The 144,179-nt window shown below is 41.3% G+C and overlaps 2 protein-coding genes, 1 long non-coding RNA gene and 1 pseudogene across 4 annotated transcripts; all 4 read right to left on the bottom strand.

Moving 5' to 3' along the window:
* Nucleotides 1-783: 783 nt before the first annotated feature.
* On the bottom strand, nt 784-923 carry LOC119813879 (annotated as a pseudogene).
* Nucleotides 924-44,599: 43,676 nt separating this feature from the next.
* LOC119812997 lies at nt 44,600-47,668 on the bottom strand. Of its 2 annotated transcripts, XR_005285142.1 has the most exons (4): nt 47,184-47,272; nt 46,969-47,108; nt 46,759-46,886; nt 44,600-44,750 (listed from the first exon to the last, which is right to left on the bottom strand). It is a non-coding gene; the product is annotated as an uncharacterized LOC119812997 (long non-coding RNA). The 2 variants fall into 2 exon arrangements; XR_005285141.1 differs by having other exon boundaries at nt 46,969-47,668.
* A 3,186-nt stretch (nt 47,669-50,854) lies between these two features.
* Nucleotides 50,855-139,742, bottom strand: Lrrc37a2 (leucine rich repeat containing 37 member A2). Its single transcript, XM_042054860.1, is given in 13 exon segments — nt 50,855-51,730; nt 52,527-52,957; nt 53,982-54,256; nt 54,699-55,686; nt 55,689-56,153; nt 58,289-58,407; nt 89,737-89,811; nt 93,600-93,671; nt 121,302-121,382; nt 122,631-122,702; nt 126,444-126,515; nt 127,421-127,492; nt 130,759-139,742. Coding segments are annotated over 13 exon segments (11,892 nt in total). The 3' UTR covers nt 50,855-51,544.
* On the bottom strand, nt 53,558-54,772 carry LOC119812996 (transformer-2 protein homolog alpha-like). Its single transcript, XM_038328056.1, has one exon. The coding sequence runs from the start codon at nt 54,628-54,630 to the stop codon at nt 53,785-53,787; it is 846 nt and encodes a 281-aa protein (XP_038183984.1). The 5' UTR covers nt 54,631-54,772; the 3' UTR covers nt 53,558-53,784.
* Nucleotides 139,743-144,179: the final 4,437 nt, after the last annotated feature.

Raw genomic sequence — 144,179 nt, 5'->3', positions numbered from 1 at the left:
GAGGCATTTTAAAAATTAATTGGAATATATATGCTAACATGAAACAATTGCTTACAAAATATTTCATAATATAAATAAAAAGGAATACTCCATTAGGAATTATTTCATTGTTTTTCTCCAAACATATTCATAATGCTTGACATTATGTATAAGATGTATTAAGATCTCAAAAAGGTGACTTCAAAAGTGGTCATTTTGGGGGGCATGATGGCACACACCTTTAATCCCAGTACTTGTAAGCCAGAAGCAGGTGGATTATTTTGAGTTCAGGCCAGTCTAATCTACAAAGCAAGTTGCAGGCCAGCCAGGGCTAATTGGTGAGACCTTGTCTCAAACAAAACAAAAGTGGTATCCTTCAGGGCCTAAAAGAAAGATTTTTAACACTATGAGAGGTGCACTTCCCAAAAGCTGTTACAACAGATTGTATAATCTATTTGCTTATACGTGTCACCTTTTGGCTCAGTAAGGATTAAAGGCATACACCCATGGGTAAAGGATAGAAACCAAGTTTTCAGTGTGGCTGGTTTTATGTTGAGGTCTTTGATCCAGTTGGACTTGAGGTTTGTGTAGGTGATAGATATGGGTCTATTTTCAATCTTTTACATGTTGATATCCAGTTATGCCAGGACCATTTGTTGAATATGCTTTCTTTGTTCCATTTTATATTTTTTGTTTCTTTGTCAAAACTCAAATGTTCATAAGTGTGTGGATTGGTATCTGGGTCTTCAATTTGATTCCATTGGTCAGAAATCAAGTTTTCATAATAAACAACATAGATTTTTAGGGGAGACTGTGAATGCAGTCGCCTGCTACCATAAATTATGCAGTCAAGTTTCCCCAACTGGGGGAAATTGCAAGGGTCAGCACATCCAGAGTGTGTGGGTAAGCCTTGACCCAGGAAAACTACCCTGCCAGTTAGGTATTACATTCTTATTTCTAAAGAAGCAGAATTGTTGTGAAGTATTTCTTCCTTGGCAACAAGATTGCTGAAATTTTTATTGTTTTGTTAGTGGGTTTCATTGTATAGTTCTGGTTGTCCCGGGACTAATTAGTAATACTTTTTAAGCATCATTTCTAATAATCTGTTTCTGACATGGGCATTAAAATGCTTACATTGAAAGTCTTAATAGTAATCTATTCTCCTAATAGGTTTATCATGTTGATGATATCATTTATGTAATTAGTGTGTTTAGCTAATTACTTAATATGGCAATGTTAAATTTAATTTGGATTAAATGAAAGAACATGTTGGGTATGGTAGGCACATGCCTATAATTCCAGCATTTGGGTTGTAAGATTAAAGTAGGCAGATTGGGGTAAGTTCAAGGTCAGCCTAGGCTATATAGGGAGACCCAGGTTTGGAAAAAAATAAGGGATCTAGTACAGTTGAGCCCCAAGACTGCATAAACTGTGTGGTGGTGGATGCCAGTAATCCTAGCACTTGTGAGGTAGAGTCAAAAAAGTCAGGTATTCAAGGTCAGCCTTGACATTTTAGAGAATTTGAAGGCAGTCTAGGCTTATATTAGGCCATGCTTCAAAAAGGATAAAAACAAACCCAAAAAACCCGCAAACTGTTAAAACATTCTGGATTGCCTGCAGGTGGTGGCCCATGCCTTTAGTCTCAGCACTCGGGAGGCAGAGACAAGTGTATCTCTGTGAATTCAAGGCCAGCCTGGTCTACAGATTGAGTTCTAGGACAACCAGAGTTACACAGAGAAACCCTGTCTTGAAAAACAAAAACCCAAACAAACAAACAAACAAAAATCAAAACAAAACCCCCAAAACACTCTGGGTCAATGGCCTTCAAGTTAATGTAATTGGCTCTTTCTTCTCTTTAATGAGACAGCTTGAAGTTAGTATTAATTCCATTTATCCTACCATGTAATCTTTTTTGGAAAGGTTATATTAGCAAATATTTTAGAGTTTGAAGGCCACCCATAGTCTCTATTGCAATTCTTTATCGGTTATCTTTTTTTTTTCTTTTTTAGCCCTGTTAATTGTTTGGATATGAAGTACCCTTTCCCCCACCGCCAACCTGAAAGATAAGAAAAGGATCATATACTGAAGGTTTGGTTCTCTTAGTCAGTAGGCTTAACTCACTGCTGAGTTCCTTCTGAATGTGCCACGAGGAGGTGGAGCCTAACGGGAGACAGGTAAATGGGGACATGTCTTGTTACCGGGAATTTCGAACAGGAGACAGGTGAATGGGCGCGTGTCTTGTTACCGGGAACAACAACTTTCACCTTTTCTGAAGCTTTGCCTACCTCAGCCTTCCATTATCATGCTCTCCCTCACCACAGGCCCAGAAACAATGGAACCAGCCACCATGAGCCAAAAACCTCTGAGCAGAAGGGCCCAAATGAATCTTGCCTCCTTTCAGCTGTTCTCATCAGGCCCCCTACCCCTCAACACAAAGGGCACTGGCACACGTCCTCTAAAGGTGTCAAACCACTCCTAACTCATGGGCTGCAGTGAACGAGAGCATGGATCAGACTTGATGGAGGTGTGACTGACTAGATCCAAATACAAGCATATGCCTTAGAAAACAAGGGTCGTAGGAGTTCCAGTAACTGCTCAGACCTTACTAACATTTCCCCCAGCAAATGAAGTGCTTCTATCTGAAGCTTGTCCATATAAATTAAGAAATTTAAAATGCAAGAAGGCATTTTCATGTTAGAGATGGGCTTACACCCCCCACCCAGACTGACTAATTGCAGATTTTGTTTTATTAAGTTTTTGCCTTTAGAGCCAGGGTCTCACCAAGCAGTCCTGGAATTGGCATGAAACCCACTATGTAGACCATTCAGATCTTCAACTTTCAGCAATCCTCCTGTTTTCTACCTAAGCAGTGCTGGGACTACAGGCAAGCACTGTCAAACCCATTAGACAGATGAAGCTCTATCTAATTCAGATCCCTTGTTCATCCATAGATAACACATAACTGACAAATAGATATGCTTAACTAACTTACAAAACCTGGAGGGATAGCAGGCCTTCAAATGAGTCCTTATGTAATTCAGTCAGGAGGTTTTCACTGAGAATTCTGAAAGAGTAAAGGTTATCTGGATCAAAAATTGTCAGACAGACGGAGAACACCCAGTGGTGAGATGGGAGGGAGAAATAAATGGTATCTTATGCTATTTGCCCGAGCATAAGTTGGCACCATTTGTTTTTAGGGCAACTAAAATTTCACCTAGACAATGGTCTCCACCCTGGAGATTCCATTTCTAGGTATCTAGTTTACAGAAACTTATGCATGTTCAGAAATAAGTATATAGGATGTTTATTTAAGCCATACATATAACAGAAAAACCAGATATTCTCTAAACATCAGTGGGCTAATATTAAAATCTCACTAATATGTACGTACTATGAAATATTATGTATGATTGGAGATATATAGAGTAACTATGTATTAATAGGAAACTTTACATATCATGAAGTCCCTTCCCTGACTTCCCTTCATGAAGAAGTACAGCTGTAAGGGGACAGAAACTCTTTCCTCCCAGTTGCTTTTGCTTATGGTCTCTGTCCCTCAAGCAAAATAAAACAAATCCGTTACCTCAGAGGTGAAAAATTAGAGCACAAGGAAGGTTTCTCTATACCTAATATTTAATTTATATCCATTAAGAATGCAGTTGTAGGCCAGGTGTGGTTACACATCTTTAACCCAGCACTTAAGAAGAAAAAGCAGACAGATTTCTTTGAGCTTAAGGCCAGCCTGATTGACTTAGTGAGTTTCAGGTCAGTCAAGGTTACAACCCGAAACTGTCTAAAAAACACAACCAAAAAATGTTTTCATAGATGACTTCTATGCGGGAGACAAACTTAAATTGTCACTCTTTTCAAAGAAAGTCCATAAAATTTACTTTTAAAATCTGGGAAGCAAAATAAGCCCAAGGGAAAGGGGACTTGTTGCCAAGACTGAAACCTGATCCAATCTCCGGGCGGAAGAAAATCAAGTTTTATAAGCTGTCCTCTGACCTCCATGTGCATGCCCTGGCTTTGTGTGCTCATGGAAATACATACAAAATAAAATGTAAAATAATTTTTGACTGAATTGATAGTGTTTCAACCTATGGTCTCATGCATACTAGGCAACTATTCTCCCCCTGAGCTACACCTTAGTCCCCACAAAATTTACCTGAGAAATTCAGTCGGTATAGGTTGATTTTGGTTGTGAAGAGGAAATACCTTTTCTCAGAGGTATTTACCTCAAAATCTGGACCAAGGAGGATCTTACAGTGCAGTGTTTTGTTGCTGCTGTTATTTATTTTTGTATTCATATTTGTAGAAAATATACTCACAGTTTCTCAGTCCAACGGTATGCTCTCCATACATTTTTGTCAATGTAAGAAATAGAATTTCCTTGGAAATTCCTGTGAAGAAACAGTTCATATACTTGAGTAAATAGGAAAAGACTAAGCAGAAACTGTAAAATCTTCACACTCTCATTGAGGTGTTCAATGCAGAATGAAGAAAACCACCAAAAAAAAAAAAATCTTCTAATTCCCAGATCTATCAGTTCCCGAGGGCTCCTGGTGCAAGCAGTGAGATATCTCCTCGGAACTCGAACTTCTAATCTGTGGGTGAACTTTCCACTTCCCTCTCTGTTGTATATCATACAGCCCAGCTCTAAATTTAAATCCTGTCTTCTCTTCCTCATAGGCCACCATGGTGAAGGGCTTGGAATATATACATACATACATACATACATACATACATACATACATATATATTCTAAAATGATCTAAGACATAAGAATGGTGGAAATGCCCATTAGCCTAGAAACCCCAGGTCAGATTATACTACTAGTTTGTCTTTATAAAAACATTATCTTGTCTTATTATTTTTTCTCTTTCCTGGAAACTTCTAATGGCTTTCTATGTCTCCCTGTGCCACTTTCTAAATCAGAGTTGATAGTATGTTTACCTGTTTTTAATCTGACTAAATCCCCATTATTCTCATAGCCTAGGCTGTACTCTCTGGTTTTACTCTATTCAATAATAGACATACTTTGAGCCACAGGTGAAGGTTTAATGCTCCCCTTTTCCTGATGTATCATTTTTATGTTCTAAAGATAACACCATACATGTGTGGCTCTCACAGTTCTTAACCTCAAGTTGTGCCCAAAAGGTTATATGTCCTAGAACAAAGATGAGCTCTGAACAGAACTGAGAGATTGCATAGTATTAATAGCTAACATTCATGTATGTTAAGACTAAGATAAGTATTCCAGGTAATCAACTAACCCTCACAACAATCCTATGAAATAGTAGCCCCATACTCCACATTTCAAGGTGAGGGGATTAAGTCACAGCTAAGCACTCTTCCTAGAGTTGCAGAACTACCACATGAAAGACCTGGGGTCAAGTCCCAGGAGTCTGAATCTCCTTTGACCTCTTCATTGCATGCTTACTAAAGAGATGAGTTATAGAGAGGCTGGTGTGAAAATGGAAGAGCCAAAGTCGAGCAATGATACAAAGGGGCTAACTGGAGAAGGGAGCACGTTAGAAAGACGGAGGATAAGGATGAAGAAGAATTCATAAGCAAAAGTAAAAGCAGAAAGTCAGCCAGTGTTGGTTGGGGTGACAAGGAAGGTCCAGCAAGGCTTTGAGGAAAAGACTGTCATGTCGAGTAGAATGTAAAACAGAAATAAGAAAAGGTTATTCTTACAAAATAGTTAAAGTGCCTTTGTAGGTGCTGGGCCTTGGCACAGGCACTCGGTGGAGTCTCCGCATTGGGCTGAGATGAATACACAATAGTGTGCCATTTTCACACAAGCAGAAGTCACATAGGTTGGTGCTTATGGAGGCATTTTGTTTCATTTTAATAATTAGATTTCTTTCTGTATTAAAATTTGCAGCATATGGAGTTATGGTATATTCCACATCCATAGGTTGGAGTGTGACTTCACTTGGGATTTGCTGAGTCTGAAACTGTTCTGGAGATGGAAGTATCATCTTAGGATATGATGAAGAAGCTGTAACTGTTGGGACTTCAGGCTCTATGGTTTCTGAACTTGGATGCTGAGATGTGATCTCAGTAACAGGTGGAGAATGGCTTACCACTGTAACAGGTTGTGGAGTTGTGGAAGATTCTGTTTGTGAAGACTGGGTTGTGACCTGAGTTGGATTTGGCTGCTGAGTCTGAACCTGGTTTGGAGGTGAAAGTGTGACCTCATGGTGTGTTGGAGGAGGAGATGTAGTTGTTGGGACTGTAGAACCTGTAGTCTTTTGAGTAGCCTCTGAGCTTGGATGCTGAGATTGATCATGAACTAGAGCTGTTACTTCAAAATGTACTGAAGATTGAGCTACCATCCCCTTAGCTGACCCTGTAGGCTGAACTGGTGCCGAACGTTTAACCATTGTAGCAGGTTGTGGAGTTACGGAAAACTCTGGGTGTGAAGGATGAATTGTGGCTTGAGTTGGGTTTACAAGCTGATCCTGAGCCTGGTCTTCAGGTACAAGGGTGATCTCTTGGTGTGTTGGAGGAAAAGTTGTAATATTATATGGGGCTACAAAAAGTCCAGTCTCTACAGTGGATATTGCAGACAGGGTATGGTCTACTTCTGTATGTTGAGTCGTGACATCAGAAAGAGTCGGCTGCTGAGTATGATCCTGAATTGCTGGGATTTCATAAAACACTGGTGCTTGAGCTGCAACCTCCTCATGTGGCTGCTCAGGCTCAGGAAGGATTTCCTGTGTGCTTGGAGAAGTTTCAACAGCTTTGGAAGTGTCTTGTTCTGGAAGTGTCATTTTATGGTACTGTGGAGGAGAAACTGTAGTTTCCTGTGTGGTTGTAAAATATTCAGTCACTTTGGTAGGTTCTGAATTCACAGTGGGTTCTAGGTCTAAAGGCTGAGATGAGACAACAGGTGTTGTTGGATGCTCAGTTTGTTCTGGACTTGGTGATGTTGTAGAGACAACCTTTGTAGTTGTATCTGGGGGCTGAGTTGTGGTCTCCTGTGTAGTTTGAGTAAGTTCTCCCTCAGTAGTAGATTGTGAAGTTATGGCAAGTTCCTGATCCAAAGGTTGAACTGTAACTTCAGTTGGGTGTGTATGCTGAGGGTGAACCTGAGAAGGTGTTGGAAATGTCACTTCTTGAAATACAGAGGCTTGAGCCCGTATCTCTTTAGGTGGATCGGAGGGCTGAGTTATGGTCTCTTGCATAATTTGAGGAAGGTCTGCTTGAACAGTAGGTTGATGAGTTATGGTGAGTTCTAGGTCCAAAGGCTGAAAGGAGACAACAGGTGCTGTTGGATACTGAATTTGATCCTGATGTGGTGTTGGAAGTGTCACCTCCTGATACATTGGGACTGGAACTATAATCACTCTAGGTGGTTGTGAAATGTGAATTTTGGTCTCTGGCAGAATTTGAGAAAGTTCTCCCTCAGGAGTAGGTTGTGGAGTTATGGTAAATTCCAGATCCAAAGGTTGAACTGTTGGGGGCTTAGGAGGAGGAACTGTACTCATCTTTGTGGTTGTAGGTGGCAGTCTCTCTCTTGTAGGCTCTGAACTTACAGTGAGTTCCAAGTCCAAAGGCTGAAAGGAGACAACAGGCATTGCTGGATATTCAGGTTGACCCTGATGTAGTGTTGGAAATGTCACCTCTTGATATATTGGGGCTGGAACTACAACCTCTCTAGGTGGTTCTGTAAGATGAGTTGTGGTCTCTGGCAAAGCTTGAGGAAGTTCTCCCTCAGGAGTAGGTTGTGGAGTTACGGTAAGTTCCAGATCCAAAGGCTGAAAGGAGATAACAGGCATTACTGGATACTCATCTTGATCCTGACTTGGGGTTGGAATTGCCATCTGTTGATATATTGGTACTGGAGCTACAACCTTTTTAGGTGGTTCTGCAATCTGGGTTGTAATCTCTGACACAATTTGAGAACGTTCTCCCTCAGTAGTAAACTGTGAAGTTATGGTAAGTTCCAGAACCAAAGGTTGAACTGTTGGGGGCTTAGGAGGAGGAACTGTATTCATCTTTGTGGTTGTAGATGGCAGACTCTCTCTAGTAGGCTCTGAACTTACAGTGAGTTCCAGTTCCAAAGGCTGAAAGGAGACAACAGGTGCTGTTGGATACTCAGTTTGATCCTGACGTGGTGTTGGAACTGTCACCTCCTGATATATTAGGGCTGACGTTACAACTTCTGTAGTTGGTTCTGTAAGATGAATTGTGCCCTCTGGTATGGTTTGAGGAAGCTCTACTTGAGCAGTAGATTGATGAGTTATGGTAAGATCCTGATCCAAAGGTTGAATGGGAGGGGGCTTCGGTGGAGGAACTGTAGTGGTTGTAGGAGGCTGAGTCTCTCTAGTAGGCTCTGAATTTATGGTGAATTCTAGGTCCAAAGGCTGAAAAGAGACAACAGGTGCTGTTGGATACTCAATGTGATCCTGACGTGGTGTTGAAACTGTCACCACTTGATATATTGGGACTGGAACTATAATAACTCTAGTTCTAGGTGGTTGTGAAATCTGATTTGTGGTCTCTGGCAGAGTTAGAGGAAGTTCCTCAGGAGTCGATTGTTGAGTTATGGTAAGTTCCATATCCAAAGGTTGCTGAGTCTGATGTGGAAATGTCACCTGAGGATCTGTTGGTGGAGGTATAGTCTTCTTTGGTACTGTAGCGTGGTCTGCTTCTGGAGTATATTGTGAAGTTATGGTGAGTTCCAGGTCCAAAGGCCGAAATGAGACAGCGGGTGATGCTGAATACTCAGCTTGAATCTGACCTGGTGCTGAGACTGCCATCTGATATGTTGGAGGGTACGTTACAATATTGTTCATTAACTCTGGAAGCTGTTGTGGGACTACTTGCTGGGTTGCAGAAAGCTCTATCTCCTTAGGGGGTTCTGAAACCTGTGTATGGGCGGGCTGTAGCACTGGAGGTGATGCCACATTCTCAGAGAGGTCTGCAGGTTGAGAGCGGGTCATATGCTGAGCTGGAGAAGGTTCTGCACCCATAGTAGAATCTGGAGGTAGATATGGGCCTTCCTGTTGAGTTGGGAAAGAATATACCCCTTTGTGGAGGTCTGCTTTCAGAGCTATGGCCCCTTGCTGAGAAAATTCAGTTCCAGAATATTCTGGTGTATGGGAAGGGGACTCAGTTTGGACTTGTGAAAATTCAACTTGTTCAGTGGGACCTATAGGCTGAAGTAGGTCCTCCTCCTGCTCCTGAAGGGAGTAAACTTTCAAAGAGGACTCTGGAGCTCTGGTTCGTGCTTGGTTTGGATGTTTAACTGTGGTTTTATGCAATATTGAATGCTCATATCTGAATATTGCTTCTAGATCTTCAGGTGAAAAGTACAGGGTATCTCCCAGTGGAGGAAGAAAAAAATCTTTAGGTGGTTCTTGAGGTTTATCTTGGAGTTCTTGCTGATATGGTGAAAGTTCTGTACCCAAAGGGTGCTTTGTGGGTGGAGATATGTTCCCCTGCTGCCCTGAAGAAACTTCCCCAGGAAGCTCTTCAGGTTGGGTGGGGACATTTGGATGAACTGAAGAGTGCTGTTGGTTTTCAAGGAGGGTTGGAGGCTGAGTTATAACTTCTTGCTGGTCTTTTGAAGGTTCAGACCCTTGTTGGCTTGAAGTTCCAACCCCATTAATCAGCTCTGGAGGCTTAGCTGTGACACTGTGTGGTGCTGGAAGATGAACTTGACTAGGAACCAGGTCAGAACCTGTTGCCTCCTGGTGTGCTGGAGGTTGAACTACTGTTTCATGAGGGAGCTCTTGAGTTTGCACTGGGGTCTCTTGCTGGGCTGAAAAAGGTTCAAGCTCTGGGAGCTCTGGATTCTCTTCTGTGTCCCCTTGCTGGTTTAGAGAAGGGTTTTCATACTGAACAGGTTCTAGAGATTGAACTGGAGACTCCTGTTGATTCGATAAGGGATCAATCCCTTCAGAAGGCTCTGGAGTTACAGCTGGATTGGTATACTGGGTTGTAGAAGTGCCTACATCTTTTTCTGGGACTGTAATTGGTTTAACTATAGCCTCAGGATGCATTGGAGGAGGTCCCACCTCTGTTGTGGGTTCTTGTGTTATGGTTAACTGCATATCCGGAGGTTGAACACTTATAGAGGATAAGCTTGAATGGTGAGTTTGATGGTGAGTTGAGGGTGAAACTGTCACTTCATGATATTCCGAAGACAGAGTTGGTTGTTCTTGTTGGGTTAGAGCATGTTCTGAGGATTGACTTGGAATTTCCAGTTCAGAAGGTTCAGCTGGCTGTTCCTGCTCACTGAGAAAAGGTTCCACCTCTCCAGTGTACTCTAGAGGATGCACTGGGGACTCCTGCTGCGTCAGAGAAGATTCCATCTCCTTGGTAGGTTCTGAAGTTATGGTAAGTGCCACATCCACGGGCCTAAATACAACATGTGGCAAGTGATAATGGTGCTCTTCACTCTGAGTTGGCTGGAATGTCACTTCATGAATTGATGGAGTTTCAACTACGTTCTCAACAGCGGACTCTGCAACTTGAAGGGGAGGCACTTGCTCAGTTGGAGGCATGGCTTCCTCAGGGAGTTCTGCAGGTATAACTAAGACTTCTGGCTGGCTTCCAGGACCTGATCCTACCTCCTCAAGAGGCTCAGAAGGTTGAGCTGGCTGCTCTAGTTCTACAGGAGAAGACTCATCCTCCAGAAGAGGGCCTGGATGCTGTGATGGGACATCCTGCTGAATTAGAGAAGCTTCCTCCTCCTCTTCCTCAACTTCCTCTGGAAGCTGAATTTGGGATTCCAGACCACTTTCAGATGATTCAATCTCTGCAGGAGATTCAGAAAGCTCATCTGGATGCTGCTCCAGGCTGGGATAATGTGCAACTTGCACAAGAGGACCTGGAGTCTGAGTTGGAGTCTCCTCCTGAGCTGGAGACAGTTCAACCTCCTTAAAAGGTTCAGAAGTTATTGTGAGTGCCACATCTGGGGGTTTGACTGTAAACTGGGGCAAAGTATCATGGTGAACTTGATTCGGAGTGGGATATGGAATGGTTGCTGCTGGAGTTTCAGTTGTACTCTGCACAGAGGATTGTGGAACTGGAACTGTACCCCCTTGCTCAACTAGAGGACTGATTTCTTCAGGGAGTTTTGTAGGCAGAGCTGGAACTTCTAGCTGGATACCAGAATTTTCAAGGTCTTCAGGAAGCTCTAAAATCTCAGCTGGGGCCTCTTGTTGGGTTGATGAAGGCTCTAACCCCTCAGCGAGCTCTGGAGTTGGAGCCAAGGACTCTTGCTGGGATAACGGAGGTTCTAACTCCTGAGAGAATTCTGAATTTGGAGCTGCAGCCTCTTGATGGATTAATGAAGGTGCTACCCCCCCCAGGACCCTCTAAAAGCTGGACTGGGGCATCTTGTTGGATTAATAAAGGTCCCATATCCTCAGCACTCTCTGAAAGATGGCCTGGGGCCTGCTGTTGGTTCAAAGAATGTTGAGTCTCTTCATCTGCCCCTGAGATTACGGTCACCTCCAGATCTAAAGGCTTCACTGTGACATTTGGCATGTTTGAGTGTTGAGCTTTAATTCTATCTGGAGGTGGACCATTTATTTCAGGCTGCTCTATTGCTGCAGCCTCCTCAGAAGTGAACTGATGAACTGGTTCTTCCTTCTGAACTGAAGAATCCTTTTCCTCACGACGGGGTGGGAGGTGACCCCGACCTTCTTGAGCTGCACCAAGGTTCTTTGAATCTTGAGATTGTGCCTCCTCCAGCTGGTATTCAGGAGGCTCAACCTGCCCAGATGGCTCTGGAGGCTCCTTTCTGTTGCCCTGGGATTGCAGAGATAAGCTGTCAGAATAAGCATCATTCATACTTGGATACCAATAATCATCCTCCATAGTTTCTTTTTGCGATGGAGGTTTTGCAAATTGGTTTGTAGTAGTTCCAAAAGCCACCTTAGCAAGTTTCTTGTGCTGAGCTAGATCTTTCTTCAAGTCCTGGGGTGAAGCTATGAACTTTGTTACTCTCAATTTCTCACTGTCTAGTGGTGGAACAAGTATTTCATATAACTGGTTATCTGTAGCCTGGTCCAGACCGGAAATACTTTTGAACTGTGGAGACTGCTTTTGATCCCCTTTTAGCTTTAAAATGTTCTCTGGCAGCTTCCCCAGTGGAGTCATTTTGTTGGTCAGATGCTGATGTGGAACAGTGAACTGATCTGACTCTGGGTGCTGCTGCGCAGAGGTATCCATATCTTGGAATGAAAGAAAACTCTCCCTCAACTCCCGGGGTGGGGAGAACATCTGAGAGGGAGCAGAGGACCCCAGGTAATCAAAGTCCCCTGCACCTGCCTGGGATGTGTGAGCTTGCGGGGATTTGGGCGGACGATCAGAGAGGTGCCACCAGAGCTTGGTCGGCACCCAGGGCTCTGAAGTCAACCGAACTGGGTTCTGGACCCACTCCGCAATATGATCGGCCTGGATCACCACCAGCAAAATTTGTCCGGTGAGGAGACGACTTGGGGCGCAGAAACAGAAGCTCAGTGGAGTCATAACATATGGTAAGGACATGGCATGCAGTATGGAGGCGATCCACAGTGCTGCAGTGCGCTGGCGGGAGATAAACGGGAGGAAAGGCCCCTGACCTCAGGGAGCCTTGGCAACTGTGGCTGCCCTGCCCCGCCCTTTATGACAGGATTCCTTTGTTACAAAAGCGTCACTAAGTGGATTCTGTACTATGAAGGGAACCTTCTACGTGACAGGGCCCACGTTTCCCTTACTCAGGGAAAAGAACACTGATTTCTTTGGGGTCCACTAACTCTAACCCGGATTTATGTCTCAGTCCTGGGTGGTCCTTACCCAGCAGCCCTTTGTTTCTGTGGGGCAGAACTTCTAAAGTATCCAGGCCGGGTGGAGAGTGGACTCAAAAATGCCTGTCCAGGTCCAGGCTCTTTAACTCCTCTTTTTCAAACGTTTTATAAACGTTTAAATAGACCAAAAGCTTGTTGCTGTTTTGGAATAAAAAATAAATTTGTAGGTATGTTCAAAATATGTCCTTCCCACCCAAAAGCGAGATATTTAAGACCTTCCCCACCCCCAAGTACACACTTATATGTTTTCATATTAGTTAAATGGTCTATTTCTCAGGAGGAACATATGCCCCGCCATTGTGTTACTGATTCAAATAATCTAAATTTTGCTTCAAAAACAGCAGCTGAGTTAACATGTAAAGGATTTTAGTGTGTAATTATAGTAATCATGGAAGCTGGGGATAAAGTCAGGGTCCTGACAAGTAAAACAGAGGTTTTCTCACCTTAGGCGATTGTTAGCTTGGGGGCAAGGCTCCCAGATAGTCAATGGCAACCAAAGTCACCACAGGCCAGTGGTTACTGGATCCTTTGTCTAGTAAAGTCAGGGAATGAATTTCATGGGCAACAGGAAGATGGATTTATAGAAACGACTTTATCATAGGTTCACCCTAATACAGGTGCACACACAGAGAGATGAATACACGTGCACACACACAGAGATGAATACACGTGCACACACAGAGAGATGAATACATGTGCACACACACAGAGATGAATATACAAATGAATAAATCTTGAAAACTGAGAAAAAATATAGGAAGAAAGCTGAGCTCCTGCAAGAGCAGGTGCCAAAGATGGTTGGTTACCCAGAGTCCCTATCTAGAGGTTAGCAAAATTTTGCCAGATTGAGCATCAGCTGCTCAGTCCAGGTGTCCCACCCAGGAGATATTCATGTGCCTCTCCATTCAGACAGTTTGTGTCTAGATTGAAATTTAGGTCATGCCCTTATACATAGTTTCTAGGAAGTGATGCTCATTGCTGTCTATAATGAGACAAAAAATAACAAGAAACTGTAACCAATGTTCCTAAGTAATTTTATCATTTCTGTTTCTGGCCAGATATAATATTCTGGCTTCTCAACTGCCTGATTGCTTATTTTTCTCCTGTTTCCATCAATGCTAATTTGTTGCCGGCTTTTTGAAATAAGCAAATTATATAAGCCTTTTAAAATGCAAAACTAAGGATAACCCTTAATCGAGCTGGTAGCCACCCAACTAGAATTGTTAGTGTGTTCATGTTTGTGTTTATCTTTGTGTGCTCCTAAGTGTAGCATTGTAATTCTCTTTAAAGATAATTAGACTGCCCTAACACTGTGCACTCCAAATGTTACTTCTTCACAAAAGATATATGACATTGATCATTTAAGGGGTGCATCTCTAAACAAGTACTTCATTTTCAAATGAGTTTCTTAGAGTCAGATGTGGTGGTGTACACCTTTAATTCCAGCACTCCAGAGGTAGAGGCAGGCCAATGAGAGCTACACAGTAAGACACTCTCAGTTGCTTAAAATTGGCCTGAAAGTATTTCATTGATAGTCATTTCCCAACATTTGTTATTTCACCAATGGTGGAGCCATATCAGACTAACCATGACAGATCTCTTCCTGGTAACAAAGGATGATTGAAAGCAACTCACTGGGTGGATAATCAGTGATGTCTTCAGGGAATATTCAGAAAAAAAGAGAGCATTTCCAGAACAGAAACAAACAAACGTCACACATTGCAGAGTGGCCCTTATCCATAAAATTGCAGTATCTGAAGCCGGGTGGTGGTGGCGCACGCCTTTAATCCCAGCACTCGGGAGGCAGAGGCAGGCGGATCTCTGTGAGTTCGAGACCAGCCTGGTCTACAAGAGCTAGTTCCAGGACAGGCTCCAAAAGCCACAGAGAAACCCTGTCTCAAAAAACCAAAAAAAAAAAAAATGCAGTATCTGAGTGCTAGGTATGAAGATTATGAATTTGAGGTTAGGCCTGGACTATACTGTATAGCAAGGCTCTAAGTGTCTTAAAACCAACAGCAAAAATCGAGTCACTTTCGGAATGGAGTCTTTCCAAAAGTAACTAAAACCAAGAAATTGTGGAGAAATGGTTCTTATACATGGTTACGTGTCCTGATTATTTTCTGACCTTGGGGCCTACATGAATTCAAAAGATACAGGTATAGTTCACCTCAATATTAATATGTAAAACCAAAGAGTGGGGAAATGTTCCCTTCCTGAGAGGAAGAACATATTCTAAAAGGACACTGTGTCCCTCCCTTGATTAGTAGGCTATTGAGACAATGGACTGCAGGAACTGGGACCCCCTCCACGCACACCAAATCTCAGAGTGGGAGAAGGAAAAGATTTGAGACAATGATGGGTTAATGGTGGTCACGACTGGGACTGATTACTTATGCATACCTCTTCCTCTCTAAAGGTAATCCCATGTCAGAGTCCTAAAGATGGACTCTGACCCACCGGACCTGTGACCTGTTCCTCTTCCTAGTGTGGCTACACTGAATCTCTTTTCTCTGACTTTCACTATTACCTCTCCCTCCTTTTTAAAAAATGTGTTTACTTTTATTTTATGTATGTGTGTTTGTGCTTGTGTATGCATGTATACCGTGTGTGTACAGGTGCCCACAGAGGACGGAAGATTCCTTGGACCTGGAGTTACAGGAAGCAGTGAATGACCCTGGATGAGTGTAGAAGACCCTATCTATATGCTGCAGTCCTCGGCAAGAGCAGCGGGTGCTCTTACCTGCTGAGCCGTTTCTCTCCTCAAACCCTTTAACTGGCATATGCATGATGAGTAGCTGAGCTTAGTTCGTTAGACTTGCCAGGGGCCCAGGCTTTGCTCCTAAAAATTACAGTTAACACCCCCATTGGCAAAACAGAGATTACATGCCAGGACACTGCATACAGAATAACTTGCCGTGAGACCCTCCTCCACAACCATGCTTCCCCAAACCCCTGTCTTATGCTGCAGTTACTTGTTATTGCCTAGCCTACTACCCCTTTGCGTCACTTTATATATTCTTCTTAGACCCAAGCCAGTTTGATATTTACTCAGTGTGAGTGTGGTGTGTGTGTGTGTGTGTGTGAGTGTGTGTGTGTGTGTGTGTGATTGACTAAGACCTGAACCTAGGGCTCATCACCATGCCTGAGAATTGAATTACTCTTACTGAGAATTGAGGTAGTAACCTTGAATAACCAGTCTATTAACATGGAAACAAATTCAAGTTTGAGACATGGTAGAAAGGAAAGAACTGTGGGCTAGGAATGGAAACATTCATTCTTTAGACTGTAGTAGAAAGTGAAGCATTCTAAAGTTTATGCACTGATGGGGTTTTCTTGAGTAACAACAACAACAAAGGTTTAGTTGATAAATAATTGGTGGCCTGCATTTATTTCATTCTGTTATATATTTGAATTTAATTTTCATTTAAATTTGTAAAATTATTTTGCCTTTTTATGATTAAGTTTTGACATAAAGTTATTATTATATTGGCTTACCAGTATATACGTTCCATATGCTGCCATTAGAAATATTATACATCTTTACATAGTAAAGTCTCCCCAAAAGGGTCTAATTTAAATTTATTTCTAAGTAAGTGCACACATAACTTTAGTCCAAATTCCTTTTAAATCAGTAATACTTAAATAAACCTAATAATTCTAATTTGTTGGTAAGATAAAAATGCCTCTAGAACGATTAACACATTTTAAAAATGTCCTTACTTTAAATTTGTGTGTGTGTGTGTGTGTGTGTGACCTTGCACACACACATACCACCAAGAGAGGACAACTTGTGGGTGTCAGTTCCCTCCTTGGGATCAAACCTATGTCTTCAGGCATGGTAGCAATCACTTTCAGCTGTTGAACTAGCTTCACTGCACCACCCCCAAACAAAACCCTACAAGACAAAACAAAAAAACAAAGCACAAAAAAATAAAAAAAGAAACCTTCAAGTATGAAAAAGATATACAAATATGGCAAAAAACATTTTTTAAAAAAATTGTGTGTGTGTGCGTGTGTGTGTGTGCGTGTGTGTGTGTGCGTGCGTGTGTGTGTGTGCACATGAGTGAAAGTTCCTGCAGAGGCCAGTGGCTTCAGATTCCTTTGGAGGTGGAGTTAAAAGCAATTATGAGCCACCTGACATGGGTGGTGGGAACCAAACCTGGGCCCACGGCAAGAGCAGCAAGCCTTCTTAATCGCTGAACCATCTCTCCAGCCCTTACAAATGTGTTTCTGCTGGGCTGGTGACAAAGGTTTATGATTCTAGCTGCTCAGGATGCTGTTCCAGAAGAATTGCAGTTCTAGGACTGAGTAGTCTACAGAAGGGGTTCAAGGCCAGCTTGGGTGTGCAACTGAGACCCTGGCTCAAGATAACAAGGGCAAACCCAAGGTGTGGCTCAGGGGCAGGGAGGGCACTTGCCTCGCCTGTTCTAGGACCTGGGCTCAATCCTCAGTACCCAAGGAGGAAAAGAAAGAAAGACTACTTTTTGTAAAAAAAGATAAAAAGAAAAGGAAATGTTCCTAGATTAGAAAAGATTTTAAATGATAAAGTCTTATACTAAGTAAAGGAATTTTCCAAAATAGGAAAAGTGAGGGCAAAACCGGAAGGTTCAAGTATGCCAAAGGAAAACTGGTGAAAGGTGAAACTAAAATATGGGGAATATAGATATAATTTATAATATATATATTTAATAAATATATATATATTTATAACCTTTTATAGCAAGTTTAACATATATATGGTTACATATGATATATGTGATTAAACTTGCCATAACTAAAGGTTATAAGTATAACAGGTGAAAATTAAATACACTGATATATAGAACTAAAACTATTTGTAACAATAAAAAGTGGACAGGCATGGTAGCTCACACCAGTAATCCTCAGGCGATATAGGCAGGAGGATCAGGTATTCAAAGCCAGTCTTCCAAAGTGAATGTGGGGCTAACCTGGGCCATATATGATTCTATCTCAAAAACAAAATAAAAAATAATATACACTTACAAACAATAGCTTAGAGAATAAGACTTTTAAGTTTTATTTCTTTACTGAATGGGCCATTAGAAACCTGGTTAGGTTTTATCCAAATGCCTCTGATACAACTGTGTATGTTAAATAATTTTACTTTGTATTTTTATGTGTATGAGTATTTTGCTCATATGTATATGTGCAAATGCCTGGTGCCTGAGGAGGCCAGATGAGGGCATCAGATCTCCAGAACTGAGTTATAGGCTAGTCATGAACTGCTACATGGTTGCTGGGAACTAAGCTAGATCCTCTGCAAGAGCAGCAAGTCCTCTTAACTGTGGACCCATCCCCCTTTTATACATGTATGCATGAATGATACTACATCAATCTGGATGAGAAGGATCTGTGGTGGTTTGAAAGAAATGACCCCCAAAGGGAGTGGCACTTATTAGTACACGTGGCCTTGTTGGAATAGGTATCATATTGTTGGAGAAAGTGTCACTGTGGAGGCAGGCTTTAAGGTCTCATATATGCTCAAGCCACTCCCAGTGTCTTAGACTACTCCCTGTTTGTTACCTGCGAGTCAAGATGTAAGAGCTCTCAGCTCCTTCTCTAGCACCATGTCTGCCTACAGGCTGCCTTTGCTTCTCACCATGATGATAATGGACTAAACCTTTGAAACTGTAAGAGAACCACAATTAAATGGTTTCCTTTATAAGAGTTGCTATGGCCATAGTATCTCTATTTCCTGTGTTACAAACTTTAGAGGATAGACTCTTGGATTCATATTTCTCATCTCAAATGAATGCCAACTTCTGAGTACACATCCACATAGTCCAGAAAATCTAGGTGATATTCATCTTCAACTCCATTAGACATGGGAGAATCCCAAATTAGTGAACTCAGAGTCCTTCTAGTGACATTTCTACTGGCTCTCATTCTTTCATATTTCTTTAGACATACTCTGCCAGATGGAACCCATACCTAACACTGGTTGGGTGAGCAAGAACCTGAGACTAGATAGTCTAGCAACCTAGGGTAAACCCAAATAATACTGTTCTAAACAAACAAAAACCACAGCAATAAAATGACTCCTACTAACATTCTGCTGTACTCATAGACCAGTGCCTTGCTCAGTCAACATCAGAGAAGCTTCTTTCTGTGGCAGGTGGGAACAAATACAGAGACCCACAGCCAGACTTTACACAGAGAGAGAGCTCTCAGCACACTCAGCCATAAATGGGATGTCTCCATCAAATCCCTTCCCTCAGGCTCAACAAACCCTGTGAAAAAGGAGGCAGAAATAGTCTAAGAGCCAGAGAGGATGGAAGGACACCAAGAAATAAGACCCTCTAAGTCAGTATGATTAAAAACTCATATGAACTCACAGAGACAGAGACAGGAGAAGGCACAAGGATTGTACAGAGTCTGAACCATGTCCTCTGTGTATACATTATGGGCTTCCAGTTTAGTGTTTTTATGAAATTCCTGAATGTGTGAATGATTGAGTCTCTGGTCCTTGGGTCTTCTCTTGGGCCCTTTCCCTTCTGTTTGTTTTGTCCAATTCTGATGTTTTTTGTTTTATCACATCACACTGTATTGTATCATATGACCATCATCCCTTAAAAGTTGTTTGTTTTCTAAGGAGAGACAGAGAAGGAGTGGATCCAGGTGGGAGGGGAGGTGGAGAGGAACCGGGGGAGTAAAAGGAGGGGAAACCATAATTATAATATATGATGTGAGGAAAAAACTATTTTCAAAAAAGAAAAAAAATCTTAGAGAGAGAGAGAGAGAGAGAGAGAGAGAGGGAGAGGGAGAGGGAGAGGGAGAGGGAGAGGGAGAGAGGAGAGAGAGAGAGAGAGAGAGAAGAGAGAGAGAGAGAGAGAGAGGAGAGAGACCAGAAGCACTAACGTGGAATATTTTCTTTGTTGAGACAGTTGGTGCTGGTCATCTGGAGCTGAAGCACCAGCTGTGATTAAGAGACACACGTCACTGAAGTGAAATCTTCTGGGAAATGTTTCCTCAGGGCCATCCCACAGAAACTGTGATCCAGAGGGGCCAAGTCAGTAACTTGTGCTGGCAGAGAAATCTGGTTATGTATAAGATTCTCTCAGGTGGTACTAGTCTTGAAGGCACGAGAGGGTCATAGAGAGAAGCTGAGGTTCAGTACCGGGACAGGCCACTGGCGAAAGTGCAGCCTCAGTTGCAGAGGAGGCCCGGGACTGAAGGAGTAATGGAGAGAAACTGAGGCTTGGCATCATGTGGCAGGGTCAGAGGCCCTGAAAAGAGCTCAAGAGAGGCTACTGATGAAGTTGAAGTACAGACCCCAGCATTTTGGAAATACCAATGCCATAGGATACAATACATGTGGAGGGGAGCCAGCCTGAACCTGGGAGACAAATTGTGGGTCCTTCAGATGGCAAAGCAAAAGAAATGGAACCATTTCAAGACCCTGTGAAGCTCAAAGGATTATGGGTTGGTCCCAGACATCAAGCACTGAACTTTTTACATTGTCGAATTTTGACTTAACTTTGATTTGATTTTGAGTATGCCCTGATTCCTCCCTCTTGAAGTAAGAAAGTATTTAACTTATTTTTATTTTATTGGAGCCCACAAAAAAGAGAATTTGGAATTTTATAGTTAGGTTTGGAATCTTAGAGATATTTTTGATATTTTAGAGACACAAATATTTTAAAGAGAATTTGAACTTTAAAAGAGACTTTGGATGTTTTAAAGGGACAGAAATTTTTATGCATTTGAATTTTTAAAGATTGTGAGACTTTGGTTGGCAGAGACTTGACTTTAGAGGGGTTCCCAGGTGTCCAGGAAGACGCCCCCAGCTAGTTCCTTGGGCAGCTGAGGAGAGGGTGCCAGAAATGTCCAGATCCTATTGCCATACTCATGAATATCTTGCATATCACCATAGAACCTTCACCTGGCGTTGGATGGAGAAAATGACAGAGCCCCACATAGGAGCACCGGACTAAGCTCCCAAGGTCCTGATGAGGAGCAAAAGGAGGGAGATCATGAGCAAGGAAGTCAGGACCGTGAGGGGTGCGCTCACCCATTGAGACGATGGGACAGATCTAACGGGAGACCACCAAGTCCAGTTGGAATGGGACTGATGGAACAGGGGACCAAACCGGACTCTCTGAATGTGGCTGTTGGTGGAGGAGGACTGAGAAACCAAGGACAACGGCGATGAGCTTAAACTCTACAGCATGGACGGGCTCACTGTGAGCCTTGTCAGTTTGGTTGCTCACCTTCCTGGACTTAGGGGGAGTTGGGAGGACCTTGGACTTAACATAGTGAAGAAAACCCTGATGGCTCTTTGGCTTGGAGAGGGAGGGAGTGGGGGTATAGGGTGGAAGGGAGGGGAGGGAAAGGGGGAGAAGGAGGGAAGGAGATGGAAATTTTTAATAAAAAAAAGAAAAAAAGTTGGGACAATGTGTTTTAGGTTGACATATTGATATTAACATGAGCTCTTGGAGATATACAAGAAGGAAAGATTATTATTCAGTAGTGATGTGTTGTGGTGTCAAACTGACAAGGTGGTCAATTGTCCTGGTCTGGTTTTCAAAAAAGTTACCTGGGAAAAGGTACCCTCAATTGATAAAATGTCTTCATCAGATCGCCCATAGGCAAATCTGTTGTGCATTTTATTAATTAGTGATAGATGTGAGTGGGCCCAGCTCATGGGACTGTGATGCTCCTGGGAAGGTGGTCCTGAGACACAGAAGAAAGAGACAGAGCAAGCCATAAAAGACAAGACAGTTAGCAGTACTCCTCCATGGCCTCTGTTTCAGTTCTGTCTCCAAGTTCCTGTCTTGAGTTCCTGCCCTGACTTCCTTCAGTGATAGACCCTTTCCTTAGTTTTTGGTCATGGTATGCTATCACAGCAATAAAACCATAACTAAGGCACAAACAAAACCAAAATGCCATGAAAGTAGGAAAAGGGACAGCTGGAGAGACGGTTTAGCAGTTAAGAGCAGGACCTGGGTTTGGTTCCCAGAACTCACAGAGTGGCTTACAACTGTCTGTGACTACAATTCCAGGGGCTCTGACATTCTCTCCTGGGCTGCTTACATGCAAGAAAACACTCAGACACTTTTTTTTTAAGTTGGAGAGGAACTTGTTTAGAAGAAAGGGTTCAGTGGGAACAGAAAGGACATGAGAATAATTGGAGGTAAAAATGACCAAGATGCATTGTATACACGTATGAAATTGCCTAACCATGAAATACATTAGTGACCAAGATGCATTGTATACACGTATGAAATTGCCTAACCATGAAATACATTAGTGACCAAAATGTATTGTATACACGTATGAAATTGCTTAACCAGGAAATACATAAATGACCAAGATGCAAATGTATACATGTATAAAATTGCCTAACAAGAAAATACATTAAAACAACAAGAAAAGCCACCTTTTTTGCCTCAGAGAAACCTTAGAGTAAGAAGATTCTAAAGAGCAATGCTTACCATAGCTCTGGGAAAGCTGGACACTGGAAAAAGAACTACACTTTAAAAAACCCACAACCAACCAACCAAACAAACAACAAAACAGACTTCTGATGTCTGCCTGACACCTCAATGTGCAGAGACTCACTCCGCCCAGCCTGAGAGAAGTTCATCTGTGGAATAAAAGCTCTCCTTTCTGAGTCTTTCAAGTTTCTCAGAAAGATCGGGTTGCCCAAACCTGCAACCTGTTAAAACTTAAATGATCGGCCGGGCGGTGGGTGGCGCACGCCTTTAATCCCAGCACTCGGGAGGCAGAGGCAGGTGGATCTCTGAGTTCGAGGCCAGCCTGGTCTACAAGAGCTAGCTCCAGGACAGGCTCTAGAAACTACAGGGAAACCCTGTCTCGAAAAACAAAACAAAACAAAACAAAAAAACTTAAATGATCTTCCTCTTAATTACAAAGATAAGTTAGTTCCATGTCTAAATCAGTAGTTGCGATCTTAGTTTTTGTTTTGGTTTGCTTGTTTTCCTCTTTTAGAAACCTGTGAAAGTTTTTAAAGTTGACTTGCTACAACTTTTGGTTACCTGGAAAGAGTCTCAACTGAGGAATTATTTAGAACATATTGGTCTGTGGGCATGTCTGTGAAGGAATTGTCTTGATTGTTAGTTGACACCGTCCACTGAGAGTAACACTATTCCCCAGGCTGGGTCCAGAGCTGTGTGAGTGGAGAAAGGTAGGTGAGACCAAGCTGGCAGCACGTGTACCTTTGTTCCTCTCTGCTCTTCACTGGGAATGTGACGTGACAAGCTATCTTATTTCTTGCCTTGGCTCCCCTTCAGGGATGAACTGTAACCTGGGATTTACAATTCCCAATAAACTCTCTCATTCTCCATGTTGCCTTTGGCCAGTGTGTTTTATCACAGTAACGGGAATGAGATTGAAACACCACTCTTGATAGAATATATAGTCAGTGATTATAACCTCCTGCCATTTTCCTTAGAATTTATTCCAACATTGAAATCCTGAGAATTAGTTTGTTTTACTTACATACTTAATATGTAACCTACTATATATAGCTATATGCATTATTTCAACAGCCCAAGAGCTTTAGATCTTAAACTCAAAAATCAAGATAATAAGACAGTTGTCTTATAAGACTTGATGGCTCTTAAGATCTCATAGTGATACAAGGAGAACCTGTGTATACCAGTTTGCTTGCTGTTGCTATGAAAAAACACCACGAACAAGAGCAACTTGGGAGGAAAGTTTATTTGACTTAGAGGTTATAATCTATCATTGGGGAAAGCCAAGGCAGGAACTAAAGCAGAGACTATGGAGAAATGCTGCTTCCTGTTTTACTCCCCAGGACTTGATCAGTTTGCTTTCTTATGCAGCTCAGGCTCACCTGCTTAGGGATGCTACCACTAAAAGTGGGCCAAATTCTCCAAGGGTCAACTAACAATTAAGAAAATACCCCACAGACCTTTTTCCTGGTCAATCTGATGGAGCAAATTTCTTTAATTGAGGTTCCCTCCTTCCAAGGGGAGTGTTGGGTAAAACTGAAAGCTGAAGTTAACTATGACATTATGCCATTACTAGACAACTACGGATATATACCTAACAACTGAGGCAATAGAAAATCAGTCCTCTAAGACTAACATACCCAAATTAATTCTGTATCTGGTTCTGCCTTTTATATCTTAACAATTTACTGATATATTTATTAGGTACCTTATGTTTTTAAAAAGGCTCTGCTACTTTTGGTGCTAACCGGAGGCATAACAATATCATATGTGCTTTATTATATATATTATTATACATATAATATTTTGATATCTCAAGTAATGGTTTCTTCTCTTCTAGAGTTCCACTGAATGATGACTCTCTGACCTACTGAGTCCAGACCTTCTCAAGTATTCTTTAGATTAGACAGACTGAAACTTTTGACCCCTGGATAGGTAGGGTCTACAAACCTGTTCAGCATGAAAGAAACTATAGAAAATAAATCTTTAGCCTTCAGTGACTCTTTTTCTTTATTTCTTTTATACATTTGTTTTTTATACATTTAAAAATTTATGTTAGTGTTTTGCTTGCATGTATATCTGTATAAAGGTGTAAGATCTACTGAAACTTGAATTATAGATAGTCATGAGCTGCCATGTGTGTGCTGGGAATTAAACCCGAGTCCTCTGGAAGAGAAGTCAGTGTTCTTAACTGCTAAACCATCTCTTCAGTTCCAATGACTCTTTTTCTATACATATGTTTTTACATTTTCATTTATTTTGTGTTGACACACACATGCCATGAAACACATGTAGAGGTCAGACTATAGCATGTAGGAGCTGGCTCTCTCCCACTATGTGGGTCCCCGAGATCAAACTCAGGTCATCATTGTTGGTGGCAGGTGCTTTTCCTTACTAAGTCATATTGTAATGTCCAAACTTCAATAACTCTTAAAATTAAGGCATTAAAATCTCAGAGGGAGAAATTTAGAGAGGACAGAAAGACAGTAAAAGATTTTTTTAACCATATTTTTCTATTTATTTATATGCATGTTTTTTTTTGTTTTATGTGTTTTGTCTTCATGTATATGTGTGCCCCATGTGTGTTACTGATACCCTAGGAGGCCAGAAGGAGATGTTATATCTACTGGAACTGGAATTACAGATGGTTGTGAGCTGCCATGTGGGTGCTGGGAGTCAATCCTGGGTCCTCTGGAAGAGCAGTCAATGCTCTTAACTACTGAACCATCAAGACGTTAAGGGTACATGGGAAAAGAGAGATTAACTCTGGAGTTTGACTCTAGTTTCTCACCAGCTGAGAACCAAGAAATACAATATTTATTGTGAAGGTTGTTGACATATAGACAATATTTCTTTTATATAAAGATATTTCCAAATAAGATATTTAAATAGCAAATTAATCAAGCATATGACCTAAGTCTATATGGTCTTTTTATTTTCCCAATTGCAGTTTGTAGAAATCACATTTACAGTAAAAGAATGTCTTATAAACTCCTTGTAATTTAACTACAAGGATAAAAACCACAGTTTTCTCTTTATCAGGTAGGAATACTAACCAAAGTACTATAGTCATCTTGGAATCTCACACTGCAAAAAGGGAAAAAAGAAAAAGAAAAGGTAGAGCATTTCCAATTTTATTTTTGAGTATTTTGTCTCAATGTACGTAAGTGCACCAGATGCATGTGGTGCCCATGGAGGTCAGAAAAAAAGGTATCAAAGACCCTGGAACTGGTTGTGAGCCACCATGGGGGTTCTGGGAACCAAACTTGGTTCCTCTGCAAGGTCAGCAAGTGCCCTCAGCTGCAGATCCTCTGTGGCCCCTCAGCCTTCCTTTGAATGGTAGCTTGAGGGGGTTTATGTGGCCACCGCTAAGACAGTTAAACACAACCAACTCCTCTGAGAGGCCTGCATGCACTCTTACATGTGTCTTCTTTCCATGAGGACGTTTTTATTTTTAATTTTTTTAGACTTGGAAAATTTTTGTTTTATTTTGAGACATGGTTTCTCTGTGTGGCCCTGGATGTCCTAGAAGTAGCTCTAGAAGTAGACCAGGCTGGACTTTGCACCCACAGAGATCCACCTGCCGCTGACTCCAAGTACTGGAACTAAAGGTGTGCTGATATTTTAAAACATTTAAATGTGATGTCCCCGTTAAATCCTTCCTCTCAAGGCTCAAGGAATTCTGCAAAAGAGGAGAAGGAGAGATTCTAAGAGTCAGAGGGTTTGGAGGGCACCAAGGCAACCAGGCCCTCTAGATACAACAGGGCGGATTCACACGTGAACTCACAACAACTGTGGCATCATGAGCAGGGCCTGCATGGGTCTAAGCTGGATGGGGCCCCAATGCTAAGAGGGGAAGTAGACACTTCCCTAACCCAGAAGCTATCTCTAATTGAAAACCACTCCCAAAGGGAAAATGAGTTTTCTCCAACTGAGTTTCTCACTGGATATATGAACCACAATTTAAGGGCAGGCCCCATGCCCTTGGAGGTGGTTTTTTTTCCCCACAATGCTTTGTCTAGGCATTTTTAAACCTTACAGATCTTTTGCTCATATATTATGGTTCCTCATTTTGTTTGTATGGGTTTTCTCTGTGTGAATGTGTAAAGTTCAGTGTCTGTATGTATTTCCTGTGCTTTTTCTTTGGCTATTTTTTCCTGTTTGTTTGTTTTGTCCTACTCTGATTTATTTTTTATCTTATTATTATGTTTTAGGTGATGTGGGAGAGTCTTCTGTTTGGGTTGATTTCATTGGCTAATAAACTGCCTGGCTCATTTGATTGGCCAGCCCTTAGGTGGGTGGAGTAGACAGAACAGGAAGAGGAAGTGAGGTAGAAGGATCAGTAAGATGCTACGCCTCTCCTAAGTTAGACAGACCGCTGTGCCTCTCCTCAGAGAGATGCCAGATGCGATGAAGCCAGCCATCAGGTCAGACATGCTGAATCTTTCCTGGTAAGACACCACTTTGTGGTGTTACACAGATTATTAGATATGGGTTAAAGCAAGAGATGTGAGAATTAGACAAAAAGAGGCTGAAAATAATGGGCCAGGCAGTATTTAAAAGAATATAATTTGTGTGTTGTTATTTTGCATGTAAAGCTAAGCATGAGGGAGCAGGGCGGCGGGAATCCGGCCCACAGCTCATTACTACATTTAGGTACCTATTTATATTCTAATGAGAAGGAGAGAAAGAAAGGGTGAGGGTTTGGATGGGTGGGAGAGTAGGGAGGGTCAGGGTGGGGTTGGGAAATCAATTGTATAAAAAAATCTATTTTCAATTTAAAAATTAATTTAGAATTTTCAAATGGGTGCAGAGCTTACAGAGGATAGAAGAGGGCACAGGATCCCCTGGAAATAGAGCTACAGATGGCTTTGAGCTGCCATTTGGTTGCTGAACCAGGATTCTCTGGAAGATTAGCTAGTACTCTTAACCACTGAATCATCTCTCCAGCTCCAGTCATTTATGTTTAATAAACTATAACAGTGCTTCCTACTAGCTCATCCCAAACTTTGTTTCTATGGTGAAATCAAGGATCTACCTTTACTTGAGTGCAGGTCCCTAAAAGATCAAGGGACAACTTCAGGCTCCTAGCTGCAATTCTGGACTACTTCTCCCGCTGAGCAACCACTGACATGCTTAGTAGCTGAAACATAAGTCAGTACTACTAGACAAGTGTTTGGGGGTAAGATGTACTGACTGCTTAATAGGAATTCCTTCTCAGAGTGTCACCAATGAGCCAGATATCTCCATTTGTAGAGAGCCCCAAACCAAAGGGTAACTTAGATGCAGGGCAATTGACCACACTTCCTATATCAGATGTTCAATTCCTTCCAGGCAGGATCCGAGACTCTTGCACACAATAAGGTCATATACCTCTGACATGTCTGTTACGGCCACAGTACCCAAAGTCAGTCAGAATGTGCGGCTATGAGGGAACATTGTCTTTGAAGTGTGTATGTAATCATCTGGGTCCCCAAAGACTTAGGTAGCTCTGCGCCTCAAGCTTTGCCACCTGCAACACAGGTAGCCTCTTTGGGGCTAGTTCCACTCCATGCTCACAGCTCTTCTTGAGAGAAGTCCATAGTCCTGGCATCTCCAATGTCCTTGGGTCTCCATTGCAAATAAGGCTTCACCTTCACACAGTCATACAATCACCTCTCAGGGCCTCCTTGCATGGACTACAAGCACAGATTGATTGCTTGGTCTTAGCTTTCCTTCATAACTCTCTTAATCCTGAATCCCTCACACCTTCAATTCCTGCCAGATGGATGAAACTACCAAGTTCTTCTGTCATCTTGGGATGGAGCCTGCCTGGCCCTCCTGGACCACAGTTACATCAGTTTCTGTGTGCTGGCCCTGCACATTCTCACATTCCCACAGGCAGCTGATTTTGAGGAACAAGGAACCCTTGCAGCTTATGCTTTCTTCCTTTAAATGGATTCAGGTCTTTACAAGATGGAGCTCCCTAGGTTTGGGGTTTTGCCCAGGACATCTTTCCTATTGACCCAGTACAGTGCAGGGGGTTTGCTTTTTTTTTATTAATTTTAATTTTTCAAGATTTCCATCTCCTCCCCTCCTCCCCCCCTTCCCTCCCCTCCCTTCCACCCATACCCCCACTCCACCCCTCTCCAAAGACAAAGAGCTATCAGGGTTCCCTTCACTATGTTAAGTCCAAGGTCCTCTCAGCTCCCCCTAAGTCCAGGAAGGTGAGCAACCAAACTGACAAGGCTCACAGTGAGCCTGTCCATGCTGTAGAGTTCATGTTCATTGCCATTGTCCTTGGTTTCTCAGTCCTCCTCCACCGTCAGCCACATTCAGAGAGTCCGGTTTGGTCCCCTGTTCCATCAGTCCCATTCCGACTGGACTTGGTGGTCTCCCGTTAGATCTGTCCCACCGTCTCAATGGGTAAAAGCACTCCTCGCGGTCCTGGCTTCCTTGCTCATGATCTCCCTCTTTTTGCTCCTCATCAGGACCTTGAGAGCTCAGTCTGGTGCTCCTATGTGGGGCTCTGTCATTTTCTCCATCCAATGCCAGGTGAAGGTTCTATGGTGCATCTTTAACAATTGTAACTGCATTTTTAGCACCATGAACTCTTGTTCTGAGTTTTCCACTGTCAAATAAACTAGTCCACTATCTTTAAATTAAACTTCACTTAAGTCATCAGGATATGGACCAAATGAAGCTAGATTCTTGGCCAAAACCAATCACACAAATGGCTCCTAGGCCATTTCCTGCTAAGAGTCCTGTTTTCTCTGCAACCTTGGGCTGCATCTCCACTGTTTACATTGATCTCAGCATTCTTGTCCACCAAGATTCCCCTAGAATGGCCCACTAAGCTTTGTTTACAGAATTAAAGAATTTTTCTAACCCAGAGTTCCAAACTCTTCCATCGTCCAGAAACGAACCATTCTAATGACTTATGACCCACTTACGACAGTTGGGTTTAGCATAGCAATGTCCCCACTTCTGGTCACCATTTTTTTGTTGCTGTCTGTGATAAAATATCCTAGACCAAAGAAACTTAAGGGAGAAAAGGAGACTAGGGATGTGGTACAATACTTGCCCAGCATCCAAAAGTCCTAGGTTAGATACACGGCTCCATATAAAACAGTAAGTGGTAGCAAAGGGCCCCAATTTCTAGCACTTAGAGAAGTGTAGACAGGCAGATTACACAAAGAAGATGCACTCATAATTAAGCAGTCCTGATCTAGGTATGAGTTCAGGGATCATTATCTTAGCTCCAACGTCACAACGTGTGTGGCAGGTTGTTGCTGGCTGGTTGTTTTTTGTTTTTTGTTTTTGTTTTTGTTTTTTTTTACTCTTTTGGGGGGCTGCTACCCAGCTCCCAAATAATTTCACACAGAGGCTTATTATTACTAACAAATGCCCAGTCTTAGCTTGGCTTGTTTTCATCTATCTTTTCCCTCTAGGCTTTTATCTTTCTCTATTTCTGCATACCCTTTCTTCTTTCTTACTTTGTTGTTTGTTGTGTAGCTGGGTGGCTGGCTCCTGCTCCTCCTTTTCTTGCTCCTTTATCTCCTTTGATCTTTTTCTCGTATTTATTCTCTCTGCCTGCAGCCCCACCTATCTTTTCCCTTGCCTTGCTATTGGCTGTTCAGCTCTTCATTAGACCAATCAGGTATTTTAAACAGGCAAAGTAACACAGCTTCACAGAGTTAAACAAATGCAACATAAAAGAATGCAACACACCTTTGCATCATTAAGAAAATATTCCACAGCATAAAAATGCAACACATCTTAAAATAATACATTATTAAATTATTAATAATAATTCTACAACAGTGGTTTAAAAGAAAATGGTCTCCAAAGGTAGTGGCACTATTATGAGGCATGGTTTTGTTGGAGTAGATATGGCCTTGTTGGAGGTGGAGGAAGGTATAGTTCTTCAAACCACAACATTTCACTCCTTGGCCTCCAAGACTTGAAGCCACATCACAAAGCAAAAATGCATTCAGTACCAACTTCAAAAGTCCCCATAGTCTATCTCAGTCTTAAACTTATTTAAAAGTCTAAAGTTTAAAGTCTCTTCTGAGATTCATGCAATTTCTTAACTGAATCCCCTGTAAACTCAAAAAGCTGATCAATACTTCCAACATATAATGTCACAGGATATACATAACTGTCAGGAGTGTTTATCATGAGCTATTGTGGGCCATGATGTAATTACAGCTTATAGCAATTGATAATTCAGATGTCAACTTGATGTGGGATTTCCCTCTGTATGCTGTGATTACCATTAATGAATAAAGAAACTTCTTTGGACCTATAGCAGGGCAAAACTTAGATAGGCAGGAAAGATGGAACTAAATGCTGGGAGAAAGAAGGGTAGGGTCAGAAAGAAGCCATGGAGCCCCCAGACACTAAGTACCCAGTAAGCCACAGCCACGTGGCAATATACAGATTATATAAAATGGGTTAAATATAAGAGTTAGCCAATAAAAACCTAGAGCTAATGGGCCAAGCAGTGATTTAATTAATATGGTTTCTGTTATTACTTCGGGTCTAAGCTAGCCAGGTGGCCGGGAACCAACAAGTGGCCCTCCTCCAACAGTCAACCCACCAGAGAAATTATTCTCAGGTGGAGGAATGATGGAGGAGGGTCATCTGTCTATGTGTTACTTTCATTGGTTAGTAAAGAAACTGCCTTGGCATAGTTGATAGGGTGAACTCAGGTAGGTGGAGTGGAATGAACAGAATGCTGGGAGGAAGAAAGCAGTGAGTGAGTCAGCCGCCATGACTCTTCTCTCTGAGGTGGACACCCGTTAGACTCGTCCCGGTAAGTCACAGTCAAGTGGCAATACAGATATTAGAAATGGGTTAGATCAATATGTAAGAGCTAGCCAATAAGAGGTTATAACTAATGGGCCAGGCAGTGTTTAAATGAATACAATTTGTGTGTTGTTATTTTGGGTATAAAGCTAGCCGCGCATATGCGGAGCTGGGTGGGACGAAAAGCAGGCCCGCTCCCCTTCTACTACAAATTGGCGCCCAACGTGATGGACTAATCTACTTAAAAACCTGAGAGGGCTTTAAAAAAAAGGAAGAGAGAGTTTAACACAGCGTTTTGCTGTTTGCTAGGATGTGCCGTAAGGAGATTTCCTGTTTCAGCAATAGCGACAGAAAAAAAAGCCATATCATTTCAAAACGGGCTTCCTGCGCCTGTGCCGCCAGTGCAAACTCTGGCTTTAAAGCATTTCAATGGCTGTTATGGGACTGGATGTTTGTGTTCCTGCTCCGGTTGTAGGGGGGAAAGGTACTCTGAGACCATGCCAATGGCTCAGTGCTCCCTGCCTGTACCTGGGCAGACAGCAGGATCAGGCTTAGGCAGGCAGGAGAGCATGGCGGATTCCTGCCGCCATACACAGAGATGTTTCCAGGCTGCTCAGTGCTCTGCCTGTCAGATTTGGCTGTAACTCAGATAGAAAGAGTTTCTGTGCCGCACGCTCAGTCTCAGAATTAAACTACTGAGTGCGGCTCCTACCTGATGACCCCAGAGCTAGTAGAAAATGGTAGTCTTCCATTTTGAAATTGGAGAGAGGTGGAACCAACATCTAGAGCAGCCTGCCCCTCTGCAGCTCAGAGGTTGCAACTGATTCAGTTCACAAGTGACTCTGCCCGCAGTACCTGTTTTTAACCTAGGAATGTCACAGCTTAGATTCTTGAGTGCTTAGTGATTTAAAACTGCAAAGCAAAAATGCTCCTGGATAGTAAAATATTACAGATTCACAATAAGACAGATTCAGACATAAAAGACCTGTAAATGGGTCACACTGTTGGATGAATGTATGTAGGCTTGGGAGAGAGAAAAAAATATAGAAAATAAAGTTAATGCCTTAAAAAAGGGGTAAAGTCTTTAAAGAGACAGAGTACAGATAGTTATAGATTAAAAGACATAAAGAAAAATAAGCCACGTAAAAATGAAAAATTCACAGAGAGTCTGGATTCTTTGTATTATTGTGTTTTCTTTGAAATTTTTGACTGTAAAGGAGCTAAGTACAGAGAGACATTTCATTATATGGACTGCCAAGATAGACCAGAATGGATATCATAAGGGTATGACTTCAGAATTCGGATCTAAGAACATGATGCTTTGGAGAGCGTCTTCTTTTGTTTTCGCAGAGGATGAGACCCTGTGGATTGCTTCTATCCCAATATGGTATGATAGAACCACATGGCCAAAGCTACCAAGTTCTGCTGCTTACTGGGGTCTGGAACATGGCCCCCTTGTTTACTGACATCTTTACCAGCTTTCTGTTTTTGATAGTTTCCTTCACTGCCTAATCTTGGCTGTCCTGAACTTGCTCTGTAGACTGGGCTAGTCTTGAACTCAGAGATCTCCCAATTACACCTTCACCAGCTTTCTGTTTCCAAGTTTCCTTCACTGCTTGAGCCTGACTGTTCTAGAACTTGCTCCGTAGACCAGGTTGGTGATGGTGGCCATATTGGAGGAGCTGTAGTCAGCAATAGAGCTTATGGGATACAATCCACCAGATAGCTACAATGGAAGAGGCAAAGCCTCAGAGTTCTTGTCCCCATAATGCCCCTTGCTTTTGCTGCACTTTCTCCTGCTTGCTGCTATTGTGTTCTTACTGTACTTGGTATGATGTGGTTACTGTGTAAAGGAGTCCCACTGTATCTAATATAATTAAAGTCAGTTGTCCAGTGATGATTTATTTTGTAAGCGCAATGACGCTTAGTTGGATCAACAACTTAAAGATACAGGTAGTTAGGACAGTTAGTAAAGATGATTAGGGGAAAGGTTTAGGTAATTCTGATAATTGCTCCAATAAGAAATACGAGAAAGACAAAAATAAGGATAGAAGTTACCCCCCCTTTAGCAAGATGTGAAACTTACTGAGGACAGAAAATAAGAACAAAGGAGTTTCATGCATTCTAGACCCATGAATTCTTCCTGTGGAAAAAACAGGCTAATGAGAAAAGCAAGCAATTATGTCCCTACCACCCAAGGTTAGGTCTGAGTTCCTTAGTCATGTAGCTTACAAAATTAACCACATGCTTTGGTATGCATCTTAAAAAAACAAAGTTGTGAAAAGAAATTAAATGACCCTAGTGTGTGTAAAGAAAAAAGAAAAATAGACGGTTAGCTAGACCACTTGTAGAGTAGAAATAGAGGAATCTGCAGCACTAAAACCATAAACATCTGCATGCTAGTATAACGGAACCGACTGAAATGTACTTGACTTGCTTAAAACTTTGTTAATTAATAATAAAAGAATCATTACTTTGGGGTGAAGATGTTATGGTGGGAAAATTAATGCAAAGGAAAATGTTTAACTACTCGTGGGCTTCCAACAAAAGCATGTGACTTGTGATTATAATGTGATTTCATCCTGTGTAAAGATTTTCTTTTTGGAAAATACGTAACTTGTGGTTGTGAGGTAATCTTTTCTTGCATAGAAATTTTTGTCTTAGTAGTATAAAAGGAATAAAAGAAAAATAAAATGAAGAATTAAGCTTTGTCCCCTCAGATAAGTCTCCATGTGTGTGTTTAGTAGCCAATCCACATCTCCTCTCTAGTTTCTCTGACCTGCTGAGCTGGACTTCAACAGGCTGACCTCAGACTCAGAGATCTGCTCACCTCTGCCTTTCCAGTGCTGGGATTAAAGACATGCACCACTACACCTGGCTCCAAACTTGTCTTTAATTCCTTTTCACAAATTGGAAAGTAGTCTGGATGGGATCTGGCCCTGAGGTTCCCCACTCCCTTTATTCCACTTCTGAATCTGTTTGTCTCCTTGAGCACAGGACTCCACTCCACTTCACTCCATTCCTGGTGCTCCTTTTCTCCTCAAATTATTCTATATCTTGTATTTTTTTCTTGCTAAGATTGCTCCTTTTTTATTATAAGTCTTCATTAGACTAACCACTAATAACCACACGACAGAGTCTATACTAGATTTCCTCTGCCAATGGAATTAATCTAAAACACTTCACTTAGGCCTCAGGCAGACTCTTCGAACAAGGGTAAAAGACAGCCACATTTTTCACCAAAATATCACAAGAATGATCTTTAGTCCATGTATTAATTATTTAATTATCCTCTGAAACCTTTAGAGTTAGCCCCCACCCAACCCCTAGTTCAAATCACCCTCAGTACCACTGTCTTCCATGCTCCTACTAGTATGGCCTATTAAGCTGCTCTTAAGTGTTCAACTGCTTTTCTAATCTTCAGTACCAAGGTTCATATTTCTTCAAACAAAAGCATGGTCAGGCCTTATCACAATACCCCAGTCTCTGGTATCAACTTCTGTTTTAGGGTTTCTAACAGTTACTATGGCCATGGCAACTCTAAGGAAAAACATTTAACTGAGGTGTCTTATATTTTCAGACGTTTAGTCCATTATCATCACGATGCGATGTGGTGTGTAGGCTGACATGGTGCTGGAGCAGCTGAGAGTTCTTACATCTTGATATGCAGGCAACAGGAAAAGGTCTGTCCCACTAGCAGTAGCTTCAGCATCGGAGACCTCAAAGTCCACCCCTGCTGCAACACACTTCCTCCAACAAGGCCACACCTAATCCAACAAAGTCACACCTCCTAATAGTGCCATTCCCTTTGGGGGCCATTTTCTTTCAAACTACCACAGTGTAATTGTGGGGATGAGCTTTGAGGTCGCCTATGCTCAAGCTATATGCATAAAATTGTAGTACATTTTCCTGTGGATCAAGATGTAGAACTCTCAGCTCCTTCTCTGGCACCATGTCTGCCTGTACACTGCCATGCCTCCCACCATAATGATAAGGGACTAAACCTCTGGAACTGTAAGCAGCCCCAATTTGTGTTTTCCTTTATAAGAGTTGCTATGGTGATGGTGTCTCCTCACAGCAGCAGACACCCTAAGACAAGTGATATGGAAGCATACCTTCCTTCAGCTCACGCAAAGGTTCTTCAGCAATGCCAATTCCAGGGTGTCTAAATTCATTAGGTTGCACTATGGGTACAGAAGTACCATCTTGGGCCATTTTGTCCGGGCGGCGACCCTGGGCTGCCTGGAATCCCTGATCCTGTGCACTGACATTCCATCTGAACTGGTGAGTGAATGCGGACCCTGGGGCAACATGCCCTGGAAGAGAGCACAGACCCCCTCCCCCCAGCTCCCTCTGCAGGCTTGTCTCTGTTTCTTGCATCCCTGCCTCTCCCAAGCCTTCCCTAGTGTTCTCAGGTGTCCTGCTCCTGTTCTAAGGCCATCCACCCAAAGGGGTCAGACTCTGGCCTCCAGGCAGGTCTGAGGATTCCTGCAAGGGAGTGCGGGCTTCTTCAGATTGTGAAACAAGGAATAGGTCCTCCTCTGGCACTGGGGAGATCCAACCAGTTTCAGTCACAGCAAAGATTGGTCTAGGACACCAAGCGCCTCCGGGCCCCTTTTGAAGGAAGAGATGGGCAGGCGCCAATGCAGGAGCTCCTCCAACAACATGAAAGGCAACATGACATCACCACAATCCAGACATCCTGAAACAACAAGAATTGAACACCCTATCCCAGAAGATATAGAAGAAACCGACCTTAAACAGTACTTTATGAAAATAATAGAGGACCTTAAACAGGAGGTAAAAAACTGCCATAAAGAAATGGAGATGACAAACAAAAAGGTAGACGAAATAAATAAATCTCTCAAAGATACCCAAGAAAAACAAGAAAAAACAAGAAAAAGCAATCAAACAGGTAAGGGAAACAGTACAAGACCTGAAAAATGAAATGGAGGTAATGAAGAAAACACAATCCGAGGGAAGACTGGAAATGGAAATTCTGAGTAAACGAACAGAAACTTCAGAGACAAGTATTTCCAACTGAATACAAGAGATGGAAGAAAGAATCTCGGACTCTGAAGATACTATAGAGGAAATAAATTCACAGATTAAAGAACTAAACAAATCTAACAAATTCTTAACACAAAACATTCAGGAAATCTGGGACACCATGAAAAGACCAAACCTAAGAATAATTGGGGTAGAAGAAGGAGAAGAATTACAACTCAAAGGCCCAGAAAACATATTCAACAAAATTATAGAAGAAAACTTCCCCAACCTAAAGAAGGATGTTCCTATGAAGGTACAAGAAGCCTACAGAACACCAAATAGACTGGATCAAAAGAAAGCATCCCCACGCCATATAATAATCAAAACACAAAACATATAGAATAAAGAACAGATATTAAGAGCTGCAAAGGAAAAAGGTCAAGTAACATATAAAGGGAAACCTATCAGAATTACACCTGATTTCTCAATGGAAACCATGAAAGCCAGAAGAGCTTGGATAGATGTGCTACAGACACTAAGGGAACATGGATGCAAGCCTAGACTACTATACCCAGCAAAGCTTGCATTCACCATTGATGGAGAAAACAAGATATTCCAGGACAAAAACAGATTGAAACAATACGTAGCCACAAATCCAGCCTTGCAGAAAGTAATAGAAGGAAAATCACAAACCAAGGAGTCCAACAACGCCCACAATAACTCAGGCATCTAGTGACCCTTCACCAGCACAACTAGAAGAAGGGAAACACACAAACTCTACTACAAAAAATGACCGAAGTTAACAACCACTGGTCATTAATATCACTTAATATCAATGGACTCAATTCACCTATAAAAAGGCACAGGCTAAGAAACTGGATGCAAAAACAGGATCCAACATTTTGCTGTTTACAAGAAACACACCTCAACCACAAAGACAGACACCTACTCAGAGTAAAGGGTTGGGAAAAGGTTTATCAAGCAAATGGACCTAAGAAACAAGCAGGTGTGGCCATACTAATTTCTAACAAAGTTGACTTCAAACTAAAATCAATCAGAAGAGATGGAAAGGGACACTTTATACTCATAACAGAAAAAATCCATCAGAATGAAGTCTCAATCCTGAATATCTATGCCCCTAATATAAAAGCTCCCACTTATGTAAAAGAAACACTTCTAGAACTCAAGGCAGCCATCAAACCACACACACTAATAGTTGGAGACTTCAACACTCCTCTCTCACCAATGGACAGGTCAATCAGACAGAAACCTAACAGAGAATTGAAAGACTTAATGGAGGTAATGAACCAAATGGACTTAACAGACATCTATAGAACATTCCACCCAAATAGGAAAGAATATACCTTTTTCTCTGCGGCTCATGGAACCTTTTTGAAAATAGACCATATACTTGGTAACAAAGCAAACTTCCACAGTTACAAAAAAAATTAGTAACCACCTGTGTCTTATCGTATCACCATGGATTAAAATTAGAATTCAACAACAATGCTACTCCCAGAAAGCCCACAAACTCATGGAAACTGAACAGTCAACTACTGAACCACACCTGGGTCAAGGAAGAAATAAAGAAAGAAATTAAAGTCTTTCTTGAACTTAATGAAAACAAAGACACAACATACTCAAACCTATGGGACACAATGAAAGCAGTGCTAAGAGGAAAGTTCATAGCACTAAGTGCCCACTTAAAGAAAACGGAGAAAGCGCTCATTGGTGACTTAACAGCACACCTGAAAGCTCTGGAAAAAAAAGAAGCAGACTCACCTAGGAGAAGTAGAAGACTGGAAATAATCAAACTGAGGGCAGAAATCAACAAAATAGAAACACAGAAAATAATCCAAAGAATCAATGAAACAAGAAGCTGGTTCTTGGAGAAAATCAACAAGATTGACAAACCCTTAGCCAAACTAATCAAACGGCAGAGAGAGAACACACAAATTAATAAGATCAGAAATGAAAAGGGGGACATAACCATAGACACAGAGGAAATTCAGAGAATCATTAGATCTTACTACAAAAGCCTGTATGCCACAAAATTGGAAAATGTAAAAGAAATGGACAGTTTTTTAGATAAATACCATATACCAAAGTTAAACCAGGACCAGGTAAATGCTCTAAATAGTCCTGTTAGTCGCGAAGAATTAGAAACTATTATCAGAAACCTCCCTACCAAAAAGAGCCCAGGACCAGATGGTTTCAATGCGGAATTCTACCAGAACTTCCAAGAAGACCTAATACCTATACTCTTTAAGGTATTTCATAATATAGAAACACAAGTGTCACTGCCAAATTCCTTCTATGAAGCTACAGTTACCCTGATACCTAAACCACACAAAGACTCAACCAAGAAAGAGAATTACAGGCCGATCTCACTCATGAACATTGACGCAAAAATTCTCAATAAAATACTGGCAAACAGAATCCAAGAACACATTAGAAAAATTATCCATTACGATCAAGTAGGCTTCATCCCAGAGATGCAGGGCTGGTTCAACATACGAAAATCTATCAATGTAATCCATCATATAAATAAACTGAAGGAAAAAAACCATATGGTCATCTCATTAGATGCTGAAAAAGCATTTGACAAAATTCAGCACCCTTTTATGATAAAGGTCTTGGAGAGATTAGGGATACAAGGGTCATTCCTAAATATAATAAAAGCTATTTACAGCAAGCCGACAGCTAACATCAAATTAAACGGAGAGAAACTCAAGGCTATCCCACTAAATTAAGGAATACGACAAGGCTGTCCACTCTCTCCTTATCTCTTCAATATAGTGCTTGAAGTTCTAGCAATAGCAATAAGACAACATAAGGGAATCAAGGGGATTCAATTTGGAAAGGAAGAAGTTAAACTTTCATTATTTGCAGATGATATGATAGTGTACATAAGCGACCCCCAAAAACTCCACCAAAGAACTCCTACAGCTGATAAACTCCTTCAGTAACGTGGCAGGTTACAAGATCAACTCCAAAAAATCAGTCGCCCTCCTATACACAAAGGATAAGGAAGCAGAGAGGGAAATCAGAGAAGTATCACCTTTCACAATAGCCACAAATAGCATAAGATATCTGGGAGTATCTCTAACCAAGGAAGTGAAGGATTTATTTGACAAGAACTTTAAGTCTTTGAAGAAAGAAATTGAAGAGGATACCAGAAAATGGAAGGATCTCCCCTGCTCGTGGATTGGGAGGATCAACATAGTAAAAGTGGCAATTCTACCAAAAGCAATCTATAGCTTCAATGCAATCCCAATCAAGGTCCCATTAAAATTCTTCACAGAGACTGAGAGGACAGTAATCAACTTTATATGGAAAAACAAGAAACCCAGGATAGCCAAAAAAATCTTATACAATAAAGGTACTTCTGGAGGCATTACCATCCCTGACTTCAAACTCTATTATAGAGCTACAGTATTGAAAACAGCTTGGTATGGGCATAAAAACAGAGAAGTTGACCAATGGAATCGTATAGAAGACCCGGATCTTAAACCACAAACCTACGAACACCTGATTTTTGATAAAGGAGCCAAAAGTACACAATGGAAGAAAGAGGGCATCTTCAACAAATGGTGCTGGCATAACTGGATGTCAACCTGTAGAAGAATGAAAGTAGATCCATATCTATCACCATGCACAAAACTCAAGTCCAAATGGATTAAAGACCTCAATATTAATCTGAACACATTGGGCTTGATAGAGGAGAAAGTGGGAAGTACTCTACAACAAATGGGCACAGGGAACCGTTTCCTACGCATAACCCCAGCTGCACAGACATTAAGGGCAACATTGAATAAATGGGACCTCCTGAAGTTGAGCAGCTTCTGTAAAGCAAAGGACATTGTCACTAAGACACAAAGACAGCCTACTGACTGGGAAAAGATCTTCACCAACCCTGCAACTGACAAAGGTCTGATCTCTAAAATATATAAGGAACTCAAGAGACTAGACTGTAAAATGCCAATTAACCCAATTAAAAAATGGGGCGCTGAGCTGAACAGAGAATTCTCAACAGAAGAAGTTCAAATGGCCAAAAGACACTTAAGGTCATGCTCAACCTCCCTAGCTATCAGGGAAATGCAAATCAAAACAACTTTGAGATATCATCTTACACCTGTCAGATTGGCTAAAATCCAATACACCAATAATAACCTTTGCTGGAGAGGTTGTGGGGTAAGGGGTACACTCATCCATTGCTGGTGGGAATGCACACTTGTGCAACCACTTTGGAAAGCAGTGTGGCGGTTTCTCAGGAAATTCGGGATCAACATACCCCAGGACCCAGCAATTCCACTATTGGGAATCTACCCAAGAGATGCCCAATCATACTACAAAAGCATTTGCTCATCTATGTTCATAGCAGCATTATTTGTAATAGCCAGATCCTGGAAACAACCTAGATGCCCTTCAGTGGAAGAATGGATGAAGAAACTGTGGAATATATACATGCTAGAATACTACTCAGCGGTAAAAAACAATGACATCTTGAATTTTGCATGCAAATGGATGGAAATAGAAAACACTATTCTGAGTGAGGTAACCCAGACCCAAAAAGATGAACATGGGATGTACTCACTCATAATCGGTTTCTAGCCATAATTAAAGGACATCGAGCCTATAATTTGGGATCCTTGAGAAGATAATAAGAAGGTGAACTCCCAAAAAAAGATATAGTAATCCTCCTGGATATTGGAAGTAGACACGATCGCTAGGCAAAATTGGGAACTTGAGGGTTGGGTGAGACTGGGCCAAGGGAAGATGGGGAGAGAAAAGTGTGAAGGGGAGAATGGGGGGAGCTCGGAGGAATGGGATGCTTGGGATACAGGAAGGGTGGATATGGGAGCAGGGAAGCATATGTCTTAATTTAAGGAGCCACCTGAAGGTTGTCAAGAGACTTGACCCTGGAGGGGTTCCCAGGTTTCCAGGGAGACGCCCCCAGTTGGTTCCTTGGGCAGCTGAGGAGAGGGAGCCTGAAAAGGCCAGTTCCTATGGCCATACTGATGAATTTCTTGCATGTCACCATAGAACCTCCACCTGGCGATAGATGAAGAAAATGACAGAGCCCCACAATGGAGCACCGGACTGAGCTCCCAGGGTCCTGATGAGGAGCAGAAGGAGAGAGAACATGAGAAAGAAAGTCAGGACCGTGAGGGAACCTCCACCTGGCGATAGATGAAGAGGATGGCTGAGCCCCACATTGGAGCACTGGACTGGGCTCCCAGGGTCCTGATGAGGAGCAGAGGGAGGGAGAGCATGAGAAAGAAAGTCAGGAACGTGAGGGGTGCGTTCACTCATGGAGACGGTGGGACAGAACTAATGGGAGATCACCAACTCCAGTTGGAATGGGACTGATGGATCATACGACCAAACCCGTCTCTCTGAATGTGGCCAACAGTGGGGGCTGACTGAGAAGCAAAGGACAATGGCGCTGGGCTCTGATTCTTTTGCATGGACGGGCTCTGTGGGAGCCTTCTCAGCTTGGTCAATCACCTTCCTGGACCTGGGGGGAATTGGGAGGACCTTGGTCTTAGCATGGAGTGGGGAACCCTGATGGCTCCTTGGCCTTGAGAGGGAGGGAGGGGAGGTATGGGTGGAGGGGAGGGGAGGGAAGGGGGGAGAAGGAGGGGAGGGAAGGGGAGAAGGAGAGGAGGGGAGGGAAGGGGGAGGAGGAAGAGAGGAAAGGGGGAGGGAGGAGGGGAGGAGATGGAATTTTTTAAATATAAAAAAATAAACCATGGAAAAAAATAATACAGAAATGAATATCAAACTCAACATGTTCTTTTGCACATTTGTATATAAATAAATAGACGTACACGATCCCTTTAGAAAAAAAAAAGAAGTACCATCTCTACAGCACAGGAGAACTTCTGGCCTGACTTTTTCACACACAAGTAACTCAAAGCTTCCACCTCAAAGGTTGGAAAGCAGTGGAAGCTGTTAGGATTTTGAATTGCAATCCATGCTAGAATTTGATTTTGACTTCATGGCACTGAGGCTCAAATCTAGGACCTCATCTATGCTAAGTGAGCTCTCTGTTGTGAGCCACATCCCCACTGTCAGGTCCAAAGCCACCCTCTCTCCAAACAGCAGTGCTGCTGACATTGTCCTAAACAGAAGGAAGATGTCCAGGTAAACAGAAAGATCGTTACCAGGCAAACAAGCCTAAAGGTGGGTTCCTCTTAATCTTCCCCCAAAGGTAAACTACCTCAGGCTGGGGCACCTCGTCCAAATCAATCCCCACAGCCTGTGTCAACCCAGATCTCTGTCCTTCTGACTGTCATGTAATGTCTGTTTGCTTTTCTGCCATTTTTCTCTTCTCTCTGCCCTCCACAAGAGACGGCCTTGGCAGTTTGAATCCCCAATAAATCTTCCTGAACAGAGTGGTCGAGTTTGGCAGTTTCTCTGTGCCACTGCTTATACCCAGAACTTTTAGGATTTTAATGAAGAGAAAAAAAAATGTGGTTCAATTATCTCAACTACTATTTGAGGTATCCTATATAGCTTCAAGATCAAGCGAGATTTGCAAGACCACTATCAGATATAGAGAACCATTTTTTTTTTATTTCACACCATATAAACAGTGAAGAAAAGTGTGGACTTCCCCATCCCAGAGGCAGAAGTGATTATTTCTAGGTGATGGACAAGTCCAAACCACTGAGAGGTTACAGATCCACATCTAGTCCCCTTCGGCAGTAACTAGCTTTTCACAACCCAGTTCAATCCTTTGATCTAAAGTCTAAGATTATAATGTTTAAAGGAGAATGTGGTTAGTTAAAGAAAATCTACAAGGCTCACCTTCATGATCCTGTTAGACAATCAGTTCTTGGTGTCATGAGCTGTTCAGGGAAAGGGCTCTCATATAAAACTCCCTTATGTCTGCTGCCCAGGTGAACCTAAAATCACAAGCGAGAGACCCAGAAATATCATAACCTGCTAGAGATTTCACTTTACAGAGTGAGCACAGAGATTAAATAGTATAGGAGAAGATTTTAACTGTATTTAATAGAGAAAGAACCCTAAATAAATGTTATTGTTTAAGCCACAGTACTTTCCTGCATGCTCTTCAGAGCCAATGATTAACTGGTCTTTGGTGAACAGTGATGATAAGAAGCAACCCAGGAAGCGCTGCAAAGAAAGCACAGGATTGCAAGTGAGTGAAGAAATTGTCTCAGTTTTCTCAGCAGGTAGCTCCCAAAGTGTGCGTGAGATGATCTGACACCTATTAATCTGAGGTACTAATCCCTGTTAGAAGGAGGAATTCACTGATTTCTATAAATTTTACAAGAGGAAGAAATATGCATAATTAATCAGTCCTGATCTAGGTTTGGGCTCAGCGACCATTGTCTTAGCTCCAGTCCCATCAGGTACCACCACCAGCCTTCCTAACACACCTTACAAATAACTAAAACTATTAGGGGTTCATTATCATCTCAAAGCTTGAGAATGCAAATTTCTCTTGGGTTAAATATTTTACACAAGCCGGGCGGTGGTGGCGCAGGCCTTTAATCCCAGCACTCGGGAGGCAGAGGCAGGCGGATCTCTGAGTTCGAGGCCAGCCTGGTCTACAAGAGCTAGTTCCAGGACAGGCTCTAGAAACTACAGGGAAACCCTGTCTCGAAAAACCAAAAAAAAAAAAATATTTTACACACGTTATTATGGAATTTTTCTTTTCTTGAGACAAGGTCTCATAGTGTCTGGGCTGGACTTAAACTACTTAGCACAAAATTATCTTAAACTTCTGATCCTGCTGTTTCTACCTCTTGAGTGTAGGTATTAAAGGTGTGTATATGCCACTACACACAGTTTTTTTTGTTTTGTTTTGTTTTGTTTTTTTCAGCATGGTGGGATATCAAACCTAGGACTTCCTACAAGCTAGGTAAGCATTCTACTAACTGAGCTACATCTCCAACCCTACAGTTTTCTTTTTTAGAAAGGGTCTCATTGTGTAGCACTGGCTGTCCTGGAATTCACTAAGTAGATCAAGCTGGCCTCGAATTCACAGAGATCAATCTGCCTCTGTCTCCTGAGTACTGGCATTAAAGGCCTTTGCCATCATTCAGGCCTGGCCCTACTGTAGATTTCTTATACTACTAGTTCTTTCTTCGATGCTTATTTCATTTTAAAAGATTTATTTATTTCTTTTATTGTATATGAGTGCTCTATCTGCTTGTATACCTTTATGCCAGAAGAGGGCACCAAATCCCACTACAGATGGTTGTAAGTCACCATGTGGTTGCTGGGAATCGAACTTAGAACCTCTGGAAGGGCAGCCAGTACTCTTAACCACTGAATTATCTTCCCTATTTTTAGAATTGGGCGGGGTCCAATCTTCCACAGGCCTGCAGACCCTCCCTTCAGAGCGGGTATTTGAGTTTATATTTCTACTCCAGTCTCATTGCCCTATACAAGAGTCTTAAGTTTCAATTCAAAGGCTTAATTTTTTCTTAAAAAAATTTGTGTTTGGATGTTTTGCCTGCATGTATGTCTGGGCATCACGTACATGCTTGGTACCCACGGAGGCCAGAAGCAGGCATCAAATCTCCTATAATGAGTTGTAAGACTGAGTCACCGTGTGGGGATTGGGAATCAAATCCAGGTTCTTTGAAAGAGCAGCAAGTGCTTTTAGACACTGAACCGTCTCTCTACCCATCAAATGTATATTTTGTATGGCCAGGAACCCAAAGCTGGATGGCTCAGAGACCTAGGAAAGAACAAACACAACTTGAGCCCTAATAAGCCCAGTCAAATATGGCAGTGGCAGACCTTGCCCTTCCCCTTTCCCTTGTTAACCACAGATTATATCCGTAAAGCTAGCCATATACTCATATATCCCATATTTGGATACTTTCTTATGTCAGACTCATGCTCGAGCATGACTACCAAAGTCTAGCAATGAAAAGCCCCTTTGGTTCACCTAATTAACACGGCCAATCAAAACACACCACCACATCCTAGCCCATTCTCACATAGACAGCCCCCTCTTCTTCTTCTTCTTTTTTTTTTTTTTTTTTTTTTTTTTTTGGTTTTTCGAGACAGGGTTTCCCTGTAGTTTCTAGAGCCTGTCCTGGAGCTAGCTCTTGTAGACCAGGCTGGCCTCGAACTCAGAGATCCGCCTGCCTCTGCCTCCCGAGTGCTGGGATTAAAGGCGTGTGCCACCACCGCCCGGCCCAGCCCCCTCTTCTTAAAAATGATACCTGCAAGGTCACTTGCTGTTTCCTCACTGCTTAATAAAGAATCTTTCTGTGATAGCAGGTGTTTAGATGTTGTCTGTACCGAATCCGTGGTCCAAGATGACCCCCTCCCCATGGTACAAGGTTTCTTCACAACTGATAAAAATAGTCAAAGAAATAAATCCTCAATATTTTGCTATACTTTTAGATCAGTGCCTAGCCCAATCATCATTAGAGAGGTTCCCTCAGGCAGCTGGTGGGGGCAGATACAGAGATCCACAGTCAAACATTAGGGGGAACTTGGGGCAGGAAAGATTGTAGGAGCCAGAGGAGCCAAGGACCCCAGAACACAGACCACACAATCAGCTAATTAGGACTCATAGGGGCTCACAGAGACTGAAGTAGCAGTCTCAGAGCTTGCATGGGTCTGTGCTAGGTCCTCTAATTACATGCTGGGGTTATTTAGCTTGGGGGTGTTTGCGGAACTCCTAACAATGGGAGTGGGGTATATCTGACTCTCTTGACTGCTCTTGGGTCCCTTTCCCGCCTATTGGGTTGCCTTGTCAGCCTTGATGAGGGTTGAGCCTAGTCTTACTGCATCTTGTTATGCTGTGTGCACTTGATACCCTTGAGAGGCCTGTTCTTTTCTCAGAGGAACAGTGGATCTGGAGCAGAGGGTAGGTAGGCAGGAGGGACAGGACTGGGAGGAGTAGAGGCTGTGATTAGGATCATTGTAAAAGAATAAATAAAAAGAAAAAATATTATTGGGGAGGAGAGAGCAGGAGGGTAGAAGGGATGTGGGGATTGGGAAGAGGGAGAAGAGAGAGAACTGGGAATTGCCTGGGCTTTTGAACCCTCAAGCCCCTCAGCGACACATCTCTTCCAACAAGGCCTCATCCTCCTTAATCCCTCCCAAACAGTTCCACCAACTGGGAACCAATTATTCAACTAGATAAGTCTAGGGGAGCCATCTTCATTCAAACCACCACATTTATCTTATTTACTTGGGTTCTGGTTCACACTCAAGTCACAAGGCTTGCATGGCAACTGGTTTTCCACAATGAGCTGTAAGGGGAGGCTTCTATCAAGACCACAGATCAGTTCTGTTCTGCCAAACGTTCCCAAATAACCACACTAAGACATAATATTATGTTATAAATGCTTGCCTAATAGCTTAGACTTATTTTTGACTAGCTCTTATAACTTAAATTAATCCATTCCTATTAATCTATGTGCTGCCCCAAGGCTTGTTACCTCCTGTACATACTTTCCATTCTGCTTGCTCTGCATCTCTTGGCATCTCTTGAGGCCCCCTCCTGCTTCTTCTTCCCAGCATTCTCTTAGTCTGGTTCCCCCGCCTAACCTTACCCTGCCTAACTATAGGCCAGTCAGCTTCTTTATTAAACCAATCACAGTGACATATATTCACACAGTGTAAAGGAATATAGTACAATGAGCTATCTTTACTGGCCCACAATATCAACTGCTGTGCACTGATTTTCATTTATTCACAAAGGCCTTCCACACTCAAAAATTTACCCAAAAAAGTTTATTAATCAATGATAGCAGATCATTCTGTGCCTTCAGTGTCATCAGCTCCTTCACTCTCTTCTGCTTCAGTGACTGACAGTTTTGGAACCGGTGGCATCCCTTCTTCCTTGACGTCCCTGGAAGAAGAGCAATGCCAAGGCTTTCAAACTTTGAAACGAGGAACTTGCCCTTAGCTTCTCATTTGAGCTAGACATTTACCATGACACATCCTGAAGGGGAATTTCCTGCCGTGCAGAGGACCTCTTGGCATGCAGTCCCTCAGTCATGCTCTTCTTTCGTATGTCATGCTTGAATAAATCTGTGAGCCACTGTGGCCACCTTAGACAGAAAAATCCTTCCTAGGAAACGGAAGGGGAGACATTAGTTCTGTTAGCCCCACCTTCTCCAGCCACAGCACCGAGTCTCGGGCTTACCTGACTCTCACTGTCCTTGTAGCATTTCTTACTCCTTGGAAGAAAACACATGTAGAAGACAGTTAGTGATTGTGCCGTGTGTGTGTGTGTGTGTGTATGTGTGTGTGTGTGTGTGTGTGGTGTTGTCTGGGGACATCTTGGCTCTCCCCATAACAAAGATCACCCCAGCACTGGGACTTAACAACAATTCCATGCATATCTGGCTTTTAGGAACTTTTCAAGCCTTTCCTGAGGCCTCACAATGCCCCTGGGGAGATCTTTGCATGTGACTTGTCCTGGAGCAGAGGCACCAGCATGACTGACAGTAGCCCCACTGATTCCACTGAACCAACTTGTCCCTGGGAAGAAGCCACCTGGGCAGGAGCCCTTTGCTCTCCTGCAGATCAGCTCTCACAGGCAGACTTGCTGAGGTGAGGGAGGGGCTGCTCCTGCTTGCCTAGCTGCTTTATCCTCCAAGTCCACAGCCCAAGTCCACAGCACAGCTCACAGACTCACGGGGTTTCACCCTGCAGCCTGCCTCTGCTGAGGAGTCATAGCAGCAGTTTAAAGGGCACGGCTAGCTGTACATGGTATATCATGCCTGTGAGTCCAATTCTTGGGAGGCTGAAACAAGATTCCAAGGCCAGTCAGGCAGTGGCGCACACCTTTAATCCCCACACTGGGGAGGCAGAGGCAGGCGGATCTCTGTGAGGTTGAGGCCAGCCTTGGCTACACAGTGAGTGCCAGACCAGTCCAAGTGTGAAACCATGTCTCCAAAAAAGCAGTAAAGTACATGACAAGCACCAACAGACACATTAGTTATCTTTTCTGAATCCAAGGACAATTGGGAAACTCAGAGCATACTTTCCAGACATATACGCTGTACAGATTTGAAGTGAAATATTGACCAAAGCCTGAGCAGAGAGAAACTGAAAACAAGGGCTCCACCAGGGAGAAAATGGTCCTCTTTCTGACATGCCCCAGAGAGTGATCACAGGACCAGACATTTCTGCCACTGTCCTTCATTTCCTCTTTAGAAGAAAGGTAACTATTGTCCATAATCTCTCCCAGCTATAGTTCTATGAGGTTTGTGTCACTCAAAGAAAGAAGAGGCTCAAAAGGTGACCAATGGGATGAGACTATGGACTTTCCTCCTCTGTACACTCATAGTCCTGCACTCTAACTCTGGGCTCCTCTGCTTCTTCCCCAAAGCATCCAATTCTGAAGTCTCTAGCTGGAGCAGACAACACTAACAAAAGCCTAAACCTATTGATTTCACCCTCTTTCTGTGAAGGCCTGGTGGCAGCAGAGGCATCCATGCTAGTGCCAGGTGCCTCTTTGGGAGCCAGGCAAAACAGCAGAGAGGATCATATTCTTTCTGGCAATTTTATTTTCCCTGTCAGATGAGGGAATTAGGTGAGTTCCAAGTTCTCTGCTAACTCTCATGTTCTCTGTGAAAGATGGCCTCATATTTACCCTATGGACTTTTCTTCATCTTCCTCTTTTGTTCTATGGGAATAAACCTGTTTGGGGGAGAAAACATAATTCTGCTTATCACAATGACCACTGTTTCTAAATCTACTAATTTCTTTTACTTACCTAACGTCTTACCTGTTCAGTGAGCTCAGGAGCCACTCTGCCCTTCTTTGTCTCTTCACAATACCATTCTTTATGTTTCACTTAATATATTATACTGATTATTTTAGATAAAATTCAGCAAATACTTCCTAATAAAAATAATTTCTGTTAAAAGTATTAATTTTTTGTTTTTTGAGATAGGGTTTCTCTGTTTAACAGTCCTGCCTGTCCTGGAACTAGCTTTTTATCCCAGGCAGGTCATGAACTCACAGCGTTCTGCCTGCCTCTGCCTCCTGAGTGCTGGAATTAAAAGTAAGCACTATCATGGTCAGGTGACTCAAAATATTTTTAACTCCATCTAAGTATACAGCAAAAGCCTAAAAAGTGCACTGTTGAAGAGATCAAGAACAAGAGCAAGATGTCTCTATCACGGCTATAGGGTGGCCCTGGCCAGAGGTCTCTGCTGTCACTGCTGCAGGGTGGCCTAAGGTGTCCAGAGGTCTCCTCTATCATTGCTGCAGGGTGGCCCTGTCAAGAAGGGCTCAATACACATAAGGAAACTAAATTGGGAAGACAGGTGAAAAACTAGTACTATTTGTATTAGAAACAACAGATAACCAAAAAGCTGATAAGATCAACTAAAACTATATTGGAAGTAATATGAAAAGTCAGTAGGGTGGAAAGTCACAAAACAAAGCTGTCAGCACACCAGCTGGACTGGTGGCACATGCCTGTGATTCTGAGGCAGGAAGATCAGGAGTTGAAGGTCAGCCTCGGGTACATAGTGGATTCCAGGTCATTCTGGCTATAGAAAACCCTGTCTCAAGCTCCTTCTCTCCTGGGGCGGCGGAAAAATGTACAAATGAGATAACAGTGCTAGACAAGAGCTAGGACGTCGTAGCAGAAAGAGCCTGCGTTCCCTGAGGTGGCAGCGCCCTGATAACAAGAGCATCCATAACTCGTACAGAAGGAGGCACAGACCGGTAGATGAGTGGCCTTGGCTACAGACACTTTCCTTTTCCACTGGGTTGTTTTTTTTTTTTTGTTTTGTTTTGTTTTTGTTTTTCGAGACAGGGTTTCACTGTAGTTTTAGAGCCTGTCCTGGAACTAGCTCTTATAGACCAGGCTGGCCTCGAATTCGCAGAGATCCGCCTGCCTCTGCCTTCCGAGTGCTGGGATTAAAGGCGTGCGCCACCACCGCCTGGCTCCACTGGGTTGTTTTTTTTTTAAATATTTATTTATTATGTATACAATATTCTATCTGTGTGTACGCCTGCTGGCCAGAAGAGGGCACCAGACCCTATTACAGATGGTTGTGAGCCACCATGTGGTTGCTGGGAATTGAACTCAGGACCTTTGGAAGAGCAGGCAATGCTCTTAACCTCTGAGCCATCTCTCCAGCCCCCTCCACTGGGTTGTTATACCACGAAATATATTAACACTTTGGGTGGTTTGCAACGGTTTCCTAGTACTCTCACACTCCCAGTACTTCCTGTTTGTCTCTGAGGGGGCGAAACTGACCAGTGAAGGGTCCGGGTGCAGGCTTAGGGATCAGGGGAATGAATGGGAGATTTACTCTTGGTTTGGCCACTGGGCCTAGGTGCTCTTCACCCTAGGAGAGGCTGATAAGCTCTTCCCAGAGAAGTCTGAGATTAGATCAGACAAAGAATGGAGAACTCTGTGCTGTGCTCAGCAGGCACAAGCCTTCTATCCCGAAGGATGTGGAAGACAGCGTCCAGACCCAGCAAAGGCCTCTGCCTATGGAGTGGAAACAGACAGCTCTACCCCCACACATTCATTTTTAAAACCACTGCTATTTTTCTCTCTTGCATGGTTTCTTTAAACGTAAGAAGGAGTAAGCTTTCATTACTTGGCCACAAAACAGTCAGGCAATTGTTCTCTTACCATTTACTCCATTTTCCACTGTTGACTAAACTATTAAATTATTCAAAAGTCTTAAGTGGCTAGGAATATAGCTCATGCTTAGCATGCACAGGTCATATAAATGCCCAGACCCCAGTCCTTGAACTGTTTGTCCATTGCTTTTCTCTGTCTGTTACTATTTAATCTGTTGGGGTTTTGTTGTTGTTTTTTGTTGTTGTTGTTGTGGTTGTTGTTGTGGTTGTTGTTTGTTTTTATGTTTTTTTAGATAGCATTTCATATATTCCTGGCCTGAATTTACTACATTGCTGAGAATGACTGTGAACTATGGATCATCCTGCTTCTGTTTCCTAAGAGCAAGGACTACAGAAGTACACAAAACATCTATCTCTGATGCTATTTAATAAGTACTGAATTCTATCATCCTCATAGTAGAACTGATGGAATGCGTCATTTCTCTTCTCTGAATACCATTGTTATCTACTATAGGCAAAATACTGGGCATGCTTACTTTACTCACAGAGTATCATCTAAATTGGCAGAAAAAAAATAATGAAAATGTGAATAAATTCCAGCACAGTGGTGAACAGCACACACCACTAAAGAGCAATATATGACTTATAGAGATTTCCCTGGAGGTCACAACCACATTAGGTGTGGAGGTGCTGTCTGTACAGGGGCCAGAGGACATCCTCCTGGAGGCCGTGAACTGACCCCATGCTGATTTCTGCCTTCTAGCCTCAAAATTGCACCATCCTCACTGACAGAGAACTCTCCACTGCTCCCACAGCCTCTCACAGCCACACCACCAGTCTGACACCAAATCAGAACGTTACATAATGGCCTGGCATTGAGGAGCCCGACTTCACAGAGTACCTGTGAACACACGGGGACATTACTTGTAGACAGAGAGGGTAAGTGGCTCAGGTTTTCAGTTCGCGGCCTCTAAACCTATTACACAGACCGGGCACATTCTGGACACATGAATGTGTTGTTTTCCTTACCTCAATGAGACAGAAAATGATAATCAACACTGTCACTACTACAGTTACAGAGATTGCCAAGATGACTTTGTTGTTGTAGCTGTATCCCGGAACTTCTTTTGTGCGCTGGAATATATGAAATAAATGAATGGACATTTGTGTGGCTATTAAATAATAATAAAATAAAAAGAATGAAAGAAAGTGAAGGCTAATTGCTTAAAATTCCTTCATGTGCTGTGAATGGTAACTTATATATAACCTAAAAATTGGGAGGTTAAGATAGGAGGACTGCCATGAGTTCAAGGACAACCTAGAACACCAGGTGAGTTCTAGGATATCCTGGATTAAACATAAAGACTTTGACTCAATAAAACTAAGAGCTGGGCTTGGTGAGGCTCTTAATTCCAGCACTCTAGAGACAGAAGCAAGTGAATCTCTGAAAATTCAAGGCCAGCCTGGTCTACACAGCAATTTCTAGGCTAGATATAACTACATAGTGAGACCCTGTCTCAAACAAAACAAAACAAAATGCCCCAATAACACAATAAACAAAAGCAAAACTATGGGCTACAGTATATAGTTTAGTGATCAAGTCCTTGTATATTATGTATACAAGGTCCTGAATTCAATCCCCAAAACTATAAAACAAAATGACAATATGAAAAAAATAATAAGAGTCTTCTACTTTAGTAGCTTGCAGATTTTCAAAGAACATACCAAATTAAATGCGCTATCTAACACAATTATTATATTTTGAGTTTTAGGTTGCATTCTGTCAATAAATTTAGAAGCATAGTGAGAACCACTGTCTTGGCTGGGCTAGAGTTATGCGGCCAATACAAGTTCTGGAATAGAAGCCCCCAGTCTTTCTGCTTAAATGACTGAGAGGGTACAGGGGACCCAGTTCCAACATTGTCCTCACCTGACTTGGTTCCAGACTCTTCTGTCCACCTTGGGTTTCTGGGCTCTCACTGATGTAGTTTTCAGTTTTCCACTGGTCCGTATCCCAGTTGGCCTTGGACAACTTGAATTCTTGTTGCTCACTGAGCAGCTTCATCAGGAGGCCTGTTCTGGAGATGAGCTTGGCACAGGACAGTTGCACACTGGGATCAGAGCAGTCCATCTTCAAAGTCCTTATAACGTGAGAAATAAGTCTTCTCACATCATGGTTGGGGATGAGGGGCTGTAACTGCTGGTTTAGCTGAGATTCAAAGCATTCACCTGGTGACATCAGCAATGGGTAAACAAATTCATGGGAATCAGGCCCCAAGATGAAGTCTAACTGTGGCTTGCTGGCTTGCTGAAGAGTTGTAATTAATTCAGATGCAGGCACATTTACTCTACAGCAGGATTCTCAGAGGGTATATTTTCTTTTTTTTTTTTTTTCAAATTAGCTTTTATTTGAAATTACTCTTTCTCACATGTATTTTAGAATTCTATACTATACAATAACCCACAAAACCAATAACCCAATACCAAAATTTCTAACAGCAAGTTATACAATTTTTCTAGGTAATAAATAAAGGTTTTCCTTCAATGATTAAGGGAATACTTAAGTTTCTGTAAATTTAACATAAAAATCATACTTTAAGTTCATAAGGTTTAACATGTAACTTTAAATATAACATGTTTTATAGGAATCTACAAGCTTTTAATTCCTAAAAGGTGACTTAATTTTTTTAGGTTCAAAGTTACATTCTTCATATTTTCTCCTACAACTTCAAACTTTCTACACTCACTAATCAACTGTTCCATGCCACTCCAGACAAACTTGACATGACTGATCTACTTAAAGTGTTATTTATCTTCCCCCAAAGAAGGTTAAAAAGCAGTTTGTCATGACTGCAGATTTCTACTAATAGGATGTGTACTACAATATCCATCACAAAAGTTTTCAAAAGATCATTTCTTTCTTTGTAGTAATTCCATAAATGCAAAAAGAACCACACAGTGTAACACTGGGCTCCTTTTTTACTTAGATGTTGAACAACTTAAATGACAATTACACCATTAAGAGAGTAACAAAGGATGTAAAACGGCAACACAATTGGCCACAGTATAGATTAAATAACCAGGGTTTTGTTTTGAGGACTAGGAAGCATTGGAAGCTTGGAAATCCAGAATCAAAAAGAAAAAGGAGGGAAAAAAAGTCCTTAGCCACAGCCACACCATCATCATTATCAATAGCGTCTTGGGCTATAGGAACGAGATCTTGACCGTGACCTATATCGACTGTAATAAGGAGAAGGCGACCTTCTTCTGTACCGGTAATCGTAATCTTCGTATCTGTCATAGCCTCGATCATATCCTCTATCATAGTAAGAATCTCGTCGGCTACCGCCGCCGCCGCCTCCGCCACCTCCTCCTCCTCCACCACCTCCACTACCACTATGAGTTGGTCTGCCCATGTAAATGCCTGGTGTAGGTGTGTGAGCTCTCTTGGTTATAGAATAATCCACACGAATTCTTCTACCATCCAGCTCCATTCCATTTGCTCTTTCCATAGCCTCCTCAGAGTCATCTATCCTCTCAAAATACACAAAAGCAAATCCACGTGACCTGCCAGTTCGCTGATCATAAACGACATTGACACCACTCAACGGTCCATATCGAGAAAATACTTCACGAAGATCTCTTTCTGTTGTATACAAACTGAGGCCAAACACTCCCAGACAAGTGTTGGGATCTGGATTTGCCCTGCTGCCTGTATGTCTTCTGCGATTAGACATTGGAGAATGACTCCGGCTTCTTCGTCGACGATACTCTGGCGTATAGGATCTACTTCGAGATGGTCTCCTATGAGAGTGGGACCTGGACCGACTGTAGCGTCTATGGGAATGTCTCCTTGACCTTGACCTGGATTTTGATCTTGATCGAGAATGGGACTCAGAATGTTTGGAAACCCGTGATGGACTACGAGATCCTGACCTGCTCTCTGATTTTACGCGAGCAGGAGTTCCCGTTGGAGATTTTGACTGAGAGCGAGACTCTCTGCCCTCGAAGTTGTTCTCCTCTACATCACTCATGTCGGCCAGGAGCTCCCGAGAACTAGACAAGAGACAAGTCTCGGCTCGAGGGCCGACGGCCTAGTCACCCGCTGTCTGGACTGTGGGGAGGAGGAAGGCGACGGCAACAACGGCCGGGGCGCTCCACTCCCACAAGCTCGCACGCTCTCGAGGGTATATTTTCTGATGCAGTTTCTTCAGGCGTAGTGATAACTGTGTTAACTAACTTGTATGTAGGACCAAAAGACTCTATAGCAGGAATTTCAGGGAATATATTTTCTGATATAGGTTCTTCAGACATAGGGGTGCTTCGTTCAAAGATGCTTTCTTCAATATCATCAATATCATCAGCTGCAGCCAGAGGTTTTTCTGAAGGAGGTTTTAAAGCAGCATATAATTCTGAAAAAGGCTTTTCTTTATAACTCAGGTCTCCTAAAGATGATAAGACCCCTTCTGCAGGGGAATTTACCAGGCTCCTTACTACAGAGGATGCTGGACTCTTTGCAATCAACCGGAAATGAGTTTTTTTCTTCCTAAGCTTTCGATGTCTCTTTTCAAACAGTAAACTAGGTTTAGACCCCTTCGTTCTTTTCACGTTGGCATTTGCTCTTTCTAAAATGAAAATGGTGTAAGACAAGTCTTTTCGTCTGTTTATGAACTCAGACAGCGATTTTGTACTGGGAGTCTTGTCCACCAGCGACTGTTCTGGGGAAGAAGACACTGCCTCCCCGCGCTCCTTTGGGAGCAAGGGCTCTGGGTGGAAGGAATTTCTCACTAACTTCCTGGGCTTCCGAACCAGACCGAGCTGCTGCAACTCCGCTGTGGGTGGGCTCCCGAGCTGCCCATCTTTGGCAATACTCTCCACAGGTGTCTGGACACTCTGCTTATTCCACAGGCTCTTGTCACTCACTTCCCTGAAGGGTCTTTTCTGTATGTTTCCTGTCCCCTTGAGCACTCTGTTCAGGCTGCGGAGTCTTTTCTCTGCCTTCTCAATCTCTGCAAGACTGTTTTCCTCTGCCTGGGCAGGTGCCCATCTCTTTTGAAATATTTTTCGCTTAAATTTTTTACCAGAATAAACTTCTCCTTATGTACTACAGTTTTCTCTTCTTTTTCAATCTCATCAATTTCTTCATCTAATAACTTTTCTAGAAGATAAAGTTTACTCAATTTATTTTTGTTAGTGAAGTTACCAGATTCAGATTCATTTGTAGGAAGAAGGCTGTCTGTATTATTTTGCAAATATCCAAAGGAATTCTCTGAATCTTGGTCATGAGAAAACAGCAGTTTTATGAATGGTAACAATGTCGATACTACATCTTCCAGATTTCCCTCAGATAAATATGGCAGTATGTAATTTAGGGCACTCATAACATCATTTTCATCATTAAAGTCGATCTCTTCTTCCATGGAGCTGGAGTTCTTGGCATTTTCTTTGTCTGAATAGCCCGTCTCCGGTTCAATAATGAGTTCAGTGCTGGTGTTCTTCCGGGTCTGCAACACCTTCATGAATGCCCCTTCTGGGTTCCCTATAGATGCATCCTCAACTGTCAAAGATGGAGAGATTGCCTTTAGTCAGAGAATACTTTTAGCCCTTCCTCAGTTCACTGTCATACACTGTAGTTAAATAAATTACGGGACAGCAAATACTGGTATGCCATTAGTGTGTGTGTGTGTGTGTGTGTGTGTGTGTGTGTGAAAACACACTAAACTAAATCCTGCGAAATGGGAGCAACCGAAAGAAAGAGTGTCATTGGCAAAGTAGGCACCTCCTGGGAACATTCCAAAGCGTGCACACAGGAAGTCTATTTAAGACAGCCAGTGAACCAGTAGAGAGACCCAGAGCCTGAAGACAAAGCCAGCTTTTCTTCTCTGCATGGCTGACTGAACCTCCTCAGGCTTCTACATCTACACCATCCTGCCTCAGATTCGAGAGGCCCACTAGCTTTCCTCTCTCCATCATTTCAATGTGCCCTGTGTTGATACAACCACAGCTAACTATGGTGATGGACAACCTTTGAGGGGAGTGAGGACAGAAATGCTAAAGCAGGTGCCTCTCATTCATATCTGGATGTGTGTCCTTCTCCACCTACCCACCCAATTTCTTCCCATAGGCTCTGTTGCCATGTATTCCTGAAACAGGAGCATCCTCTCTGTGCATCTTTCTGGTTCTTGCCTGAGTGAAGGGGGTTATGAGGTGTAGGTGAAGACATGTTTAATGTCCTGGGTTTTATTCTTATGTAAAATCAATTTATAGAATAGCAATTTCTGGATAAACATTACTTGAACTCATAAAATGCACAAGGTCAGAGCTACTCTTGTCTGAAGCCTGTTCTCACTTCATTTCTCATTCTTCCAGGTCCACGTGGGAACAATACAAAGCTTCTGGTAATATGAAGGTCAAGTGGGTCACTGTGTAGCTGTGTTTCTTTTCCAGGAGAATTAGAGGATTTGAGGTGGTAGTGAGGGCCTGAAGGAATGGTGAAAGGAAAAATGTGTGCGTGTAAACATCTCAGAATTAGGAAGTGACAACTCTAGCAGTTGACACTTCTGATGTGTAAAATAAGGAAAATGCTTACTTGCCATTTCTGGGGGAAAAAAGAGAATAATGTAATTGGTTTCTTAAATTAAAAATAAATGACATCTTATTTATATAGACAGTCAAATGACACTTCTATTTCTCTTCTCCAGATCAAGGCTAAAGACTTGCATTCAAACTATTTAGGCAAGAAAACGGTCGTATTTTGGATGAAGTTATTGCTAACAAACCTAATACATAGAAAATATTTTAGGGCTAAGCACAAGCTATACTACCAAGCTATATCCCTGTCCCCTTTTAAAATATTTATTTTTATTTTTTTTTATTTTCTTTCTTTTTTTTTTTTTTTTTGGTTTTTCGAGACAGGGTTTCTCTGCAGCTTTTTTAGAGCCTGTCCTGGAACTAGCTCTTGTAGACCAGGCTGGCCTCGAACTCACAGAGATCTGCCTGCCTCTGCCTCCCGAGTGCTGGGATTAAAGGCGTGTGCCACCACCGCCCGGCTAAAATATTTTTTTTAAAAAAAAGTGAGATAGGTTTTCACTAAATTGCCTAGACTGGCCTTGAACTTGGATCATCTTGCTTCAGCCTCCTGAGTAGCTGGGATTAGTGCCATGTGCCACGATATTCAGTTTAGAAAAACACTTAAAATTACATGAATGATCTGGCGATAGAAAAGCCTGAGGTTCAAAACAAGTAGGGACGTGGTCGGTGTGGGCATGGAAGAGCTCCCTGCTCCAGCAGCACAGTGAGGCAGCACTCACTGCTCTCAGGTTCTAAATAAAAAGGCAACTTATAAAATTATGAAAAGAAACCAAACAAAATCTGTCTAGAGATCTCAAAAGTAGGAGATCACTTGAGACCTAATGTACATAAAGCCAGCTTACAGACTGAAGTGTACTATATGTAAAAGTAATCATTGGAAGCAGAATACCAGGCAGACAGCATAGTCAAGAGTCTGTGGTAATCTATGTTATCTCTCTCCCATTTACCCCTTTCTCTTGCTCTTTCTGCATATGGAACAGTTCTATTATCTAATCATGCAATAATAGCTGAGAACCCAACTTTCAGCCAAAGAGAAGTCTTTTTCATAACTAGTTAAAAAAAAGAAATAAAATTAAAATATTCATCAGGCAAGAGACTCACGACAATGTGTGGTGTTTTTCAGGCATCCAATATGGCAATGCAGTTTGACTGTCTTGCAGACAACCTCAATATCAATTTTATATTTGCAGAGGCAGCAGGCCATATGTCTAGGTAAGATTCTATAAATGGAAAAACAGAAAATTGGTTTACTGGAAAAGCCTTACTGAGGTACAGAAGAGGCAGGCCAAGGCCAGCACAGGGTCACAGAGGACAGAGTTTTTGGGGTATGTACAGTTGGGTGGGGACTAAATGGCAAATTGCTGCTCCCTGATACTGAAAGTAATCATGGAGGAGGACAGAGGTGTTCAACAGAAGAGCAAGTGTCGTGTATGTGTGTGTGTGTCTATAACAAAAGTGACAGGAACAGAACCAGGTGACACGCCTAACACAGGAAACAAAAACAGAACTAGGTGATGTTGATGGTAGAAGCATCTCTCCTCAACTCAAGTCTCACTCTGGGTTGGTCATGCACAGGGCCTGAGCAAGCCTCCAACCTAGGGATGCTTTTCTCTATTCCTATTATTAAATTAGTAGTGATTATGTAAGGCCTAAAATAGCCTACTTTAATCCATACTTTAGGGTTAAATGGCAACATGGATCACATTGACCAAATCTGGATTATTTTTGTGTTCCAATGAATAAGGGCTGTGGTGCAGTTCTTTGGCATGGTGTTTGTGTAGCGGTGCAAGGCCCTGGATTTGATCTATTGTGCATGTGTGTGTGTGTGTGTGTGTGTGTGTGTGTGTGTGTGTGTGTGCATATACATACAGACACATTGACAGACACAAAGAGAAAGCGAGAACAAAGGAGGAATAATAAATTATAATGAAATACAATAAATACAATATAATGTAAAGACAATCTGAATTCCTAATGATACTCAAAAATAAAACAGGGTAGGTCTTCGAGAAAATACTAGTTAACTGATGTTGAAAAGATTTTGTAACTACCAAGTAATAATTAGTTGCAACAAGGTTATGAAAAACAGCCATGGAAAAGATGTTTGAGAATAGGATCTTTAAGGTCTCAACAATTCCATAGGTTCATCCTTCCTCCTTCTCATCTCTTCTCCTTTCTCCTCCTGTGTTTGTTTTTTGAGACGAGGTCTCTTTATGTAGCATTGACTGTCCTGAAACTTGTTATATAAACCTGTTGGGCCTCAAACTCATGGAGATCCATGAGCTCCTACCTCCTAAGTGCCACTGTAAGCCACTGGATATTCTCAAATTACAATATATAAAAATAATAATTTGAAGATCTTCAACATTCCACTTTACATGTGATCAAACTCAGCATGAAAGGTCACTTAAAGTCCCATCCAAGAAAGCAGTACAGATATTTAACCTGATTACTGATGAGGAAACAGACAAATCCAGCCTGGAATGTCAATCCATGTCTCATGAAAAAGTAGTGAAATGTCTTTGATAAAAACCAAAAACATGACAGGTAACACCTGCCATATATTGATCTTGAATCAAAACAAAACTACTAAAGAGTAGTATCGACTTCTGGCCAAAATACAGTGAATGGATTTAACCTCCCTCACTCTAAACCAAGAAAACAAATATTCAAAACCAAACCAAACCAAACCAGGGTGCTATTTTGTTTCTGTTTTTTGGGGGGAGGGCAGGGGTAACAAGCAAAGAGAGCTTTATTTAATGTGGCTACACTTGTGACAACAAACACCAAAAGAGCCTTGTGATCACAAGTCCATCTTCAAGGGCTGACATAGCTTTAGATCTAGGTGGGGGAGGGGCAGGGCTATGTATAATTCTAGCAATCCTGATCAAGGAGTGGTCTGATTGATCACTGTTTCAATTCTGATACTTCAGGGTAGTCCTTAAGAAGTTATTACCATTGTCATAGCCTGAAGAGAAAGATCTAGTCCTCATTCAACGACTTCTGTGTGTGTCCCTACTACAGTGAAGAACCGTTCTACTTGGAAGTAGTCTGGCCCCACATGTGTGAACTGTCTTGAGGATCACTGTCCAGTAGGATGACGGCTAACCCTGCACAAGTCAAGGGTCAGAAGACTCACACTCTGTGTCCCCACAAGTCTACACTGACAAAATGCAGTGATCATGGACTAAAATCTCTGAAACTGGGAATTCAAGAAAGTTTTTCCATTTAGTTGTCTTTCTTGGGTATTTTGCCACAGCAGTGAAAAGATAACTATAGGGGGCTGGAGAGATGGCTCAGTGGTTAGGAGCACTGCCTGCTCTTCCAAAAGTCCCGAGTTCAATTCCCAGCAACTACATGGCGACTCATAGCCATCTGTAAAGAGATCTGGTGCCCTCTTCTGGCCTGAGGCACACATGTAGACAGAATACTGAAAATACTGTATACATATTAAATAAATGAATCTAAAAAAAAAGCTGACTATATACCAACTTACTGCTCTGGAAGACATTCTGTGTTGCCAGGAGGGAAACACAAAGTAACAAACGGTAGACAACTTGATGACAGATATGGAGTTGAGAAATCAAGAAAATCAAAGTGACTATAGTTGACAGGACAGAGTATCATAAGGTAAGAGGCACACTGAGAAAAAGAGAACCATGAAGCCAGATAGCTCATGTATTCAGCAAAGTACTAAATACTGTGTGTAAAGAAACTACTGACAGATGGGGGGGGGGGGAACCTGCTAATTGAGTCATAAAGAATAATAATTTAGTTTGGTAGGTGGTTAGGAATCTTGTCTGTTCACACATGCAAATAACAGATGGCCACAGGGCACTCACACATGCCAGGCAGGGGAACTAATGGTCGATGGCCACAAGGCACTTAGAACATATCTTAGGAGTTACAAATCAGAAGTTGTAAAGGCTACTTTATATTACCCTCTCACAAACCTTCACTGATAGATTCAAAATGGTGAAATCTTTTTGAGTAACAATAGCCATACCTGGGAGCACATAGGAATATCAACATCTACGATACACCCAAACTGAAATTTACTACAATGTTTGGAGTAAGAAACTTGCCATGCAAAAAAAAGCAAGTAAAGTGCACATCTGTAACCCCAGCATTCTGGAGTCAAGGGCAGTGATCGCTGTGAATTTGAAGCCAGCCTGGTCTTTACAGCAAGTTTGAAGACAGCCAGGGCTACATAGTGAGACCATGTGTTATAGAATATTTTGATCAGACTCTGACACTCCAGATACTAACAATAAAGTTTACCCTGAATCAGAGGGTAGAGCTAGCTACTAGCTGACCAGAATTAGCCATAGACGTTTTTAAGGACCCAGGACATATAGAGAGACCCATGAATTAGTAGCAGGGGATTAATAAGAAAAGAGGGGCTTAGAAATATTCACAGGCCCTTTTTGGATGGAGGAAGGAAAGAGAGAGGCGTCCAATGGTTGTTTCCCCACTGTTTATCTGATCAATCCAGTTTTTACCCTGATACCTGATCCCAAGGCAGTTGCTGGCTGTCATTCAGTCAGTTCTGTGCTCTCACTTCCTGCCAAGCAGGTTTCTCCTGCACATCCCCCTACCCCATGTCCATTTTTCAGGTGACTCACTCCCTCTCACTGAAGCTTGTGGGCTTTCCCTGGACTAGCCCGATTGCCTAGACACCTGCTTGCACCTGCTAGTCTTCTACTGCTACTGCCACTGGTGCACACCCTCAGCCCCTGGGTACATGCAAGAAGCTGCAAGTGCTCTCAACCTGGATCATGCAGCACAGCAGCATCCTGCTGCCACTCCAGTGGGTACACGGTACTAGACTGGCTACCTATGTACCCCGAGGCACTCCCCACAGTCAAACACTGCTGCTGTAGAAAAACTGAGAAGTCAGCAGATCTGGTGAGACATCCAGGAATTCTTAAGGAGGAAATGAAATTTTATTCAAAAGTCTTTAAAGAATACTTCAAAACAAAAGTCTTTCTAACGTTAAGAATCTGGAAAAATATTATGATACAGGGAGTTAGGACACTGTATGGTTTGAAAATGAAAAAAATTAAATGAAGGAATAATCAGCTTAGCTGGAATTGACATGTTAATTATAATTATCAATTTGGTAAGTCATGTTATATACATTAAAAAGTAGTTTCATACTGGTTCCAAGTGTAAAAAAATTGACTGATAAAATACAATCCTTAGAAAGATCTACTAATGAAACTAAGACAAATATTCACACACAGACAGAGGAATTTAGAACAGAACCTACCACACTGAATTATGAAACTGAAGAGGAACAGCCCAAGGCTATTAGAAAACCAATATCCAGTTATCATACAAGAACAAGTACCAGATGACAGGCAGCCCCAAGGCTATCAGAAGTTAAATGGATCCTGTAGAAATGTTAGATTTGAAAAGATTTAAAGAAGCAGTTGTTTCATATGGTATGCATTCACACTTTGTGAAACAAATGTTAAATTCATAGACAACTCAGAACAGAATTATCCCACAAGACTGAAAAGCTTTAGCTATAGCAATCTTAGAAGGTAGTTCTCAGTTACAATGAAAAATAAGGGGGAGAGAGGAAGCTAGAATCACAGAACAATGAAGTAGGGCTAGAGGTATGGACACTTCCCAAGACCAGCTTCTCAATGAAGGTGAGCATGCTGATTTGCAAAGACAGTTTAGATTTGATGATCACATCTTGGCCATATGTTGTACAGCAACTTTGGATGCTTGGGACAGGGATGAAGAATCAGGAAAGAGGACTGATTCATTACTAAAATTATACAAGGCTCCAAAAATCCTTCACTGATTTTTTTAAACAAAGATTGACTTTAGCTGTGCATAAAATGTTATCAGACTAAGAAGCTAGACAAATATAAGTTGAACCTTTGGCTTTTAAAAATGATAATTCAGAATGCAAAAGGGTGATCAGGCCTTTAAAGGCAAGATCAGACCCCATAGATGAATGGATCTAAAATATAGTTGAAATTGAATCTCACACTTACGATGATACTTGGATAGAAGAAGTGATTTCTAAAAATTTAAGAAAGTTCAAAAGGTCAGATGTTTTAATGTGGTAAATAAGGTCATCTGAAAAGGCAAGGCATTCCTAGAAACAATGCTTTTTCAAGAGATGATCCAAACAGAAGACCTGACCTTCTGAAATATGCAGAAGGTACAGCAAAGGCCAACATTGGACCAATGAATGCAGATCAACAAGTGACAGACAAGATAACCCTTTGCCATTGGGAAATACCTTAGGGGCCTCTTACAGGCTCCAATATCACATTTATTTCAAACTTTCCCTGTCAGTATTAGTGAAACTCATCCACAGAGCAATTAAAAGACTTAATGCTTCTTTAAATGTTCAAAGAACAAAGCTAAAAATACAAGTGAATGACATTGTAATTATAGACATAGGTTTAGATGTAACAATAATTTCTCCAACATCTTGGCATCCAGAATGGCTTTTTCAGAAGGTAAATATTCAGCCTCCAGGTGTTGGAACTTTACCTCTGGTAAAAGAATAAAAAAAAAGAACAAGGTGGGTCAAATGTATAGGGCCATAGGATAGGTAGGGAAATTAAAGTCATATGTGACCAACAGCAATGAATTTATGGGGGTGTGACTTGTTACAAAAGTGGTAAACCCAGATTAGCATTCCTCAATCTCAGAAACAAGCCATAAAATAAAGAATGCCTCTGAGAGAAATATAAAAAGATATTATCAAGAAGAGTCACTGACTGTTCAGATTGTGCATAAGCAAGACACAACAGCTGCTGATCTTTCAAAGTTACCAACTTCCCTACATTTAAAATGATTAACTGAAAAACCCATCTGGGTAGAACAATGACCTTTAACATAAGAAAAATTACAGACATTAGAACAGCTGGTACAGGAGCAGCTAAATGATCAACATACTGAAAAAGCAATCAGTCCTTAGCAGGTCGCAGAATTATACAGTGAGAGTTCAGAGAGTAATTTAAAGGTCAACCCACCAGATGCACATCTGATGGAGATAACCTTATTTTGTAAGGCAATAAGGAATTCTGCCTTTTGAATGTATTAACTGTCCTCCTTGCAGATTTCTTGTGTGAAGCCATAGTTCTTTGTAACATGAGGGCCTGCTTTGTTGGGGTTTCTGTCCTACCCAGTTCCCACAGCCAGTAAGTCCCAAAGAAAATCACACAGAGGTCTCCATAAGTTATAAACTGATTGGCCCATTAGCTCAGGCTTCTTGTAATTCCTATAACTTATATTAACCCATTATTCTTATCTATGTTAGCCACATGGCTCAGTATCTTTTTCAGCAGGGCAGGTCACATCCTGCTTCTTTGGTGTCTGGAGAGGACTGGGGAAGAATGGGCTTCCTTCTCAGAATACTCCTGTTCTCATTGCCCCACCTCTACTTCCTGTCTGGTTGTCCCGCCTATACTTCCTGCCTGGCTACTGGCCAATCAGTGTTTATTTAAAACATAATTGACAGAATACAGAATTGTCCCACACCAGTTCTTTCCCTTACATTACAGCTTGGGGATTTTTCCTACAGAACTACAATGTGTTAATTGTTTATTGGGCACAATTTCCCCTAAGCATTGGTATATTGGATGACTCACTACAGCGATGTGTGATTCTGGTGAGAGAGTAATCACACAGCCAAAACTTTTGTTCTCACAACCAGATCCTTGTTCCATTTTCCTGACATAAACTTAGAAGTCTGCCCCTCTGTTATTATCTCCTTTGGAAGGCAGTTGGTCAGTATTAGTGTCCAGACAATGAGATCTCAACTGAGACATTCACAGACACCCAAGGACATTTCAGACATGTATGTCCGAAATGGTTGATGTTTAGCCTCAGAGAAGACAGGAAGAATGCTTGCCCTGAATTCACCTTCTACCAGTATAGAGAGTGCTATCCCAACTAATGCTGTTATAACCCCAAACAGGCTACTAACACTCTGTTCTTATTGTCTTCACCTCAGTTTATTGATACAAGATCTTAGCTTAGAAGATTAACGATTTCTGTCTTAACCTTATGAGATAACAGAAACAAGATATTAACCATTTGCCCAACTCTGGACAAAGACAATGCTTTTTTCACAGACACCACAGGAATAAAGCCATAGTTTAGTTCAGACAGCTAAAAGGCCTCCTCCTTGTTCTATCAGTTAGGTGTAAGTGTAATTCTTATATCTGACTCCCCCCCCACCAGCCTGCTAAACATTTGGCAGAAATGCTGATGCAGATCAAATGCAGCAGTATTCCCCTGCTTGTTTATGTAGTTGCCTAATTACCTGATACTCCCTCTGCCCACTGGGAAAAAGCTGCAAACTGAGTAAAAGATGATTCCTGCCTTGTACATGGTTTCTATTGATAATAACGTTTTAGCTCTTTGCTTAGTCACTTAAGAATGTAACAAAACACACAAATTCCCCTGCTAAGTTCCCCTAATGATTTAATTTCCCTCTCTTAATTAACCACCTTCCCCCTTAAGAGTTCCACAAAGGCTTTCACAAACCATTCCCACTTTGAATCATAAAGCTGACAGTTATAGTTATATAATTACAGTTTGTGTACTTATCATCTGCTTTTATGACCCTGAAAAAATGCAAGTCCTGTAACCTTGTTATTGCCAGAGAATTGCTGATTGTGTCTGTATGTGTATATAAACTGGAAAATTTGGAGGAGAAAAAAAGGACAATAAAAAATAAATTATGAGAAGAACTGTATGAGCTGATTCATCTTCTTTCACCCACACTCAGATCTTGTAGTTACTTCCCTCATGGGCTGTAGCATCTTGACTAGACCCTGAAGGGGCCTAAGGGGCTGCTACCCAAAAGACTCTGATAGGAATTCTTCTGCATTTTTCCATTAAAAACAAAGAATGGTAACAGATCTAAGAAATATTAATAAGGTGATCCAGTCAGTGGGCACATTATAGAGAATTTCCTTAAATTCCCTTGCCTTCTTTATTACCCAAAGGATAATCTATTATAGCAATTGACTTAAAAGACTGCTTTTTTACTATACCTTTACAAAAACATGATTGAGAAAATGTGCCTTCACAGTGCCTATGTAAAATTCCTAGCCTGTTAAAAGGTATCAGTAGAAAGTTCTTCAAGGGATACTAAACATCTCCACCCTGTATTAATATTTTGTACAACAGCCATTGGAAATAATTCATAAACAATTTTATTAGTCTATAATTTATCAGTATATGGATGATATCTTACTAGCTGATTCAAATGCAAATACCTTTATGTTTAAATTTTGTTTAAACATAATGTTTAGATGTTGAAAATTTTGTCTTGTTTGGGATTATAAATTGCTCCTAATAAATACAAAGAGGAGATTCTACTAATTACCTAGAACATAAGATAGGATTGCAAAAAATTCAAATAGAGGATTGAGAGGACAAAGAGAGAGACAGGTAGTATAGAGAGGTTTAGAAAGATTTGCAGGTCCTTTTTGGATAGGGGAAGAAGAGACAGTGGAGGTCACTGTTGCTCCTTCACTATAGTGATATTTTATATATGTTTTATAAATAAAGCTAGTCTGAAGACCAGAAGATACAACTAAGTCATTAGAGACCAGGCAGTAGTGTAATACACCTTTAATCCCAGGATGTGGGAGACAGAGGCAGATGGATCTCTGATGGAGGGGGGTCATCTGTCTGTGTTACTTTCATTGGTTAATAAAGAAACTGCCTTGGCTTTTTGATAGGGCAGGATTTAGATAGGTGGAGCAGACTGAACAGAATGCTGGGAGGAAGAAGTGAGTCAGATGCAATGAAGCTCCGGCCCAAGATGGACGTGGGTTAGAATCTTCCCAGTTAGCCACGACCCCATGTTGCTACACAGATTAATAGAAAGATTAATAGGGGGCTGGAGAGATGGCTCAGAGGTTAAGAGCATTGCTTGCTCTTCCTAAGGTCCTGAGTTCAATTCCCAGCAACCACATGGTGGCTCACAACCATCTGTAATGAGGTCTGGTGCCCTCTTCTGGCCTTCAGGCATACACACAGACAGAATATTGTATACATAATAAATAAATAAATATTTAAAAAAAAATAGAAAGATTAATCTATTAAAGTTAAGCAAGATGTGAGAGTTAGCCAGTAAGATGCTAGAGCTAATGGGCCAGGCAGTGTTTAAATGAATACAGTTTCCGTGTAATTATTTCGGGTGAAACTAGCCATGCGAGAGCCAGGCGGAGCGAAAAGCAGGCCTGCTCATCTCATCACTACAGATCTCTGTGAGTTCAAGGTCACTCTGGGCTGCATAAGATCAGTGCAGAAACAGATCAAGATGGTGGTGGCTCACACCTTTAATCCCAGCACTAAAAAGGAATATAAATTGGGAGGAGATAGGAACTAGCTCTCTTTCAGTGTGAGGGTTTCTTAGAGGTAAGAGCTCTCTAGTGGCTTGGCTGCTTTGCTTTTCTGATTCTTCAGGTTGAACCCCAATATCCATCTCTGGGCTTTTATTATCCATGCTATATTTGGCACCCAATGCTTTGGGTATGAATTCATGAAAAAGTCATTTGCCTGAGGCTTCTTAGCCATGGGCACAGGGTAGAGCTGCACATGGTGCTCCCATCCCACCTGGTCAGACTTTCTTTTCTTTTATCCCCAAGCTTTGGGGAAATGTTTGGGATTTTCCTTTTGTAACCTCTCTGAAACAGTGTCTAGATGTTATACCCAAACTCCCTAAGCACCTGGGCTCCAAACTGGCTGGTTCTGCCTTTAGGTAGCCACCCCCTCCACTAGCCACATGTGCTTTTTCCCAAACAAAATCCCCTGTGTGTTTTTCAGACAGCCATCTCTCTCCCCCTCTCTCTTTACCATGGTTGCAGGCTCTCCTTGAATCCCCTTCTTGGGCTGCTGACAAACTAGGTAGCTGCCTTGAAATCCAGAGAGGTTTTTACTGTTCTATGCAGCAGCAATCAGCCTCACAGCTTCATTAACATCATCAGTAGATTTGGTAAGACAATTGGGAATTCATAAAGGGATGAATTAGTTAAAAGAGTTTTTTCCCACATTGACAAATGGGAAAAACAATTATAATTGAGGAATTTGAACCTCTGTATAATATGCTAGACAGTTTGAAAATGGAACAATTAATTGAGAGGATATCTAATTTAGATGGGATTAATGGAATGTTAATTATAAATATTATCAGAATTATCATTATTGTCTTATAACTAAAAAAGCTGGTTTACCTAAGTGCTAAGAAATAGGCCTTAGAACAAACTAATAAAACAGATCACAGAGATATTCAAATCCAGACAGAAAAATTTAATGGAGAGCCAAATTGAGCATTGCATTATAAGAACAGAGAGGAACAGCCAAAGATTTTCAGACAACCAACCTTAATATATCCAGTAACTTTAAAGGAACTGCCAAATGGCAGAGTCTCTGTTACAGCTAACTAGACTCCTGTGACATTTTTAGATTTAAGGATATTAAAGAAAGCAACAGGCTCATATGGCATGCATTTACCTATTGTGAAGCAAATGTTAAACTTGTGGTCAGTTTATAATAGAATTATTCCTAATGACTGGGTAGATTTGGGTTAGAGGTGTTTTAGAGCCCAGTCCACAGTTATAATTGAGTACCTGGTTCAGAGAAGAGGCTAAGATCACTGTACAATGGAGTAAAATGATTGAAACTGCTGAATTTATACCAGATGATATAGAACTGACTTCATTATTTACACACATCCAATCGCATATAGGTCTGCTAGGTTCTCTAGCACAATGTAGGACAGAAATCAATTAATTAGTGATTGGAAATGCGCTGAAAGTCACAGAATTTCATTAAAAACAATATCTCAATAGTGAAGGTTTATTTATTTATTTTTTTTTAAAAAAAGAGGTTCCCATCACATGGCAACAAGCCAAAGAAATTATAAGGAAATTTTTTTTTTTTTTTGGTTTTTCGAGACAGGGTTTCTCTGTGGCTTTGGAGCCTGCCTGAAACTAGCTCTTGTAGACCAGGCTGGTCTCGAACTCACAGAGATCCGCCTGCCTCTGCCTCCCGAGTGCTGGGATTAAAGGCGTGCGCCACCACCGCCCGGCTATAAGGAAATTTATAACTTGTTCTTTATACAACCAAACACCACTACCTGCAGGAAGTAACCCAAAGGGTACTCAAAGAAATGAAATCTAAATATGGCCGATGGATGCGTTCCATTTTGTAGAATTCAGAAAACTAAAATATGTAAATCACACCATTGATACCTATTCAGATTTTCTATGGGCAACTGCTTTCAGTTAAGAAAAGACTGATTCAGTAATCACACTTTTGCTAGACATTATGGCCATTGTGGGTATGTAAGAAGAGACTGTTCTTTCATTTTCTGACTATCCAGACCCAAATAATCACACAACAACTATAGTAATTACAACACTGTTTGGTCAATGCCTTAGGCATATTTCTAGTTAGTGCTTACATTTTAAATGAACCCATTTCTATTATTCTGTACATCCCCAGAAGGATATATTACCTGAGTAAATAGGAAGTGCATTGTAAGCAACTTCTAAAACTCTAGAATTAGTAGAGACTTTTCACTGCCTGGACAGTCAACCAAAGTTCTTCTGTAATGTTGGAGCATCCATCTTCAACCTACAAGGCCCATACTATCTGACAGATTTTTCCATGAAACAGAAAATTTGAAAGACTATTTTGCCTATATGGGCAGTTTGCCAGTCACTTTCTTCTGTGTCCTACAGAATGTCTGGAAAACTCACAAAGCAGGAACACTGAAGGACTGCCTCAACTTTTTTAGGCAAGCTCAGCAATCATTTTTCTGTGGGTCCTGCACGACCAGTTTATATAGCATACTATTAAGCAGTCTAGGTAACAGCAGTTTCTTGCTCAAGTGGCTAGCCTTGTCACATTGAAGGCAAATTACATAGTTTCTTCAATGTCTATCAACTCTCTGAAGTAATTGGTGCTGCCAGAAGCAGACATGTCTCACTGTCAAGAAAAGTCTAAGTTTTTAAAATATTTTCAATGGCATATTCTATAGGTCTTTGAAGATTATCTATCTAATTGAAACATTTCTCTGCATTCCTGAAAAAATCTTAATAATGTGACTACAATTTTAACTATAGATGACCATCTATCAATCTGTAATTTTTAATTATACATTTTAAATGAGCTGTATAAACACAATACCTTAAACAAGAGTAGAAATAAACATAAAACAAAATTGACCTTAAATTTGTATCAATAAACCAAACTCCATACCAATGTAAAGTATTCATTTCTATATCATATCCCCCCCTTTTTTTTAAAAAAGAGATTTAATGTGACCATTATAATCAACCCACTTTAAATGAAAGCAAACATTTATAAACAATCCTTTTGGGAATTTAGGCATAGTTTTCTCCAAACTTCTTCCTACTGTTTTTTGGGTAAAGTATTTTTAGGATACATGGGTCTTGTTTCATCAAACCACATTAGCCTGGAAGGCATCCACAGGTTCCCATCCTCTGTGGAAACAAAAGCAGAACCTCTTTCCAAAGTAATATATCCTTAGTCTCAAATTTTGAAGTCAATATAACTTTAAAATATATAATTAGTTTAGCTTAGCTTAGCTTAGCAACCCCCAGAATCAAATGTTTTTCAGCAGTTAACTCATTAAGAGTAAAAAAAAAAAATCCAAAAGAAACATAATACATATAATCGAGTCTCTGTATATATTCCATCTTTATATGGCTTATTATTTTTACTCCATTATTTTTAAATATTTATTTTATTACCTTTATTCCTTTAATCAATGACTGTTTATACTTCTATACTACTTTTACTGTATTTATTTTTAAAACTATTTCTTTCTATAACTACCTATACCCATTTTCCTTCTCTTTTTAAGCTTATATACATTTTTAAAACACATTGTGACCCATTCAGAGGTTTATTTCTGTCTGAATCTGCCTTTATTACATATCTGTAATCCTTTTTTTTTTTTATCACTGTTGTGAACTGTTAAGCAGGCGTGATGAGACCAGAGCAGCCACTTTGGTTGTTGGTTCCACCCTGCTTGGCTTTCTTACATGGCAGAGGTCTGTTTACCACCAGTTCTTGGAGTCATGTTTACCACCTCAATTCTCAGAAGCAGTTTGCTTATGCTACCACCATGTAATTTGCAGCATGCTTCCCACAAACCCCATTCAAGTGTTCTATAGACAGGACCTCCTGAATCCAGAGTCATTTATGCTACCAGTAGGAACCAGGAAGCCGTATCTTAAAGGAGTCTCACAGCTTTCCCAGCTAACGTTGAGTCTGGAAGCCTTCTCTTAAAGGAGCCATTCTTCAGCTCGAATCCAGCAAACGGAACCTATTTAAAAATATGTGGCTACCAAGAAGTTCAAACTGACTTCCGATTTTGTGGATCTAAAAGTCTTTTTTTTAAAAAAAAAAAAAACTTTTTTAGGCTTTATGTGGATATTCTTGCCCCACATTGAGTGCCATCTGTAAGGAAAGACTGTTCTTTCATTTTCTGGCCACCCAGACCCAAATAATCACACAAAACTATTATTAATTACAACACTGTTTGGCCAATGACTTAGGCGTATTCTTAGTTAGCTCTTATGTCATAAATCAACCCATTTCTAGTATTTCATATTTTATCACAAGGCATGTGGTTTGTTACCTATTGCTACTTGAGTGGCTACATGGTGTCCTCCTGACTTCACCTTCTTTCTCCTTGAATTAAGTTTAGCTTTCCTGCCAACCTATATTTTGCACTGCCATAGGCCAAAGCAGCTTCTTTATTAACAAATGGTAATAAAACATATTCACATATAGACTAGAAACCCACATCATGGGTATACCAAACACAGACAATGCTCTAGTATATGTCTCTAAGAAAATGAAACCATTTTTGCTTATTATAACATAAAATATATTACAGGCATAGCACATAATCCTACAGGGCAGGCAGTTATAGAAAGATCAAATCAAACTCCAAAGGATATGCTAAATAAACATAAAGCAATAATAAATACACTCATAAATAGATGGCATGATGCTTTATTAACTTTGAATTTTCTTTCTAATGAGAAAGAAACAACAGCTGTGGAGTGACATTAGATAGTAGAAAAAAACTACAGAATTAAATCAGTCAATATACTTTAAAGATATATTGACCTCAGAATGGAAATCAGGACATGTGTTACTTTGGGGAAGGTTTTTCTTTTGTTTCCACAGGAGAAGAAGAGTTACAGATACCATCAAAATTGATAAAGATTCGATTTGAACAAGAGGCACCTCTTAATTAGAAGACATGAGAGTTCATCAAACAGCATGGCCATTTAATCTGAACTAACCTATAAAACTAATAAATGCTTTTTTTCACTTGACTAGATATAACTTGCCAAAAGGGAATGTTCCCAATATTAGGGTTTCAGAAGGGTTTTGTTCCTGTCTTTTCAGGAGAATAAAGGTATACAGCTAAGGAATCTGAAGATCACTGGACAAATGAGACCTCTGAAGAAAAAGGACAAATCATCTGGAAAAAAATGTCTCAAGAAAAAGAGTATATTAGCCTATTGGTATACCACATTTCCAGCAGGATAAATTTTCATGAATCTTCCCAAATATTTCTTTCTGTTATTCTTTACAGACATATAATAAAAATGATCCTTTGGTAATCCCAGTCTAATTAAAGATTAAAGCTGGCTTTGAAGTTCAAGTGTGGCTCTCCTTCTCTAAACCCATGCATGTTTATTAAAGTGAAGTCCAAAATCTCTGTCTTATGTCAGAAGAGTCTCCTGATATAAGACAGAAGAAAAAGAAATATTCACAAACTATTTTATATTGCTACTAATCTCATATTCTTTTGGTTTTATTTTAAAGTTTTTGTCATGATATTAATGGTCATATAGAGTACTAATTTGTTCTAAAAAAAGGTTTCATCTATCTTCCTATACATGATTTTGGGTTTGAGTCTTTGTCAGTTTTCTATAGTGAACCATGAGCATAACTAACAGAGATCTCAGGAGCTTCCCAAAAGGAGCATGGGATCCTGCAATTGAAGGCATAAGTCACAAACAATCCCACACCAGTTTGGAATTATGATTAATAGAATGGTTATTTATTTAAAGGGGAAAAACTTACAGATCACGGTCCCAGCCAACAGCCCTCTGCGCAATCAGGAAGGGAGCCTAGTCGCTGGAAGCAGAGCCGGAAGCCAGAGCGTGAGTGGAGGGAAGTAGCCGCATTTTTAAAAAGAGAGACCACGCCCCAATGGGCTGGTATCTCAGTGGCTATTGGTTGAAGGAGCGGAAGTAGCTCCTGCAACATGCAATGATGATTCTTCCAGGACTTTGATAACATCACTAAGCAAAAAACAAAACAAACAAACAAAAAAAAAAAAAACAAAAAAAACCCCAAAGATCGGCTTTGAACTACAAACTGCTCTGAACAATTTCAAAGTGGCTAGCTGAGATGACATAGCCTAACATACTAGTCAAGCCAGGACTTGAGACAAGCCCTGCACTTTCCCATTATGCAGAGAATAGACAACAAATGATAAAGCTATCTCTCTCAGGACTTGACAATTAACCAAAAATTTTGTTTCAGTATCCCCTAAAATTACCGTCATTCCTAAACAACAGGAAGGAACTTTAAGAATATGATGCCCACATTCCTAAGAAGTGGGGTAGGTGGTTTTTTGTTGTTCAATGGGTTATGGATATTTGTCATTGTTTAGGGGGACTAGTTACAAGTTGTTATTGGTATTGGTAAGTAAAAAAGCTAAACAAAGGATTAGATTCAAGATGTTTGTTTTGAAAAGAAAAAAGGGAGGATTAGAAATGATAAGATAAAAAGCAACTACTAGTTTTAAAAGTTTACATTGGATTGGAATTTTGTATTTTATATACAAATTTTATATATTAATACAAATTTGAGATTAATTTTGTTAACACAGCCTGTATATACATTTCTAATCTTGTTCAAGGTGTTGTACCTATATAGTTCATTTAACAATGTAGTGAAAATTTCTAGTCTTTGAAAGTATTATTACTATTTGCTTAGGATAACAAGGAAATGCAGGTTAGTAATTAGTCATCTATTACAACTGAACTTGTAGTCACATCAGGTATGTTTTCAAGTTCAAACAGATACATTTTAAATAGGTCATCTTCAAACACTTCAGAGATCTATAGAATATAGCATTTAAGATGTTTTAGTAACTGCTGTGGGAGCTCTTTTGACCAATAGCCTTTAAGATATCAGCCCACTTGGGCGTGGTCTCTTATACTATAACTGCAGCTGTAAAGCGTATGTTCACTCTTTTCTGGCTCTCACTTCCGGCTGCTAGACTCAATTCCTGTTCCCCATTCATGCAGAGGACTGTGATCTAGGACAGAGATCTGTGAGTCTCCCCTAAATAAATAACCCTTTATTATATGTAATTCTGAACTAGTGTGGGATTATTTTGTAACTTCCATCATCATCTGGTACCTGAATGTAGGGACCAGTCCATACTTTATGGGAACAGTTTGCCAGCTGAGTGGTGTATTGGACACTGACTCTCCTGCCCGTGACCCTAGCTGGCACTCAGATGCAGCAGGCTGCTGCTCAGCAGTCCCTAGCTCGTGACTGACATGCTGCCACTGGGTGCAATACATGCCAGCCTACAGGCTGCTGCCTGCGATCCTTGTGGTATGCACAGTCCGCAACTTACACTGACAGAAAACTTTGGGTTTTCTCTTTATCTCAAATACTCTTGTAATTGTTTGATCACTTTAATAGCTGCTCTTAATTTTTTAAACAAAGCATATTTTTCAGTACCTAAGTAAGCAACATGTGCTGTTCATTGCTGCTAGCATCTTTCAGCCACATGGCTGCAACTGTGATACCTGCTGGCCAATAACAATTATGATACCTACTCCAAATCATTGTAATTGCATTATAACAGGTAAGATCTACAAAACTTCAAAAATAACTAATAACATAACTATCTAGGAGTTCAATAATTATTTGCTTATACTATGGAAGGTATTCTGCAAGATTTATGTGATTTTCCTTCAACATCCCCTTATTTGATTCTAGGGATTAGCTTTGACTTCAATATTATCTCAAAAAATGTTTCAATAACAGGGTCAATAATGAGGCACTTTTAGAAATAATACAGACTTTACAGGCTAATAATAGACAGCTATTTGAGGAGACCAACACTATGGAGAGGGATAGCATAAACTTGACAAAATTATCTGAAAGAATTCATGTTGCTGAATTTAACAATTGGAAACTTTAGAAAAGTTATGATAGATTAATGATAAGATATCTCTCCAGGAATGTAATATGCACACAATCAAAATTTGTCCAAGGATGAGACGCTATCTTTATTGGACAAGTTTCATACCTTGAAATTCTCAGCGGGGGCATTAGAACAAAACACTGGACAGGAGATTCAGACTTTACAAAAGGCAGTAGTAAAAAGATTTGAAAATATTGAGGAATTTATTGAAATTGATGAGCAGGAACAGAGGTACAAGGACAGGATTTAGCCTCATCAGTTCATGCCAGATCCTGGGATGACATACACAGTGTTTTAACTGCATATCCAGTAATTTTATTGGAAAGACCATCTGGCACAAAGTACCCTAAAGAAGTCAAAGAATATGCATGGGAACCAACATGGATGAGCAATCTAAAAGAAATAAAAACAAGCAACTGTTTCTTATGGGCTACATTCGCCTTTTATCAGGGAAATGGTGAAAATGCAGGCTTTAAGCACTAAGGCTCTCCACACAACTGGCTTCAATTAATCTCAGCAGTCCTAGAAGATGGACCTCAGGGGCTTTGGAAGTGTTATTTGAAGAAGAGGCACAAATTTTAGAACAACAAAGGGAAGCAAAAGGATTTGAGACTTCCCAGGATCAAATTCTTGACAAGGGTCATTACTCTAATCCTCAGGAACAAGCTCACTATGATGAACATAGGGAACCTTGTCCCTACATAGCACAACAGCTTTAAGTGCTCAGGACAGGATTCAGGAACTAGGGAAAAATTGAGTCATATATTAGGGTTAAACAGGGCCAGAGAGAACCCTTTAGTGACTTCTTACAAAGATTAACTAAGGCTATACAAGTAGGAGTGACAGACCCTGAAGCTAGACATGTACTTATTGAATCTTTGACTTTTGAAAATGCCAACTTAGAATGTAGGAAGATTCTTGGGCCTTTAAAGGTCAGATCAACACCCATAGATGAATGGATATTGCATATAATGATTGTTGAAACATTTGACTATAGCACTGAGGATTGAGTAGGAGAAGTGATTTCCAATGAGGGGACACCAGAATGCCAAATGTTTTAATTGTGGTAGAATAGGACATCTAAGAAGGGACTGTAGGCAAGGAATTCCTAGGAATAATGTCTGCTCTAGGAATGAAAAGAATAAGAGGACTCAGCCTTGGGTATATGTAGGAGGTGTGGCAAAGGCTGACATTGGACTAATGAATATAGGTCGGCAAGAGACAGACAAGGCAACCTGACACCACTGGGAAACTCCTTGGATGGCCTCTCACAGGCCCCGATGTCAAACAAGGTCCTGTCATTCCCAGTTACTGTGGACAACATGTCTCACCAGGAAAATTAATCCAGTGCCTATTGTAAAAAACCATACTGTTTTGGATGATGGAAAAAACAAGGAGGATGAATAAAAAAACTCCAGTAGGAAATAGGAAACATATTTTGGTAGATTTCTATAAGTGATCTAAGACCAAAGCTATAAGTGTTTATAAATGACATTGTAACTGAGGGATGGCTAGACACAGGTACAGATGTGAGTATCATTACTCCAGAATCTTGGCATCCAGATTGGCCTCTTCAAGAGCCAGATATTCAATTCCTATGGAATTGGAACCCTATCTCAAGTTAAACAAAGCATGAGGTGGGTTGAATACATAGGGCCAGAAGAATAGAAAGGAAAGCTGAGGCCATATGTAGCTAATATTGCAGTGAATTTATGAAGCCATGAGCTATTGCAGCAATGGAATACCCAGGATAACATTCCCACAGTCCCCAAAACTCATGTTTCTGGGAAGGGTATTATAAGATATTATAAACAAAGGTCACCAGCCACCCCGGCTGTACAAGAAGACAAAGCAATTAGCAAACCTTCAGAGGCACTAACGATCCTGCCTTTAAAATGGTTAAACTGAGAAACCAATATGGGTTAAACAATGTCTATTATTAGGAAAAAAAACCCTGCAGGCTTTAAAACAGTTGATAAAGTAGCAACTAAATATTTGCAATATTAAAGAATCAACCAGCCCTTGAAATATTTCTGTATTTGTTGTTAAAAAGAAATCTAGAAAATGGAGAATGGTGACAGATCTAAGGGCTATCAACAAGGTTATTCAACCTATGGGCCCTCTACAATCTGGAATTCCTCTGCCTTCTCTGTTATCAAAGGGATGGCCTCTCAAAGTTATTGATTTAAAGGATTGTTTCTTCACTATACCTTTACAAGAAAAGGACAGAGAAAAGTTTGCCTTCATAGTGCCTACATATAATAATTCTCAGCCTACTAGGAGATATCAATGGATCATTCTCACACAGGGAATGCTCAATAGCCCCACCGTGTGCCAATACTTTGTCAGTCAGCAACTGGAAATAATATGCAAGCCATTTCCTAAGTCTATAATCTACCATTACATGAACGACATTTTGTTATCTGACTTAAATGCAGATACTTTAGAAGTAAAGAAAGTTTTGCCAAAATGGGGATTACAAATTGCTCCTTAAAAATATAAAGAGGAGATTCTGTTAATTATCTAGGTTACAAAATAGGTTTATAGAAAATTAGTACACAAATGGCACAAATTAGGAGAGACCCACTGCAAACTCTTAATGACTTTCAAAGATTATTAGGAAACATTTCCTGTCTATGACCAGCTGTTAAGATAACACCTGATCTCATAGTTCATTTAAACAAAACCTTAGATGGTGATAAACACTAAATAGTCCCAGAGAATTAACAGCTGAAGCAGAGAAAAAAAACTGATGGTCAGTGAAGAGATATTACAGGAGGCACATGTAGATAGAGTGAATTCAAATCTTAATTGTATCCTTGTCATATTGCCTTCCAGAATTTTCCCTACAGAAATTTTAATGCAGAGGGAAGGTATTATCTTAGAATGGATCTTTTTACCACATAAACCAAGCAAAAAATTAAAAACTTATGTGGAAAAAGCCTCTGAATTAATTATAAAAGGAAAATTGAGACTTTGTCAACTAGCTGGTATAGATAGAACCAGCATAGATTATAGTTCCTTTTACTGCTGATGAAATTAAAAAGTTATTGCAAGACAATGAACCAGGGAAAAGAGCTTGTGCTATTTTGGGGGAGAAATTAATAGCAATTATCCCTAAAGTGATAGAATCAGCCTTATAAAGAGAACTTCTTGGATTCTTCCCTGAATTGTACGTGATGCAACAATAACTGGAACCCATACATTTTATAATGATGCAAATAAATCAGGGAAGGCAGGTTTCAAATCAGAAGAATTAAGTAAGGAGGAAAAAAGCCCTTATTATTCTGTCCAAAAAGCAGAGTTGTATGCTATTCTCATGGTACAAAGGGATTTTAAAGCACCTCTCAATATAGTTACTAATTTGCAATATGCAGAAAGAAGTGTATTGCATATTGAAAACCGCTGAAGTTATACCAGATGATACAGAATTGACTTCATTATTCATTCAGGTGCAAGATATAATCAGGAATAGGCTTTGTCCTATATACATAGCACACATCCGATTCCATACTGGTCTGCCAGGTCCTCTTGCTCAAGGTAATGCAGAAATTGATCAATTGTTGATTGGAGGTGTGCTGAAGGACTCAGAATTTCATAAGAAACATCATGTCAACAGCAAGGGTTTAAAGAAAGTTTTCTATTACATAGCAACAAGCTAAGGAGATTATAAAGAAATATCTTACTTGCTCTTTCTATAACCTAACACCATTATCTTCAGGAGTAACCAAAAGAGTACTCAAAGGAATGAGAACTGGCAGATGGATGTGTTCCACCTTACAGAATTTGGAAAATTAAAATATGTCCACCACACCATTGACACTTATTCAGGTTTTTAATTGGCAACTGCCTTGAGCTCAGGAAAGGCTGATTCAGTAATCATGCATTTATTAGAAGTTATGGCCATCAAGAATATACCTGCACAAATAAAGACATATAATGGTCCTACATATGTGTCTAAGAAAATGAAACCTTTTTTGCTTATTATAAAACAAAGCATATTACAGGTATACCAAAAAATCCTACAGGTCAGGCAGTTATAGAAAGGTCAAATCATATTATAAAGGATATGCTAAACAAACAGAAAGGGATGGAAAATACCCCCCGAAATAGATTACATAACTCTATTAACCTTGAATTTTCTTAATGTTAATGAGAAAGGAATGAAAGCAACAGGGAGACACTGGATAATAGAAAAAAACTGCTGAATTAAATTAGCCAGTGTATTTCAAGGATGTGCTGACCTCACAATGGAAACCAGGAGATGTGCTACGCTGGGGAAGAGTTTCACTCCTCTTTCCACAGGAGAAGAAAAGCTATGGATACCATCAAAATTAATAAAGATTCGGTTTGTAAAAGAGAAACCTCTTGAGAAAGAAATGACAGCTCATCCGTAGGGGTGATAATCATACAGGTAGTAAACAAACAAACAAAAAAACCTCATAAGGGTTGGGGCAAGGTTCTGTTCTTGTCTTTGCAGGAAAATACTCATCTTCAAAGAGTCGAGAGACCTTGAACATCTAGATGTCTAAAAATGAAAAGATAACTATCCAGAAAGGATCACCAAGCAAAGAGAAATCTCATTTGTGATGCTATATTATCTGCATGGTAAAATTTGATTATCTGGACATGTATACATTTCTACTTAAAAATATAGCTGGCTTTAGAGTTAGTCAATGGCTTTCCTTCTCTAAATCCAAGCATGTTGTTAAAAGAAAAATTCTAATTTTTGTCTCATGTCAGGAGTCATCTGGTATGGGACAGAAAGAAGATAGATTTTAAGGAAATATTTTACTTTTCTCCATGTTCATTTTTTCTATATCATATCTTTCATTGAATATATGTCTATATGAATAATGTTTAAGTTTTCAACAATGAACAGTAGATTTCCCTGCAGTATCTTTGAAGCTTCCAGGAAGACTATGGGGCTCCACAATAATGACTCCACCTGGTTGATATGATGTCATGATGCTGATAGTGCTTCTATAAGATGGGTTTTTTGGGTACCTGCTGTGGAAATGGTGCACCTTCTTACAACATTCTGGCCAGAACTCCAAATAAGAACTTAAAACAACAACAAAAAAAAAAATAAACCCAACCAATCGACTACTCAGAGACCATTTGCAATTATACAAAACAACAATCTTGCTTCTGGCTCTTGTTTCTGGCTGGCAGACTCGGTTCCTGTTACCCATTCGTGTAGAGGACTGTGATCTACGACAGTGATCTGGGAGTCTCCCCTAAATAAATAAACCTTTATTATACATAATTTTTAACCTGTGTGGGGTGATTTTGTAACTTCTATCGTCGAGTAACATAGGTTCTTTTTTCTTTTTTTTATGACAATGAAACATGTATGCTCCTGGCAGCACCACTTTACCTCAGAGAAGATGATGGGAAAATAAGAAACTCCACTTGGAGTTTGCCTTTCTTTGTGGCAAAAATAAGCTACTGGGTATGAAGTACCCTTGTCTCAACTGCTGACAGTATGTTGTCCTAATGAGACAAGCAGGACCCAAAAGAGAGTGACTGCCAACCCTTGCCCAGACAAAGTGGGACAGTTCTTCAAAAACCCAGTTTCATAGAAAAGTCTGTCAGATATTCTAGGCCTATAGGCTGACAATGGATGCCCCAACATTGCAGAGGAACTTTGGGTGACTGTCCAGGCAGCCAGCTGTTTCTGTCATTTCTCATATTTTTAGAAGTCACTTGCTTCCATCTCCTGCTTACTCAGTTAGTATTGGGTCTTTGAGGTAGCTGAAGCCTAGATAGTTATAGTTTTAAATGTTTATGAGACTGAGAAAAGAAACTCACTAAGGAAATGTAAAGTATACAAGTTTGAGAGATATCAAGACAGTTGTGGATGGCAATGCAAGGTATGATAGAAAGTAAATTAGGTACAAGGTTTTGAACTCACCAAGCTAACATAGATAATGAGTATTTTCTCTGAATTTGTCAAATGCAAATGGACTAGACATTGTTGTTATACTTATTGCCTATTTATATTATATACAGTTATTGTACTTATTGTATATAATTTCTTATATTAATTATAACCTTCCTTTTTGTTTTAGACAATAAAATAATTGTAGTTATATTTCAATTTTATTTTAATAAATAAAGTTTGCCTGAAGACCTGAAAGTAAAACTAAACCACAAAAGACCAGGCAGTGGTGTCTCACACCTTTAATCCCAGTACTAGGGAGTCACACCTTTAATCACAGCATTAGAGAGGAATATAAAGTGGGATGAGACAGGAAGGAATTCATGCTCTTTTAGTCTGATGATTTCTTAGAGGTAAAAACCTCTAGAATAGGGATATCCTAGGGTCATTCCTATATTTAGGAAATACAGGTCATTATAGAAATAGGGTCATTCCTAAATATAATAAAGGCTATTTACAGCAAGCCAACAGCTAACATCAAATTAAACAAAGAGAAACTCAAGGCCATCCCACTAAATTCAGGAACATGACAAGGCTGTCCACTCTCTCCTTATCTCCTCAATATAGTGCTTGAAGTTCTAGCAATAGCAATAAGACAACATAAGGGGATCAAGGTGATTCGAATTAGAAAGGAAGAAGGTAAACTTTTGTTATTTGCAGATGATATGATAGTGTACATAACCGACCCCAAAAACTTCACCAAAGAACTCCTACAGCTGATAAACTCCTTCAGTAACATGGCAGGATACGAGATCGACTCCAAAAAATCAGTTGCCCTCCTATACACAAAGGATAAGGAAGCAGAGAGGGAAATCAGAAAAGTATCACCTTTCACAATAGCCACAAATAGCATAAAATATCTTGAGGTAACTCTAAAAAAGGTAGTGAAGGATCTATTTGACAAGAACTTTAAGTCTTTGAAGAAAAAAACTGAAGAGGATACCAGAAAATGGAAGGATCTCCCTTGCTTGTGGAATGGGAGGATCAACATAGTAAAAATGACAATTCTACCAAAATCAATCTATAGATTCAATGCAATCCCCAACAAGGTCCCATCAAAATTCTTCACAGATCTTGAGAGGACAATAATCAACTTTATATGGAAAAAAAAGAAACCCAGGATAGCCAAAACAATCTTATACAATAAACTTCTGGAGGCATTACCATCCCTGACTTCAAACTCTATTACAGAGCTACAGTATTGAAAACAGCTTGGTATTGGCATGAAAACAGAGAAGGCAACCAATGGAATCAAATAGAAGACCTGAATCTTAACCCACAAACCTATGAACACCTGATTTTTGATAAAGGAGCTAAAAGTACACAATGGAAGAAAGACGGCATCTTCAACAAATGGTGCTGGCATAACTGGATGACAACCTGTAGAAGAATGAAAGTAGATCCATATCTATCACCATGCACAAAACTCAAGTCCAAATGGATTAAAGACCTCAATATTAATCTGAACACACTGAACCTGATAGAGGAGAAAGGGGGAAGTACTCTACAACATATGGGCACAGGGAACCGTTTCCTACGTATAACCCCAGCAGAACAGACATTAAGGGCAACATTGAATAAATGGGACCTCCCGAAGCTGAGCAGCTTCTATAACGCAAAGGACACTGTCACTAAGACACAAAGGCAGCCTACTGACTGGGAAAAGATCTTCACCAACCCCGCAACAGACAAAGGTCTGATCTCCAAAATATATAAGGAACTCAAGAGACTAGACTTTAAAATGCTAATTAACCCAATTAAAAAATGGGGCACTGAACTGAACAGAGAATTCTCAACAGAACAAGTCCAAATAGTCAAAAGACACTTAAGGTCATGCTCAACCTCATTAGTGATCAGGAAAACGCAAATCAAAACAACTTTGAGATACCATCTTACACCTGTCAGATTGGCTAAAATCCAAAACACCAATGATATCCTTTCCTGGAGAGGTTATGGAGTAAGGGGTACACTCATCCATTGCTGGTGGGATTGCAAACTTGTGCAACCACTTTGGAAAGCAATGTGGCGGTTTCTCAGGAAATTCGGGATCAACCAACCCCAGGACCCAGTAATTCCACTCTTGGGAATATACCCAAGAGATGCCCAATCATACTACAAAAGCATTTGCTCAACTATGTTCATAGCAGCATTATTTGTAATAGCCAGAACCTGGAAACAACCTAGATGCCCTTCAGTGGAAGAATGGATGAAGAAACTGTGGAATATATACATATTAGAGTACTACTCAGCAGTAAAAAAACAATGACATCTTGAATTTTGCATGCAAATGGATGGAAATAGAAAACACTATTCTGAGTGAGGTAACCCAGACCCAAAAAGATAAACATGGGATGTACTCACTCATAATTAGTTTCCAGCCATAAGTAAAGGACATCGAGCCTATAATTCATGATCCTAGAGAAGATAAATAAGAAGGTGAACCCAAAGCAAAACAGATAGTTATCCTCCTAGATATTGGAAGTAGTCAGATTACCGGGCAAAAATTGGGAACTTGGGGGCGGGGTGGTATGGGGGTAAGTGGAGATGGGGAGAGAAAAGTGTGAAGGGGAGGATGGGGTGAGCTTGGGTGAATGGGATGGTTGAGATACAGGAAGGGTGTATATGGGAGCAGGGAAGTATATATCTTAATTAAGGGAGCCATTTTAGGGTTGGCAAGAGACTTGACTATAGAGGGGTTCTCAGGTATCCAGGGAGATGCCCCCAGCTAGTTCCTTGGGCAGCTGAGGAGAGGGAGCCAGAAAAGGCCAGATCCTATAGTCATACTGATGAATATCTTGCATATCACCATAGATCTTCATCTGGCGAAGGATGGAAATAGAGACAGAGCCATACATTGGTACACTGGACGGAGCACCCAAGGTCCAAATGAGGAGCAGAAGGAGGGAGAACATGAGCAAGGAAGTCAGGACTGCGAGGGGTGCTCCCACCCACTGAGATGGTGGAGTTGATCTAATGGGAGCTCACCAAGGCCAGCTGGACTGGGACTGAAAAAGCACGGGATAATTCCGGACTCCCTGAACATGGCAGACAATGAGGGCTGCTGAGAAACCAAGGACAATGATACTAGATTTGGCTCCAACTACACATTCTGGCTTTGGGGGGGGGTCTAGCCTGATTGGATGCTCACCTTCCTAGACCTGGATGGAGGGGGGAGGAACTTGGACTTCCCTCAGGTCAGGGAACCCTTACTGCTCTTCAGACAGGAGAGGGAGAGGAAGTGGAGGGGGGAGGAGGAGGTAAATGGGAGGCAGGGAGGAGGCAGAAATTTTTAATAATATAAAAAAATTAAAAAAGCTATAAAACCTGAAAAAAACCTGAAAAAAATTTAAATTGAGGCTCTATTTATAAGCCAGCTTAACTTCTCTGAATTCAATGATAAATATATATATTCATATATATTTTATATGTATACTAAACAATATTATAAATTGTATTATATATTTAATACTGAGTCAATATAATTTAATATTAAAATAAATAAATAGCACTATAAAAAAGAACTCTCTAGGGGCTCAGCTGCTTTGCTTTTCTTTTTATTCTCTTTTTTATTAAAAATTTCTGCCTTCTCCCCACCTCCCATTTTCCCCCCTCCCCCCTCCACTCCCCCTCCCTCTCCTATCCAGAGAGCAGTAAAGGTTCCCTGCCCTGTGGGAAGTCCAAGTTCCTCCCCCCTCCATCCAGGTCCAGGAAGGTGAGCTTCCAAACAGGCTAAGCCCCCCACCAAAGCCAGTATGTGTAGTAGGATCCAAATACAGTATCATTGTCCTTGGCTTCCCAGAAGCCCTCATTGTCTGCCATGTTCAGGGAATCCGGTTTTATCCCATGCTTTTTCAGTCCCAGTCCAGCTGGGCTTGGTACGCTCCGAATAGATCAGCTCCGCCATCTCAGTGGATGGGGGGACCCCACGCAGTCCAGACTTCTTTGTTCATGTTTTCCCTCCTTCTGCACCTCATTTGGACCTTGGGAGCTCAGTGCGGTGCACCAATGTGTGGCTCTGTCTCTATCTCCATCCATCACCAGATGAAGGTTCCCTCATGGTCCTGACTTTCATTCTCATGTTCTCCCTCCTTCTGCTCCTCGTCAGGACCTTGGGAGCTCAGACCGGTGCACCAATGTGGGGCTCTGTCTCTATCTCCATCTATCGCTAGGTGAAGGTTCTTTTTCCTTTGCAGCTCTTAATATCTGTTCTTTATTCTGTATGTTTTGTGTTTTGATTATTATATGGCGTGGGGATGCTTTCTTTTGATCCAGTCTATTCGATGTTCTGTAGGCTTCTTGTACCTTCATAGGAATATCCTTCTTTAGGTTGGGGAAGTTTTCTTCTATAATTTTGTTGAATATATTTTCTGGGCCTTTGAGTTGTAATTCTTCTCCTTCTTCTACCCCAGTTATTCTTAGGTTTGGTCTTTTCATGGTGTCCCAGATTTCCTGGATGTTTTGTGTTAAGAATTTGTTGGAATTGTTTTGTTCTTTAATCTGTGAGTTTATTTCCTCTATAGTATCTTCAGAGTCTGAGATTCTTTCTTCCATCTCTTGTATTCGGTTGGAAATACTTGTCTCTGTAGTTTCTGTTCGTTTACTCAGAATTTCCATTTCCAGTCTTCCCTCGGATTGCGTTTTCTTCATTACCTCCATTTCATTTTTCAGGTCTTGTACTGTTTCCCTTACCTGTTTGATTGCTTTTTCTTGTTTTTCTTGTTTTTCTTGGGTATCTTTGAGAGATTTATTTATTTTGTCTACCTTTTTGTTTGTCATCTCCATTTCTTTATGGCAGTTTTTTACCTCCTGTTTAAGGTCCTCTATTATTTTCATAAAGTACTGTTTAAGGTCGAGTTCTTCTATTTCTTCTGGAGTACGGTGTTCTATTCTTGTTGTTTCGGGATGTCTGGATTCTGGTGATGCCATGTTGCCTTTCATGTTGTTGGAGGAGATCTTGCATTGGCGCCTGCCCATCTCTTCCTTCAAATGGATCCAGGAGGGATTTGGTGTCTTAGACCAATCTTTGCTGTGACTGAATCTGGTTGGATCTCCTCAGTGCCAGAGCAGGAGCTATTCCTTGCAGCACAATCTAGAGGAGCCTGCTCTCCATTGCAGGAATCCTCAGACCTGCCTGGAGGGCAGCCTCTCACCCCTTTGGGTGGATGGCCTTAGTACAGGAGCAGGACACTTGATTACACTAGGGAAGGCTTGGGAGAGGCAGGGATGTGGGTACCAAAGACACCCCTGCACCAGGAGCTGGGGAAGGGGGGCTGTGCTCTCTTCCAGGGTAGGTTACCCCAGGGTTGCACACACTCACCCGTCCAGAAGGAACTCCACCGCACCGTGCTGCTTTGCTTTTCTGATATTCAGGTTGGACCTCAATATCTGTGTCTGGGTTTTTATTAATCGTGCTACACTCCCAACTTGAATGAACAGATAAACACAAGGAACCAATACAGCTTTGACCTTGGGATGTTTGTACTACAACCCATTCAACCCCTATAGACTCCTCGCATCTCTCTCCTTTCCCTTTCTCTTTCATGCATGTGTGTAAAACACACACCACAAAACAAGAGAAAAACAAAGGACTGTAAAGACACAAAGTAAGAACAATATGGCCATAGTCTACTGTTTTCTGCTTATGGAAGGGTCTAACTCCAGTACCAGAGGTGATGGGATGAGAGTCTCTGCCCAGTGTTCTCTGCTTTCAGATGCTTTCAGTGGATCAAAGCAGTGAAGAAAGGACTCTTGGAGCACTTGGTTAGTGAGCAAGTAGTCACTCATCTCCCCTTACACTTTTTTTCTTAAGCATTTTATTATAACATTTTGTTTCCCTTTTCCAGTTAGTTATATACCTGTGATAGTACATGATTTTAGAACATCCAAAGGAAAAAGGGGCCAGCCATTATCTTGGCTCTGATTTCAGCGTTCATGTTTTTTTTTTTTTTTTTTTTTTTTGGCACTAGAGGACTTGTAAAATAGTTGGTGGGTTCAAAATGCAGCTCTACCAAAAAAGACAGGGAATTTAATGTCTAAAATGTCACTTTAATATAAACAGTCACTGGTGTTTCAGGTTGGGTCACCATATTCCTGCACTGACTCACTGTCCTTATCTTCAGTGGAGACTGAATGTCATGAGTCTTTTGGGATGCACTAGGACTCTTCTTCCATTGCTGCTGTGTTTTCTGCTCTTGCTACTTTCTTTCCTGCCTGCAGTGTGCTCCTCTTAGGAATCACCAGGATGAAGTGCCATCTCTTGTCACACAGGGGTGGCTGCAGCCATGGCACTTCTGCTCCAGGTCCTTCTCATCTTCCTCAAAAACCTGCATTTCTCTGTAAGCACATCTCCATGGACACTGCTTCGTAGTGATTCTTCAGGCATCTGAGTGGGATGTTAAAGAAGCCCCACATGGTTCTTATCAGGCTGGAGAAGGCATGCACTGTGACCATGAGCATATTGTTAATTGAATCTGGCGCAGCTTCCACTGAATCTTTAGAAAACTCATTTGCAAAACTGTCACCTGCCTCCTGGGAGATTTTCTCCCTAGAACCAGAGAACCATTGGGGGAGTTGTGCTACCTTACCCAAGAGGAAAATGTCGCAGGCAGAGATCATGCCAGGCAGGTAGCCACTGCCTGGTCCTTTGCAGTGAAGGGCCAGGGTATAGCACTGGCCAGGGCATGCTGAAAAGAGGGGGAGAGGCAACGCTTGCTGCTGAAGAAAACTCTGACTACTTGGTTGCCCTCTGTAAGACTTCCAGGCTGGTATCCTCCAAACTATTATCCCCATGCCATTCTTACCCACCTGTGCTGTAGTGCCAGCAGAGGGTAACTCAGACAGAGATTTCTTGTGTAAGCCATCAGAAAGCACACACTATAGAACAAACACTGCTAGAGTGCATCATACATAAAAATTAAAAAAACCTGTGCTCTTCATATTAGTGAAAATGCAAGTCATACCAGAGAGAAGGTACTTACTAAACACATACATGGAAGAAAGGACTTGCATGCAGAGTAAAGAAAACAACTCACTCAGAAAGGTGGCTCCATGGATTAAGGGCATTTGCAATACTCAGAACCTACATGGTGGAAGGAGACTTTTGGAAGTTGTCTATGGATCTTCACATGAGTATCACATGAGTAAGCATGTACTTACCACACACATTCACAGACACAAATACGTGCATACAGAATAAAGAAAAAGAGATTCTTCATAAAAAAAAGTGTATGGTGGCAAAAGCCTGTAAAGTTAGAGAAGACACAATTCAGGAGGCAAAGGCAGGATAGCAGCAAGTTCAAAGGCAACCTGGCCTATATAAAAGAGACCCTGTCTCAAAGACAAACTAAAACCAAAGCTCAGTAAGAACAAAAACATTTATATGGACACAGATTTAAACACTCAGCACTAAGATATATCTGAGTACAACTAGACAGCCCACAGCACCATTATTAAGTAAATGTAAATCAGATTACAAGGACACAAACATTACTAGGTACCAGCTACTAGAAAGGCAACTTTTTGTTGTTGTTGAGACGGGTCTCTCTCATATGTATCCCAGGCTAGTCAGGAACTACTTATGCAGCCAAAGACACTTAATCTGCTATTCTCCTGCTTCCTCTCCATAAGTGCTGGGAAGGACAGGTATTTACCACCATGCCTGGTTTATATAAAACCAGGGCATCATGATGCTGGGCAAACATTCTACTAACTGAGTATACCCTCCATCCAGGTAAATGCCTTAAGAAAAACTGAAAAATTAAGTGAATGGAGCAACTGCCATGCACTGCTGATGCAATATACTAAGAATCACACCCAGTGAGAGAAGACAGATACAAATGGCCACACACTATGAAATGTCTTTTATGAGACATTCTGGAAAAGAGAAATTATAGGCTCAGAAATAAGAATAGTGATGGATTAAAGGGTGAGAAGAGTGACTAAAAAGGCACAGGAGGCCTTTGAACTTTTATTTTTATGTTATGTGTGCATGTGTTGTTTGAGCACTCGTGGAAGTAAGAAGACATCCTTGTCGAGTTGGCGTTCTCCATCCTTAATGTAGTTTCTAGGAATTAAGCTCAGGTCAGCAGGCTTTCATAGTATTGTGCACTGAGCCATCTCACTGCCCATGATGGCCTTTGGGAATGACAGAGCTTGCGTAGTTACCTAAGCTCTGTAGTAGTAGTTAGCTAACTATGATTTGAACTTAATTGCATGAAATTTTTATCTCAACAATCCTGACAAGAAATTAATAAAACAAAAAACTAGCATAAAACAAATATTTAAAAGAGCTAGGTGAACTTATCCTAAGAAAATAAACCTTACAGATGTTCCAGTTGCAGGGTCATCATGAGGATGTTCCCAAGCGTTGTCAGTTGTACTTGTGTTGTCCCCAGGTCTCTGATGGAGAAAAAGATTTCATGAGGAGCCATTTTCATTGCAAGTGGTTACTTACATTCTGGCTTTCCTATAAAAGTATCTATCTCAGGAGTAAGTAAGCCCATCAGAGAAGAAACTTCTTCTATAGGGCTTACTATATCTAGTACTACTTATATCATCCACTTAATGAGATGGCATTGAATAGAATCTATCTTCTTACTTCTCATTTTCATGTTGCTTCTACCATATAGCTACTACTTCTTCATATTTTATGTTCTTTTATTATATATATGTTTCTCTGCTTTCTGAGATGATATATTCATCTCTTATCAACTTATTTTGTACATACATGTATCTGTGTATCTAAGTAGGTGCACATGAATGTATGGGGGTGCCATGGAAGCCAGAAAAGGGGATTGGATCTCTTGGGGCTAGAGTTATATTGTGAGCTACCCACATGGGTATTAGGATTCAAATGCAAGTCCTCAAATAGAGCAGCAAAAGGTCTCAACTACAGATACCAGCTTCATCTACATTGCATATCTCTCTATGATCTTCAGTACTGGTTTTCCCCAGGCTGAATGTCTTACCCATTATTTATCTTATCTTCATCCTTCTCTTTGTTAGTAACTTTTGAAAGGATTCAGTTTATTTTAAATTATGTGTATGTGAGTCTGTGTGTGGGAATCTGTACATGAGTATAGGTGTCTATGAGGGCCAGAAGCATCAGATTCTTCCAGAGCTAAAAACAAAGGCAGTTATGATCAGCCACCTTGGGTGATGGAAATCAAACTCAGGTTCTCTGCAAGACTAGCAGACACTCTTCTTAATTGCTGAGACACCTCTCCAGCCCTTTAATAGCATTTAAAAATAATCAAGTTAAAACTAAAACTGACTTTTTATCTTTAAGACAAAGTACCCTTTGATGAGCAAAGTAGAGGACAGAATACAGGGAGAAATACTAACACTAAAGATCTTTTGAAAAAGTTGTTTGGGTCTTTGGGGCCACAAAATCCCACAGCTCAGCCTGTTTGGGCTCTGGGGACCTGGAATTGAGTGCACCCAGGCCGGTGGGAGGTCCCCTCCTTCATTTGACTGCCCGGAGCAAGGTAGGCCTTTGTCTGAGAGCTGCTTGGCCTGCAAGGGGACCTGAAAATCTGCAGGAGGATCCATCGTTCTTTGGGGTGAGTGAGGAGTGAGTGCCCGAACCGCGGCAGCTGCCCGGTGAGGGACCACCGACTCTCCACAACCCCCCCTGCCACCAGCACACTTCCTGCTCTTCCTGCAGGGGTTATTCTCCCCGGATACCGCCTCTCTCTCCCTGTCCCTTCCCAGCTTGCACCCAGAATCCTCCCCCCCCCCCTTCCTCATCCTCCCGTCTTTGGGGCCACAAAATCCCACAGCTCAGCCTGTTTGGGCTCTGGGGACCTGGAATTGAGTGCACCCAGGCCGGTGGGAGGTCCCCTCCTTCATTTGACTGCCCGGAGCAAGGTAGGCCTTTGTCTGAGAGCTGCTTGGCCTGCAAGGGGACCTGAAAGTCTGCAGGAGGATCCATCGTTCTTTGGGGTGAGTGAGGAGTGAGTGCCCGAACCGCGGCAGCTGCCCGGTGAGGGACCACCGACTCTCCACAACTCCCCCTGCCACCAGCACACTTCCTGCTCTTCCTGCAGGGGTTATTCTCCCCGGATACTGCCTCTCTCTTCCTGTCCCTTCCCAGCTCGCACCCAGAATCCTCCCCCCCTCCCCCTGCCTCATCCTCCCGTCTTTGGGGCCACAAAATCCCACAGCTCAGCCTGTTTGGGCTCTGGGGACCTGGAATTGAGTGCACCCAGGCCGGTGGGAGGTCCCCTCCTTCATTTGACTGCCCGGAGCAAGGTAGGCCTTTGTCCGAGAGCTGCTTGGCCTGCAAGGGGACCTGAAAATCTGCAGGAGGATCCATCGTTCTTTGGGGTGAGGAGTGAGTGCCCGAACCGCGGCAGCTGCCCGGAGAGGGACCACCGACTCTCCACAACCCCCCCCTGCCACCAGCACACTTCCTGCTCTTCCTGCAGGGGTTATTCTCCCCGGATACTGCCTCTCTCTTCCTGTCCCTTCCCAGCTCGCACCCAGAATCCTCCCCCCCCCCCCCTTCCTCATCCTCCCGTCTTTGGGGCCACAAAATCCCACAGCTCAGCCTGTTTGGGCTCTGGGGACCTGGAATTGAGTGCACCCAGGCCGGTGGGAGGTCCCCTCCTTCATTTGACTGCCCGGAGCAAGGTAGGCCTTTGTCCGAGAGCTGCTTGGCCTGCAAGGGGACCTGAAAATCTGCAGGAGGATCCATCGTTCTTTGGGGTGAGTGAGGAGTGAGTGCCCGAACCGCGGCAGCTGCCCGGAGAGGGACCACCGACTCTCCACAACCCCCCCTGCCACCAGCACACTTCCTGCTCTTCCTGCAGGGGTTATTCTCCCCGGATACTGCCTCTCTCTCCCTGTCCCTTCCCAGCTTGCACCCAGAATCCTCCCCCCCTCCCCCTTCCTCATCCTCCCGTCTTTGGGGCCACAAAATCCCACAGCTCAGCCTGTTTGGGCTCTGGGGACCTGGAATTGAGTGCACCCAGGCCGGTGGGAGGTCCCCTCCTTCATTTGACTGCCCGGAGCAAGGTAGGCCTTTGTCTGAGAGCTGCTTGGCCTGCAAGGGGACCGGAAAGTCTGCAGGAGGATCCATCGTTCTTTGGGGTGAGTGAGGAACCTACCTACTATAGAAGCTCACACACACACAGTGTGTGATGGTTTGAATAAGCATGTGCCAGTGGCCAGTTCAGAGAGCAGTAGTTGGCAACTGAAGTTCAGGGCGTCAGCCCACCAGGAGGAAAACTCTCTGATGGGAGAACCTCACTAAGCATGGCTATGAGGTTACAGACTCCAGACTCTTTTGCTTCTATTCTGCCTTTACATGTTGCTACTACAATCTTTCCCTGGCATCTGGCATGGTGTGCGTAGATGTGGAGAGACCCGCACCAACACTTCCTGTATTGTAGTGTGTTTATCCTATGGAAATATCCCTATCTACTGGGCATTTTTTCCCTGTGGATTGTCAAGAAGATTACATATCCCTAGACTATACTATCTAATTGAAAATTAGGATGATAGCTTATACAGAGTTTTAATGAATAAAAATATATACAAGAACATGTTTCATAGCTAAGGCATATGAGTTCCACTTAAAGAGTTGATTTAGATCATAGCTCTGGTTAATGATCAAGGTAAACAACTAAATTTCCCCAGGAGCCAAGATGGCTCTAATTATCTTAATGCTAAAATGACCAAGTCACAGATTTTAGTATGTACCATTAGCAGAAACAAAGCTATAAAATAAGTTTGTTAGACCAGATGCCTTGCTAATCACTTTTAAGATAAAAAACACCAGAAGAACAATCTAAAGTTTACAAAGATGTATAGAGGAGCTGTCTGATTTATTGGGCTAGGACTGAAAGGGCAAAGCAGCTTGACTGCTGAGTGCACTTCCCCTATTCTTGTCCTCAGTTTTCTGATATGGGTATGTACCCTGAAGACTTTGAGAGTGTGGCCTCAGGTAGGTTGTTCATGCTCCATGGAAAAGTCACACGTACAAAAGTATAAGAACACAAAGTTGGGTGGGGAGGGAAAGGGTGTGGATTTGGGAAGAGTTGGGGAAGGGATGAATGTGATCAAAACAAAGTGTATGAAATTATCAAATAACTAATAAGAAATGAGAAGGTATACTTTCTAGTGGAAATCAGAAAGAAGGATAGGAGTCATCTCATAAACTATAAGACTATCATAATACTTACAGATATTTTAATGCTGGCAATTTAAAAAAGTAGGGATCTTCAACAACTGTGAGAGGATTACGGCTGAGAACTCTGAAAAATACAAAGCAATTGAAATTACCAGAATTTTCAATGTGCATGAGTCTATTTATACAGTTTAGATTAATTTCTTTGGTATATGGAACTTTTTAAAATTGGTTTGTGGGACAAGATGACTCAACTGGTAAATTGCCATCAAACCTGATAATTTAGGTTCAGTCCCTAGGACCTGCATGATGGAAGGAAAACACTGGCTTCCCCAAGTTGTCCCCTGACCTCTACATAAATGTTATGGCAATCACATGCTCTGGCACACATGTACCCATACACAGACACACCTAGACTCCATAAACAGCCATACTTTGGAAACTATTCATATGTATAACATTAAAGACAAGCAGAAGAAAAACAGGGAAAAAAGTGGATTGCAAAGAAAAAATGCCAATGAATTCTTTTGGTCAAAAATCTTATGGATGAAGAGCTGGGGATAGGGCTCAGTGGTTAGAAATGCTGTTGCTCTTGTAAAGGACCCAGGTTCAGGTCCCAGCATTGGCACAGTGGTTTACAACCATCCATAAGTCTAATTTCAGGAATCCAATGCCCTCTTCTGACTCCTGAGGGCATGGTCTGCAAGGACATACCTGTAGGCAACATACTCAGACACAAAAAATAAATTTAATTTAAAAAAATCCTATAAACAATGACATTGATAGTAAACCCTTTCAATGTATGAAACTATTTTTAATGTGTCCCACAATTCAAGATGCTTGTTCATTTTTAGAAATATAAGATAATTTGTAGTTAATTCAGTTAAGGGAGGAAATGTTTGTGGGAGGGAGTTTGGGGGTGGGGAGATTATTTCCCTGGCTGCTGTGGGCACACATTCCTCTCCTTCAGCCAATAGCCCTTAAGATACCAGCCCACTTGGATGTGGTCTCTGATGCGGTAAAAGCACCTGTAAAGCTTGCCCTGTCTCTCCTGCTTCCGGCTGCTAGACTCTGTTCTCGTTCACGCAGAGGACTGTTATCTACCCTTTTATTATTCATTATTCTGAACTGGTGTGGGATTATTTTGTGACTTCCGTCATCATCTGGCACCTGAACGTTTGGTTTTAGAACCCCCAGCTCTGACTTCACACCGCTGGGCTTAGAGCAAGCCCGGCTCAGCTTGAGTCCTCCTTCAGCCTGGCTCAGCCAGCACAGAGCCAGCAGTTCATTTGGATATAAAACTCTTATGCAGCAGCGGCTTTTCTTGCTACAGATTAGCCGTGGTTCTTAATATTATCTCATTACACAACTTGGAGCAGCTTCAAGTCCCCGCACGCTTTCCCTGGTGCCTGTGTCCCGCTGCCACGCACTGTACAGAAACTCAGACAGGATACAGCTTTCCCAGGTGCCTTCTGTTATCTTGTTATCCTTGTGCTCCTGTGGCTGCTGACCGATCAGCGCACACTGCAGTGCACACGGTCTGTGGTTTCTATTAAATAACTATTATTAATCTAATCATATCTTTCAGCTTAGATTAATAAAATCATATTCAGACTAGCCACGTGACTCCAAGTGCGCTGCTAGGCCCCGCTGGGTTTGTTTTGTAGGTGGCCCATGACACCTATTGGCTGGTAATAGTTATTGCACCTACTCCAGCTCAAAATCAACCATAAGTAAGATTTATAAACTGAAATATAAACTATAACTTTATAATTTAAAAGGACAATATGTCAGACAACCTTCTAACATTGCCTCTTTACTTACACCGTGTACAAGGTTTTACAAGGCTTATATGATTATCACTATTTTTGATTCTGGGGATTAGTCTTGTCCTCAATATCTTTTTCATAAAAATATGGTTTGACAATAGGGCTAAGAATGAGGCACTTTTAGAAATGAAACAATCTTTACAGACTTATACCAAGCTTCTCAGAAAGGAAGTTGGAACTCTGAAGGAGAATACAAACAATTTAACTAACAAAACTCAGTCAATTGAGGTACTTTTAGAAAAGGTACAGACAGTAATTTATTCAAAGGAAAATTCAGCACTCTGGGAAGGATACAGCTGATTTGGCACATAAAACTCAATCAATGACAGTGTGTGCTAAAGCATTACTTGAGAGAATTCGTACTGTTGAATGTATTAATCAGACTCTGTCAAAGGGGTATGACAGATTGACTGATAGAATGTCTTTCCAGGAAGGTACTATGCATGCTATAAAGACTATGTAGAAGGATGAGACATTATCTCTCCTGGACAGATTTCATATCTTGAAATCCTCAATGAGGAGATTAGAACAGAGCACTGGACAGGAGATCCAGATATTACAAAAGGCAGTGGTAAATATATTTGAAAAGATTGACAAACTTGTCAAATTTGATGACCAGGGGCAAAAGGTACAAAGACAAAATTTAGCCTCATCAGTACATAAAAATCTCCAGGATAGCTTCCCTAGAGTTCTGCCTGCCTTTTCAGTAATAACATCAGAAAGAGTATCTGGCCCCAAGTACCCTAAGGTTGTCAAAGAATATTAATGGGAGTCCATACATATGACTGATCAAAAGGAAATTAAACAAGCAATTGTAACTTATAGACTACATTTGTCCTTTGTTAGGGAAATGGTCAAAATGAGGGCTTCCAGTAACAAAGCAATGCCACAAGACTAGACTCAGTTAATCTTAGCAGTTCTAAAAAATGGACTGCAGTTACTTGGGAGGTGCTTCTTTAAGGAAGAAGCTAGAATTTTAGAACAACAGGAAAAAAACAAAAGGATTTGAGATTTCCCTAGATCAAATTCTAGGAGAGGAACTTTACTCTGAACCTCAGGATCAAACTCTTTTTGATGAACACACCTTGTCCCTATGTAGCACAGCATCTTGAAAGGCTTGAGACAGGATTTAGGAGCCAACAAAAAGAGTTGAATCATATCTTAGGGTTAAACAGGGTCAGAGAGAAACTTTTAGTGACTTTTTACAAAGATTTTTAAATTTTTAATTTTTAAAATTAAAAATTAGGGCTGTACAAATAGGGGTAACTGATCCAGAAGCTAGACATATACCAATTGAGTCTTTGGCTTATGAAAATGCCAACGTAGAATGCAAAAGGATCCTTAAGCCTTTAAAGATCAGATCAGCACACATGGATGAATGGGTCTTGCATACAATGAATGTCGAGACAGTTGACTATGGTACTGAAGCTCGGGAAGGAAAAGCAATTTCCAATGATAAGAGAAGACATCAAAATACCAAATGTTTTAATTCTGGTAGAATGGGACATCTGAGAAGAGATTGTAGACAAGGGATTCCTAGGAATAATGTCTCTTCTGGAAATGGCAGGAATAGGAGGACTCAGCCTTCAGGTATATGTAGGAGGTATGACAAAGGCCAACATTGGATCAATGAATATAGGTCAACGAAAGACAGACAAGGCAACCCGATTCCAATTGGGAAATGCCATGGGGAGCCTCTTGCAGGCCCCCAATGATAAATGTGGTTCAGTCATTCCCAGTTACTGTGTAGAACGTGTCTCACCAGAAAAATTAAAAAATCCAAATCCAACTGTTAAAAACAACAAACACCCACATTCCCCCCAAAAATGGACTATGGATATTTTCATTTGTTTAGAATGTTGGTTACAAGTTGTTATGGCTAATAGTCAGGAGAAAAGCTAAACAATGGATATCAGATTCAGAGTTCTTGTTTTTTTTTAAAAAAGAGGAAGAAGTGGTGTGGGACAATGGTCTGTATTCTGTATTCTGTATTCTGTCAATTATATTTTAAATAAATGCTGATTGGCCAGTAGCCAGGCAGGAAGTATAGGTAGGACAATCAGGCAGGAAGGAGAGGCAGGGCGACAAGAACAGAAGGGCTCATATTTTCAACCACAGGAAGCAGAGAAAGCAAACTAAAAATGGTACAAGTCTTTAAACTTTCAAAGCTCATCACCAGTGACATAACTTTTTAAAACAAGGCTCACACTTCTTAAACCTCCTAAAATGGCACCAACCGGGGAAGATGACTAAGACTATGAGGGACATTCCTTTCAAATCATCATAATGACTGAGTATTTTAAAAAAGAGGACATGAAATCAGGAGTGAATCTGGGAGGAGCTGGAAGAGGAGAAGGTGAATATCATTAAATTACACTATATAAAATTCTGAAAAAACATTATATTAAAAATTCATGTGCTTCCAGGCATCTATCATCACTGTTTTTACATTTAATTCTAACAATATCTTAAGTGGTCAAGGTTATAATTGGTTCATTTACCTATGAGGAAACCAAGCACAGAGGCTCTGTAACTTGTCCTAAGATCATAAATAGTAAGGTAGGAATCTGAAGTCAGTTCTGACACCAAATATTGTGCTTAACTTATTAGAAGAAATTTAAGAGAGCTGTAATTTAATACTGATTTTTAGAGGACTTAATATGGAAAACTTTTAAAATTTCTTCTTTATTTAAGTGTGTATTAATTGTATCAAATAATGACTTAGAAATAATTTGTTTTGCTTTTTTTGAGGCAGATTCTTATGTAGATCAGGTTAGTCTCAAACTAGAACTCATTACGCAGATCTGGATGGCCTTGAAACTCTGGTCCTCCTGATTTAAATCTCATATGCTGGGATTATAGACATGAGCATTGTCATGGTTGGCTTAGAAATAGTGGTTTTAACTTTCTGTGCTTATCTGAGAACACCTCTGTAATGGGCTGTCCTGTCTCTTTAAGAGACAAACCCCACCCCCTCCGTCTCCTGTGGATCTTCCTGCAGCTTCCAGCCTGAGCTCCTTCCCTTTTCCATCTCTCTCCTAAAGAGGCAGCTTCTGCCTCTCTCCCTTTTCCCTTCTCCCCTTCACCATCCTGTGTTCCGGTCCGAAGGGGCCCAAGCTTGGCGGGCCCGGACTGGGAGGCTATGACGGAGGCTGGAAGTGCTTGGCAGCAGTAGCTGAAGCGAGGCATTCAGAGAATCTCACTACAAGGCTCAGCAGCTTCTTAGGGCCATCCTGATGGTGAGATAACTGCCTTGCTTCTGCCTCTCTTTTTACACCCGTTGGAACTGTCTCCCGTCCAATCCTTCTGATAGCCAGATGTCCTAGGCTATCAGTATCGACTGGACAGACAAGGGCGGGGTCCTTCTCATGTGGCAAGATTACTTTGTTACCAAGGTTACTGGGTGCAGCCTTCCCCTCTGGCAGGGCCAGATGGGTATGGTAGCTTCCAAGTGAGCAAAATGTTCTCTTAATATTTCTTCTCAATAATTTTCTACTTCACACAGCTTTCTTACTTAATTTCCTATTTTGTATATTATACTTATACTATAGATTTCCAGCTTTGCCTGTACTACAGATTGATGGAGGTGGGTCTTCTATCAATCTGTTGATTTCATTGGTTAATTAATAAAGAAAACTGCCTTGGCCTGATAGGTTAGAACATAGGTGGGTGGAGTAGACAGAACAGAATGCTGGGAAGAAGGGAAGTGAGATTATTAAATATGGGTTAAAGCAAGATATGTGAGAATTAGCTAATAAGAGGCTGAAACTAATGGGCCAGGCACTGTTTAAATGAATACAGTTTGTGTGTTGTTATTTCGGGGCATAAGCTAGCAAGGCGGCTGGAAGCCGGGTGGGACGAAAAGCAGGCCTATTCACCTCATCACTACAGAATAGTGCCCAGACGTGGATAAAGAAAGCCTGAGAAAGCTTGGAAGAGAATAGAGTAAAGCATGTTTTCTTGGGAGCAGCAATTTCTCTGCTCTGCTCTGCTTGCTAGAGGCATGCAAGCACGTTCATCTAAGAGAGGCTTCCTGACTCAGCTTTAGCTGCAAAACCCTGCAGCTCTTTAAAGAGGTCCTGCCATGAAACACTTAAATGTTGTTGATGAAAAGCTGAACGTGTGTTTTTCAGTTTTCAGCCGTAGAGGGAAAAAAGCTGTGCAGCTTTAAAATGCCAGCTTTCTGGGCCGTCCTGCCAGGGCAAACTCTGACTCTTTCAAGCAGGCAGTCCTGACTATGGAGCTTTTGAATGTTGTTTAACACTGTTGCAGCTTGCTTGCTGGCAAGGACTTTTCCCCGATCCTCTAGAACAAGCTAATTATGACGAACACACCTTATCCATATGTACTACAGCAGCCTTAAAGGCTTGGGACAGGGTTCAAGACCCAGGACAGAGAATGGAATCATATATCAGAGTTAAACAGGGTTAGAGAGAACCCTTTAGTGACTTTTTACAAAGACTAACTAAAGCTGTACAAATAGGGATATCTGACCCAGAAGCAAGATGTATAATAATTGAGTCTTTGGCTTATGAGAATGCCAATGTGGAGTGCAAAAGGATCCTGGGCCCTTTAAAAATCAGATCAGCGCCCTTGGACGAATGGGTCTTGCATACAATGAATGTTGATACATTTGACTATGGCACTGAAGCATGGGTAGAAGAAATAATTTCTAATGCTAAAAGAAGGCATCACGTTACCAAATGTTTTAATTGTGGCAAAATGGGACATATGAAAAGGAATTGTAGACAACAGATTTCCAGAAATAATAATAATAATGCTTCTTCTAGGAATAACAGAAATAGGAGTACTCAGCCTTCAGGTTTATGTAGAACATGTGGGAAAGGCAGGCATTGGACGAATGAGTATAGGTCAACAAGAGATAGACAAGGCAACCCGTTACCATTGGGAAACGCAATGGGGGGCTGATGTAGGCGTGTCTTCTATCTATCTGATGATTTCATTGGTTAATTAATAAAGTAACTGCCTTGGCCAGCCCTTAGGTGGGTGGAGTAGACAGAACAGGAAGAAGGAAGTGAGGTAGATGGCTCAGACAGATGCTACGCCTCTCCTAAGTTAGGCAGACTGCCTTGCCTCTCCTCTCTGAGACAGACGCGATGAAGCTCCAGCCCAAAATGGACATACGCTAGAATCTTTCCAGTAAGACACCACTCCGTGGTGCTACACAGATTATTAGAAATGGGTTAAAGCAAGAGATGTGAGAATAAGCTAATAAGAGGCTGGAACTGATGGGCCAGGCAGTGTTTAAAAGAATACAGTTTGTGTGTTGTTATTTCGGGGCATAAGCTAGGCGCCGGCCAAGAGCCGGGCAGCAGGAATGCAGCCCATCAGCTCATCATGGGTATACCTGCACAAATAAAGACAGATAATGGTCCAGCTTATGTCTCTAGGAAAATGAAATGGTTTTTTGCTTATTACAATATTAAGCATGTTACAGGTATACCATACAATCCTACAGGTCATAGAAAGATCAAATCGAACTATAAAGGATATGCTAAACAAACAGAAAGGGGTGGAAAATACCCACAGAAATAGGTTACATAATGCTTTATTAACCTTGAATTTTCTCAATGCTAATGAGAAGGGGACAACGGCTGCAGAAAGACATTGGATAATGGAAAAGTCTGCTGAATTAAATCAACCAGTTTATTTCAAGGATGTGCTGACCTCGCAATGGAAGCCAGGAGATGTGTTGCGTTGGGGAAGGGGTTTTGCTCTTGTCTCCAACAGGAGAGGAAAAATTGTGGATACTGTCAAAATTAATAAAGGTTCGGTTTGAAGAGAAGCCCCTTGGAAAAGAAAAATAATTCATACACAAGGATGATGATCATACTGATGGTAAGAAAAACATACAGGTTGGGGGCAGAGTTCTTTTCTTATCTCCACAGGAAAACACTCATCTTCAAAGAATTTAAGGGACCCTGGATATTTAAATACTGATGGATGGAAACTAGTTATGACCCACTGAGGATCGGCAATAAAACTAAATAGGTTTTGTAAGTATAAAAATTTTTTTAATATGTCTTAATGAATATTTCTTTATAAATATGTAGAGCTAGTTTTGGAGTTGGACTATGGTTCAGTCCCTCTTCAATTCCAAGCCTGTTGATAAGAGATATCTCAGAGTTTCTGTCTCAGGTCAGGAGTCATGATATGGGACAGAATGATAATAATAATAGTAATGATACTTGATAAACTTTTTTGCCTTTCCTCATATCTGTTTGTCTTTATTACACCTTTCATTGAGTATATATATGTCATATATATATATATATGTCTGTATATGTCTTTATAGATAATGTTTAACTTTTCCATAACAAACAACAAATTTTCCTTTAGTATTCTTTGAAGCTTCCAGGATGAAGATGGGGCCCCACAACATCAACTCCACCTGGTTACTATGACATCATGATATTGATAGTGCTAATATTAGACCTGTTTTTTTTGGTACCAACTGCACAAGACAGTTTCAAATGGTACACATTTTTGACAACACTCTGGCTGGACCGCCTCAGAACACTCAGAGACTATTTGCAATTTTCTCAGACCAAATGTTAATCTGGGAACTTTACCATCATTTGCTTTCACAGGACCCCCTAAGGAGAATGTCGCCCCCATGTCAGCTGGAAGCAATCTTAGAGGACGACATCCCTCTCCCAACAGAGTTTACCCTCAGGTTTTGGAACATCATTTAGTGGTTGGTATAGGGTTGAGGGGATGGGGGAGGTATTTTATGGATTCAGGAGTGTTTATTGATTTAAAAAAAGGGGGGATTAACTGGTTTGATGGGATAAACAGTATTTGTGAGTTGTTTTTAGAAAATTGTATTGGTGCTGATTCTTATATATTGATATATTGAATATTGTATGTGAGTATGCTTCTACCTCTATTTATTGTATGAAAGTATGCTTCTACCTCTGTTTACCATATTGTAGTGTACATTTCTACTCTGATATTTATGTAATGACATTTGGAGATCATTGTCCTCATTTATTGCATAGTTGTTTATTCTCTTAGTCTTCAAGTTAGATAGGTATAGAGAATTATAAGTCAATAGTCATATTTATATTTAGGATAATCAGGGTTTTTAGATACATAGAGATTATATTTAGTATAGATAGTATAATCTTCGACCTCTTCGAAGAGCTGTAGAAAATGGCCTTTAATCTAACCTAGAGTTTTGTACTAATGAGACACAATCATTCCTGGCAACACTGCTCTACTCCCGAGAGAACGTTGAGCACCAAAGACACTCCACTGGGAGCTTGTCTTCTTCTTGGCAGAACTGGCCTTTGGGCAAAGAAAAGCCCATACCTGGACTAACTGACAGAGATACAGAGTATCCATAAATGGATAAAGACAGAATTGTCTTATCTTGCCAAGACAGGGTAGGATAGTTCTAAAAAAAAGTTCCTTGCCTTTGAAAAATGGTATGTCAGTTATGTTAGGCCTTAGCCAAAGTTGGTTGCCTCAACATTGCTAACGAGACTCTGGGTGATTGCCCATGAAGTCAACTGTTGCACATTTTGGAAGTTTCTTGTTTGTACTTCCTGGTTGCTTAAGTAATATTACTTCCCCTTCTCAGATCTTTAATGGGGTTGAAGATTAGATAATTGTAGTTACCCTCTACATTATTTAGACTCCTTGAAATAGAATGCTTAGTAAAACTTTTATTATGTTTCTTGCTTAATATTGTTTGTTGTTTGTAATTTTATATTTATTATTTGTTACTATAATGTATAGTTGTATTTGGTTTGGTTCTGTCTTATTTAGACAAAAGGGGGAGATGAAGGGGAAGCTCAGCCAATCACCTTGTTTGTGGGGTGTGTTCCCCTTAGGCTAAGATTTACTTATAAAACTTGCTGGTGTGCTTCCTGCTTCCTCTTTGTTTTCCTGCGCTCCACTGGAACCCTGGTTTTGTAAACTCCCCTTCTTCCCCTTATTAAAGTTGAATATTTTATATTAAAGCTAGTCTGGTTAATTCTATCGACCGCATGCCAACAGCAACCTGTTGATTTTCTAGTGAACACTGGTGCTCACCATACAGTGTTAAAAACTCCACTGGGGCCCAGACAAACAAATGTGGGTTCAAGGGGATACAAGGATGGCTCTGCAACCAAGGACCACAAAACAGACTGTGAGACTGGGAAGAAAGTTATGCATTCCTTTATAGTTATCTTTGAATGCCTTACTCCCTCCTGTAAAGAGACTTATTGGCTGAGATAGAAGCCCAGACTCATTTCACTGGGAAGGGGGTGACGATCCCTGCCATGGCCCGAAGTCTATGCCTTATGCCTAGATCTGAAAGAATGCAGGCTCTTCTAACAGACTCTCACTCTAGAGGTATCTCCTCTAATGGCTAAACTCCAGAGCTCCATCCCAGGAGGGTGGGCAGAAACTAATCCACCAGGATTAACGATTCAGGAGCCCCCAGTTGTAGTCACCTTAAAAGTCAATGCCCAACAGGTGAGGGTGAGACAGTACCCCATGACCCCAGAGACCAAGGTGGGCATTACTAAACATATTAATCAGTTCCTGAAGCATGGAATCTTGGTGCCTTGCCAGTCTCTGTAGAACACCCTGCTTCTATCAGTTAAAAAGCCAGGGACCAACAACTTTCGACCCGTGCAAAATCTTAGGGAGATTAACAAATGGTTAAAGATATTCATGTTACAATTCTCAACCCCTATAATCTCCTGAGCTCCCTCTCCCTGGGGCTTGAAGTGTATTCAGTTCTAGATCTTAAGGACGCCTTCTTCACCCTAACTCTTGAAGCCAAGAGTCAGCTTCTTTTTGCTTTCAAATGGCATGACCAAGACCAGGGTTTCAGTGGTCGGCTCACCTGGACTTGCCTGCCACAAGGATTCAAAAATTTCTCAGCCATCTTTGACAAAGCCCTACAGTGAGACTTAAAGGGATATCAGTCCTTATACTCGGAGGTTCCTCTGAGCCTCAGGCCCTTTTGGAACCTATTCTCTCACTTTCAGGATTTCAGGAATCTAACGGTAGATTATTCCAGCTTTCCCTGCCCCTCTGTCCCTCGGGAGCCCAGGCTTCAGCAGGCTCCTGTCTGTGCTAGCACTACAACCAGGGAGAGGACAGCCCCTCCCCCACAGGTACTGCAGTCCCAGGCCCAAATGCCAAGGAGGAGCCAGGAGGACAGAGGGGAGCAGAGACAACTGCAAGACCAGGTACCAAGGATGGCCACTGTCAGCCACTTCTCCCTGATGATAATTGGTTTTGGTCTCACAAAATGACTCCTGCTCCAAAGCGGCACAGAGGAAACACCAGAGTGGAACAGCTGCAGAAGGGGACCCATCAGGAAAGCACAAATGGCCTGCAGCCCCTCCCCTGCCTAAAAATTCAGTTAAAAAAAAGTTAAAAAAGTTTTGTCTGGTTTAAATGCATAAACATGGCCACTAACTGTTTATTTCTAATGTATAAATTAACCATGTTCAATGTGTACTGGCTGCAGCCCTTACTGACTACTCAACCTTATAATTTACCTCTAAATGTTCTGGCTATTGAGTCTGATATAATCGCTTTTCTTTGCCTTCTCAGGAGACAGTCTCAATGTGGTATAAACTTGTCCTGCTATTACCCAAAGAATGGTTATCCCAATTTCTTTACTAAACTCATCATCTACGATTAAAAGGTTTTATTTTGGTACTAAAAGAGTTTCAATTCAAAATCATTATTCTGACTAAATCTGACAAAAATGTAATGTAAAGTTATAGTCTTATAAAAGCTGCTAACATGTTATAGACTGTTAAAAAATACAAGCTAAGAGTCAACTTATAAATGACAAGCTGTTGGTCATAGTCATGCTAAGTACTAATATAATTAATTGTAGAGAGAAACCTTACCTAGTCCCCTGTGTGCTTAGGACAAATAGCTGGTGGTAAGGGTTATCTGCTCAGATATAGCTAATGGACAGACAGTCCTCAAATTCTCAGAGATCTGCAGAAAATAGCATGCAAATGTTTTACTAAAATAATTTTTTATAATAGAGAGAAATGCCAGCTCCAGACAGCTCCTCTACCTCCTCCAAAGAAGACAGATGGGTACATAAAAATATCTACTCAAAACTGGCTCAAAAGTGGCACTGGGAAAAGCCCTAGCCACTGGGAAAACCTGTCTTTCACCTCAACTACTGCAAAGTCTCTCTTCAGATGGTAGAGAAAACAGGACACTGGGAAATTGACCGTCTCAAGTTGCCTAAGGCAAAAAGGTAGGCTGGTCCTCCCATGAGTCCTTATTCCACAGAAGCCTATGGGATCTTCTGGAACCTTGCCAGCCTGAAGATGGTGTTTGTTAGGCTGTGGCAAAAGGTCGGTTTCTGAACCCATCTTTTATAGTTAGGGCACCAAGCATTAGGTCTGAACAAATGCCCCACGGTGTTTTTTTTTATTTTTTTATTTTTAAGTTTGCTTCTGGTTTTCCTAGGATCTGGTTTCTGGAATAGTTTGCTTCTGGTTTATTAGACTTGGTGGTGTTCTCATCTTTGTGTGACCTCCCTGCACCCAACACTTTGGTTTCTTACATGCTACTCTACACTTGTAATCCTATTTCAAGATTTTTAAGTTGGTCACTTGGCACAGTTTTCAATGGAAAGTTTTGTTTATCTTTCTGTTAAAAAAAAAAAGCCCCGTCTATTCCATGTGTATGAATGGATCTATGCCTATGTTTACTTAGGGTCTGTCAGCTGTATAAACACAGGTACTACAAGCTTGTTTCTGACTGGTCTTGGATGCCTGAATGTATGTGTTCCATGTATCAGCCATTGCTATTGCAGCTAGCTGCCTGGGCTCAGATTTTACCTCTGTGATTTTCCGGTCCTGAATCTGACAGAAAAACTGTTTTGTACTTTTCTACCTCATTAGATGAAAAAAAAATTACTAGGAAATTGGGTAGAGCTTGAAATCTGTAACAAAAAGTTAGTCTGCAGCTTGTAACTCCAAATTCAAACTGCTCTAACACACCATGTGGTCTGCCACCACCTTAATTAAGCACAACACGTGATCAGCCACCATTTTGACTAAGGTTGAAGAAGAGGAAGGTCTTATGATTTCACTACCATCTTAAACAAAGGTGACCACATGGAGCAGCTCCATCAAGGAGATATCAGGTCTCCAATCTCCATGCATTCATATACAGGGATAGATCTTGCTGACAGCCAGATTTGGTAACATAAGATTAATCCCCTTATTATTGATTTTTAAAACACTAAGTTGTTTACAATTAGTTTACAATGTTAAAACTTGGCTTTGCCTTCCACAGATTCTTATTATGCTCTAAGTCTTAGGACCACAGCTGAACACCGGAAACTAAGATATTCCTATTTTATGAAGCAACAAGATGATGACCTAAACAGTCTGACAAAGGATCTCTCCTTATCTAAGATCTATTCAGGCTAACAAAGACCAATTTAAAAGTATATGTCTAACCTTTTTGCTTTTACTAACATTGGTAAGCTGTAGCTGATTCGGTAAACTAAATTATACAGAAAACTGTTTTGTCCTATAATGTTGTATTAAGATATACAAGTTAACCATCAATTACCTTATACAGGATCAACTTCTCTGATATGTTCAGATTTATATATATTTTATATATAAATGTATACATATTTACATATATATGTATATATGTATATGTACATACATATATATATTTCTCAAAGTTAATCCTAAACATTTGTCTAATTTAGATGTACTTAACAGATAATGATGCCCTGATCCTCAAATGCTTCAGAGATCTGAGAATATGGCATTTTAAATACAAAAGCTTGTCATGATAGAGGCAGCAAGGAAGATGGATAGTCACAGAGTTTCCACCTGGAGCTTGCTCTAAATGTAGCAAAGTCAGCCATGGAGTGGAAAACCACTTTGTACCTTAACTGCTGCCAAGACCTTGCCAGACAGTGAATAAGCAGGCCCTGGGGAATTGATTGCCTGGCTTTGCCAAGACAAGGTAGGCCACTCTCCCCAAATTCCTACCCTACAGGAAAGTCTGTCAGATCTTCCAGGCTTAACTGGTACTACCCTGGGACTTCTGTCCCCAACAACCACAGAGAAACCTGCTACCCTAGGTAGCTGTAAATCTGTCTCACTTCTGCTTACTCAGGTAAAATTTATCCTTCTCATATCTGCTGGTGTTTGATGACTAGGGTACTAGGTACTAGGTTTACCAGTTAGACAACTCTCCCTCCCATCCCCAAAGCTTGCCACCTTGGCAGTGGGTCATTAGTTCATTAGTTAAATTTCCTGTTAAAAATACAGACAGGTTTGTCTTGTTCACAAGCTTCATAGTACAGGATAAGCAGGTTTCAGGCATAACTTGGGAGGTTCGGAGTTTTAGCATTCATAAATGCAGTTTTGATAAACTGATAGAGCACTGACTACAAAGTTCTAAGACATGCTTAAATTTCTGTGGATTTTACTGGTCCCAGCTTTTAGGACCACATAGAGGCTTTTTGAGTATTATTATACTGTCTCTGCTGAAATGCAACCTCCTTCCTTCCTGAATCAGGATAGAATTAAAGAGGTTAGGAAGACTGCAGGTACCTTCAACTCAGTTCCTCCTCAACCTCCCTCTTTCCCTCTTCACCCACTTAACCTCTTTTTTCAGTAAATTTTCTCTGGTTGTCCTTAAATGTCTGTTTCATTGGGCTAAAACCAGGCCATATGACCTGCATGTTCCTGGGGAAAGAGTTCTGCTACTGTATCAAGAACCTGACCAAGTAGATCAGTTTCCAGACAGGTCCATTCCTCTTGCCAGATGTGTGCCAAGGCCAACCTGCAGGGGGCCCTCAAAATATAACAGCCCCTGCACCAGCTCCAAGGATACCAATCAAGGACACCAATTGGGCAAGTACTGGCAAGTTCTGGCAAGTTAACTTCATCAACACCCACTCATAAAAAGCATTGTTATCTCTTAACTCTAATTGACACATTTTACAGAATGGATGGAGGTACTCCCCACCTCCAGAAAAATAGCAGATGTAATGGCTTGGGTACTCATGGAACACATCATCCCTTGATTTGGCATGCCATCCCCCCAAGTTCCTGGGACCTCAGTGCTGGTACCATCTCTCCAGGCTCCAGCAGGTACCTATCCAGGATAAGTGGTCTAGACAGCAACTGGGACCCTACACCCTCTGGTTTTTCAAAATGTACCAATGAGAGGCATATCTGCTCTTGTATATGGCTCATTCACCTCTTCCATACAACCAGGGCGCATCTCTGCTTTATTCTTTCTGGCAGTCATCACTCCTCCCATGGCTAGCACTGTTCATAGCGCTGGTGTTAATATAATCTACTTTTTCTCCTAGCAACTTGCCTCCTTTGCTTTTCTTTGGTGGAAAGTTCCATTCCAAACCCCCTCCCCGGGAGTTGCTGCAGACCAGATTTCACCTCCAAGAAAGCTCACCAAACAGTGATCCCCTCCCCAGGGAGTGTCAAGACCACTCCCTTAGGATATTTAAACTGTCCCCCAGAGATCGAACACATGTTCTTCCCGGTTCTCCTTTCCCCTCTCTGTGTTTTCCCGGAGGGCCACCTGGGAGCGCTGGCATCCATTAAACCTGGGCTTTTTCTAATTCTGTTTGATTTGGTCTGATTTGGATTACTGCATCGGCAGAGAGGTTTGTCGGGACAGAAAAACTTTACAGCTTTCTCAAGGAACAGATGCCTGAGATCTCCAGGATGGCAGTTAACAGAATGTTGTTTCACCCATACCTCCCACCAAGCATAAGGCCATCGACTCCCCATGTCTTCCCTTGCCAACAGGAAGTAGCCAGATTTGAACCAGAACCCATATATCCAAAAAGGCTGGGATATTTAGCTGGGGACTCTGCTTTGCCTCCACTTTGCCCTCTCTAGAACCCACCCTCAGAAATCCCACCATCAGTGGCTCCTCTGGAGCTGTCAAATACAGCACATATATAGTATTTAAAGCCCCCTCCTTGGGAGCAGAAGCATGATTTCTCTCCTACTTTCTTCCCCAAGAATCACCTGGGAGTTTCTTTGCTCAGATTAAACCTGGTCTTATTAATTTGGCTTGATTTGACATATTGCATTGGCAGAGAAAGCCACTACCAAGGACTTCAAAATACTTCTCAGAAAGGGGAAACTAAGGCTGCCTCCGTAAGCACCCACTCTAGAATCCCAAAAGCAGGCAGGAAAATGGGTTCCTTAGAAGATGGTCAGAAAAATAAACAGAGGGACCCAGATCCTGCTCCAACATGCATGAAGTATATGAGGAAAGAAGAAATCCTTTCTTTTCTTCATCTACAAGGCCCATGAGACTGAGAACATGCCTCCCCATATGAAACTCCTCAGTGTGAAATTCTGTGTTTTACCAGTAGATTCCAAGAAATCAAAAACGATGAGCTGGTATCTTAACCACAATGCTGAGAGTCACCTTAAGGAAGATTGCCTGGTGATGAAGAATGGTGAGAAGTACGGCTTCTATGGTGTGGGAAGTCCTTCTGTCTATGTGTTGCTTTTATTGATTAATGAATAAAAAAACTGGCTTGGCCTGATAGGGCAGAGTAGAGCTAGGAGGGGAAAAACTAAACTGAATGCTGGGAGAAAGAAGGCAGAGTCAGAGAGAAGCCATGGAGCCACCACCAGAGACAGACATGCCAAAACTTTGCTGGTAAGCCACAGCCACATGCCGATACACAGATTAATGCAGATGGGTTAGTTTATGATATAAGAGTTAGCCAGAAACATACTTAAGCTATTGGCCAAACAATATTGCAAATAATATGGCTTCTGTGTGGTTATTCAGGGCTGAGCAGCCAGGAACAAACAAGTGGCCTCCTACTACACTTCTAGAGTCAGCAAGACTCAAATTTTTGATCTGTAACTTTCTACTGATTAAGAGAACCTCAAACTTACAAGTTCCTTAGTAACATTTTCCTCACTTGAATGAATGAGAATGAAAATGTGAGAGGCATCTAAGAAAGGCATGCCCAGAAGAGATGCTCAGCAGTAGTAGTGACTTCCTATGTCCAATGAATCAGGGCCAGGAATTCCCTGGAGATGGAGGTGGTGTGATGAGGAGCTCTAGCACTTCCAGAGGGAAATGGAGTTCTGTCCAAAGGAGTCTACTGAAATTAGAAACCAACTTTAAGATAAACAAGTCGGGAAACCTTTAATCCCAGCACTCCAAGGCAGAGGCAGACAGATCTCTGAGTTTGAGGCCAGACTGGTCTATAGAGAGAGTTCCAGGTTGGCTAGAGCTGCACAGAGAAATCCTGTTTGGAAAAACCAAACAGACGAACAACAACAAAATCACAAAAAGCTGAATTGACAAGTTTAGCTCCTATTACAAGGGAAGAAAAACCTCCCAGAAAATTACATGCAAAGCCCCCAATAGCTTCTTCATGTATCAATGGTATAAGCCTGGACAAGTAGATCAAAATCAGTTTCAATGTTTTACCCCAAAATTGGGCATAATAATAGTAATACTATAAGAGTCTAGCAAAAGTAAAAATGAGGTATAATGTCTAAGTATTTACTACGTGCCAAACACTATTCTATGAACTTTCAGCACATTATCTTATTTGTATCAATACTTTATATAGTACCAGGAACATAATAGACACCTCTTATTAAAGTGCAAGGTACCAAAAAACAGTTACAGGCAGAGGAAGAATTTCCAGGATTACAGGAGAAAGGTGTCTTGCTACACCAGTGGGGGGGAAAAGATGCAACAGGGAGAGGAAAAGTGTCATAAGTGTTAAGTGTGACCCTCTAATAAACGGCTGAATGGTTACAAAATAAATAGTCTACCTAGATCACCCCAAAGGACAGGCCTAGGTTGCTCTTTTCATTATTAATGTTTGTGCCTCTCAATGTGGGAAGCAGCTGCCAGGATCCTATGGAAAGCAAAGGGAGGGTCATGTCCTAAAGAGAGCAAACTTTTGGACATGGACAACTTCCTACAGAAAATCAATAACAATGGACCAGGAGGAAGTGCTGGGGTGTTTCCATGACAGGATGGCAGCTCAATTACCCTCAATAGTGTGGTCAGTTACTCTGTAGGTATTCTCAATAGCAAACAAATATTTTGGTAGGGATAAAGCTTAGATTTTTTTTCTGTTATTCTCAATAGCAAATAGATATTTTGGTAGGGACAGAGCTTAGTTTTGTTTTTTTTTTTCTGTTTTAGAGTGTATCTGTTCTTCGGCACAGTGTTGGCAGGCATTAGAGAAGCCAGCATGTGAATAATGTGAAACTTTTCTGCTTGGGGTGTTCTTCAGTTTGTAAAACCATGGGAATTTGTATTGTCAAAACAATTAATTCACTAAAAGAATTTTAAAAAGCTGCCAGTCTGGACCTGTGTAGGTAAATGAAGAAGCACACTAAAGTCAGCAGGGAATACACTTACCTTGTAGATTGTCAACCACTGTTAGGTTTTTGTAACATTTTTCATATGAAAGAGGCATGATTCCTATTGTCAATAAAACAATGGCACTTAAATAATGAGCTTTTGGTGTGTCTTTGTCCTAGATTTCAGATTCAAGAGCATCCGACCCTGAAGGTACTGCTAACAGTGTAATCTGCTGGCCTGGTCTGTCACCTGGGGGTACCCTGTCCCTTTAAGAAACAAACCTTGCCCTCCCTCTTCCACCAAGGCAAACAGATCTTCCTCCCTTCCCCCTTACCCCCCTCTGTCTCTCTGCCTGCCCTCACTTCTCCCCCTTCTCCCCTTCCCTTTCCCCTCTATAACCTACTAAATAAACTCATGCCTAAACTCTCTCTGCATGGCCTATGTTTTTGTATATTTTCAGCCCGGGCTCAGGCCACCTACCAGGGGATCCGTGGAAGCCTTGGGTGACCTGCTGCCACCCCTCATGTGACTGGTCCCCTGGCACCTCTTTATAAATGATAAAGTCAGGGCTTGTCAGTAACATGGAGGCTGTATCCAAGTAGGTATCTGGAACCAGGGGTGAATATGGATCTTGAGAGGTTATTGACCAGTATTATTATAGTCGGGGGCCTCATCCCAGGCTCTGGCATCCATCTTTGGAATATTGAGCAGAAAGTTCCATTTCAAGCCCCCTCCCCTGGGAGTTGCCTTAGTCCAAACTTCACCTCCAAGAAAGGCCACCAAATGGTAACCCTTCCCCAGAGAAGGTCAAGACCACTCGCACAGGCTACTTAAACTGGCCCCAAAAAATGAATATGTGGTCTCCAGGTTTCGTGTGGTCTCCCCTTCTCTCTCTCTTCCTCTTGCCATGCTTTCCTGGTGCCACTCGGGAGGCATTCCATTAAACATGAGCATCTTTTATTTGGTCTAATTTGGTCCGATTGGAATTAGTTGTGTCAGCAGAGAGGCTCGTCTAAGAAATATTCCCAACAACTATCTAATGGGAAATAATAATAACATGCAGAGTTTATTAATATAGAAGCTGCTAGAGCCCCAACCAGGACTGTGGCACTTGGGCTTATATTTCATTCAGCCCTAGACAAACCTACTTTGGTTGGGATCTTTGTACAGACTTTTGTAATGCAGGGAGGACAGAAGTTCAACTTAACAAACACTGCAGGAACTGTGTGCTATATATCACAAAATTTCTGGTTTCTACCTTGGCAACTTGCCTTTGGAAAGATGCACGAAACTTGTATCCCAAAGCCGGCGGAAGGCCCCTGCTCCACCAGAGGCCATGCTTATCACCAGAACTTCTGCATCAGAAGAGGATCTCCTGCTGGACCAGAAGCCAGACCTCCAGCCCCCAACTCAGGTGGAGACTCCCTGTTCAACACCAGAGGCCACACTGGCCATCAGAAGTATAGCCCCCAACTCAGGTGGAGACCCCCTGTTCAACACCAGAGGCCACACTGGCCATCAGAAGTACAGCCCCCAACTCGGGTGGAGACCCTCTTCTCAACCACAGGCCACATCAGCCAGAAGACCAGAGAAGAAACAGAAAGCAAGGAACAAAATGCCCATCTAATAAAGGAAACACAAAAATCAGCACCTAGACCTATAATCACCCTAAACTCAAATGCCTAGACACTAGTGTAAGAAAACAACCAAAACAAGCCAGGGTAATGTCACCTCCAGAACTCAGTTATCCTACTACAGCTAGCCCTGAATATTCCAATACAGCTAAAGCAGAAGAAAATTACCTTAAAACCAACTTTATGAAGATGATAGTGGTCCTTAAGGAGAAAGTAAATAAATCCCTTGAAGAAATATAGGAAAACACAAACAAAAATTGGAGAAAATGAATAAATTCATTAAAGAATGTCAGAAGAAAGTTGAAACAAATAAAATAGTTCAAGAGCTGAAAATGGAAATAGAAGCCATTAAGAAAACACAAACCGAGGGAATTCTTGCGGTGAACCCACAAGAATTACACAGTAAAGGTAGAGCTGACAGATCTATTGGACTATCCACAGGGAGTGTATATGTACACGTTCACTTGGAGTAACCCATTTTTACAGAGCAACGGGGACACCAGTCTTTTGGATAAGTCACTATTAATTCTGTGGAAATCTTGTGAATTTCTGCATTTCTGCCTTCGATAGTATCCCAGCAGTGTATAAACCTGACTTTTCCTGTAGGGCAACCAGATACCTCCCCACTACACCATGAAGCCATGGTGTGAAAAGCACTCATTCAGTCAAAACTTTTGTTCTCACAGCCAAAATCTGCTCTCCCACAAACTTTCTTATTGACAGTACTCACTGATGAGAAAGGAGCCTCACGCAGGAGGCAGTATGTCTGCTCTAACAGCAGACGCAAGAAGGTGTAATCTACTGGTCTTCTGCTCTGAACTAACAAATTGCTAATATTTTGTATTTACCCTTCACCTTGGTTTCAACCAACATAGGATCATAGCCCAGAAAATTAACTGTTTATACAGAAAAATGGCCTGAGTTGCTAAAACTAGCTTCACAGAAAAAATTCTCACCAGGGCACCCTGCTGGAGTCAGAAACAAGATCCCCAGAAGAGATTCCTTTTAACTCAACCAGCTAGATGTTAATGCAAATCAAGCCCACAGGGAAGTATAGGCACCATAGAGCCTTCACAGCCACGCCCCCTCTGAGATGTAAAGCACCTCCTTGCCAGATCCATCGGTTTTTGGGACTCTGTGAAAATGTTTGCTTGATCCTATTGTTAATAGCCTATGGAATTGCTAACTTGTCTGTATGCCTATATACACTGCTTGATACTATTGTTAACAGTCTATGGGACTGCTAACTTGTCTGTATGCCTATATAAACTGAAAGCTTTGTGGAGATCACCCCTTATACTGCTGCTGCTTCTTGCTACTTCTTCATTCCAAGGAATAAAGAACATGTAGTGGTAACATACATAAGTTGATTTATTTCATTTACCCTAAGATCCAATTAGTCAGATTTTCGCTGCCATAGTGAATCTTTCTGGACCCTGAGAGATTTAATGGTCATAATCGCAAAATAAACCTAGATAAATTCTGGAAATGAAACAGGAAATACAGTGGCAAGCTTCACCAACAGAATACAAGAGATGAATTTCAGGCATCAAAGATATGGTAGAAGAAACAGATATATCAGTCAAAGAAAATTAAAATCTAAAAAATTCCTGACACAAAACATCTAGGACATCTGGAACACTATGAAAAGACCAAACCTAAGAATAATAGGAATAGAAGAAAGAGAAGAATCCTAGCTCAAAGACCCAGAAAACATTTCCAAAAAAAAAAAATTATAGAAAAAAAAACTTTCCTAAAGGCCAAGCCTATACAGGTATAGAAAGTTTCAGAACACCAAATAGATTGGATCAGAAAAGAAACTCCCCTCACCGCATATGAAACAAAACACTAAACATACAGAACAAAGAAAGAATATTAAAAGCTGCACAAGAAAAAGGTTAAGTAACTATTATATTTGGGGGCCTCATCCCAGTCCCTGGTATGGAATGCCATCTTTGGAATACTGGGCAGGAAGCTCCATTTCAAGCCTCCTCCCCTAGGAGTTGCTTTGGTCCGGACTCCACCTCTGGGAAAAAGTTCACCAAGCAGTGAGCCCTCCCCAGGGAGGGTCAGGACCACTCCCACAGGCTACTTAGGCTGCCTCCCAGAGAATGAACATGTGGTCTCCCCTTCTCTCTCTTCCCCTCGCCATGCTTTCCCAGTGCCACCCAGGAGCGTTGCATTAAACATGGACATCTTTTATTTGGTCTAATTTGGTCTGATTGGAATTATTTGTATCAGCGGAGAAACTCATCTTAAGAAATATTCCTAACAGTAACATATAAAGGGAAATCTATTAAAATTACACCTGACTTCTCAATGGAGACTCTAAAAACTAGAAAGTCCTGGACAGACAGATATCTTACAGAATCTAAGAGACCACAGACCTATACCTAGCAAAACTTTCAATCACCATAGATGGAGAAAAGATATTCCATGATAAAGTCAAATATAAACAATATCTATTGATAAATCCAGCTCTAAAGAAGGTACTAGAAGAAAAACTCCAACCCAAGGAGGTTAACTATATCCACAAAAAGCACAGGAAATAGGGGGCTGGAGAGATGGCTCAGCGGTTAAGAGCATTGCCTGCTCTTCCAAAGGTCCTGAGTTCAATTCCCAGCAACCACATGGTGGCTCACAACCATCTGTAATAAGGTCTGGTGCCCTCTTCTGGCCTGCAGGCATACAAGTAGACAGAATACTGTATACATAATAAATAAATAAATAAATAAATATTAAAAAAACACAGGAAATAATCTCACACCAGGAAAACCAAAAGAAGGGAAGTGCACTCATGCATGCACATGCACACACACGCGCGCACACACACACAACTACTAACAGCAAAAAAAGAGCAAGAATTAACAATCATTGGTCATTGATATTTCTCAGTATCAAAGTACTCAATTCCCTAATAAAAGACACAGACTAACAGAATGGATGTAGATACAGTATCCATTCTGCTGCTGCATACAAGAATCCCACCTCAACACCAAAGATAAACATTACCACAGAGTAAAGAAATAAAAAAAAAAAAGATCTTCCAAGCAAATAGACCCAAGAAACAAACTGGTGTAGCCATTCCAATAGCTAGCAAACAAAATTTCAAACAAAAATTAATCAAAAGAGACAGGGAAGGACACTTCATACTCATCAAAGGAAAAATCTACCACGATGATCTTTCAATTTTCAACATTTATGCCCTAAACACAAGGGCACCCACATTTGTAAAGGAAACACTACCAAAATCACACACTGACCCATTGGAACACTTCAATACCCCATTCTCACCAATGGACGGAAATTCCAGACAAAAACTAAATAGAAAATGGAGCTAACAGATGCCATGAACCAAATGAACCTAACCTCTCTACAGAACATTCCACCCAAACACAAAAGAATATAGCTTCTTCTCAGTACTTCACAGAACATTCTCTAAAACTGACCACATAGGTGGTAACAAAGCAAGTCTCAACAAATACAAGAAAACTGAAATAAGCCTCTCCATCCTATCAGACCACCACAGATAAAAGTTGGATCAACAACATAAACAACAAAAAGCCTACGAACTCATAGAATCTGAACAACTCTTTACTAAATAACTACTGGGTTAATGCAAAAATAGGGACAAAAAAGACTTCTAGAACTCAGTGAAAATTAATACACAGCATATCCAAACTTATAGGACACAATGAAAGTGGTACTAAGAGAAATATTCATGGCACTAAGTGAAGAGAGAGATCTCATACCAGCAACTTAACAGCACACCTAAAGACTCTAGAACAAACACCTAGAGGAGTAGGCAGTAGGAATCAGGGCTGAAGTCAATAAAACAAAAACAAAGAGAATAGTACAAATAATCAATGAGACAAAGAGTTGGTTCTTTGAGAAAATCAACAAGATAAAAAAAAAAAACCTTATCCAAACTAACTACTAGACAGAGAATATCCAAATTAGCAAACTCAGAGATGAAATGGGGGACATAACAACAGACACCAAATAAATCCAAAGAATCATAGGTCATACTTTAAAAACCTGTACTCCACAAACCTGGAAAATCTAAAAGAAATGAATAATTTTCTCGATAGATACCACTTACTAAAGTTAAATCATGATCAGATAAATAATTTAAATAGACCTATAACCCCTAAGGAAATAGAAGCAATCGTTAAAAGTCTCCCAACAAAACAAGCCTGGTGCTAGATGGTTTTAGCGCAGAATTCTACTAGACTTTCAAAGAGGAGCTAATGCCAGTATTCAAATTATTCCACAAAATAGGAACAGAAGGAACATTGTCAAATTCATCTTAGAAAGACACAGTAACCCTGATATCCAAATCACACAAAGATTCAACAAAGAGAATTACAAACCAATTTCTCTCATGAACATAGATGCTAAAATAATCAACAAAAAAAATACTCGAAAACCAAATCCGAGAACACATTATGATCAAGTAGGCTTCATCCCAGAGATGCAGGAATGGTTCAACACACGGAACTCAGTCAATGTAATACACCATATAAACAAACTGAAAGAAAAAAACCCACATGATCATCTCATTAGATGCTGAAAAGGCCTTTGACAAAGTACAACACCCATTCATGATAAAAGTCTTGGAGAGATTAGGGATAAAAGGAACATACCTAAACATAATAAAGGCAATTTACAGAAAGCCTGTCGCCAACATCAAGTTAAATGGGGAGAAACTCAAAGAAATCCCACTAAAATAAGGAACAAGACAAGGCTGTCCACTTGCTCCTTATCTATTCAATATAGTACCTGAAATGTGAGAGGCAGCAATAAAACAACTAAAGGAGATCAAGGGGATTCAAACTGGAAAGGAAGAAGCCAAAGTATCGCTATTCACAGACAATATGATAGTATACATAAGCAACCCCAAAATTCTAGCAGGGAACTTCTACAGCTGATACACAGCTTCAGCAATGACTCCTAGGAATAGGAAGTATGGAGCCTGAACCAGACATCTTCTCTAACCAGGCAAAGCTTCCAGAAGTGGAACTGAGACACCAACCCAGACACAAAACCTTTGACCTACAATCTGCCCTACCTCCAAGATGTGCTGAGTTAATGGTAGCACAGAACTTATCAAATTGGAGAATGACTGGTCTAATTTGAGACCTATACCACAAGAGGGAGGCCACACTAGATACTGCCTAGATGGCTAGAAACCAGAGGCTATGTTGGGAAAAAAATCAATGAAATGCTTATTAACGATATTCTGCTATACTTATAGATCAATGCCTAACCCACTGTCATCAGAGAGGAGTCATCCAGGAGCAGATGGGAGCGGATGCAGAGACACACAGTCAAACACCAGTAAAACCCCACAGAAGCGGGGTGGAGCAATAGGGGCTGAGGACAGGAGAACACAGTACACAGAGTCAACTAAGCAGAGCTCATAGGAGATCACAGAGACTGAATCAAAAAACATGGACCCTGTATGGAACTGAGTTAATTCCTCTGCACATACATTATGGTTGTGTAGATGAGCATTTTTGTGGGACTCCTAACAGTGAGAGTGGGGGTGTCTCTGATTCTTTTGCCTGCTCATAGGTCTGTCTCATCAAGTGGGCATAAAGAGAGTCTTTATGACTACTTTTGTTGCAAATTGTTATGTCATCTTCAGTAGATATCCACAGAAAGACTGTTCTTTTATTGTCTTTTGAAGGGAAAGTAGATCTGGGGAGAGCAGGGGTTGGAGGAATGGGAAGAGTGGAGGGGAAGAAACTATACTCAGGATGTAATATATGAAAGAAGAATAAAAGAAAAAAACATGAGAAGGAAGATGAGGAGAAAAAGAAGAAGAGGAAGAAGAAGGAAAAGAAAGGAGGAGGAGGAGGAGACAGAAGAGGAATAAGGCAGAAGGCAGAGGCAGAAGGCAGAAGGCAGAAGGCAGAAGGCAGAAGGAAGGCAGAAGGCAGAAGGCAGAGGCAGAAGGCAGAAGGCAGAAGGAAGGCAGAAGGCAGAAGGCAGAAGGCAGAAGGAAGGCAGAAGGCAGAAGGAAGGCAGAAGGCAGAAGGCAGAAGGAAGGCAGAAGGCAGAAGGCAGAAGGAAGGCAGAAGGCAGAAGGAAGGCAGAAGGCAGAAGGCAGAAGGCAGAAAGCAGAAGGCAGAAGGCAGAAGGCAGAAGGAAGGCAGAAGGAAGGCAGAAGGAAGGCAGAAGGAAGGCAGAAGGAAGGCAGAAGGCAGAAGGAAGGCAGAAGGCAGAAGGAAGGCAGAAGGCAGAAGGAAGGCAGAAGGCAGAAAGCAGAAAGCAGAAGGCAGAAGGCAGAAGGCAGAAGGCAGAAGGCAGAAGGCAGAAGGCAGAAGGAAGGCAGAAGGCAGAAGGCAGAAGGCAGAAGCAGCAGCAGCAACAGCAGCAGTTTGTAGCCTACCATGAGAAATATTTCCTGAAGAAAACTCCCTTATCTATTACAAAGAGTTGGGCTATTGGATCCTAACAAAGGAGTCCAACTTCCAGCACATACTTGGGTTGTATCCACTGTTGTCAAGCTTTTTTTTAAAAAAAAAAATGAGTTTTCACAATCCTACCTAGGTCAGCCTTGAACTCCTGGGCTCAAGACATCTTCCCACCTCAGCATCTGAGTAGCTGGGCTTACAAGCACACACTATGCCTACCTCACTGAGCCAATCTGTGATGGTGACTGAATTCTGAGAGGTACCATTGTTCCATTCAGATAACATGATGTGAATACCAATGTCCAATACCAGTTAGCTCTGCTCATCTCATCACAAGGAAGCAAACTCCCTTTCTGCCAAGATGAACGCAAACTAGAGATAACAAGTCCATGCGCCTGCATGAGTCTTTCCTAACCTGCCAGACCCTCTGGTTCCTTTCCCCCAAGTTAGGAGTCAGCAAATTGTTCTGGAGAGAGGAGACTGCTACAAAGAACATCTACAGAACAGTTCATCCAGCCCCAGCACACCGCAACCCGTCCTCCCACGGGAACCAACTGTGAATCTGGGTTTCTGACCTACCAGACAGGTTACAGCCGCCCAAACTTAGATCCAGAGAAGAAAATCGTTCTTGAGTTTATAATGCCCTCCTGGCCACTGAACATCACACAAAGTGGGATTTTTTGCTTTGTTTTGTTTTTGACATGAGTCTACTGTTAGTCCAAGACTCCTTCCAACTTACGATCCTCCTGCCTCTGTTTCCTGAGTACAACTGCTGGTATTTAAGTATATGCCACAATGCCCGACAAGCACGGATTTTTAGATAAAAGCTAAAAAAATTCACTTTCTTCTTGAGGAAGAAAAGTTTTATATAGAGCCAGGATAGAGCAACATATTTTCTTTATGGATATTTTCAACCATATAGCTTAATGCAGATGCAGATGCCATCTTATCCAGGCTGCGAAGGTGCCTCTTACCCACAGATAATGCATGACTTCAGAGGCATATGCGTCCTGAGAAATAATGTTCTGGATAATGAGGAGAGAAGTCCTCGGGCAAATTTTCAGCTTTCCATTTCTGGGAAAGCACCTCTACCTTTTGCTCCCTGGAGGAGTTGGAGTTAATCTTTGCTCTTTGCAGCTCTATGTGGCATCCATTCAAGCAGCTGGGGACTGTGCATGGGAGAGGGAATCAGAGTGAACCTCACAAGCGGGTTTCCAAAACAACATCACACATCAGAGCCACAGCACGAGGGCCCCATGACGATGCCTATCAGTGTTACTCGCGTGGTGTTACTTGTGGTGCCCGTGCTGAAGGTGAGGATGAGGAAAGCTCATCGTGTCCTGTAATTTACACAAGTCTCCTGCCCTCCTGTGCCTTAGTTTCCTCACTGGAAAAGAATGAATGGGACAAACTACCCACAGTTCACACAGGGCTGACAGTTGGGGAATCTGCATGGGTCTTAACACACAAATAAGTATTTACATTATTTACATTCTACTTCACTTACAACTTCTGTAAAAACTGCATTCCATGCCATGCTTGAAATGTTCCATAGCTCAGTTCAGTGAGTAAATTGCACCCAAGGTTCCTAAAGTCATTTAAACAAATTAAAAACACATAAGCCAAAGAAAACATTTTTCAGAACAGTTATCATTTAACAATCACTCTAATATACATATGATGAAACATAACCTTTCTCAGAAATGGTTTCAATGTTTTCTCGACTCAAAGAAAATCTCATTGTGGATGATATGTAGTGCACTAACTACAGTGAATTCCAAGCAGATCCTTCTTTCAATGATCTTCCTTCTCTAGGAAAGGGTTTCACAACTCAGTACCACTGAAATTCTAGGCTAGACCACTCTGCTATGGAGGTTTGTCCTGTACATTGGAGGATGTTTATAACATCTGTGGTGTCTGCATATTAGATATCTTTTGCAAATCCAGTTGCCAAGGGTCACCTGGGTACACAGCCACACTGACTAAAAACTAGTGGTGTGCTATGATTCAAGTTTCACTCACTTTTACCACAGACTAAAGGAATGTGGGCTGGGGAGATGGCTCAGTGGGTAATGATGCTTGCCACCAAGCCTGAGTTCAAGCCCTAGGACTCACATGGTGGAAGGATAGAACTCAAGTTCTGTGATTTATATAAACATGAAAATGCACACACATCCACATGGGTGTACACACACACACACACACACACACACACACACAATTTGCTATGTAGTTACTTTCTATTAGCCACAAAATTTGTTTCATTTGTACACTATATAATGGGTTTGATCATGACAGTTTATATTATATATATATGTGTGTGTGTGTGTGTGTAGTATATGTATATATTGTACCTTTCTTATTTCTTATCCTTACTGCCACTCATTATCCCTTTTTGTACCTTTTCTCCCCACAGAGTCTGACTTTTCCTTTCATGCTACACACATACATACACACATACACAAAAGAAATCTAGATTTCAATTGATAGAAAAGATGGCATTTTGTCTTTCTTTCTCCCATTGCCCTCTCTTGTTTAAAATCTTTCTAGACTTCTTTCTTGCCCTCCATAGCCCATCTTCTACTTTCATGCCACATATATGTGTATCTACCTGTAAGTCTAAGGGTTATGGATTTAGCTCATTGATTAGAGTACTTACTTAGCAAGTACAGGGCCCTGGGTTCGGTCCCCAGCATGAGAGAAACCATGTAACAATTGTCCTTCTAAGTCTGGTTATTTCCTACTAGCAAAGTTTTAAAATTTTAATCATGTAACAGATTAAGTAGCATGGGGGTTATAAAATCCAAAATATGAATGGGTTATGTTTGTAACTTACAGATACTTCAAAAAAGGTAATGATTCAAATGTCCCTCTTTCAATGTAGCGTATTTTATTGCAGGATAAATCCCTAGGAAAAGTAAAAGGGAAATATTGCTTTGATTAGCTATTAGATATCTAATTAGTATGAATAAACAACAGAATTGTTATATTATTGTTTTGTCTAAACTCCAAACCTCTGGATTTCTACTTGAACTCTCTAGAGCCCCTACCCCTATCCACATCTATCCTAAACATCTCAACCTTTGTGATCTTCATGTATAAATACATAGCTATAGACACTGGGAAATTTCAGAGAGAGTCTTTCCTGAGAGAAGAATTATTAAGTGACTTTTGTTTTTGAAACAGGGTCTTTCTGTGTAGAATTCAATCCTCTCACCTCAGCCTCCTGAGCACTAAATGCACAAGCACAACTTTGGCCTCTGGGGGCTTTAGAAGATAGAAATCAGCCCTGTTCTAGACTTACTGAGTTGGTAACTGGAGCGGGGGTGTTGTCATAATGAAGTTCTAACAAGCTCTCCAGGTGATGCAAGGAGTATCCTTTTTACAGTGCCATGGTCCCATACATGCCTCCTGGATTTGGCATTCAAATCCAAAGAAGGTCTGGCTCATGGCACCCCTCAAACTCTTTGATGTGTTTTGCCTTTTTCTTCCCTATTGTTATTAGTGTTTAACACTTTCTCCCCAAGGGGCCTGTTTGATGATTCCCACTGACTCTTCAAGGTTTTATTCAATTGAATTGGTGTAGCAACAGCTTCCCTAAACTAAATCATGTCTTCTCTCCTCTTCTGTACTCTAGATACAATTTATACCTCAGTGACAAAAAAAAAAAAAAAAAGAATGGATGAGTGTGTAATGTGTGGAGGTTCCTGTCTCTCACTTTGTTTCAGCCACACTGCTGACTGGAGGTTGGCTGACTGAAGATGCTTCCAGTTCTCTCCTCTACCCACTTCTTCCCCAGCAGACCTGGGATGAAAGATGCACACTACTGCATCTGTCCTTTTTCTAATGTGGGTTTGGAGGATCAAATATGGGTTGCTGGGCTTTCCTGGCTAGTGCTTTACCCACTAAGCCCTATCCTCATCCCTCATTACTTCAAAAAATATTTTATTTCTATTTATTTATATATGTGTCCATGTGTCTGTGCAGGTGCTCACAGAGACCCAAAAAGGGTATCATATCCTCTGGAGCTAGAGCTACAGGAGGTTGTGAGCTCCCTGATGTGGAAGCTGGGAACCAAACTCTGGTCCTCTGCAAAGCAGCAAGTGCTCTTAACTGCTAAGCCATTTCTCCAGCCCCCTCCTGCTTTGAAATTATTTTTGTACCCCTTCTTCTAATCACAAACCCCTGGAAGCATGGAGTCTAACTCATCTACATTGCCCACCAAGTTTGATACTGACACAAATATTTGAGTGAACTCAAATATTTATAAAATAAACACATAGTTGGTGAGCTCAAGAAAAGTGGCTTATTTGCAAGAAATTCAGTGCATGACTTTATGGCTGAAGCCTCTCCATCTCTGCAGCACTGTAATTCATGCTCCCTCATGGGTTTGTTCCTCTTGAAGTTGTTAAGTTTTAAGAGGGAAGTAACCCAGTCTTATTAATCTCTGTGTCTCCAATAATAGACATAGTATTTGGCATGTTCTATTTTAGTACATTTTTTTAAAATTGAGGGACATTTAAATAAATGAATGATAGTAAATTATGTCAATAAGAAATAACTATTTACAAACTAAAATAAATAAGAGGACTACTCTACTCATTTTATTATTTCCTCCAAACATTTTGTACAGTTTGGAAGTTCAGATGCAAAAGGTCCCCCAAAAATACCAATACAAAAGCAGGACCAGTGCCATTCTCTAAGTGTCCAGAGAAGGAAAATGTTTCTGGCTTTGTTTAAGATGAATCAATCTCACTATGTAGTCCTGGATGGCCTCAAACTAGAGATTTGCTTGCCTCTACCTCTCCAGTGCTGTGGTTCAAGGCATGTGCTACTAGTCCCATCTTTTACTATTTTGTTTTGTTTTTTGTTTTCGAGACAGGGTTTCTCTGTGTCACTTTGTTGTTTGTCCCAGAACTAGCTCTTGTAGACCAGGCTGGCCTTGAACTCACTGAGATTCTCCTGTCTCTGCCTCCCGAGTGCTGGGATTAAAGGTGTGCGCCACCGCCGCCCGGCTCATCCTTTATTGTTTTATCAGTGAATGTCAGGAGCACTTCTGGTATGTTTGTGTCAAGTAAACTTTTGTAGTATTTCATAACCACTATTCAATATCTATTTTCACATGGACATAAAAATTATTACATTAAAAACTGCAATACCAGTCTGTTCTCCTAATGACTTAATCATGTTAGCAATATTATTTATGTAATCTAGCATTTAGTTACTTATTTAGTATTTCAGTGTCAATTAAATTCAGATTAAATTATTAAAGAAACTGGATATAATGACACATGCACACAACCCTAGCACTTGGGAGGCAGAAGTAGTATGAGGATTGTTACAAATTGGAGGTCAGCCTTGGATACATATGAGACCTAGCCTCAAAAAAAAAAGGTATGGGGTATCATCATGGTTGATAGAGTGCTTGCCTAGCATGCACAAAATCTTGAATTTTACCCCCAAAATTGTATAAATTATGTAATAATGAATAATCCTAGAACTTGGGAAATAGAGGCAAGAGATTCAAGAATTCAAGGCCAGCTTTGGCTATTTAGAGAGTTTAAGACAAGCCTGAGTTACATGAGACCATATCTCAAAGAGGCAAAAATATTGTCAAACTATCTGGGTTAAAGACCTTCAAATTAATGTAGTTGTGTATTTTCTTCTCTTTGATACAACTGTTCAAAGTTAAACTAATTTCTCACATCCTACTATGCTGTCTTAAGCCCTTTTTACAAATTCTAAATTAGTAAACATGTTAGGTTTGCAAGCCCACACACAAATCCAGAAACAATGGAACCAGCCACCAAGAGCCAAAATCCTCTGAGCAGAAGGGCCCAAATGAATCTTGCCTCCTTTCAGCTGTTCTCATCAGGCCCCCATCCCTCAACACAAAGGGCACTGGCACACGTCCTCTAAAGGTGTCAAACCACTCCTAACTCACGGGCTGCAGTGAACGAGAGCATGGATCAGACTTGATGGAGGTGTGACCGACTAGATCCAAATACAAGCATATGCCTTAGAAAACAAGGGTCGTGGGAGTTCCAGTAACTGCTCAGACCTTACTAACATTTCCCCCAGCAAATGAAGTGCTTCTATCTGAAGCTTGTCCATATAAGTTAAGAAATTTAAAATGCACTCCTGGGCAGTGGTGGTTCACACCTTTAATCCCAGCACTTGGAAAACAGAGGCAGGTGGACCTCACTGAGTTCAAGGTCAGACTGGTTTACAAAACAAGTTCTAGGACAACCAGAGCTGTTACAGAGAAACCTTGTCTTGAAAAACCCCCAAAAAAGGAAAAGAAAAAGAAAAAATTAGAAATTTAAAATGCATAGAAGGCATTTTCATGAGACGGGCTAAGCCCCAACCCCCCGACTGACATAACTGTAGATTTTGTTTTATTATTTTTTTGTCTTTAGAGCCAGGGTCTTGCCAAGCAGCCCTGGAACTGGTATGAAACCCACTATGTAGACCACAAAGACCCACAACTTGTAGAAATCCTTCTATTTTCTACCTCTTCAGTGTTGGGATTGCAGTCAATAATTAAACAATTTTATTGCTTGAAATGATGTTAGTATCTAATTCAAATCCCTTGTTCATGCATAACATAATTTATATCTTAAAAAACAGATATGCTTAATTAACTTACAAAACCTGGAGGGATAGCAGGCCTTCAAATGAGTCCTTATGTAATTCAGTCAGGTGATTTTCACTGAGATTTCTGGAAGATTAAAAGGTTATCTGGATCAAAAATTGTCAAACAGATGGAGAACACCCAGTGGTGACATGGGAGGGAGACATACAAGATGTCATATGCTATTGCCTAGAGCATAAATTGTTATCAGCTCTTTTGGGAGCAATTAAAATTTTATATAAGTAATGGTCTCCACCCTAAAGATTTTATTTCTAGATTTCTGGCCTATAGAAACACTTGTCTGGGGTATAGAGGATGCTTATTTCAGTCCTATATGAAATATTATGCAGAACTGGAAATGAGTAGTATGAGCCTCTACATATGGAAAAGGAAGCTTTAAATATCATGAAATGAAGACATCAAGCTACCAGATGTTATCAATTATGTAAAAGTGATAAGGAAAGCAGCAACACTATTTGCTATATGCAAATATGTCTGGAAGGATATATATCAAACTCAGAATAGCAGTTACCTCAGATCTGAGGGATTATGGCACAAGGAAGTTTTCACTATTCCTCTTACTAATTTATAACCATTACAAATGTCATCATAGATGGCTTCTGTACTGGAAAACAAATTTTCCTTTCAATGAAAACACAGCATTTAAAATAAAAACTTTGCCTGCAGAGGTAAGGTTCCAACTCAGAGCCTCGTGCACCAGGCAAGTGCACCAACACTGAACCACACCCAGTCCTCATGCAGCTTACAAGAGAAGTTCAATTAGTACCAATTCATTTTTTTACTTAGAGCCATTAAAATTCCCTATCTCTATCCTAAAGATTCCATGTCTAGCTATCTATTCTACAGAAATTCACTGGGATGAACAGAGGAAATATCTTTTCTCAGACATACTGACCTCAAAATCTGGACCAAAAATAAGGGCCTTGGTCCAATACTTTGTACAACATTTGGAGAGAACATGTACTACTCACAGTTTCTCAGCCCAACGGTATGCCTTCCATACATTTTTGTCAATGTAAGAAATATCATTTCCTTGGAAATTCCTGTGAAGAAACAGTTCATATACTTGAGTAAATAGGAAAAGACTAAGCAGAAGCAGTAAAATCATCGCACCCTCATGGAGGTGTTCAATGCAGAACAAAGAAAACCACCAATCTTCTAATTTCAAGATCTATCAGTTTCTGAGGGAACACAGTTAGCAACACAGGGCTGCTGGAGCAAGCTAAGACCTTCCTTGCAAGTTGAACTTTGAATATGACCAGCTTCTTGGTTAGAAAATGCTAGTTAATTACTAAGTATTTTTCTCAAAAATAATTGCGTTTAAATAAAGTACTTCTACAAATCAATAAAAAAATAGTGATTAATAATTCAACAGGAAAATAGGTGAATTTTTATCACCATTAGCAAGTAAGAAACCCTGATATAGGTACCATCAAACCTTTGCCAGAGGGCTGTCTGTTGAAGCACGTGTGTTAGAAAGAGGAGGAAATTCGAATTAGTCAAAGTGATGTGCTGGTGTGGAAACAGTTCTTGGTCACGCTACTTAGGGAAAAAGCACAAAATCACTAATGAAAGTTTTACCTCAGCCGGGCGGTGGTGGCGCACGCCTTTAATCCCAGCACTCGGGAGGCAGAGGCAGGCAGATCTCAGTGTCTGTGAGTTCGAGGCCAGCCTGGTCTACAAGAGCTAGCTCCAGGACAGGCTCTAAAAAAAAAAAAAAAGCTGCAGAGAAACCCTGTCTCGAAAAACCAAAAAAAAAAAAGAAAGAAAGAAAGTTTTACCTCATCCGTGAACAACACAAATGAACTGGAAGGAAGGACACATGACAAAATGTAACTGCAGTTTATTTTGGCTTGTAGGGCACAGAAGAAGAGCATGGAATAAATTTTCTAGATTATCCTATAAACTCTGGGTCTTTCATTTCTATTTTGCATGTGTGCAATCATTCTCCTATTTTACTGAGACGGAATCTTTAATCCAGCCTAAATAAAGCTCACTAGAATGGTAGACTTGCTAGCCAGATGGTTCTGAAGAGTGTGCTTCTGACATTCAAGGCTGTAATTATTTGTAGACTGCCACATAAACCTATCATTTACATGGATTCTGAGGATCTGAACTCTAGTCCTCACACTTGCAATTGGACCACTTTAACAAGTGAGGAACCTCCCTGCTGTCCCCACCCTTCACCCTTTTTTGCAGTGCTAGTAATGGAATTCAGGGCATTTTGTGTGCCAGTCAAGTATTCTACCACTGAGCTCTATTCCTAGCCCTCTGTTCATTATGAGACAGGATCTCATTAAGTATAGTCTAGCCTGGCCTTGAATTTATAATTCTCATTCTTTAGTTTCCCAAGTACTAGGATTAAGGGTATATACTACACACCAGGCTTCTATGACTTTTTTTTTTTTTTTTTTGGTTTTTCAAGACAGGGTTTCTCAGTAGCTTTGGAGCCTGTCCTGGAACTAGCTCTTAGAGACCAGGCTAGTCTTGAACTCACAGAGATCTGCGTGCCTCAGCCTCCCGAGTGCTCCCAAGTACTCAGGCTCCGAGTATGTGCCACCACCCCCCAGCTCCATGACATTTTTTAAGAATGGGAATATATCCTTGAGTGGCACATGCTTAAAAGAAACTGTTACATACCTAATTTATGTTCAGTTTCAACTCTGTGGCTCACTTTAAGCATTTACTTTTAGTTCTACTTAGTGAAGACTTTCTTGCTCAGTTTAAACACACTTTTTCTTGTGATAGGGAAGAAAGAAATTCACTCACTTGATAGTGGACATCCCACTCAATCCCACACTGTTTGATTTTATGTTCACTAATAAGAAAAATGCCTAAAACTGAACTCTCATTCCTGACTGCTGAGTCTATCTGTTAAATTGCCATTCTTATCTTTATCTAGAACAGAAACTGTGGTCTCATTTTTTTATTTTCATACTTCAATCCCCAATTTTGTTTGAGATGTAGTCTCACCATGCAGCCCTGACTCGTGTAGAACTCACTATGGAGACCAGGCTGGCCTCAGTCTCACAGAGATCCACCCGCCTCTGCATCTCAAGTTCTGGGATTAAAGGTGTGCATAACCATGTCTAGTGTCACTCACTAAATCCTATCTTCTCTTACTCTGTGAGGATTCGGGGTTTTCTTCCCACTCTCGTAATAGCCACAGTGGTCCAACTCTTGCTCACTTTAGTCCTAGATTTTGCTCGATATTTATATATGGTCATCAAGAATTAAGCTTCCCATCTGGATTACTCTACAAGAGGATGCTAAAATGATCCTCTATCTGAGTGTTAAGACTCATGCCTGTATTTTCCATTTGAGATGCTGAGGCAGGATGATCATGAACTCAAGGCCAGCCTGTATTACATAGCAAAGTTCCACCCTCTTAATACTTTTTCAATATTTTTTAGAAATTTATAATGGTTCTTCTTCCATATTGCACTGTGACTTTCAAACCACTAGAACTGATATTCAAAGTATTTCATAATATCTCTCACTGTTTTCTAATTCAATCTTTTATGGTAGACTAGTCTACTAAATCCCAATTCTTGTAAGCTATGCCTTTGGCTATGCTGTAATACCTATTTTTACTTTATTTAAAAATGAGACACTCTTTGAAACAAAGGGAAAGTTTTAATGTGACCATTCCCCTTTCCCCCATCTATTATTTCATGTTCCTGAGAAAATGCCACACATATATGGCTCCCATACTTCTTAGCCCTGAATAGTGCACACAATACATCAAAAATATTAGAAAACCAGGAACAAGAATGAGCTCTGGACATAACTAAGATTACAAAGCTAACATTCATGTATGCTAAGAACTAAGATAAGTATTCCATGTAGTCAACTAAACCTCACAACAGTCCTATGAAACAGGAGTCATCAAACTTCCCATTTTACAGGTGAGGAAGTTAATTCACAGCTAAATACTTTACGCAGGGTTACAGAGCTTAGGCCAAACCCCAGGAGTCCAGCTCCAGAATCTACTCTAATTACGCTGATACATCCTCACTGAAATAAATTATAAAGAAGATGGAATGAAACAGAAGAACAAAGGTTAAGCAATGATATAATGAAACTAAATAAAAATGAATACAGAAAAATAAGAAGGGCTATCATAAATAAAAGACTGGAGAAGGGATACTGAAGAAGTAAAATTGAGGACAAGGAAAAGTTGACAAGTCAAGGTAGGAGCAGAAAGTCAATCAATGAGAATCAGAGAGACAAGGAGGGCCCAGGAAAGCTTTGAAGAAAAAGGTGCTATGTCAGGCAAATGTAAAACAGAAATAAAGGTGAGTCTTACAAGATAGCAAAAGTGTTGTTGTAGGAGTCGGGCTTTGGCACAGGCACTTGGTGGAGTCTCCGTTCTGGGCTAAGATGATTACACAATAGTGTCTCATTTTCACACAAGCAGAACTCACATAGGTTGATGTACATGTAGGCATTTTGTTCCATAGTTAAATCTTTTTCTGTTTTGGAATTTTCAGAATATGGAGTTGTGGTAAGTTCCATTTTAGAAAACTGATTTGTAGGTGGAAGTGTCATTTCAGGGTACTTTGGAATAGGAGCTGTAGTTGTTGGGACTGTAGAATGTGCAGCTTCTGGAGAAACAGCTGTAGTTGTTGAGACTCCATACTCCGCAGCCTCTGTAGAAGCAGCTGCAGTCTCTAGGACTTCAGAAGGTTCAGTCTCTATAGTTGATGAATCTGAACGCTGAGCTTCAACATGAACTAAAGTTACAGCTGTTGTCTCATAATGTTCTATGGTCTCCATAGGTATCTCAGAAGTGTGAGCTTGGGAGTCCTTCATTGGGGCAGAATGTTTAACCATTGTATTAGGTTGTTGAGTTATTGAAATTTCTGAGTGTAAATACTGAGCTGTGACTTGAGTTAGGTTTGAATGTTGAACCTGAATCTTCTCATCAAGTGGGAGTACCTCTTCAGGGTTATTTAGAGGAAGGATAGTAATATTCCCTGGGGCTTCCAAAGGTTCACTCTCTATCTTAGATAGTTCAGTTAAAGAATGCTCTACATCAAGATGGTAAACTTGGACCTCAGGTGACACTGTATGCTGAGTTTGATGACCTGACATTGCAACTTTACTATCATGGAACACTGGAGCTTTGGTAACAAGCCCCTCATCCGGCTGTGGAGGTTGAGAGAAGGTCTTTTGCATAGGTTCAAAGAGTCCTCTCTCAGTAGTAGGTTGATGAGTTATGGTAACTTCCAAATCTAAAGGAGGAACCGTGATTTCAGTTGTGCTTGGATGCTGAATGTGAACCTGTTCTAGAGGTGTCACTTGAGAATGCATTGGACGATGAACTGTAGTCTCACTGAGAGCTGTGGGATGATGAGCCTCTCTAGTAGGCTCTGCAGTTACAGTGAGTTCCGTGTCTAAGGGATGATATGGTTTTGTTAGATACTCAGCTTTACTCTGAATTAGAACTTGAATCATGCCCTCTTTATATCCTTGAGTTTGAACTACCAACTCATTAGGTGGTTTTCTAACTTCAGCAGTGGTCCTCTGCAAATTTTCAGGACTGTTTTCTTGAGTAGATGAGTTATGATCAAGGTTAACTACGATTTTAGTTGGAGTTCTTGTACGAGGAACGAAAACTTCTGGGTTCAGGATCACACTTTGATCTGAATGAACTCTAGTCTGCTGTGGAGTTGGATGAAAGTGAGTCCCTGTAGGAGGCTGAGAAGGCTGAGATGAGATCCTGGGTGGTGCTGGATTCTCAGCTTGACCCTGAACTGGTATTGGAACTGTCACCTCCTGAACTACACCCTCTTTTGGTGGTGCTGTAATCTGAGTTGTGCTCTCGTGCATACTTTGTGAAAGCTCTCCCTCATTAACAGGTTGATAAGTTCCAGTAAGTTCTAGATCCAAATGCTGAACGGTGACTTCAGGTATCTGAGTTGTGTGCTTACTGTGAACAGGCTCTGGATATATCACCAGAGGGATCTCTGGAGGAGGAACTGTAGTCTTCTTTGGAGTTGTAGGATGGTGAGGCTCTCTAGTAGGCTCTGAACTTATGGTGAGTTCCAGATCCAAAGGCCTAAATGATACAACAGCTTGATCCTGAGTTGGTATTGGAACAGTCACCTCCTGATATACTGGGGTTAGAGCTATACCCTCTTTAGGTGGTTCTGTAATCTGGGTTGTGGTCTCTTGAATGTTTTGAGAAAATTCTCCCTCAGTAATAAGCTGTGGGGCTATGGTAAGTTCCAAATCCAAAGGCTGAACTGTGACTTCAGTAGGGTTTGGATGCTGAGGGTGCTGTGGAACTGTAGAATGCTGAGGCTCTCTGGTAGGCTCTGGAGTTATGGTGAGTTCCAAATACAAAGGCTGAGATGAAGAAGAAGCTTGATCCTGAGTTTTTGTTGGAACTGTCACCTCTTGATATTCTTGCTCTTGAGCTACAACCTCCTTAAGTGGTTCTGTAATTAGACTTGTGGTCTCTGGAATAGTTTGAGAATGTTCTCCCTCAGCAGTAGTTTTATGAGTTATGGTAAGTTCCCGATCCAAAGGCTGAACTGGGACTTCAGTAGGGTTTGGATGCTGAGGGTGCTGTGGAACTGTAGAATGCTGAGGCTCTCTGGTAGGCTCTGGCGTTATGGTGAGTTCCAAATACAAAGGCTGAGATGAAGAAGAAGCTTGATGCCGAGTTTTTGATGGATCTGTCACCTCTTGATATTCTTGCTCTTGAGCTACAACCTCCTTAGGTGGTTCTGTAATTAGACTTGTGGTCTCTGGAATAGTTTGAGAATGTTCTCCCTCAGCAGTAGTTTTATGAGTTATGTTGTGTTCCAGATCCAAAGGCTGAACTGTGACTTCAGTAGGGTTTGGATGCTGAGGTTGCTGTGGAACTGTAGAATGCTGAGGCTCTCTGGTAGGCTCTGGCGTTATGGTGAGTTCCAAATACAAAGGCTGAGATGAAGAAGAAGCTTGATGCCGAGTTTTTGATGGATCTGTCACCTCTTGATATTCTTGCTCTTGAGCTACAACCTCCTTAGGTGGTTCTGTAATTAGACTTGTGGTCTCTGGAATAGTTTGAGAATGTTCTCCCTCAGCAGTAGTTTTATGAGTTATGTTGTGTTCCAGATCCAAAGGCTGAACTGTGACTTCAGTTGGGTTTGGATGCTGAGGTTGCTGTGGAACTGTAGGATGCTGAGGCTCTCTGGTAGGCTCTGGAGTTATGTTGAGTTCCAAATACAAAGGCTGAGATGAAGAAGAAGCTTGATGCTGAGTTTTTGATGGAACTGTCACCTCTTGATATTCTTGCTCTTGAGCTACAACCTCCTTAGGTGGTTCTGTAATTAGACTGGCGGTCTCTGGAATAGTTTGAGAATGTTCTCCCTCAGCAGTAGTTTTATGAGTTATGTTGAGTTCCAGATCCAAAGGCTGAACTGTGACTTCAGTAGGGTTTGGATGCTGAGGTTGCTGTGGAACTGTAGAATGCTGAGGCTCTCTGGTAGGCTCTGGAGTTACGGTGAGTTCCAAATACAAAGGCTGAGATGAAGAAGAAGCTTGATGCTGAGTTTTTGATGGAACTGTCACCTCTTGATATTCTTGCTCTTGAGCTACAACCTCCTTAAGTGGTTCTGTAATTAGTCTTGTGGTCTCTGGAATAGTTTGAGAATGTTCTCCCTCAGCAGTAGTTTTATGAGTTATGTTGAGTTCCAGATCCAAAGGCTGAACTGGGACTTCAGTAGGGTTTGGATGCTGAGGTTGCTGTGGAACTGTAGAATGCTGAGGCTCTCTGGTAGGCTCTGGAGTTATGGTGAGTTCCAAATACAAAGGCTGAGATGAAGAAGAAGCTTGATGCCGAGTTTTTGATGGAACTGTCACCTCTTGATATTCTTGCTCTTGAGCTACAACCTCCTTAGGTGGTTCTGTAATTAGACTTGCGGTCTCTGGAATAGTTTGAGAATGTTCTCCCTCAGCAGTAGTTTTATGAGTTATGTTGAGTTCCAGATCCAAAGGCTGAACTGGCACTTCAGTAGGGTTTGGATGCTGAGGTTGCTGTGGAACTGTAGAATGCTGAGGCTCTCTGGTAGGCTCTGGCGTTATGTTGAGTTCCAAATACAAAGGCTGAGATGAAGAAGAAGCTTGATGCTGAGTTTTTGATGGAACTGTCACCTCTTGATATTCTTGCTCTTGAGCTACAACCTCCTTAGGTGGTTCTGTAATTAGTCTTGTGGTCTCTGGAATAGTTTGAGAATGTTCTCCCTCAGCAGTAGTTTTATGAGTTATGTTGTGTTCCAGATCCAAAGGCTGAACTGGGACTTCAGTTGGGTTTGGATGCTGAGGTTGCTGTGGAACTGTAGAATGCTGAGGCTCTCTGGTAGGCTCTGGCGTTATGGTGAGTTCCAAATACAAAGGCTGAGATGAAGAAGAAGCTTGATGCTGAGTTTTTGATGGAACTGTCACCTCTTGATATTCTTGCTCTTGAGCTACAACCTCCTTAGGTGGTTCTGTAATTAGACTTGCGGTCTCTGGAATAGTTTGAGAATGTTCTCCCTCAGCAGTAGTTTTATGAGTTATGTTGAGTTCCAGATCCAAAGGCTGAACTGTGACTTCAGTAGGGTTTGGATGCTGAGGTTGCTGTGGAACTGTAGGATGCTGAGGCTCTCTGGTAGGCTCTGGCGTTATGGTGAGTTCCAAATACAAAGGCTGAGATGAAGAAGAAGCTTGATGCTGAGTTTTTGATGGAACTGTCACCTCTTGATATTCTTGCTCTTGAGCTACAACCTCCTTAGGTGGTTCTGTAATTAGACTTGTGGTCTCTGGAATAGTTTGAGAATGTTCTCCCTCAGCAGTAGTTTTATGAGTTACGGTAAGTTCCCGATCCAAAGGCTGAACTGTGACTTCAGTAGGGTTTGGATGCTGAGGTTGCTGTGGAACTGTAGGATGCTGAGGCTCTCTGGTAGGCTCTGGCGTTATGGTGAGATCCAAATACAAAGGCTGAGATGAAGAAGAAGCTTGATCCTGAGTTTGTGCTGGAACTATCTCCTCTTGATATTCTTGCTCTTGAGCTACAACCTCCTTAGGTGGTTCTGTAATTAGACTTGTGGTCTCTGGAATAGTTTGAGAATGTTCTCCCTCAGCAGTAGTTTTATGAGTTATGTTGAGTTCTAGATCCAAAGGCTGAACTGTAACTTCAGTAGGGTTTGGATGCTGAGGTTGCTGTGGAACTGTAGGATGCTGAGGCTCTCTGGTAGGCTCTGGCGTTATGGTGAGTTCCAAATATAAAGGCTGAGATGAAGAAGCTTGATCCTGAGTTTTTGTTGGAATTGTCACCTCTTGATATTCTTGCTCTTGAGCTACAACCTCCTTAGGTGGTTCTGTAATTAGACTTGCGGTCTCTGGAATAGTTTGAGAATGTTCTCCCTCAGCAGTAGTTTTATGAGTTATGTTGAGTTCCAGATCCAAAGGCTGAACTGGGACTTCAGTTGGGTTTGGATGCTGAGGTTGCTTTGGAACTGTAGGATGCTGAGGCTCTCTGATAGGCTCTGGAGTTATGGTGAGTTGCAGATCCAAAGGCTGAACTGTGACTTCAGTTGGGTTTGGATGCTGAGGTTGCTTTGGAACTGTAGGATGCTGAGGCTCTCTGGCAGGCTCTGAAGTTAGGGTGAGTTCTAGGTCTAACGGCTGAAATGAGACAGTATATGATGCTGGATACTTAGCTTGATCCTCAGTTGGTATTGGAATTTTCATCTCATGATATTCTAGACTTTGAGTTAAAATATTTTCTGGAGCTTCCATCACTTGATTTGTGGTCTCTTCCATAGTTTGAGAAAGTTTCTCCTTAGGTTTTAGATTTACGGCAACTTCTAGATCCAAAGGTTGAAATGCATTTTTAGTTGGGATTGCATGTTGAGTCTCACTATGATGTGGATGTGGAAGTTTTACTTGAAAATGTGGATTTAAAGTTCTCTTTGGTGGTATATAATTCTTAGTCTCTTGACTAATTCCTGGGGTTACAGTAACTTCTAGGTCCAAAGGCTGAAATAAACCATTAGGTGATAGTGTATACTCAACTTGATCCTGATCTGGCTTTGGAACAGTAATCTTGTGTGATGGAATGTGAGTTACAATATTTTTCAGTGGCTTTGGAGAGTGTGGAATCACTTTTTGGCTTAGAAAAAATTTTCCTTTTCTAGGGAGTTTTAAAGTCTGAGCTGCAGTGGGCTTCAGTGCTAGAAATGGTTTCAGATTCTCATGGAGGTCTATGGAATGAGATAGGGTTATTTGTTGATGTAAAGAAGGTCTTACTCCCATACTGTGAACCGGAGGCAGTTCTGAGGCTTCCTGTTGAGTTGAATAAAGGTGTACCTCTTTAAAGTGGTGTGTTGTCTGAGCTATGGCCTCCTGGAAGGCTGGAGATTCAGTTTTGGAGAAATATGGACGCTTTGAAAGGGCATTAGTCTGAATCTGTGGAAATTTACCTTTCTCAGTAGAGTCTACAGGCTGACGTAAGTCTTCTTGTGGCAATGGAACTGATCCATCCTCCAGAGAGGGTTCTGGAGTTATGGTAAGTTCTAGGTCCACATGTTTAACAGTGGTTTTATATGACTTTGGAAGTTCAGTTCTGAATGTTGCCTCTAGATCTGCAGATGAAAAAAACTTATCTGTTATCGAAGGCCAAGTCGAGCTCCCCTGCTGACTTGGATAAGGTTCCTCAGGAAATTCTTCAGGTTGGGTTGGGACCCCTTGACCAACTGGAGAATGTTGATCCTTTTTTGGGTTGGTTTGATGTTCAAATGGGATATTTTGTGATGCTGGAAAATAAACTTGACCATGACCCAGGGATGGAACTGTTACCTCATGGTAACCTGGAAGTTGTTCATCAGGCAGCTTTAGCATCTGTTCTGAAGCCTCCTGCTGTGCTGGAAAGGGTTTTCCTTCTTCAGAGATCTGTGATATTCCAGTTGTGTCTTCTTGCTGGCTTAGAGGTTTATGATGCAGAATAGGTTCTGGGGACTGATATAAAACACCCTGTTGTTGTGACAGTTCAACCTCTTCAGATGCTGTAGCCTCATGATACACAGTTCCCATCGCAGCTACAGGATTCTCTGTTACTGTAATCTCCAGATCTGGAGGTTGACCAGTAGCATACGACAGGCTAGAATGCTGAACTTGATAGTGACCTGGAGGCAAAGCTGTCATTTCATGATGCTCTGGAGACTGAGCTGTTTGTTCCTGCTCAGGTGAAGAAGGTTTAAACTCTTCAGCATACTCTTGAGCTGGTACCTCCAGCTGGCTTTGAAATTGACTCTCTCCAGAAGGCCCAGAAGCCTGAGTTGGAGGCTTCTCCTCATGGAGAAAGGGTTCCATCTGCTCACTATACTCCAAAGGATGCACTGGGGACTCCTGCTGGGTCAGAGAAGATTCAGTCTCCTTGGTAGGTTCTGAAGTCATGGTAAGTGCCACATCCACAGGTCTAACTGTAACATGTGGTAAGTAATAATGGTGCTTTTCATTTCGATCTGGCTGGACTTTGTGAATTGGTGGAGTTTCAACTACATTCTCAATAGGGGACTCTGGAGTTTGAAGTGGAGTCTCTTGTTCGACTGGAGGGAGCTCTGCAGGTTGAACTGAGGCTTCTGGCTGGTTTCCAGAACCCAATTCTACCTCCTCAGGAGACTCAGAAAGTTGACCTGGCTGTTCTAGTTCACTGATAGAAGACTCATCCTCCAGAAGAGGGCCTGGATGTTGAGATAAATCTTCCTGCTGCATTGGTAAAGGTTCTAACTCCTCTGCTTCCTCTTGAGGCTGTACTGGATACTCAAAATCAAATCCAGAAGATTCAGCCTCCTCAGGATACTCAGAAGGTTCAGTTGGCTGCTGCTGCTGGCTAGGGAAATGTTCAGTTTCAACAGGAGGACCGGGAGTCTGAGTTGGAGTCTCCTCCTCATATAGAGATGACTCAATCTCTGTTCTAGGTTCAGGAGTTATTTTAGGTTCCATATCTGCAGGCTTACCTGTAATCATGGGCAAAGTATAATGGAGAAATTGAGCCTGACTAGGGTTTTGAATTGTGGTTAGTACAGTTTCAGCTGTACTCTGCATAGAGGATTCTGGAACTGGAACTGTATCCTCTTGCTCAACTAGACGACTGGTTTCTTCGGGAAACTTTGTAGGCAGAGCTGGAGCTTTTAGCTGGCTACCAGAATTTCCAAAGTTTTCAGGAGGCTCTAGAATCTGAGCTGGGGCCTCTTGTTGGGTTGATGAAGGTTCCAACAACTCAGAACTCTCTGGAAACTGGGCTAGGGCCTGTTGCTGGCCCAGAGTAGCTTGTGCCTCCTTATCTGCCTCTGAAGCCACAGGATTCACTGTGACATTTGGCAGGTTTGAGTGCTGAGCTTCATTTCTATTTGGAGGAGGACCATTTATTTCAGGATGAACTGATGGTTCCTCAGAAGGAAGCTGATGGCGAGCTGAGTCTTCTTTTTGGATTAAAGGTTCATCTTCCTGTGGGAAATAATCTGGAGCTTCCTGCTGGAGATTCTCTGATTTTTGAACTTGTGTCTCCAACTGGTCAGGTTCATCCTGCTCTAAGAACTGTGGAACTTCATCTGTATTTTCCTGGGATTGCAGAGGAAGGCTGTAAGAATAAGCTTCATTCATATTGAGATCACCATAACCATCCTTGGTTTGCTTGTGAAATTGAGGTTTTCCAACAACCACCTTAGCAAGTTTCCTGCGCCGAGTTAAATATTTCCTCAACTTCTTGCGTGAAACCATGAAGGTTGTTGCTTTTGAACTCTGGCTGTCCAGTGGTGGAACAAGTATTTCATCCAACTGATGATCTGCAGCCTCAGCTAGACTTGCAGTACTTTTGAACTGTGAAGACAGAATGGGAGCCTGAATTTGATCCCCATTTACCGTTAAAATGTTCTCTCGCTGCTTCCCAGGTGGCATCAGCTTGTTGGTCAGATGCTGATGTGAAACAGCAAGCTTCTCAGGCTCTGGGTTCGACTCCCGAGAAGTGCTGGGGTCCTGGAATAGAAGTAAACTGTCAGTTAACTCCTCAAGTGGGGCCAACATCTCTTTGGGAGCAGGGGACCCCAGATACTCAGTGCCCTCTTTGTCTGTCTCGGGTGCTCGAGTACGTGGGGATTTAGGTGGATGATAAGAGGAGTGCCAAGACCGGAGTTTGGTTGGCACCCAGGGCTCTGAAGTCAACTGGCTTGGGTTCCTAGTGAACTCTGGAATGGGAAAAGCCAGGACCAGTTGCCACATGAAGAGAAGCCTTAGTGCACCAAAGTGCAGTAAAGACATGACGTAAAAGTAGAGATAAGAAAAAAAAAAGTAAAGACAAAATGCAATAGGGACTAGATTCACAATGCTGCCCAAACGGGTGGGAAACTGACTGAAAACTCAGAACCTGGGCAAGGAGGCCTACCCCGCCCTTCATTTATGACAGCTGACCTTTGTTACAAAACCATTACTGGGCAGGGTCCCAGCTGGATTCTGCTTTCTCTCATGTCTGTGATCTTTTCCCCTTTTGGACTTTCTTTCAAGTTTGTTGTAGAAAACTCCAAAAGCCAAATTCAAAAGTTATCTTGTTTCTTGCTTCTGTAGCTTCTTCCTAATGTCTAGAGTAGACTGATCGATGAAATAAGCATCAAATGATGTCTGTTGTTAGAACTTTGGAAATAATCTTTAATTATAATGAAGTCATACATTTTATTACTATTGTATGGTCATGTGGTACATGCCTCAACATGCATGCAGAAGTCAAAGGACAGCATATGGGGTTGGTTCTCTCCTTCCACCTTCAAGAGGCTTCCAGGGATGGAACTCTGGTCACCAGGCTTGCATTGTGAGGTGGCAAGTACCTTTATCCACTAAGCATCTGTAGGACATAAATATAAACTTAGTAATACAATACCGTCTTTCCTCAAATTTTACCTCTCATAGACCTTTTTAACTTAGACCTTCTATAATGTGCTTAACCTTTCCATGTCCTCAATTTTGATGTACATTTTGGAACACTGCTTACTTTAGGACAAAACTACCACCTACAATTCTTTCGCATCTGAAAGCATTCTTTCTCTTTAACCTTCTTTACCAACATGCATTTTATAACTATACCCTTCTATGTCTCTTCTCTCACTTGTTATACTTTCTTTACAAATTTAAAAACATTTTATATCATACTTCAAACTCATACATGTGAATAAATAGGGTGCTTATAAACTGTGACTGCTTATAGTAATGCTCTGAGCCACACAGTTTTGTACATATGCTCCTAAATCAAGCATAAGCCATCTCATACAGAAACAGAGGGCATGGGCCACTCAGAAAGGATATAGCTAACAGACTCAATAAGATTCTTCTGTTTTTCACAGATGAATAAAAATTATTAAGGGACTTTATGGTTCAATGTTATCTGAGAAGAGAATTACTAACTCCTCTAGTTACTTGCACCTTTATGGAGAGAAACTGACACCCAAAATCCATAATAGTCCCGATGCCCTTTCTGCTCTGACTCAGTAATAACCTAGGGTTATACTATGCCACTGTTTCTCCTTATGATACATTCCTTATGAAGGCTGACTGTTAGACTTTACACAGATATTTCTTTGTCAGAACACAAACATCTTCTGATGTCTGCTGACATCTCAATGTGCACAGAGATTCACTCCACCCAGCCTGAAAGAACTCAGAAAACCATTCATTAGAATATCCTTTCTGAGTCTTTACAGCCTCACAAATATTGCAAAAGGTACAACTGCTTAAACCTGAAACCTGTTGAAAACATAAATGGTCTCTTCAAAGAAACAAAAGGGGCATTTACTTAAATACAAAGGTAAGTTCCATGTATGAACTTAGCAGCAGCTGTAACCTTACTTGTGCTTCTGTGTGCATCACTTTTTCTTTTGGTATAATATATATTCAATGATATATACTCTTGGTATATTCTCAATAGTATGAAATGACTATAAACCCCCACTATTCTCTTTTCAATTACTTTTTAAAATATTTATTTATTATGTATACAATATTATCTGTGTGTATTCCTGCAGGCCAGAAGACGGCACCAGACCTAATTACAGATGGTTGTGAGCCACCATGTGGTAGCCAGGAATTGAACTCAGGACCTTTGGAAGAACAGGCAATGTTCTTAACCACTGAGCCATCTCTCCAGCCCCCTCTCTTTTCAGTTATTCCACCCTTGAATTGTTTCTTAGACTTTTTATTTTTCTGTTTACTGCATTCTTAATATATAACCTTCTGTATGTAACTATCAGTAATTTTGTTTCACAGTTCAAGAGAGCTGATTTCTAAACTCAAAAGTTAAGATAATGAAAATAGCTGTCTTAAAATAAGTGTTTAACAAGACCTAATAAATCTTAATGCCTGAGAGCAACACAAGGGGAGCCTGAGCCATTATTAAACAGAATGATAACTGTCCTAGGTAATATTCCTTTTTTCCGTGTTTCTAAATCCCCGGGCGGTTCCCCGAGCAGCTAGCGGTGGGAAATGCTGGCGAGTCCCCAGAGACGGCTGCCAGAGCAGTGCAGATTCCCAGCGGTGAGCGGCAGACACATAGCAGGGTAGGCAGTGAGCTCTGGGAACTGCAAGATCCCCGGGCGGGCTGGGTGCGAACAGGCAGCGGGTAAAAGGCACATAGACACAGTAAATAGGCATAAAGAACATTTATTACTTAAGGGAGGGGGGAGAAGAGAAAGAAGAGAGAGAGAGAGAGGGACACAGAGAGAGAGAGAAACACGCGTGCACACACCAAAAGGGAACAGCAAGAGAGGAAATTCAAGATGGCGACGAGAGGTCAGAGGTAGCTGGGAGTGGGGCATGGCTTGTCCCTTAAAGTGACCAGGGACCGAAAGAATAACATTCCCAGGTCTTGCTTACAATAAAAGCAGGAGGTTAGACACCACAGTTTGAAGGAATTGGGGCGGCGAATTCTCAAGTCTGCTTCCAGCTGATTTGTGGGCATCGTCTTGAGGGAGGGATCCCTGAGAAGGCTGTGTGCTGGGAACCTGCTGGCATAGCTTGTCTCTTTGCTTATGACTGGTGTCTGTGGCGTGGAAATGTCTGGTGTCCCTTATCCTGTTTAAGGTATTGGCAGAACAAAGAACAGAGTTAAATTAAGGAAAAAAAATTTTGGATTAGGGAATTGAGGGGCTATCTGACCTGTTTAAGGTAGATTCTTTAATTCGGCTCCCTGGAACTCACAAGAACTCCTTGGGTTTATAAAAACAGAAGTTTTATACATATAATGACTATGGCTTATTTTGTACAATGAAAAGTATTTTTTTTTAAGAAATTTGATTTGAAATTTATTTGGTGAGGTAACCTGGCAAAACCTCAACCTGGCAAACCTCTCAGCTATCAAACTGTCAGAGATCTTTGAGAAGGGTAAGATTTTACTTGAGTTACCGATTAAAAAATGACAGAGAACTTACTTGGTTGGCACCAAGAGCTACTCTTTTTGGGTCCTCCATGGTCGCTGAAGGTTGCACTTGACCTTTGCTGGTTAGCTCCAGGCCTGCCAGGCTCCAGAAGACCCTGTGGGCTAAGAAATCTGTAGGAAGACAGGCCTACCTTGACCTGAGCAGCTAGGCTGTCGATTCCGGCGATTCTGTCCACGTCTAGAGGTCTTTAGTTTAGATGAAAGGCAGTCTGCCTAATGGTCAGCGCTCAGCAGTGCTCAGCAGTTGAAGCAAACTGCAGAAGGACATTGTTCTGCGCCCATTTGTCTTCTGTCTTCTTTGGAGGAAATAAGAGTCTGCTGCTAGGAGCCAACCTGTCTCTTTTTGTTATGAAAAGTTTTTTTAAATAATTAAATACTTAAATATCACATTCCCCAGATCTCTGAGCAGTTGAGGGCTGTTTATTAGGTATGGCTGCAGTATAGAACCTGTCTGGAAGGTTGGGTCTGAGCTTGACTGCACTGGCTCTTAACAGGCTAGATCTATACTCGTAAAAAGACAGAAAGAAAAAAAAAACCTGCTTGTAATATAAGGTTAGTGGCAGAACTGACAATGGTAAAGAACAGCTTAATAGTAAATATAAGGCATTTTTGTAAGAGTCTTAAAAGTACATACCAGTTTAAAATATGAGACTTATGATTTTGTAGTCTGAAATGAGATGTAATGAACAATTATTTTACACAGAAAGAGTGAACAGGAATTGGGCAACGTGGATGCCTTTGGTGGACCCTATCAAATGTATGCCACTGCATAAACACATGTAACAGACTTACCATGAGGATTGTAGTGAAAACCGGTGACAAGGCAGGGTGTGCAGGAGTAAAACTGGGAGAGCTTGGTCACCTGACCCGGCTCTCAGCCAAGATGGCGATAAAGTCACCTGACCCACCTGGCCCTCCGTTAAGATGGCGACAGCCATGTGTTGTAAGCTTAATGAGGGGGATCTAAAGGCATGATCTGCTCTGTTGCTGAGCCGCCATGCCATAACACAAGCGGGGGGGGGGGGGGGGGGGAATGAAGGCAAAAGGCTGGAACCAAAAAAACTGCACCATGCCATGGCTGGAATTGAAAAAGCCACGGGGAGGTCGGAGTGATAGGCTTAGACGACTTGGTCCCCATAGCCAAGACCGTGAAAACACCTGCAAAAAAAACCGTGGCACCTCAAAGCCTACAACGAGAACGGCTCCCCATTTAGGCGTGATGCAGATGGCACGAACAACCAGGACAAGGGGGCGGGCGTCCCCGGTCCAAGAGTGGG

This window comes from Arvicola amphibius, chromosome 4 (genome assembly GCF_903992535.2).
Source record: "Arvicola amphibius chromosome 4, mArvAmp1.2, whole genome shotgun sequence".
Classification (NCBI taxonomy): Eukaryota; Metazoa; Chordata; class Mammalia; order Rodentia; family Cricetidae; genus Arvicola; species Arvicola amphibius.
This window is presented reverse-complemented; position numbering and strand designations above follow the sequence as displayed.

Coding starts and splice junctions, on each gene's coding strand:
- LOC119812996 (XM_038328056.1), bottom strand. CDS start 54,630: ATGAGTGATGTAGAGGAGAACAACTTCGAGGGCAGAGAGTCTCGCTCT.